Source organism: Macaca mulatta, chromosome 5, assembly GCF_049350105.2.
Source record: "Macaca mulatta isolate MMU2019108-1 chromosome 5, T2T-MMU8v2.0, whole genome shotgun sequence".
NCBI lineage: Eukaryota > Metazoa > Chordata > Mammalia > Primates > Cercopithecidae > Macaca > Macaca mulatta.
This window is the reverse complement of record NC_133410.1, coordinates 143,945,528-144,089,706: the sequence shown is the minus strand read 5'-3', so window position 1 is coordinate 144,089,706 and position 144,179 is coordinate 143,945,528. Positions and strand designations below refer to the sequence as shown.

The 144,179-nt window shown below is 33.6% G+C and overlaps 1 long non-coding RNA gene across 1 annotated transcript; it reads right to left on the bottom strand.

Moving 5' to 3' along the window:
- Positions 1 to 38,139: 38,139 nt before the first annotated feature.
- On the bottom strand, positions 38,140 to 139,493 carry LOC144340926 (uncharacterized). Its single transcript, XR_013417473.1, has 3 exons — positions 139,423 to 139,493; positions 110,735 to 110,845; positions 38,140 to 38,487 (listed from the first exon to the last, which is right to left on the bottom strand). It is a non-coding gene; the product is annotated as an uncharacterized LOC144340926 (long non-coding RNA).
- Positions 139,494 to 144,179: the final 4,686 nt, after the last annotated feature.

The following is a 144,179-nucleotide window of genomic DNA, read 5'->3' as shown; positions in this document are numbered from 1 at the left end:
CATGGGGGAAAAAATGCATTATTTAGAATATGGTATATTTCAAGAAGGTACGTAATTCAAAGAGATTATAATCTATCTCAAAATTTCCTGAATTAATTACCAAAAAAACAGCTTTGCAGATATTTTAAACTGGTTAAGCATTGTAGATACCAAGCGCCAAACTTTTCTGAGGTCACATCCTTTTTCATATAATCTTATCAAGTTTTCTATTCTTGAAACTCTACTCCAGGAAAGTAAAAATGAAAGGCCTTTTGTGAAAGAACGCTTAAGAACAGTGACATATGTAGCATATTTGCTCCTAAATGGTTTTTTAAAAACTTACCTCCAAAACAAAATGATTATTAGTTATACTTAACAATAATAACAATAACGTACAGGAAAAAAAAAACAGACAATCATTATATTATGCATAAATTTACATATATAATGATGCCAGGAAAGTTGTAAACAGACAAATATGAAAGTAAACATTACAGTAAAAGGACAGAGTTAATAAGTATTTTATTCTTTGGAAAAGATTAAAATGTGTACTTATCTACTGGTCTGTTGCAGCAATAAAATAATATTATACTTTATGTTTTCGTATTTTAACTACTGTAAATTTGTTAATAATATTGTCAAAAGTAATGTTATTTGTACATGTTTGATCAATAGACAGTACAGCCAAAGCAGTAAATTTATATTTTCTCATTGTTGATTGAAAAATGTCATAGTTTTATAAATATTACTTCATAATGATTGAAAAATGTCATAGTCTTATAAATATTACTTCACACAAGTTTATTTCACACGAAGCAACAAGTATACAACTAGAACAAGCCTTAAACACTGAGACGAGTTTTTGGCAGTGTTTTCTAGGTACTCCACTTGACAACACATTCCGGAAATTATAATAGTCTCCATGTTTTTGTTTGTTGGGGGCGAAGTCTACCAGTTTTCCAATGTCTTCACATTTAAAAATTTTCTATCTTAACCAGAAAAATTATCACAAATGTATAATTGACTTCCAAAATTTTCTTATTATGCAAAAATAAAATAATATAACTTAATCAAAGTGATCTGTGACATTAATTTGATTAATTGCTTTAGAACAAGTATCTAGGAATTGAAATAAGTAATAGAAGCATTCAAATACTGGCATTCATATGTCTTCTGAAAATGTAGCTCCATTTGATTTTATTATCCAATTAAATTCTTTTCTACTTAATGCTATTGTTGTATAGCTAATGGTATTCTTGAAAATTTCTGTGCATCAATTTTCAGAAAACTTATTAAATGTTGTATTACACTGTGCATATTCAAGGTTGTATCTGACTTCTTACAAATATTTTCGGAACCTGATTAACCTCAACTAAAGTTTTATACCAGAAAAAAAACCTCAGAAACAAACAAACAAAACCTCATGTATCAGATGTATAAGATATCAAAATTGGAGTTCCTCCTTGTTTTCTGCATTTTAAAATAGATTCATAGTACTTTAAAAGTTGAGGTTTTCAAAATGTATTATTGTGAACACAGCTTTACACTGAGCACTACATCTTTTCTGGCAAAAATATTTTCACTGATACCTTATATTCTGTAGCATTTTTCATTGATGACATGAGGCTGAAAATAATAATTCTCTCCAAAAATAAAAAAAAAAGCCACACATAAAGAAACACGTCAAAAGACTGAACTCCACAAAAGAGTGAATGTGATATACCATTGATAATTTTGAATGTATTACATAAAACAGAAACATGTAGTACCACATAGGCTGTAATTCTTTAAACTAACTTCCATATCTGATTAATGGATAAGTACTAAAATTAACTGATTTGAACCCTTCATATTTATTATATGTATTTTAAATATACAATATGTGAATGAAAACACACATATTTGTGTATAGACATATACATACAGTTGACCCATCGTATCCATGAATTCCACATCTATAGATTCAACCAACAGTGGATCAAAAATTAAAACACACACACACACACACACACACAGAGTAAAAAATAAAAACACAATTTAAAGAGAAAAATAAAAAATACAGCATAACTATTTACATAGCGTTTACATTGTATTAGATATTATAAGTAAGCCAGATATTATTTAAAGTATATGGGAGGATGTGCATAGGTTATATGAACATAATATGTCATTTTTTTATCAGGAACTTGAACATCTACTGATTTTGCTTTCCACAGGAGGTCCTGGAATCAACTCTCTTGCAGAAAGCAAAGAAAAACTGCGTATACTTTCTGCAAAACAAGATCAATTGTTTAGAATTTAAAGCAAAAAAAAAAATGTATTTTTGGTGTTTTCTTTTTCTGGGAGGTATATTTTATCACAGGTGTTGTTTAGAATTGCTGGTTCATTTCTTCCATCAACCAAAAGCTATTCATATATCAAATATGAAGAAAGCAAACCATGCATTTGAAATTTCAATTCTGATTCATGTTATTTTCCAATTGTAAGATGATGTGACTAAATCCTGAAAGAGACACTCAGTCTCAGTACCAACAGGAAATACCATGCCTTCCAAATTATCCACCTAAGAAGTCTCTGAGTGTCCTGAAACATGGAGGCTCATTTCTTGAGAGAGGTATTGAGAAAGAAACCTTTCTTAAGCTTCTATGGGTTTGGCCTTGTAACTGTTAACAACGAGTATAACTGAAAAATTGCAACATATTAATCCTTAGGCTTATGTATTACCATTTTTAAAAATCATCATTTCTTCTGGTCTATATTATAGGTTGAAAATTTGTAGAAAGCCTCTAGAAGTAAACAAAACTCAGAAGATGAGAGATGACTTAACATTCTCAAATCAAACATAACTCAACATTCTCAGGTCAAGCAGTTGATGGGACAAAGCAGACAGCTGCCACCCAAAGCGATAAAACAAGATTAATTTTCTGTCATGTCGATTTATTTATTTCCTTTTGGTTTACTACTTATTATCATTCTCATGATATTTTGTTACCTCTGTGACCACTTAGTCTCTCTCAGTTGTTTTTGAGTATCTTCACCATATTGTTCTTCACCTCATACCATCTGCTGTCACCTAAGGAAAGGCAAAACTCTCATGTTTTCCTCAAATTATAGTTTCTAATCTAAATCTAACTGATGGGCAAATTTTTCATATGCCATTTAATTCTAATGACATAAATTTAATAGCTATCTCTTTCACCACTTAAAAGGCATATTGTATTTGCTTCCACAGGTTCCCTCTGATATATAAATTGTCCTGTCGTTAGTAATGTCAACCTTTAATCTTGTAAAAATTGGCTTTACCCTCTACTCCTAGTCAAGAAAATACTTTCACTAAAGTAATACGAGTTGTCAACAGAAAATAGCTCACTGCAGTTACCATTTTTACCATAGCCAGTTTATCCTCTTAAAATAACTTTTAACCTGTAGTTATTATTTATTTTTACTCAAAAAATTTGCCTGCATTCAGATACTAATAGGTGGCTTGCTTTCCTAGTAATAAACAATACTTATGCTCCCAATTCTTTCTGGACCTAGTAGGGTACAACATCTCATGTTGAAGCCAGGCTTGCCTGGCTTATTGCATACTCATCTGTGCTGTGTATAATATTTCAGGCAATTGTTAGAGGCTTTCATATATCTAAAACTACTGTCATATATTTTTCTTAAAAAGATACTCAAAAGTAAGGCAAGAATGCCTACCTATTCAGGAGAGCTCCCAGGAAGAATAACCGACTCCCTCGTCATACGTAATGTGTGAGCCACATTTTCAATGATACAATAACAAAATTGGAAAACGTTCTTTTTCAAATTTGATTTCTGAACCTAGGAAAAGAAATCAATTATGGTATTTATGTTTTAGAGATTCTCAAAATTACTTTATACTGATTAACTGGTTTCATAAACCACCAGCTATCCCTTGATTCATCTTCATTAACAAAGAATTTTTCTGGGCGCAATGGCTGCTCATGTCTGTAATCCCAGCACTTCAGGATGCTGAGGCAGGTGGATCTCAAGGTCAGGAATTTGAGACCTGCCTGGTCAACACACTGAAACGCTGTTTCTACTAAAAATACAAAAATTAGCCGCGTGTTGTGGCGGGTGCCTGTAATCCCAGCTACTCAGGAGGCTGAGGCGAGAGAATCTTTTGAACCCAGGAGGCGGAGGTTGCAGTAAGCAGAGGTGGCGTCACTGCACTCCAGCCTGGACAACAGGGGGAAACTCTGTCTCCAAAAAAAAAAAAAAAAAAAAAAAAAAAAAGTATTTGTGCTATATAAAATTTCTAGTGCACTTACATAAATATGTGACTTATCTAAAATAAAAGAACAATTGAGTCTAAAAAATAACCTAGCTAGATGTTAGAACACATGTTAATAATTAGGATTTGTTGTCTAGTTCCGTAACTGTGAAGCCATTGTCACATTAGATAATTCAATAACTCAACATGCTACAAAAAGAATAGGAAGGACACACTCTTGTCCAACTATAGACAACAACTTTCTTATCAACAGAATCTTAAAAACCATGTGAATCTGACCTCAACAAATTAAAATCCTGCGTCTTAAATGCAGCCTGATATCAAATGCTGTTATCAAAAAAAAAAAAAAAAAAAAAAAAAGTGGCTGAGAGAGGAAGAAAAATGCCCCTTATAGGATCCAGTTGATAACAGAAGAAAAACAGCTAGCATGGAGTCTTTCCTCCTGGACATGAGCAGTTTCACAAAATATAAACATCGTAAGAAGACGCTTCACTGACTTGATGGAACAAGGATGGAACAAGACCAAAACAAGAACACTCTATAATCATTGTTAAATTATATCTGAAAATAGCCAAATACAAGGGCACCATTCTGCAATAACAAACCCCAAATAATTGTCTCACTGGAGATATATATGATAACAGATAGATAGATAGATAGATAGATAGATAGATAGATAGATAGATAATGTGTGTAAACATACATACATACATTTATACACACATATCACACACACACACACATCAAATCTCTTCCTTTCCTACTAGTGCCTAATCTGGAATAGACCACTACTTCCTTGAGGGCTCTTCTATGCCATTTAATTATTGGCTCACACCTTATAATATCCTCTCCTTATAGAGACATCTCTTGACTCCTCCAATTATATTGCTATAGCAAAATAATTAATTTAACTGTGATTGATCCCAGCTGTGATTTTATGGGTATTTGGCCCTGGGCATTAGTAATGTCAATGACTAATTGAACAAGAGGTCACTAGAAATATAACACATGGATATTCTGGTTAGGTAATACTTAATCAAGTCTGGTTGGCAGAAGCCTAAATCAACTCACACTCATTTTTCAGACCTAAGCCAATTTGCAAAGAAAAACTCAAGTGGAGCTGGGGCTTTTTGAAGCAGAGGCCTGCACTGTGGCAATAGCGGCAAATAGTACACCTTTCCTAGCCCAATATGTGACCACTTACCTGTGAGTCTGTTCAAAATAAATAGCTATCATTGTAATATAAGATACTTTCTGTCGTGAAATAAGCAATGACCTTTTCCCCCTTGGGGGAAAGACTCTTCTAGCAAAGATATTTCAAGCCCTCCTCACAGGGCTTTTGTCATATGGTCTTATCTATTGCTCTGATTTCCCGTTTAAACATCATCTCTGATTAAGGGACAGACTGCTTGACCAAGGATATACAGACAAGGGGTCACACCCATAGAATCATTTTACCATGTGCTCCATAATTCAAAAGCAGCTGGTTTCACAGAATTGTGTTATGACCCACAGGATGCTCAATTTCAATGCCAGCTGGCAGACAACTTCCTAAGATTGTAGTACTTTCCTAAATAATTTAGTTTATAACATAATCAGTAACCAATAAAGGATGCTATATGTTTCATAGCCAGAAATACAGATCCACAAACCAAGGGATTTAAGATAGCTATGGTCCTTCTTATAGCTATATCAAACAAGCCACAAGTTTCCACAGGTTTGAAGGTTCTATTGTGTACAAAGAAATGCTTCCACCATGGAATGTGGCAATTAAACCATCCTTTTGGAATCAGAGACAGCTCTTTGACCATTACAGGTTCCCCATGCCACCTATCATGGTATGAGGCTCAACATACTGGGTAGCTGGTTTGCCTGAATCTCTGAGCAGAAAACGAGCTACTCTCTTCTTATAGTCTCTTTCCCAGTATTCTTTGTCAATTGAAAAGTAATGAAACTCTATAAAGACAATGCTAACAAGGATTCGGATGTTACATCAATTTTGGTCATTTAGTCAGAGAATCAGGCGCTTCCTAGGTAATGGCAGAGGGTAAAGAAAACATAGAGTGTATGGTAGAAAAAGAAGCTAAGAATAACAATTAAAGCCTTATATTCAGCTACAGTAGCTATGTTTTATGTTATTTATTTATGGCTACTCCTTTTTATTTACTATTTTACATGAAGGACACCAATGGTGAATAATATTTATATTTTAGTCGAAAAATGTGACCTAATTGCCAACACCCCATTGGATATGGTAACTAATGAAAAGTTACGTATCTTCTGTTTGGGGGACAAAAATGTACACTCAAAGAAGAGGAATATTTTATTTTAATGAATGTGTAATAGATGTTCCTATTTTCATGATACATGTAATATTTTGATACATTGATTAGTGTGTAAAGATCAAAGCAGGATAATTGAGATATTCGCGGCCTTAAATATTTATATTTACTGTATGCTAGGAACATTTGAATTAGTCTCTTCTAACAATTTGGAAATGTCCTAAAGATTACTGTTAACTATAGTATGAATGTTTTTTGACAGACAAAATATAAAGACTGAAAGTGACACCTTATGTTATGAATGTTATTCTCTACTTTCTGCATCCTATTCTATGACTGAGAAGTGGACTTTTATTGGCCACATCAATGGATTGATTACTTTCAATTTTATGATGAGATTTTAAGAAAAAGAGATGTTGACAGGGGATACAGAGAATGGGAAAAGAGAGAGTTAGACGTATTTAGTCCCCCAACTCTCTCCTATTCTGCCGTATCTCTCCGCATTGGTTGTGTTAATCTTATGCAGGAGAAAGTTCTTGACAAGCGATCCTTTCCACACAGCTCTCCCTGTCTGTCTCTCGTCTTTCTTTTTCCCTATCTCTATAAATGGACACTGTATTATCACTTGCTCCTTTTCTTAAAGTCGGCCCCACACCTTTGTAACTACTTTAATTCTTTTCAGATTTTAGAATATTTGAGAATACCATTTCTTTTTTCCAAAAGCTTGATACACTAACTTCTTCAAGCCAGTTTCATCATATTTTTACAACTATTGGATGTTTATGACTTTTTCAATTCTTATAGTGGTTTCTTTCACTCTCTAACAAATTATGATTAAATATGTGTGTTATCTGTGCTATTTAATTTTGCTATACCCCACAAACTATGTTTTCTATTTTTTTATGACTCCTCCTTTTTATTTAATATTTTGCATGAAAAACACCAATGGTGAATAATATTTATGTTTTAGTTGAAAATGTGACCTATTTGCAAACATTTCACTGGGTATGGTAGCTAATGAGATGTTATGTATGTTCTATTTTGGGAATAAAAAATTATACATTTTATAATTAATTTCTTCACCTTTTTCCCTCTTTATCATTATAGCATTTTTGAGATTTTCAAATATAGCTTAAAATTGTTTGCTCCAGTCTCTTATTTTGTTTTGTACTAGAAAACATGAACTCAGTCTCAAAAATATTTAATGCCTCTTTTCAAATTCACACTTGTATATTCAACACATATTTATTGAGCATCTACTCCATGCAAGAAACTGCCCCAGCCATTGCAAATAAAATAGTAAACAAAATATTCTAAGGACTCCTAATGGACTAATATTCTAGTAGGGAGAAAAACCATACAACATAAACATAGAAACAAATGTGTAATTTAGTCACATTACTATTTTTGTCTATTTTGACTAAATTCTATATTTAAAGTATATTGATCATGAATTTTACATTCCTCAAAATCTATAGAATGTGAAACACAAAGAGTAAACCTGAATGTAATCTATGGATCTCAGTTGGTAGTACATTAATATTGATTCATGTATTATAACAAATGTACCACACTAATGCAAGGTGTTGATGATAAAGCAAATAGTTCACAAATAATAATAGAATATAAATTATACTTTATTGATAATTTCAAATAGTCAATTGATTCTTACAGAATGCTGTTATTGATTTTGATCAAATGCTCATCTGTAGTGTAGAGGAGATTAAATTTTACCTCTACTTTCTAGAGTTTTTCAGTTGGACATGACAGTTACATTGAGAAAAGACAGCTGAATAGAAAAAACGTATACAATTTATTTAATACAAGTTTTATGCTCAATCAAGACTTCATAATGAAATTAAAATCCGGCCGGGTGCGGTGGCTCAAGCCTGTAATCCCAGCACTTTGGGAGGCCGAGACGGGCAGATCACTAGGTCAGGAGATCGAGACCATCCTGGCTAACACGATGAAACCCCGTCTCTACTAAAAAATACAAAAAACTAGCCGGGCGAGGTGGTGGGCCCCTGTAGTCCCAGCTACTCAGGAGGCTGAGACAGGAGAATGGCCTGAACCCGGGAGGCGGAGCTTGCAGTGAGCTGAGATCCGGCCACTGCACTCCAGCCTGGGCGACAGAGCGAGACTCCGTCTCAAAAAAAAAAAAAAAAAAAAAAAAGAAATTAAAATCCAATGACACAGAGTCGAACACTTGTACACTGAATTAGACCAAAAGACAGTAAATCGTGAAAATGTTGCATTGTAAAGGAACTGGGGCTATGGTATACAGTAATTAATTGAGTAGAGAAGTTACTAGGAAGATAAGGGTTATTTTGATAAAGTTTGTTTTTACAGATTTTCCAGCCTCAGCTTCCCATCGTAGATGATAAGAATTTACAGTCCTGGAATAAGGAAAACATCATCCTTTTATTGGAATTTTATTTCCTGTTTTTTGAAAACAGAAGGAAGGTCAGAATGTTTACCTTGCATCTGCTGTTTTTCAAGTGCCTTTGACTCAAGATACTCAGTGTACCAGAGTGGCATATTTTGAAGTGGCATGTTCTGATATCCTTCAATAGACAGCCTGTGGTTACACCAGATGAACAAGGGTAGTTTTGACATTAAATTTGGTTGATATTTTCTTTGCATTAACAAGTAAGAGAAAAATGAAATTACAAAGCCATATGTTACGCATTCACTTGTTCATTGGCCACGTGTGTGATTAATTTGCTAAAACACATCATATTTTTCAAATATTAGAAAGACATCTCTTTAAATCTTCTGTGCCATTTAGAAGGTAATGATTACAGTTAAGACAGTTTTGAGCTTCATCTGTGTTATTAACACTTTCTTCAGTCCTGATATGTAGCATTTTCCAATTTCAGGCTGCTAAACTACTATTAGTTACAATCAGGTTGTGAAAGCCTTGCAGAGTCCAAAAATGCCTGCTCTCCAATGGTGGAGAGCATGTGGCCATGGAAAGAAAGGTAGAGGAAGAATCTCTCAGAAAATGAAAAAGTCTCTGCTCTTCCATGAGATTTGGAGTTTGTTGTTGACCAGGAGCCATGAAATATTTATCCCTCTTATTTCTAAATGAAATTTTACTATGCTAACTAATATACAATTGCGTATGTGATACACTGCAAGGAAATAACCTGAAGAATTTCACACATGACCCAAAGAATCTGAACTTTAAGGTGGATGCAGCAAATGAAGTAGGATCTGTATTGTTTTATATAGAAAGTGGGAGAGTTTATATTCTTTAAAAAGGTGAGATGAGTGTGCAGGACTACTTGGAAAGGGAATGGACTGGATTATGGAAGAAGCTTTTAGTTGAAACCCAGGAAACATGTTCAACTTATCTTTGGTAATTAAGACCTTAATTTTTATGGGGCATATCTTCACCCAGAAAAAAATATTCATATATGTAAATAAACATATGCAGGTATGCCTGTCTCTGTGTGTTCACACATTATATTTCCTTACCTCTCCTGCAACCACATGTGGCCACGTGCACAACATGACTGAATTCTGTCCAATGAGATGAAAGGTAACTTCTGGGGGATGTAATATCTCTAATGTGTTCTAAAAGTAAAAGATGAATTTTTCTTCTCCTTCTGTTGAGGATATTTATAAGGAGGGAAGCTATCATGAATCACTTGGATAAGGACAACTTTCTAGGCTTGGTATAACAAATAAACCACAGAGAAGAAGCAGTAATGAAAGGAGGCTGCCTCCACGATACATATTCGAACAGCCTTGGAGCCTTACATAAGGAGCAATGGCAGTGAATGCCTGAGGGCCGTAGGTTGTTAAATTTAACCTGTGTTAAATCCAAGCACAGATTTTTTGCTACACTGCTACTACCCAGAGCAAACAAGCAATGATTGTCAGAAGAGTATGGGGGAGAAGCAAGAGAAACATTTTTGAAAGTTTTTCTCCAATCTACCCTCTTAAATCTTATTCCAAAATTTCTCTTCTTTGGGCTGTGGCAACTCAATGTCCACACAGATGTTAATTAAAAACATTCTTTAATCTTCTTAGAGATTTGTCAAATTTTTGGATGCTGCCTGTGTTCCTGGAATTCAGGTTTATTTTGCCTCTTGATTCTAGATTCTCTTCAGTATTGATTTTGAGGGAAGGAGCCAGCAGTCTGTGGCAGCTTGGCCTATCTTCACAGAAACTAAACGATAGAGGTCTGTATATTTTCTCTCTCTAAAAAAAAAAAAAAAAACAAAAAAACAAAAAAAAAAAAGAAAAAAGAAAAAGAAAAGGACAATTGTGCAAGAAGTTGAAGAAAACAAAGAACATGCCATTCAACTTGAACCTGAACACTTCAATTTTACTTACTTTGATTCCTAGTTCTTGAGAGATATTTCAAACAACCCACCTTGTAGAGTTGCCTAATTATCAGTAGTCAACTAAACCTAATTGCTACGAGTCCATTAAGATTTGTAAATAGCATAAATCTACATGCAAACCAGAGCTTTAGATGATATATTACTGTCATAGAAAACCACAAAAGATTAAGAAAGTTGAATAAAGGCTCACTCCTATAGTTTTGTCTGACTATTATTACGGTTAATTGAAAAACTAGCAGTGTCATAAGTGCTATCACTCTCCTGGTTAGTACTATGCAGTTTGTGAAAGATGAGACTCCCTTCAAACTCACCTCAAATATTAATGTTTGCTTGGAGTTATTTAGAATTCATGAAGGCCAGAATAATTGACTTTATTCCTTCATTTCTTATTTAATATAAATCAAAGTTTTAAGTCTAATGTTCAAATGTAATTTAAAATTAGTTCTGAATTATATAAGGTTGTCCAAATTTTATATTGTCTTATGTTTTTCATTTCATAAATCCAAAAAGAGATTTATTACTTTCAATTTATTATTGTGTCATATAGGTTCAGAAAGCAAGTCTCCCTTCTAAATTAAAAATACTCTATAATTAGGTATTTTTAAGTATTTCTGATGCTTTTTGATTTACTGTATTTGCTCTATGAGCAACAACATAAAATAAATAATTCTTCTAATATATGGGAGAGCTGGTAAAGTTTTTCTACCATGAGTCTGACAGAAATGAGACTTAATCACTTTATGAATGATTTTTTAATTTGCTAATCTTTCTGCTCAATTGAGATCAGCAAGTTTTTAAACCTAACTGGGTCAGAATATTTTATTAGAAGTCCGTGCACTCATGTACATGCTTAAAACAATTTATCATTACCATTTCCATTTGAAAAAGTTTTACTGACTTAATTTACTGTACAGAGTATGATTTGGTAGGGTCTGATCCTTTTGCTCTTTGGTTAGTTAGCAATACAGATTTATTCCTATTTCTTTTTGCCTTTACATTCATGCTCAATTTCATTGAAATGCATAATTAACTAAGTATTCAGCTGCTTGAGTTACAAAGGAAAAACACTACAATGTCTGTCTGTATTTATAATCACTCTAGTAGTAAAATATTGTAAAGTATAAGAAAAAAGAGTGTAAACAAATAGAAGTGAATGAATACATGAGTGTGTTTTGATATGTTTAACAGAAAATTTTTAAATTTAAAAATGCTAAAAATAATGATAAGGATGCAAAATAAACAGTTCAACTTTTTAAAGCTGTGATTTTTAAACTATGGTTATTTTTTTTTTTTTTTTCTGTGCTTAAAATCAAAAGTGAATCTTTTAACAGTTACCATATCTGGCATATGGCAGGCTCAAATTTTAAGACAAATTCTAAAATCATCAACATTACTTATTCTAAAATTATGATTGTTTTGATAAAGGTATTTAAATGACAGTTTAATGGAGAAACAATTAGTTTAATTCCACTGAATGCTATTGCATTTCTACATAATGACTGGGCTTACTCTTTCATCAATCACACAGTTATGAAAGTCAATTATGTGTAAGAAGATGACAAGGTATCGAGGATTCAAAGATAAGTAAGAAATAATCGATGCCCTTGGGATCTATCCAAGATGTGCCTTAATTCCAGTTGAAAGAACACTTGGCAAATCAGACATCAATCTCTACCTCTCTTAAAAATGTTTGGTGCATTTGATATTCTTTCAATGATTTTCTGTTTCATCTCATGTTCAATTTATTATTTCCTGCATATTTCCAAATTTCTACAAACTTGTGCTTCGCTTTTCTAAGTTTTTATACTATTGCCTTCAATTCTCATATTAGTGTTACCCTCTATCTCTCTCCCATCAAAGAACCTAAGAGCTTTCTTTATTTTGTTTAATGTTCCAAATATGTGTATTTTTTATATTCCGTAAAAGGTGAAACTAATAGATAAATACCTGACCAAAATTTGTTGGAATTTTCTGGCCACTAATAGGCTAATAGGTAAGCATAGTTTCATAAGATTCATTCTTAGGACACTTGACCCGTGTAGGGAGCAATGTACCACCTTTAAGTATATACACAAATCTGAAATTTCCAAGGCAATAATTGTTTGTTTGAATGTTACTAAGTAATCATGTCTTTAAGATAGATGCATCAATTTTCCACCAAATTTTAATATTTCATTTTTTGTGTTATTTTAACTGCTTAAAAAAATAAACTTTACTGAATACCTTTAATTTGACTTAGTTTATACATGTAAAAACCCAAATTTAATTGACTCTTCCATAATTATTTGTTGTCAGATACCCATTTTAACAGATGAAGAAATTAACACAGAGACATGAGTTTTTGTCTAGAAAAAGGATAAAAGGAGGTTCAAAACACGTTTGGTGGTAGAGTGGTTTACTATAAACTGCTATTAATTACAGTGCCTTCTAGGCAAAAAGAGATTTGATAACTGATTTGACATAAAATATAACTGGAAATTTTTGTAAAATGTTGTTTAATTAACCCTGGCAATTATGGCAAATTCATTAATAAAAAAGTCTCAAAAATAAACTCCTAAAAGCTTAATAATATGTACTTAACTTATACACTCTAGTACAATTGTTCAATATCTAAGTGTTAGAATTAGGCTGCCTGAGTTCCAACATTACTTGTGTTTTTAATTAACAATGTGATGTCTATTTAATTTACTTTTCCAAAACTCAATTTTTTTTTCTATTTTCTAATATTTAATATTGTATCCATAAGTTTGCTTTTAAAATTAAATGAAAAGTTTGTAACATAGAGAACATTACATAGCAAATGTTCCATTAATATTAGCTGTTGTTTTCCTTTAGATAAACTATTTTGCAAGAGTAATTATATTCTTTTAATATAATTAATAGCCTACCAACCAAAAAAAGTCCAGGACCAGATGGATTCACAGCTGAATTCTACCAGAGGTACAAGGAGGAGTTGGTACCATTCCTTCTGAAACTATTCCAATCGATAGAAAAAGAGGGAATCCTCCCTAACTCATTTTATGAGGCCAACATCATCCTGATACCAAAGCCTGGCAGAGACACAACAAAAAAAGAGAATTTTAGACCAATATCCCTGATGAACATCGATGCAAAAATCCTCAATAAAATACTGGCAAACCGGATTCAGCAACACATCAAAAAGCTTATCCACCATGATCAAGTGGGCTTCATCCCTGGGATGCAAGGCTGGTTCAACATTCGCAAATCAATAAACATAATCCAGCATATAAACAGAACCAAAGACAAGAACCACATGATTATCTCAATTGATGCAGAAAAGGCTTTTGACAAAATTCAACAGCCCTTCATGCTAAAAACGCTCAATAAATTCCGTATTGATGGAACGTACCTCAAAATAATAAGAGCTATTTATGACAAACCCACAGCCAATATCATACTGAATGGGCAAAAACTGGAAAAATTCCCTTTGAAAACTGGCACAAGACAGGGATGCCCTTTCTCACCACTCCTATTCAACATAGTGTTGGAAGTTCTGGCTAGGGCAATTAGGCAAGAGAAAGAAATCAAGGGTATTCAGTTAGGAAAAGAAGAAGTCAAACTGTCCCTGTTTGCAGATGACATGATTGTATATTTAGAAAACCCCATTGTCTCAGCCCAAAATCTCCTTAAGCTGATAAGCAACTTCAGCAAAGTCTCAGGATACAAAATTAATGTGCAAAAATCACAAGCATTCTTATACACCAGTAACAGACAAACAGAGAGCCAAATCAGGAATGAACTTCCATTCACAATTGCTTCAAAGAGAATAAAATACCTAGGAATCCAACTTACAAGGGATGTAAAGGACCTCTTCAAGGAGAACTACAAACCACTGCTCAGTGAAATAAAAGAGGACACAAACAAATGGAAGAACATACCATGCTCATGGATAGGAAGAATCAATATCATGAAAATGGCCATACTGCCCAAGGTAATTTATAGATTCAATGCCATCCCCATCAAGCTACCAATGAGTTTCTTCACAGAATTGGAAAAAACTGCTTTAAAGTTCAAAAAAGAGCCCGCATCTCCAAGACAATCCTAAGTCAAAAGAACAAAGCTGGAGGCATCACGCTACCTGACTTCAAACTATACTACAAGGCTACAGTAACCAAAACAGCATGGTACTGGTACCAAAACAGAGATATAGACCAATGGAACAGAACAGAGTCCTCAGAAATAATACCACACATCTACAGCCATCTGATCTTTGACAAACCTGAGAGAAACAAGAAATGGGGAAAGGATTCCCTATTTAATAAATGGTGCTGGGAAAATTGGCTAGCCTTAAGTAGAAAGCTGAAACTGGATCCTTTCCTTACTCCTTATACGAAAATTAATTCAAGATGGATTAGAGACTTAAATGTTAGACCTAATACCATAAAAATCCTAGAGGAAAACCTAGGTAGTACCATTCAGGACATAGGCATGGGCAAAGATTTCATGTCTAAAACACCAAAAGCAACGGCAGCAAAAGCCAAAATTGACAAATGGGATCTCATTAAACTAAAGAGCTTCTGCACAGCAAAAGAAACTACCATCAGAGTGAACAGGCAACCTACAGAATGGGAGAAAATTTTTGCAATCTACTCATCTGACAAAGGGCTAATATCCAGAACCTACAAAGAACTCAAACAAATTTACAAGAAAAAAACAAACAACCCCATCAAAAAGTGGGCAAAGGATATGAACAGACATTTCTCCAAAGAAGACATTCATACAGCCAACAGACACATGAAAAAATGCTCATCATCACTGGCCATCAGAGAAATGCAAATCAAAACCACAATGAGATACCATCTCACACCAGTTAGAATGGCGATCATTAAAAAGTCAGGAAACAACAGGTGCTGGAGAGGATGTGGAGAAATAGGAACACTTTTACACTGTTGGTGGGATTGTAAACTAGTTCAACCATTATGGAAAACAGTATGGCGATTCCTCAAGGATCTAGAACTAGATGTACCATATGACCCAGCCATCCCATTACTGGGTATATACCCAAAGGATTATAAATTATGCTGCTATAAAGACACATGCACACGTATGTTTATTGCAGCACTATTCACAATAGCAAAGACTTGGAATCAACCCAAATGTCCATCAGTGACAGATTGGATTAAGAAAATGTGGCACATATACACCATGGAATACTATGCAGCCATCAAAAAGGATGAGTTTGCGTCCTTTGTAGGGACATGGATGCAGCTGGAAACCATCATTCTTAGCAAACTATCACAAGAACAGAAAACCAAACACCGCATGTTCTCACTCATAGGTGGGAACTGAACAATGAGATCACTTGGACTCAGGAAGGGGAACATCACACACAGGGGCCTATCATGGGGAGGGGGGAGGGGGGAGGGATTGCATTGGGAGTTATACCTGCTGTAAATGATGAGTTGATGGGTGCAGCACACCAACATGGCACAAGTATACATATGTAACAAACCTGCACGTTATGCACATGTACCCTACAACTTAAAGTATAATAATAATAAATTAATTTAAAAAAAAAAAAAAGAAAGAAAATTGTTCCATATCTTACAGCTTCTACACTGGAAATAGTGACATCAAGGTGAACAACCAACTATCCCAATCATCCTGAGTCCTTGAAAGGCAATCTATTCTTGCCTTAACTTACAGAAAGCACTGAGTGCCAGAAAGAATACTCCTGAAGACAGGCAGAAACAAAAGGGGAAGGCAAGAGTACCATCCCCAAACTCTACTCTGCTCTGTAACTTGGCCAAAATGACACCAAATCAGAGTGGCTGTTCAGCAGCACCATATTGTAAGAGGTTCATTTAAAATGTTTCCTAGGTACAAGCCCCTAGTGAGTATTCTTACACTGCTAGAATATCCCCTTTGGGACCTCCCTCATTTCAAAAAGGCAGTGCTATGATTGTTTACCAGAGTCAATGTGAATCTGAGCCTAAGGCACCACCTAGAGCCAAAAAGGATTCAGTGACCTAGCAGTAAAGAGCCTCTAAGCAAATATATCAAATAAAAACCAAAACAAACCAGAGAACATTGGAATAATCAACTAATCTTTCAATGTGAAGACATGTATGTACATACACAAGAAACTGCAGTAAACAAGGAACCATGATGTCCAGAAATGGACAAAGCAAGAAACCAATGACTAACCCCAGTGAAATGATAAAATTTCAGCTCTCTGATAAAGAATTTAAAACTGCAGTTTTAAGGAAGCTCAGTGATCTTCAAGAAATATAGAAATTTCTCATCAAATAAAAATCTAGGACCTGATGGCTTCACTGTTGAATTCTACTAAATATTTAAAGCATAATTAAGACCAATTCTACTCAAATTCTTCTAAAAAATTGATAAGGAAGGACAGCATTCAAACTTATTCTATGAGGCCAGCATTATCCTGATATCAAACCTAAGCAAGGAAACAACAACAAGGAGGAAAACTACAGGCCAATATCACTAATGAACATAGATGCAAAAGTTCTCAACAAAATATTAGCTAATTGAACACATTACACATTAAAAAGATCATTCACATGATCAAGTAGAATTCATCTCACTAATGCAAGGATGGTTCAATATTTGTTCACCAGTAAAGATATACATCACATTTACAGAACCAAGTACAGTGCTATGTAATCATCTAAATTGAGGCAGAAAAAAAAATCAATAAAATTTAGCATTCCTTTATGATAAAAATGCTCATTAAACTAGGTACAGAAGAACATACTCCAAAATAATTAAGGCCATATATGAAAAAAGTACAGCTAACATTGTAACTAACAGGGAAAATTGAATACCTTTTGTCTAGGATCAAGAACAAGAAAAGAATGTCCACTTCTACCACATGAATTCAAAATAGCACCTGAAGTCCTGGTCAGAGCAAGTAGGCAAGAGAAATAAATAAAGGACATCCAAATTGAGAAAAAAAGAAGTTAAATTAAAGGGCATACAAATTGGAAAAAAAAAAAAAAAAAAAAAGAAGTCAATTAATTTACCCATGCTCACAAATGACATTATCTTATTCTTTGAAAAATTTGGACTCCACCAGAAAAACTCTTAGAAAAGATAAGTTCAATAATCTTGCAAGATACAAAATTAAGATACAAGTATCAGTAGCATTTATACTTACTAACAGTGAATAATCTGAAAAATAAATCAGAAAAGAATCCCATTTACAATAGATACAGAGAATGTAAAATTCCTAAGAATCAATTTAACCAAAGAAGTGAAAAATCTATTCAAGGAAAACTATAAAACACTGATAAAAGCAGTTGAAAATTTCACAAATGAATGGAAAGATATTCCATGCTCATAGAACTAATATTGTTAAAAATAATAATACTATAAAAAGCAATTAATATATTCAATGCGACTCCTATTATAATACCAATGACATTCTTAAAAGAAATAGAAAAAGATCCTAAAATTCATGTCAAACCATGAAGACCTTGAATAGCTTGAGCAAAGAGAACAAAGCTGGATGCATCACATTAACTGACTTAAAAATTTGTGACAAAGCTATAGTAACCAAATCAGCTTGAAACTGGCATAAAACAGACTCATAAAACAGTGGGACAGAATACAGAATGCAGACATAAATCCAAACGATTACAGCCAACTTATGTTCAACAAAAGTGCCAAGGACATACTCTGGGGAAAGGGCAGTCCCTTCAGTAAATGTTTCTGGGAAAACCGGATATTCATATGCAGAAGAATGAACTAGACTCCCTATCTCTCACCATACATAAAAAATCAAATTGAAATAGATCAAATATTTAAATATAAGACCTGAAACTATAAAACTACCAGAAGAAAACATTGGGGAAATGCTCCCCAGAGCTGGTCGGGGCAAATATTTCTGTGTAAGACCTCAAAAGCACAGGCAACTAAAGCAAAAATAGACATATAAGATTACATCAAGCTAAAAAGTTTCTACACAGCAAAGGAAACAATCAACAATTTATAGAGACAACGCATAAAATGGGAGAAAATCTTTACAAACCACCCCCTTTGACATGGAATTAATAACCCAAATATATAAGGAGCTAGAAGAGAATAACTGAAATATTTCTAGCATAAAGACAAGGCAAGATGATTCACATCTGTAATCCCAGCACTTTGAGAGGCCAAGGCAAGTGTATTACTTGAGCCCAGGAGTCTGAAACCCGCCTGTGAAACATGGCGAAACCCTGTTATCTAAGAAAAATACAAAAATTAACCAGGTGTGGTGTTGCATACTTGCAGTCCCAGCTACTTGGGAGGCTAAGTTGGGAAAGTGGGAGTTTTGCTTAAGTATGCGAGGCAGAGGTTGCAGTGAGCCTAGATCACGGCAATGCACTCCAGCTTGGGTGATGGAGCAAGATCCTGTCTCAAACAACAACAACAACAATGATAATAGACAGATATTTAAGGTGATGACATTCTAAGTACACTGATTTGATCTTTACAAATTATTTGAATGTATTCAAAACTGTGAACACCTATTATGCATCAATTAGTAAGAAGCTATAGTCAAGAATAACTCTCAGACTTCTAGATGGGCCTGATTTGGGGTAAGAAGATGAAGCAGTTGTAGGGAATCTGTGCTTTCTGTACCCTAGAAGCCATGTTAAGTGCTTTGTTACAAAATTATTTCTGCTTAATCCTCATGACAACAGTAATGAAATAGAGCATTCATTCCTATTTGACAGATAAAGACACTGAGTCTTATAAACTAAAAATAAGAGAAACTTTCTCAAGGTCCCTCGTAAGGTTGAGTTAAAATTTGGTTATAAACCTCCTTCTCTGGGAAGATAAAAATATATCCAGATTTACATAAAGGGTAAATAGCAGAAGTGGAGTTAATATTTAGCACAGAATATTTAGGAAAATTATGTTGAGATAAGGAATGTAAGGTGATATAAGTTACATTAATAAATAGTTACAGTATTAATAAAATTTCCCTTGATTCTAAAATGCCACATTTTAAAATATTGGAATTTAAAACTATTATGTATATAGTTCAGCATATGTATTTAGTTAATACTAACCTGATATAATTTGCCGTATATATTAGTTAAATCAGTCTTAACTGATAGAGCTAGTTTTATATATTATTTGTGACTCTTATACTCTGCATTTTTACAAGCATCTGAAATCATACTTATTTCACAACCTTTTGTGAATAATTTTTTGACAATTTAACAGGCAAATTGTACTCATTTCTGATTCTTAACCCTGGAATATCTTCATTTTAAGTTTTACACTTTCTCCCTTCTCTCCAGATTTTAGCTGAAAATGCTTTTAATCAGATCACCAACTCCTGCCAGATCCATTCGTCCTGGGCCATGTGAGAAGTGCCCAATTCGTGCCAAGTTTCTCAAACCAAATTCAGTTCTTCAACACCATCTACCTAGCCAATGCTTCATTTTTTCGTGCACTCTTTTCACTTTTAATGTCATACTATTCAATAGGAAAATGAGATAAAAACACCATCTGTGTCCCCTATAAATAAATTCAATTTACTAGATAAAACTGCAGGTTTATTTTAGCAATATCACTTGCTTCTGCACTGGTCAGAAGGGGGTAGAGATTGATGGGTTTGATAAATCTTAGCATACTCTCTGTCATTTCTTAGTAAAACATTTCAGAAAAGCAAGATATTTCTAAATTAACGTCATAAGGATTCTGTCTCTTACAATGCTGACCTTCTTTCCAAAAAACTGTGGCCTAATTTTCCAATGACTTTTAGGAGAGGTTGCCATGATTTCCAATAAAGTAGTGATTTTATTTTTCTTGTTTTTGTTCTTGTTGCTTTTGTTGCTGTTTTTATCCTTTATGTCTACATGTTCTAAGAAGAACCACATAGGTAAAGAAGCTTCTTAACCATTCAGTAGGCCATTAATTTCTGCTCCTCTAAGCTTGTGGTATCAATTCCTTGTCAAAGATAAGGATAGTTTTCGATACTGCTTTTTCCACTGTTATTTCTTAAACATTTAGAGATTATCATTCCATTATACTTAATGTAGCTTAATGACACACTCTAATATGTTATCTCCTTGTTGTGACACAGTAAACATCACAAGGCCATGAGCTTTGCAATTCTAAATTTGTTTCTAGTCTTTCACCTGGAGCTACTGGCCAAAGGAAATTCAATAAGGTTTTTGAATTCCAGTTTGCTCATATCTAAAATAGGTATACATATTTTACATATATATATACATTTTTACATATATATGTCTAAAGGGTATTTAAAATATTTTTAAAAATGTGAATGAGTTATATACAAAAAATAACATGGTTTTACTTTTCTTTTATCAAATTAGTATAAAAAATTAGAGTGCAATGTTTCTGATAATTTGTTATATATTTTACATTCTGAACTAAAATTTGTCAAAGTAGTTCTCTGAGAACTACTCAGAGAAATTGAACCTGTCTTAGACACTTTTGATACCTAAGAACCAATTTTTGATTTTTTTTTTTTTTTTTTTTTTTTTTGACAGTGTCTTTCTCTGTCATCCAAGCTAGAGTATAGTGGTGTGATCTTGTCTCACTGTAACTTCCACCTCCCAGATACAAGTGATTCTTGTGTCTCAGCCTCCCAAGTAGCTGGAATTACAGGCGTGTGCAACCACGCCTAGCTGATTTTTGTATTTTTAATAGAGATGGGGATTTGCCATGTTGGCCAGGCTTGTCCCAAACTCGTGACCTCAAGTTATCCACCCACCTTGGCCTCCCAAAGTGCTAAGATTACAGGCATGAGCCACCACACCCAGCCCAAGACATGATACTACTATATAACACCCAAAGATACAAAAAAAAGAGCTCATGGCAAGGTAATATTTGAATGTCCTGGATATATCCACAGAAGCAATATAAATTACATCTATTGAACGATAAATAAAAGAGGAGCCAGATATTTGCATAATAGGTAAAATCATTGCACATTATTTTGTAAAAGAGAACTTGGACATATTTCCACAGGAAAGTTGCATATGATTAGGCCATATTTTTTTCATACATTGATATCCACAATTATAAATCCATTAAAGTAATGCCAAGTTGGGTAGAAGTTAATAATTTTCCATTTAAGAAGCTTGACTGTAAAATAACAAGAGGAATATGCCTGTACATCTCTCCCGTCTACTGCAGATACACTTGTAAGATAGAACTGACCACTAGAAGGAAAATCATTCATAGGCTAGAAGCATGAAAGACTTTTACATATTTAACAGAGGGATTAATTTAAATAAGGCATAGATGGCCAACTTATTATCTCATGATCCTGTGACACATCAGTTATCCGTAAAGAAATGGAATCTCGGCAGAACTGCAGGAACAGATTTTATACTGTGGTGGGTGAGTGTAGTCTATTAAAATGACAGGAGATCAGCATCAACCAAGAGAAGACTTCAGAGCATAAGGGGAGTATTAAGGCAGGAAGGCTAAGTTTCTCTTGACCTAGCCTCCTGTCCAGTTCTAAATGTGTTCTAGATTTTTATTATTTAACAAGATTTTATTAAAATAAAAAAAATAAAATAAGGCTTCCAATTGTCCCATGATTGTGACTAGTAATACCTGAGAGGTATTTGTAGTGAACCAATTTATCACTCTAATATGAAGTTAATTTCAGAAAAAAAAAAAAAAATCAGTGCTAATTCTTTGTTTTCTAGATGGGATATAACTAATGGAATTCAAAGTACTTACTAATCGAATAAAGTGTGTTTGTATTTGTAAGCTGCTAGAGAGAGTGAACTCCTTCTAGATGGATATCGTGGAGGGAATATTTAATGCTGTTGCCCTGCCTGTGTCTTGAACTAGCAGCCATTTTTCTGTGGCCTGCACTGTGGCTTAGGAGATGTCCAAACCCTCTGGGAAATCTAGGAAAAAGACAAGAGAGAATGTGAAAAATACCAAGTTAGGATGAATATAAAATATGTGTAGGAAACAGAAGCAAAGAAAGAGCAGAAAGTTCTCCAAATAAATCAAGATTTTTCATTTATTTTATTGTTTGACAATACTATTTTATTTTTCAGTAAACCCTTGGAGCTACTATAAGTTAAAAAATAAAGAAAGCACATGCTTAATTATTAAACTCCTATTTCTTAAGAAAGTTGATTTTAATACATAATTTGCACACGATATTTACAGAAATTTATCTATCATAGAAACTCCAGTGATATTGATTATGTAAATGTTTAAAGTTGCTTCAGTGCCCATTTCAATAGTTCCTTTATTTTCAGAATACCTTACACTACAAAAAGTATATTTACATATTATTCTATAGAACAAATATTTTTTCACTTAATAGGAGATGATTTTTTAAGATGTGAAAGTCCTATTGCAGATAGGAGTGCAAATGGTTAATTTGAAGAGGTAATGTTTATGTGATAGACAGAATAACACTCCTCCAAAGGTGTCCATGTGCTAATCCTAATCTTTGTAATCTTTTAATATGCTAATTTATCGGGCAAAAGGGACTTTTCAGAAATGCTCCCTAAGTGTCTTGAGCTCCTTATGGGTGAACTGGAGAGGTAGGAGAATCAGTGTTATGGGGAAACTTTAAGATACTGTGCTGCTAGCTTTGAAGTTGGAGCAAGAGGCCCTAAGTAAAGGAATGCAGGCAAACACTTGCAGATGCGGGAAAAATAAAAAAAGCAAAGTTCTGCCTAAATGACAGAAATTTATTTTCTCACAGTTATGAAGCCTAGAAATCCTCTATCAGGGTGCTGACAAGGTTAGTTTTCCCTGAGACCTCTCTCCTCAGCTTTCAGATGGCCATCTATTCATTATGTCCTCACATGGCCTTTTCTCACAGAGAGTGCATCCTAGTGTCTCCTCCTTTTCCTATGAGGATGCCAGTCATACTGGATTAGGCTCTACCTTAAAGACCTTATTTGAACTGAATTACCTTTTTAAAGACCCCATCTCCAAATACAGTTACTTTCTGAAATACTGGGGAATAAGACTTTAACGTATAAACTTGCGAGGAGATAATTCAGTCCATAATGTGGAAGAAGAGAGTTGAGCAGAGAGTGACACAGACTGCAATGTGGCTCTGACAAAGCTTCACTTGAAGCAATTGTCCAGAATAAAGATTGCCCAACAGTGGAATCTCAAGCTTGTAGAAATCACTAGGCTCCATTATCACCATCATGCTCAGCCTTTGGCTGTGAGCTTCCCTACAAGCTCAGCTCATGAGCTTCCTACTTTAAAAATATAGAGGGTCAAAAAAGAAAAACAAAACAAAACAAAACAAAAAACAAAAAACACTTATTGGGTACTATGCTTATTACTCAGGATACCAAATAATCTGTGCACTATACACTTGTGACACGCAGTTTACCTATATAAGAATCCCGCAAATGTACCGCTAAATCTAACAAAAAAGTTAAAAAATGAAGTGAAGGATCACTGTCACTTTATTGTGTCTGTCACCAGCTATATTTGTCATGGGGAAAACACTAGGAACTTAAGCATATTTTTTCATTGGGACCAATTTAGAAAGATGAATATTTTATGGCTTCACTTACGCGTTGATTCCTGCATTTAAATGCAGATCCCTGTTTTCTTTTTATTAAGTCCAATGTCAAGGATGTTTAATCCAATTGGCCTGTGAGTTATCTAAGATTGGATATTTGCCCCTCCACCTTCATTCTCTTCACTAATTCAGGCTGTGCAAATTCTTCTCTGAATAGACAAGAAAAACAAATAGAAAGAAGACTGGAAATAACACCAAATAATGTGTAGGTCTTGTTGAAATTAGCTCTGGGGCTGGACATAATACAAGTAAGGAGATGAGTACATTTGGGACTTAATGCTGCCAAGAAGTCATTCTCACAGCAGTCACCTGGAAGAAACAATTATGTAGAGAGTCAGAGTTCTTTGCTGTATTTTTCTGCACATCTAGTTGTTTTATTATACCTAATCTACTACTCCCTGGACTGATAGTGTAATGTAATTGCATGTATAAAACAGATCTTGTTACTTTGTTCATACTTCAAAATTTTGTGCTCTGGGGGAAAATCAATTCTATTAAATAACACATTTTGCAGCGTTCTTTTATTCAAGGTAAGCAAATTGTGGCCATTAAAAACAAATACTAAATGATGAAAATCATACAAAAATATGTTCTCTGACTACATAAAGAATTAAGCTAAAATTCAATAACAAAAATAACCAAAAATCTTCAAGTATTTGAGGATTAAACATTGCTTAAATTCATAAATTTTTAATGGAAATTGGAAAATATTTTGAATCAAATGATAATGAAAATACGACATTGCAAAACACATGGAATGCAAAGTGAAATATGTACCCTTAACTGCACATAATATAAAAGAGGGCAAAGAGTGAACAAATCAAGTAATTTCTATAGAAATTTAAAACTTCAGCAAATTAAACTCAGGAATAATGAAATATAAGAATAGATATTAGTGATAAAGAAAAACAGTACAAGGCAAGTTTGGTTTTTGAGAAATCTAATACATTTGAAAATATCTGGAAATACTGAGGAAAAAAACACTAGGAAGAAGGTAGGGCAATAAGTATCAGAAGGAAATCAGTATCAGAAAGATGCCCTATCCCGCGGTCATCAACAAGATAACAAATCTCTTATTTAGAAGAATCTCGCAAGAATAAAATTTAAAATTTGTATTAAGGACAACTTTCTAGATATACTTAGTTCACCAAAACTGACACAAGAAGAATTGGAAAATATGATTTGTCCTGTGTGTATTAAAAGCATCGGTTACATACTTACTACTATTCTACAAAGAAAATACAGGATGGTTTGACCAAGGATAGCTTCCAAACATTTCAGGAATAAATATTATCATTCCTACTCAAATTCTTCCAGAGAATATAAAAGTGTTTTCCAACTTTTTATAAAATCCCTATAAACTTTTCCATTAAAACCTGATGAGAACTTATAGATGAAATTGGAGAGAAATCTTTCTCAATAATCTATATTTGTATCATTATAAAAATATTAACAAACTGAATTAAGCAATATCTATATTTTAATTATATAACTTTGAATTTTTTCCAAGAAGGCAAAGATTAAATGGTGTTTGAAAAGTAATTCATTTAATTTACTACTACTACCAATTTCCTTCTAATTTGAAGAAATTAAACAATCTGATAACTAAACAAGGTTAAAGGTAGTAATAAACTTAATTAAAATTAAATATGATGATGCAAAAAGATATGAAGAATGAGAGCATAGTTTCAGTGGGACAGGAAAGGACATTAAGTTTGAAATTTAGGAAAAGCGTCTCTGAAGTGGTACTGTTTCAACTAAGATTGAATAGAAAAAACCTCTGCCATAGAAGCAACTGTTGGAAGAACACTCTGTACAGAGGACTCAGTCCTTGCAGAGATTCTCTGGCAAGTATTTGAGAGAAAGGAAAGAACCATGAGTGAATTTTTATTGCATCTGCATTTAAATCTATACAAGTCATTAAAACTTATTTTCTTTCATGCACACTCCAATTACTACCCTGATTTTCTCCATATTATCATAAATTTCTAACAGAATTGTAGCCTACTTTATATATCTTCTCCTTTCATTACACCTGTGCAGTATGGCTTTCTTACCTGAAATTTCATAAAAGCCAACTTTGCCTGAACTTCTTAAGTATTGGTATTACTCAGTTAGTATTTATGACTATGTCCTCATCTATTACCGATCTATACCATTAACATCAAAGTGAAGATTCCCATAATCTAATAGACCAGCCCTCCAGGATAATCTCCTCAGCGCTAGACTCATCCTATCAGATAACTTCATCTCAGCAATTCATATGCAACTAAAATTCAGAATATCTATTACTGAACATTACTCTCACCAAACTGTTCCTTTGTAGTGTTCCGTATCTTGATATGAGGCACCACTAACCACCCACATTCCTAATCCATACATGTAGACATCAGTACTAATATCTCACTCTCCATAACCACATCATCACTGAAATATGAAGTCCTATCCTTTCAATCTCTTATGTATTTGTGTAATTAGTTTTTCCTTTCTCACTTTGTTTCTGGATACAGACTATGACACCTCTCTCCTGGACAGTAGCCAATCTAACTTTCTCAAATAGATCATTCTTCCATGTTAATTATCTACATTATTTTCTTTCATAAAATAAAATCTAATGATATTATATATCTCCCTCCATTATGAGTTCCACAGTGGATTCATATCACTCCTATAAGACCCTCCAAGTTGTCTGAAAGTGCTGATCTGATCCGATCCGATCTCATTTTTCTCCTCAAACTGAGTTATACTTCAGCCTTGCTAAACTACTTTTAGGTTTTCAAGGTGCTAGATACTCTACATGACTGGAGCAATTATCCTTACTTTGCCTCCCAATAAACCTTACTTCCAAACATTTTCTTTCTAAATCGCTCCCATTGTTTAAGTGCCACCTAAAATTTCTCCTCCTGTGGGAGATACATTTGTCTGCCATGCACTGTCATTCCACATTATACTCCCCTTATAACAGTCATCTCATTTCCCTGGACTTTTAAAATTACTTACCTGCTTTCTCTCTTAGAAAGATTTATGGAGAAAAGGGCCCACTTCATTATTCACTTATTGCTCTATAAACCAGCATTTAGTACAGTGCCTGGCAACAGAGTTGGTGCTCATTGAATAAAACAATAAATTAGTGAATTAATGTTTCAAAACTACATTCACAGTTGATGCATTAAGCAAAACAGGAAAAGGTATGTGACAAATGTGCACTGAAGTCCCTTTTTCTTTTCATTTTTTTTTCTTTTGGAAAATTCTGAAATGTTTCAATCTTAGAGATAAGTATGGAGAATAATAAAACAGATATCCACTTAGTATACAGATTTAATAAATGTTAACATTTGACCTACTTGGTTAAGATTTTTTAAAAATCATAAATACTGCCACGATATGCTTCAAGTCATATTGCATCCCATTCTCCTAAATTCCTCTCCAGAGACAATATGCTCAAGTTGATGAGTTCCCACTCTACCCAGGCTTCTGTGAGTATACTATATATGTCTGCAGCTATGAACAACATCTCTTCTAAATTGAGCTTTGTATGTTTTAAATGGAATCAAATTCAATGTATGTTTTTTAAAGCTTATCTTACCTCGTTATGTTTTTGAGAATCAGCCATGTTGGCAAAAACAGAGCTGATTTATTCATTTTATGTTCTGTAGGCTTTCCACTATATTAGTCCACTATATTTTACTATTTCTTTAATAATTCTTTTTTGTAAGTTTAACAACGATTTAATGAACAACTTGTATGTATTTTCATTAACACATAAACAAGGATTTCTGTTTATATGAGTCAAGAATAAAAACGTCAGTCTATACTACACACATTTCTGACACTGAATAAATTATCAATACATTAGTTTTTAATTGTCTGTCTTAAATATTTCTTGCATCAATGTCTATCCTTTATATGCCAGTTTCCACAAAAGTTCTATTAAAAAGTTCAAGCAAGATTGAAAATGTATTGACTTGCTTTGTAATTCTGTTGATGGACTTGTGGATTTTAAGAATGTATTATTAAGTATATAAATATTCAGAACTGTTATATTTCCCTTGGATTTTTTCATTTTTAATTAACTAATAGCCTTCATTTTTATAATAATATTTTCTTTATAAAATCTATTTTTTTAACAGAAATAATAATACACTAGGTTTTTTTTAGTTAATTTTGTCTCAGATGTAATATTCTATCATTTGGTTTTCAGATTTACAATTCTTTGTGGTGTAGTTGTGTCTATGGATTTTTCCTTTTTTGTGCATTTTAAAAATTAAACTGGGAACAAACGGTATGAAAGATTTTTTTTAATCTATGACAGTCCTGTATACACATGTTTGTGGAGCCTCCCCATGGGGAAGTTTCACATTTACTTACATTCCAGGGATAGCTGAGATTTTTGCTAATTTTCCAGCTACAGGTTCCCACACAATTTGAGTGGTGTGAATTCAGATCAGTCATCACACAAAACACAATTCTTCACTTTAAAATTATTCCAAGTGACTCTTCCTCTCCATGGACCAGGGCGGTCAGCCTGCTCCAGGTCCAAGTTCCTCAGCTCTTGGGAACTCATGAATGTTTCTAGAGAGTTCATTTTCACCTCACAACTAGAATGGTATTGGTGTAAAAGTCTCAGTCTTTAGAAATGAATTTAATACCTGTCTATGCTGTTTCAATTTTATAACTGCTAAGCACTCCATATTTGAGCTCCTTCATTTCTGTGTCCAGGGATTCTTCTTTCTTGCTTGTGAACTTGTATATAAACTCTAGAATATTTTATCATAGTTTTTCCATTATTTTATTGTATCAGAATGAATGGAAGAGGTTTTGAAAATTACAGGAGATAAGGAGAGAAAATTAAATTAGTAGTTAGCATTAAAAATTAAAACGGAAAATGACTAAAAGCTAAATGTCAGAAAGTTATACATTATTTGACATTCCACACATATTAACACATTCAAGAAGTTCTAAAAATAATTCAAGGTATGAAAAATTAGCAACGTATATTTTGATATAAGCTCATTTTGAATGATGTCAGACTTATGATTAGAAAACATTAGCAATATTAACAATTTTAAGAGAAACTGTATGTATAAGAGTGTTACTAGAAGTCATTTAAGAAATAAACTTTATGTTGCTAGAAAAAGATTTAGTGGTAGTGGCAGTAAAAGACAGTTGATAGTTAAAGTGTTGGTAACACCTGAGAAAACAGTAGTTGAAAAAGCAGCTGAAGAAAGCCAAATCTTGATCATCCTATATGTAGCAAGCATTGTGATAGGTGGTTTTATATATGTTACGACATTTAATACTACCAGAACTTTATATTCTAGCTATTATTCTTATTCTGCAAATGAGGAATATGAGCCTCATATTTTAAGTAACTTGCTTACGATTACATAGCTAGAAAGTTGTATGTAGGATTTCTTATTGTGTCCTTAGCTTTAAAGATTCCATATAAGAGTCGCATTAAACTAGTACTAATTTTAAGTCTTAAACATAACATGCACATTATGAAATATTTAGGGGTTAATGAATTAATTTGAATTCTCTCTTTATCAACCCACCAAAGTGATAAAACTATTAAAATGGTAGGGTATACATTTTTGTTCTTTTCTTTCCTATATTGATACATATTTCTTATTATATAATTAAGAAATAGAAAATATAGAGGACACGTATAGATGTAAGTACAGATAGTAGCACAGGTTATTAAGTTTAGGATGAGTATGAATATATAAATTAGAGTCTCATAATTAAGTAAAAATTGACCAAGACGAATATCAGCTTTTTTCAACATGATGTGTACCTTCACTTCCTATTTTTTTCTTTTTTTCTATTCCTTAAGATGGCAGTGATGACTCACTTCTCTAGTCTATCACAGACGAACATAATGTCATTAAATATTTAAGAATAATATTAGTGACCTAAAATTTCTCACTTTATGTTTCATATAACTATATCATTTTAGAAAAAGAAATGAGGAGTATTCTTATTAATAATGGATGGATTGATCTAATTAAATTTGTTGAACCGGTTACCATCCACTGAAAGATTAAAAACATATTAGTGGATGAGGTGCTTTTTGTCTTGGTCTACATTCCAAATAAAATAGTTGGAGGCAAATGTTTATGGTTAACTTCCTCGTTAAGCCATGCAATCCCAGGCAAGAAAGAATGAGGGGAAAGAAAGAGAAGGAGAAAGGACAAAGAGCAATAGGAGGGCATGTTAAAAGCTAGTCACTATTTTATATCAGTGGATGCTGACTATTCGATTTCACCATCTTCTGAGAACACATATGTCCTGCATTTCAGTACAGATTATCTTAGGGGAAGAAATTTCCTCCCAACTGACATCTCCCCTTTGTCAAAGGTTTTTCCTTTTCTTTCTTTTTTTTTTTTTTTTTTTTTATTATACTTTAAGTTCTAGGGTATATGTGCACAACGTGCAGGTTTGTTACATATATATACATGTGCCATGTTGGTGTGCTGAACCCATTAATTCATCATTTACATTGGGTATATCTCCTTTGCTATCCCTCCCCCCTCCTCCCTCCCCACAATAGGACCCGGTGTGTGATGCTCCACTTCCTGTATCCAAGTGATCTCATTGTTCAATTCTCACCTATGAGTGAGAACATGCAGTACTTGGTTTTCTGTTCTTGCGATAATTTGCTGAGAATGATGGTTTCCAGCTGCATCCATGTCCCTACAAAGACACAAACTCATCCTTTTTTGTGGCTGCATAATATTCCATGGTGTATATGTGCCACATTTTCTTAATCCAGTCTGTCACTGATGGACATTTGGGTTGATTCCAAGTCTTTGCTATTGCAAATAGTGCTGCAATAAACATACATGTGCATGTGTCTTTATAGCAGCATGACTTATAATCCTTTGGGTATATCCCCAGTAACGGGATGGCTGGGTCAAATGGTAGGTTTTTCTTATAGTGAATTGACTTATTCATATTTCTAAATTGTGCATGTATAGTAAACAGGTGGATCCCATAGCATCTCATGACTTGACATCAAAAAGAAAGTACAAGATAGGAGGTAAGTGTTGCAGAGTATGCATGTGAGGTAGAGCACTAACTAACACATTTCATATTGCTTGTGTCCTTCATTTTGTGTTAAATTATAGATCTCCATGTATATGAAACCAAGATAGCCTCTTTTTTCTTGAGAAAACTTTTACAAATCTAACCAGTCATAAGTGTATCTTTCAATTCCTCAAACTAATTTAGGTCAGAGTGTTTGTAAACAATTAATGTCCTCCCTATTGAATGGGGTGAATCAGATTCATCATCTTCTTCCTTCACTACACATTTTAGATGTCCCTGAAACCTAAACCCAGCGCAGTGCAGTTTTGATTTAGGTTTGTTTTTTGTGTGTAGTTTTTCTGTTTTGTTTTTTTATGAGACACTTATTAGAGTGTCTCAAACCTATATAGCCTAAGGAGTTGAGTCTTTAATTGACTTGTCGTTGTTAGATTGTGGATGCTGACATTTGCTCACTTGCCCTTATCACTGGCATTAAACCAAAGATAAACGTCTTAACAAATACTCTGAGATCTGTTCATATTTCCCCTGGTCTTCATTGTGAAGCATAAAACTTATCTCTTCAGGGTTGATTATTCTACCAGAATATTACCTTCCTCTTTTACTTATTGATTCCCTGGAAGGAAGAGCTAATGTGATCATTGAGCATCTACATGTTTCTCTTGCCAGAAGAGTTATCCCCTAGAAGCCAAGATTTCTACCCAGAATAATCCCCTACTTGGTTTGGCATAGATTTTGCACATGTCTTAGCTTGAGAAAAGTCTCAAGTGGAAATACGTTTTTTAAGAAATGAAGGAAATATTGGTAGAAAAGTGATGAGCTGCATCAGGGAAAAGAAGGCAGACACCAAAGGATATATTATCAAGCCATTAATTGAACTTAATCCCAAAGGAAAAACACTTGGAAATATAGGCAAGTATATTATGATGTTAAATCTACCAAATTCTCCTCTTTCAGTGACTGAGGATGCTTGTAGGGGGGAAGTGTTAATTCACAGGCATTATAAGCCTGCCTTGCACATAGCTTTGTAGAAAGCCTTCAGGCAACAAGATGCAGATACTGTCAGAATTCCTAGTGGTGTTCACTGGAGTCTCAAGGCTTAAAAAGGAATCTTCAGAATCTCAGCAGCACCTGCATAAGTGGATTTACTACAGCCTAGCATACAGCACCCAGTTCCATAGGAAGCTGTTGCTAAGCTGGCACCTTAAGTGTGTGTTTAGCAGATGATTCTTTCATGCTCTTCTGTTGGATGCACAGGTATAGGGTAAGAAGATTGTATTCCATTGTCATGCACATATTGTCTTATCAGCTCCACTGTAAAATGCGTCTTTTGGCCAGAAACAACATTGTATGGGTTATTTTGGGATTAGATTAAGCATTCCTGAGCCCTTGCATGGCAAAGGCTTTGTAAGCAGGGAAGAGATTATGAATTAGGTTAGGATGAATCACTACTCTTAGGGGAAAGTTGTCTGATATAATATACCGCAAGCAACTCTCTGAATGTGTCACTTTGATGCCTGACACAATATTAAGGACTCAATATTAGTTTATACTCTAGGCAGGCTGTGTATTCTGCAGTGAATGTAGATAGATAAATCTTGGTGAAAGAGAGCTCCTTGCTTCTTGGTCCATACATATCCCCTATCCCTGCTATCCAAGCTGTTTTATCCATGAGCTCATTGTGTAAACACTGGAGTGGAAGAGGGCAGAGGTAAAATACACAAGGCAAGTCACCCTGTAAGAGTGTTTTTTGAGAACTGACTTGCTGTCGAAGATCTCAGTTGAGCATTAACATGTGACACAAAAATTCACACATCCTGAGTACAAACCCAGAATACTATGTAGATATGCTGATCTGTGCACTATTTTTCTAGACATCCTACTTCGTAATTTTTTAGTGTTATTCTTTCCAGGAAATGACTTACTCAAACCATTTGGCACTATTCTGGAATCCACATACTTCAGGTCACTCACTGTTTCTTTAAAAATTGAATGACCAAATATACCATTCAAAACCCTGACAACTGGGACAGTTTTTCATAACTGTTCTTTAGGAGCTCTGTTAAGTGAGACTGCAATGTGGCAACAACTAATTTTCAGCTAGTGCCAGTATAAGGTACTGAGGCATTTGAGACTCAGGCTCAACTTCTTTCCCTCTCTGCCAGTTAGTTTTAGTAAACTCCTCATTAGGATGTAGATGAAAACTGAAAAGAGTCATGTGTAAAACAGAAAGAAGAACCTGATAGCCCAAGACACCAAAGCAGGAGTCACTGAAGTTCTGCGAGAAAAGAGAAGCATGAAACTATTTATCATATAGTTAATAAAAATTGCAAGTGAATATTCTTATATTTTAAAAACAAATTGCAGAAGTACAGTGACACAAAATAATTCAAGAAATAAATATATAAGCTCCTAAAATAATGTATATCGTTATTATTTTGCCACCTGAATATAACCTTTATTAATCTCCTTCATCGTGACTACATTTCATTCTGCCATTTTCTTTTACATTAAATTTAAATACACTAAACAATTCTTCAACTTAGGATTTTTCAACTGTTATTTTTCTTAAACATTATATTTTCATATGTAATACATTAAAATTCATGATTTTAGATTCAACCTTAAAATTAATTTTATCTTTTTAAACTTCTCTAAATTACGTTTCTCTTTAATTTGCATGATTATTTTCAAATTTCAAAAAAAAATACTGACAATTTTTAAAAAGTTTGTCTTTTAAAATACAACAAATTCAGGGAATTTTTAAAAACTTTCTAATTTTTAGTTTTAAGTTACTATTATATCTAACTAATTAGTCCTGCTTCACATTTTTATCACAAAAATTTAAAAAGAACAAATTTAAAAGCTAAAATAAAAACTGAAATTCTGCCACTTCTTCATTTTGAAAAATTGAATCATGATAGTCATTTTTAAAAAACTATTTTGATAAAACACTACTTTTAAATTAATGTGTTAAGATTGAGTGAGAGAAAAATTAAAATTTTCACCTTTTGGTCTAGCTGAATGTATGAGCAAAGCTATTCCTAGAATAAATTTTGATTACTATTCAATAGATATTTATTCTGACATAATTATGGAATGAATTTCATACTTTTCAAAACAAAGTCTCTAGATTCTTACCATTTTCAAAAATTCTAGTTAGATTTTTTGTTTGATTTCAACAGCCGCTAAAACAGCATTCCAACTATTTATCCCTACATATATATCTCAATTTATTTTCAGATTGTCAATCATGCAAAACATTACATAAATCTCTTATTGCATGCTTAAAAACTAATTCCTTTTCTCTTTAAAGAAGTAATACAAATGATAAAATCAAAATTGTAAAAAAAAAGTCTATTAAGTTTTTAGGGAGTAATTTTGGCTTACTAATGAATTGTTCAATTTTGTTTTCTTTGTAGTAAGCTGATGCTGAATTATTTGCTGTTCATCCGTTGAAAATGAATCTGTCTTTCTCCCAGTAATTTAACTTTGTGAATAGTTAAAGTAAATTTATATGAGTTACTAGATTAGCTTGAGTCTGAAGGAGTTATTTAGTTTAATTGTCTGGAGGTCTACTTAATGTTGTTGTTTCTGTACCTGTTTTACAAGACTCTCCACACTAATTCAAGTTTTAAAATAAATCTCTGATTCAACTGCTTTCCTTCGGGTTGTATGTTAAAGGCTTACAATAAAGGTTTAAAGCTAATTTAGGAAGACATATAAACAAATAAAAACATAAATCTACCCTGAATATTACCACTTTAACAAACAGCATTGTAAGATTTATACAATTACACATATATTTAAAGAAAATAAAATATAAAATCACTTAAATTCTTATAGCTAGCAATCGTTTGTAAAATCACTTTCTTTTCCAATACATTTAGGTGGTCACATGTTTCTTTCACTTCACTAGATTAGGCATAGCTTATCTTATTCATTATTTTCAAGAGAAAACAATCTTGGTTCTCTTTTGCTATTTATATAGTTTGCTTTCGATAGTACAGGTTGAAATAATGGTGGTTTCTCCTTTTGCTTATCCAAACAGAATGCAAAGACATATGGAATATGTTGCACTCTCCTATGAGCATCACATAAAGAGGAATGAGACAATGTCAAAGGTAGACTCATAAATGAGACCTTTTTGCATGAACACCCAGGAGCCTCTGCTATCCTTTCATTATCTTACCTAGAAAAAATATGTAAATCTTTTGTTAGTTTATCTGTTTTCCTTTTTTTAATTTTCTCCATGAAATATTTTGTTTAGTGCTTGGTATGGTGCCAACAACTTTAATTTCCTTAGGCTTTATGAATAATTAGACCTCAGGTAAGAATGGACAGTCAAGATTTATAATATGCATATTTAATATATGCCTGGCAATGTTATAATAACTTTCCACTCACTTAATCATAATGACCCCAACAGGATTGTAGATGCAATAATTATCCCTATTTTTGATGGGAAAACTGAAACATAGAACAGTTAACTAACTTGATTAAGGTTGCATACCAGGGAAGCTGAATATTTGGAGTAAAAACTAGGTAGTTTTTCTTCAGACTGCTGGTCTTTATCCTAAAAGCCCTCAGGGTAGATGGAATTCTGTCACTACTGTTTCCAGGCTTTTGAAAAGTTACAGAATTTTTCTCTGACTTTCTTTTTGTTTATACTGGTAATATTAATATTTGACCATTGAGTTGTTCATGTTTGTGGATTTTTAAAAATGTGTCTGTGAATTGGGGGAAATACTCAAACAATCCACTTTCTGCCCTGATCCAAAGCAATGGGACTGGTTTGAATGGAAAGAAGTGTTGATATGTTCTGCTGACTGTATGATGTCCTGTTATTCCTACAGGGCATAATCACTTTATAAGTTACTTTATGAAAACCAGAAGAAAATCATTTTCTTACATAGTTTCACATTTAGTAGACATTTGTCTGATTCTAAACTGGGAGTGCTGAATTCTTACAAGACAAAGAACCTGTAGCTAAGTATTCTGTCTTCCTGATATAGCTTTCCCACCTACAGCAGCATGTTTGAAAATGCATGTTTTCTGATTAGCTTTATATAATTTAACATGCATTATTCAAAAAAATTAAAAACTAAGCTAGCTTTATATAAATCATACATAATTATAATCAAGTTTTAGATCTTTTGGGGGAATATAGTGAAAACAATGTTTTGGACTCTCACCTACTTAAAAAATAAAACTGATCCAATTAATTAGATTTTCAAAAAAAATTAACGAGGATGCACTGAGATTGTGTGTTTACATGAAGAGATAATCGTAAGATGCAAAATTAACAGCATTCTGGTGTCAGATTCCCAGGGGATCTTTGACACCATCTCACCATTTATTTTTTGGTTTGTTTCTTTCCTTTTCTTTGTCTTTTTATAAAGAATGAATTATGGATAAGGATAAACAGCACAAGGATGTAGAAAAAAAAAACAGCAGGCATAACTTTGATGACAACTTTTATGGCATATGTAGCTACCTTCCAATGTTTTTTTAGGCAGCTTTCAGATAGAAGTAAAAAAAAAAAAAAAAAAAAAAAAAAAAAAGTTTAAAAAAAAAGATGAAAAAGAAAAAGTAAAAAGAAATCCACATAATTATCTCAAGCAAAAACATCTGTGAAAGTTCTCTGGTACCTTGCATGCATCTAATACTTAAGAACTTTTTTTCTTTAAATTAAAAGTTCTTTCCATCTTCTATCTAAATAACATGAAGTAGAGCAAATGAAACCGTGTTCATTCTGCAGCAGGGATCAGACAACTTCCTTATTCTGAAATTCAGGCATAAATTGATGTTCAATCAGCCTAGAGCGGAGCCTACAAGGAAATTCCTGTGCAGCAAATGTTTCACCATTATATAATTAATTATATATATATATATATAATATGTGTGTGTGTGTGCATTTGTGTACATATATGGAGATATAATTAGTAACCTATTTAGTTTCTAAAATAAAATCCAATACAAATACAAAAATAATTAAAATAATTAAAATTATAATTAATAATTAAAATAGGTTGAAACATCTATTGTATGCAAGCAGGTTAGAGAAAGGGATATAGCCTAATGCTGTCTATTACCTCACACTTAAAAATTACAAAACTCAAAATATTGTAAAAGATAAGTAAGCAAAATGAGATGAGTAAGTTACCTGTATGCATGTGTGTGTAATTGATAGAGAGTGAGTGGTGGGAGTGGTTAAAGGTCAATGTAAATAATAGAGAAATATCCATGGAGTAGAAAGCATGGTTCTGGTCCTTTACATGTATGTAGGATTTCTAAATGTAGATATAATAGCTATCTACAACGTGTGCTGAATACATAGGGCAGAGATAACTGTTTGCCTCTTCAATCACATTTGTTTTTCATTTTTCAATAGCCAACAAGATCTTGATGTCCATAAGGAAAATTTAAACATTCAGGGAAGTTTATGGTCAAAGTTAGATCCAAACAATTTTCCCCATGAAGCAAATAAGCAGCCAATAATACCTAATTGAGGGAAACATGATATTATACCACAGTCTAATTAGCTATCTTATTTGCCATCTTTATTCCATATAGGATTCCTACATACAGAGGTAACTATAAAGTCATTATTATTTAACATTTTCTTAATTGTATTGGCCGTTTAATGTGCTTTCAATAATAGAAAATATGAAGAAATATTTTTTAAACTAATTTATTATTTAACCTCAGTCGTGACATCTTTTTTGATTACAGATAAAATTATTGCCCAGAGAGGCTGGGCGTTATGACTCATGCCTGTAATCCCAGAACATTGGGAGGCCGAGGCGGGCGAATCACGAGGTCAGGAGTTCAATACCAGCCTGACCAACATGCTGAAACTCTGTCTCTACTAAAAATACAAAAAATTATCCAGTCATGGTGGTAGGTGCCTGTGATATCAGCTACTTGGGAGACTGAGGCAGGAGAGTTGCTTGAACCAGGAGACAGAGGTTGCAGTGAGCCAAGATCACACCACTGCACTCCAGCCTAGGTGACACAGCAAGACTCCATCTGAAAAAAAAAAAAAAAAAAAAAATTACTGCCCAGAGAATAATTCACTTACAGATTTCCTTATGACTACTATAAGAATACTTGAGCAGTTAAGTTACATTTCATGGAAGAAAGAGGCAGAGAAAGAGGCAGACAGGAAAGTCACTTTGCTGTAAGGAATACTGAATCACAGTTCATGATAACTCAACAACTAAACTAACACCTATGTAAAACACAAAAAACAATATTTTCAAGTAGTTGAAATCATATGATTCCAAGATTAATATAAAATTTCAATAATAAAATTCATTATGAAACATTATTGGTGTGTTACCACTTCTGGGAAATTTGCCTCACCTAAATGGATAGGTTAAGGTATTTATATTATACACACCACATTTGCAAGTTGTGTTTAGAAATCAAGTTTAAAATAAGCATAACATTTGTTGATTAATATTTTTTTAACTATCTTGCAGAGCAAATAGTTTAAAAATCATATAATCAAGCTTGCAAATACTATTGTGCTGGACAACTTTAGAAGTAGGATAAGGTAATAGATACTCTGCTTGACAAAGTTTACAACTAAAAATGTAGATAAGATGGCTAAATATGAAAAAAATAAAAACATTAGAATTATATTAAAGTACACAAACTATAAATGGTACAGGAATTATTAAATTGATTAGACAATTTCTAGCCAAAATCCTTAAATGGCGTTGGAACTGGACCTTGATAGATATTTGGTACAAGAATAATAGTTTAGGGGCTGGATGCAGTGGCTCATGTCTCTAATCCCAGGTTTTGGGAGGGCGAGGTGGGTGGATCACGAGGTCAGGAGTTCAAGACTCTTCTACCAACATGGTGAAACCCCGACTCTACTAAAAATACAAAAATTAGCCGGGTGTGGTGTCGGGTGCCTGTAATCCCAGCTACTCAGGAGGTTAAGGCAGGAGAATTGCCTGAACCCGGGAGGCGGAGCTTGGAGTGAGCTGAGATCGCGCCACTGCACTCTACCATGGGCGACAGATCAAGACTGTGTCTCAAAAAAATAAAAATAAAAAAGAGTAACAGTTTAAAAATACAAATATTTAATTAAGCATATATGGTAAAATATTTTATTCTGTCATTCTCCTTTATGTCTGAAATGTTCCAAATAATGGTAGTAGATAAATGGCAACTAGAAACAAAACTCAAAAAAAAAAAAAAAAAAAAAAAGGCAGAATCCTGGTGACTTTAATGCAAAAAAATAACATTCAGAGAAGTGTTAGGAGGACCAACTTGTTAGTGTCTGGTTGTTCGACCTACAAAATTCATTCTAAATGTATTTTGTACCCCTAGCCCACCAGAGTGGACAGTACTGAGAATTAATGAATAGAAATCAATAAATAAAAGTGAAGAAAAAAGAAAAAATAATCTCTAGGGTGCAAAAGAAAAATAGTTAAACAAGGAACCTCAAAATGAGAGAAGAAAGAGGGTAAGGTTATATCCTAACACTCAGTCATGGATTGTAAAGATAAAGACAAAATGATTTGCATTATTAAAGTACTAGCTGTTTTAATCAGAGATAATTCTTTAAGCGATAACATACATCCCACTTTCCAGTTAACTCTACTTGGAATGGAAGATATGACTATGGCAAGAAGTGTGTACTCTTTGCAGATAAGTTTGTTTCATACTGGAACTATTAAATACCATGAAAGACCTGTGGAAGTGCATTAAGTAAGGAAGCAGTTACAAAATTTCTAGAGAGAGGCAGTAATGAAATGGGCTACATTGGACTGGGTGGTAACAACTGATACATTATGGTAAGTCTACTTCTCCATCTTATCACCCACATGAAGCCACATTGATACCTGTGTCTTTAGTATCATAATGAATTTGGAGAAAATTAAAAGTACTTCAATCAAATTTGAAAGTACTAGGTGATAAAATCAGTGGGTTTTAAGAATAGTTTTAATCTGCCAGAATAAATGGCATTCACATCTTTTGTCTTATCAAAAAATAATGCCAGGTTTTCTTTAAGCCTTAACCATTTATTAAAGAGGCACTGGTAAATAGAATGGTGTATTGAAACAGGTTTTAACTTAGATTTTAATGGCATCTCTGCTCCTTTTATTCTGTTATTCAAATAAATTCCATTTATATGTAATATATAAATATGTAAATTTATATATTAAATGTGTATTATATATTCATATGTTTATAAATATATATTATATATTATATATATTTTAAAGCTCTGTTCTTGAGAAATGGGAAAGCTAATAAGCTAGACTAATTCCCTCAATATTCCTTTTTATGATAGAGATATTGGGAAATAAAACTAAATACAGTAGACTGTCTTGGAGCTGAAAGTTTGATTATATCAATCAAATGAATTTGCAGGTCTCCGATTTGCAAATTAATCCTATGAAGCAGGAGGCAGAGAATTGCATAGATCGCTGTGGGGAACTAACACACTCTTAATGGTTAGCAAGATCTTGGGGATTGCTGTATTGGAGAATGTTATCATATATTATGAATTTATCTACCCACTAAGTATGCTCACTGCTGTGGTTTGAATGGCTGTCCAAAACTCAAGATGAAATCTTCAATGTGACAATGTTGACAGGTGGGTCTTTAAGGTGGGGTGGTGATTGGGTCATAAGGGCTTTGCCCTCATGAATGATTAATCCATTCATAGATGAATGGACTAGTGGATTAATACATGATCACAAAAGTGGGACTGGTAGCTCTCTAAGAAGAGGAAGAGAAACCTGAGCTAGCACACCCAGCCTCTTCTCCATGTGATGCCCTGCTCTGGGACTCTGCAGTTTCTACCAGCAAGAACACTTTCAGATGAGGCCCCTTGACCATGCATTTCTCAGCCTCCATAACTTTAAGAAATAATGTGTTTCTATATAAATTACACAGTTATAGGTATTCTGTCATAAGGAACAGAAAACAAACTAAGACATCCACTAAGATGGCTGTGAGGCTAACTGCTTTACAAAGCCACTAAGAATGTCATTGGTAAAGGGAGCATCTGCACCCTAGAATGTGCTATTGATGGCTGTCTTCTGTGGGCAGAGGATAAGAACAAGATGCTTCTGCTGACATACATTACCCAATGTCAGTGTTAATAATGGTATTTTCATGATTGCACTTGCAAAAATGCAGCAATTAATGACAATTAACCATAGAGGTGGTGATTATTGAACCACATAGCAGATAAAATATAATCAGAATGCTCTTACCTACAGAGATTTTGTTAGTAGCTAGTAGATTATATAATCCCTAAGAGAATATATCAGTCCATTAAGATGGCAGTTTATTTACCTAACCAAGTATTTCCTCTATGTCTGGGGAAGAGAGAGCCCTGAATTGAATTATGAGATGGAACTTTCTTATACCTCTCCAAATTCCCACACTTTAATTCCTTTTAAAAATAGACTTCTTTGAATCAAGGAAAAGTCGCATAGCTGGTTAAAGGATTCCACACAGACATCTGAAGTACACAGTACATCTTTTTCCCAATCTTCTGCTAAGAAATCTATTTTGATTTACTGGAGCAAATTACACTAGAAAAAGAAAATTATATAGACTTCAGTGGAGTGATTCAACACTGGCTCTAAACTAACTGTGTTCTCCTGAATCTACAATGTCACACTATTTCATTGATCAGACGGAGGGCTTATGAGGGTCAGATGATAAATAGAGTTAACTCTGTTTATGCCCCCCCACTATAGTTATTTCCTCAGTTCGTGAGTGTATGGTTAGACTATAAATACTCAGGCACTGGCAAACTTCCCACAATGCTTCTCTGTGGAGTGGGAGACATTGGTTGGCAAACTAATTGGAAGCTTTTGGAGCCTCCCTTTCCTTACTAAAATAGCAAATCAAAAGCAATAATGAATCCCTGGAGGCTTCATAGAATATAGGGTTATTATCAAAGACATCAAAGAGAGAGAAGAAATGGCCTCTGACACAACCCCTGTTTTTTTTAAATCTTTTGATCTGTGCAGAAGAAAAATAACTCTTAGAAAATAATAAAGGATTATTCCAAACTTAGGTAGTGACCATTCGTATTTATTTTCATTTTTATTGCAACAAATTAACATGGTTCCTAATACTTATTATGCAGTAATGATTTGTTAAATGTTATATTTTTTTCTATATCCCAATAATCAGAAAATCATAGGATGCATTATGCTTTTCTCAAAGAGGTACAATGTTAAATCTTTATTGAAATCCTTAGGGCAATGCAAATACTCTGCTTCATGGCTATACTTTAGTCTGTAGACCTTAAATGCTTCACCACATCATAGGATATAGCCTGCTCCTGCCAAGGTGTCCGATTGCTGATAGTACCTGATCAGGAAGTAGTATTCTGGATGCCAAAATACAGTATTCAGGCATCCTATAGTTTCTGACATCTATAGTTCTACGTATTAGATCACCTCCTCCAGAAAGATAAGTTGCTTCAGTTTTTTTTCTCTACCACTGAGAACCAGGCATAATTGTGGACCTCTTTGAAGCCTGGAGGAAACAGATATCATATTTAATTGTATTGCTGTGACACATTTACTAAGTGGCTCATCAGACTGCCAGTTTTTAGTTGGACTGAAAGCAAGAAAAGGCTTTCCAGCTGGCTCAGACTTGATCTACTAAAAGACAGTTTCCACCCAGCCCTTATTAGCCGCTGAATGTGGTGATGCTAAAAACGCCTGCCTGATCAGGATGATTCATGACGCCTATCACAGGCTTAGTAGACAATTGAGAGGAGCGACTTCTTAGATTTCAGAGCAATGCTAAACTCTCTTTCAAGTGACCAGAAATTATTCTTCACTTGTTATTGTGTGAAGTGGATTCTGAACACCAGACAATGGAACAAATGACAAGTCTTGAACTTTCCATTATAAATTTGGTGTAAGTCAGAAACAGGAAACCAAACACCTCATGTTCTCACTCATAAATGAGAATTGAATAATGAGAATACATGGACACAGGGAGGGGAACATCACACACTGAGGCCTGTCGGAAGGTGGGGCTAAGGGGATGGAGAGCATTAGGACACATACATAATGCATGCGGGGCTTAAAACCTAGATGACAGATTGATAGGTGCAGCAAACCACCATGGCACATGTATGCCTATGTAACAAACCTGCACGTTTTGCACATGGATCCCAGAACTTAAAGTAAAACAATATATAAATACATAAATTTGGTGTTAGTTCTTCTGAAAGTTATAAAGTCAGTCACTCCTAGAAGAACTGTACAGGAACTGAGTGTGCTATATTCAAGACTCAGCTTGAACAGTTTTTAATGTTCCTGTGTGCTTACTTTTGCCACTTCTTGCCGACCCCGTATTTATAGTCTCATGGGGATTTGCCCATAAAATTTTTTAGCTATACTTAGAATGTTGCAGTTGAACAGGATAGATGAGAAGAGATTGGGAAAGAGAAATCTTGGCAGTAAGTAAAACTGTTACAAATTGTTTTCTACTTATCCTGGAATTAGGGACTACTACAGGTAAAGATACATGGTGAGTCATGGGCAGTAGCTCATGGTTTATATGAATAATGAGGAATTTGGGAAGAACAAGATTGAAGTATTGATGACAAGACAGCTTGTGAAAGAGGAATGTGGATAGACCTCACTGAATGGGCCTAATGAGTGAGAATACTTACTGCTGACATGAATGTTCTGTAGAGGACACTCTCAATAATTGGATACACGTGGTACCCTAACTTAAGGATGTCAGTCGCCTTCTTTCCACATCCATCCTAGCTTTTGGTTAATGGGTTTATACACAGTGTGATAATGGTTTCAAGGACAGATTTGCATGGGCTCAATAGCATCAACTTGTTCACATTAAAGCATATCAAATACTAGCAATTAAAAGTGTCAATCAATAAATTGCAGAGAACTATCACTATGGTGCTATATCCTAGAGGATTCAGTCGACCACCTAATAGCAGAATTACTACATTTGATTTTTCAGGAAGAGTGCAGTAATTCTTCCTGACTCTCATAAACATTTGCTTAGAAAAAATAATATATCTTTTCTGTGTATCATGTTACTGCAAACACATCTTTAATTGATTTATTAAATATTTCTTGTTTCTAAAACTTCTTTCATTGAAATGTGGGAATTACATCCCTTTACCTTGAAACCACCTTTTAGAGACTGTTGAGACTAATAGAATATGTCAGAAGTGATGATGTGTAATTTCTGATACTATTTTGTAAAAAGCAATGGAGCATCTTCCTTGCACACTAGAGCAATTGTGCCTTGAGTCCTGTGCTGCCACACAGTGAGGAAGCCAGGCCATATAAAGAAACCACTTTAGGACTTTTAGTCTACAACAGAGGTTCCAAAATCAGCGATACGAGTAGGCCTTCTCAGTTATCCATCTCAGCAGAGTTTTCAGATGACTACAGCTCTAGTCAATATATGAACGAAAATGCATAAAGACTTAAGGCAGAACAATGAAAAAAAAAATGGCTGTGTAAAGGTGCTAAGCCTTGGGATGATTTGTTTGTCTGCCCTAGTAATTGGAACAGGATCTGCACTGGTACTGAGTATCTAAAGAGGTGGTGAAGGGAGGAGATTGGTGGATACAGGTGACACCTGTTCCAATGCCCTCTCCAACCTACTTTAAGCATATGGATTCTGGACTCTATTTGTATTTCCTATATTACCTTACAGCAAGGGCACCAAACATGATTTTGGTTTTCTGTAATTAGATACACTTATCATGAGTTTGTTTAATAATTGACTAATACAACCAGAATAGTAAGACTCAAGACTGTTGACTATTGTGATGACTTTTTAAGGTTTTTCAAAGAGCTTCCCAATTTTAGTAGTTGTTGGATTGTCACAGAAAGGAAGTTATTCCAGAGTTTGCATCTCTATGAGCTGCCTCCTGTTTTGAAAGTTCCTGACTTTGTTTATGCAGTGGCTCATGTCTACGATCCTGGAACGTGAGCCTAGCATCTCTTAACCGTTACCTCCTAGTGACTTAGTGACTCTCCACCTCTTAATAAATCCCTTTCTACTTAAACTATTTTTGATTCTGTCTCCTAAAACAGAATATTTGAACTGTTAAAACAGTTATTTGAGCTGTGTTAAAATAGTTCAAATACTATTTTGAATTCTTCTTTAGTTTCCTGGAAAGATAAAATGAAAAAAAGAAAGTCAACTGTCTGGAACACACGGCTCACAAAAGATTAATTTTCTTGTCTCCTATTATTTAACCCCTAGGAAGTTTTAGTAATTTTCCATTAATATGTTAGTTTATTTCTGATCAAATATTTATATTTTAAAAAAGAAAAGTAGAATTTCTATTATACATTTTATAAAACAAAACAGAAGAATCACAATGCACTAGTTTTGAAAGTTCTACTCTTTAGAAAGTATAATTTATGAGAATAAGACTTATGAATAAATATGCCTATTTCCTCTACTTCTAATAATGTTCTAATAATGCTGGTAACTATAAGATTAGAATCAGAAGAAGTTGCCTTTTCTGTTTAATAAGAATGTCATAACCTCTTTTCATCTTTTATTACTAAGGTTTATCTTTCATAATCATGTTCAATCCTATGGGTACAGGATAAAAAGATTTGAAGTAGCTAGCACAGGAAAAAGTTCATTATAGAAGGGAACTGATTGTCAATATTGGAAAAATAATCTAACAATAGATTATCATCTTGCATTTTAATTTAACTTGGCTAAGTAGACAAACAGGTCTAAGGATCTGCAAATATCTTTAATATTTGAGGAGGAAAAAGAATTTGAAGGTAAAATCATGTCAGCTTTTTGAAGCTGTACACATCCTTTGCCCGTTAAAATTCAGTGATAAAAATCTCCCTTTTATAATAGAAGTTTACTTCTAACTATCCAAAAGAAAGACAAGTGTTACTGGATCTCTTATAAGAATCAAATCTGTCTTTCAATATTCTACATTTTCCCTTTGTTTTTTGAGAATGCAATAAGGAAATGTAATAAAAAGTTCCTGAAATACTTTTTTGAGTTTTTAAATGTATGCTATAAAAACATAAGTATATTTAAGCTATTCATATTACTAGTATTTCTACAGTTTGAAATAATGTTAGTCTCACATTTAGAGTAAGATTACTAATTGTGTTTTGTTTAATTGTACACCAGGTCTAATTTTTTAATGACAATTTATTTTGTAATAAGGGACTTTCTTTTTTAATGTGGAGATACATTATTGAATCTAATTATATTTCTTATATAATGGATCTGTTTATCCCTAAAGAGAAGCAATATTTCCAACTGCTTTCTAAGCTTTTATTTGTTTAATATATACACAATCACACAGGGAGACCTCTGTAAAAACCTAAATATGTCAGCATTATAGAACTATGCAAAATAATATAGCATCTGATGTCAGATGCTGTAAGTCACTGCTTGATAAGAAAATAAGATATTTTGCGAGAAAATTAATATTGTATCTAAATATTTTATGTGAATAAACCACCCAGTGTTCAGTGATGGAAACAGAATATTTTATTCCTTTTTATTGCTGAAATATGAATAACTTTAATTTTTTTCATATTTACTTTGCTGAAATAAAGGTTGGCTTTCTGGAAAGCAATGCTGGGTAATAGTACCCTAAGCCCCCAAGACTGGTAACCATCAAATCAGCAGTAAGCTAAATCTTTTTTTCTGAAGAAAGAAAAATTTTATTTCAGATATAAATTTGGCCATCATATCAAAACTGAAAGTGTTCAATAAATTCATAAATGCTGTCACATTGGCAGTAAAATTGGCAGGGGACAAGGAAAAGCCAACGTGGGCAAGAGTGGAATACATCCATAAGAAGGGCCAGCCAGCACTAATCGCAATTACTATATTATACTTAACAAGTTGCTTGTATTATTATATTTCAAAAATTTTAATGTATCTTACCAGTTTATTAGGAATAATTTAGTACATACCGATAGCTACTTAGGTACAATTTTTTAATGAAGCATAAAAATAAGTCTTTATATATACAAAATTGTCATATTCATTTATTCACTTGCAGTAAGCTGGCTTATCAATCTTGTGTTTGCTATTGTTGGATAGGAAAACCCTAGAGGCAATTCCATTAAAATGAGGATGAAAATAACACTGCCATCTGTAATGGTTTTAAAAGATGTCAGCCAATTATTTGACAGTCTTTCCATTAAAAACTAGAGTCTAATATCTCTCTCCTTGAATATGAACCAGGCTTAGTCACATGTTTTGATGAATAGAATTGGACAGAAGTGACACTGCATGACTTCTGAGACCATATGATAAAATGCAGTATACCTTTTTACTGTCTGCCTCTTTTCTCTATTGTAAGTATCTTAGTTGGAAGCCTGCCATCATACTGTACTTAAGCCAAGCAGCCCCATCATATGGGCATATGTATGTATTCTTCCCTCAAACCAAGCTAATGTCCAAGCTGACAATCAATACCAACAGCCAGAGACACGAGAGTGAGCCTTTAGACTGCCCCAGCCCGTGGGATATAAGCTGCCTCAGCTGATGCCAGGTGGTGCAGAGATGACCTTTCTGGGTCCTGCCCAAATTCCTGATTTGTAATGTTTTAAGCCACTAGGTTTTCGTGGCTTTGGTTACAGAGCAATAAATAATAAACACAAGCTATTACTAGTATTATTAAATGTTGTTCAGGACATTTTCATCAGTTCATTCTTGCATTAGTTTATTCATTCAACAAATACTTGTTGAATACCTACCCTATACAAGGTATAGTTTTAAGCATTCCAGAGGGTACAGCAGTGAACATTAAAAAAAACACTATCCCCATGGAAGTCATGTCTTAGAGGCAGAGACAGAAAATATATAATGTTTATCAGAGGTAAGTATTATCAGAAAAAGTAAAGATGAGTAAGTAGGGAGAGAGTGTGACAGAGTGATGCTTTTCAAAAATATTTTTAAAGGCATATCTTTTTTGTAATGCTGTTTTAGATCAATGTTCAAAAAAGTCATCTCTCAGGCTATGACATTTCAGAGGAGACAAGGAAAAAAGGAGGAAGCAAGTGATTTTAATATCTGGAGTAAAACACTGCAGGTAGAGGAAAGAGAGAATATGAACAAATAAGGAAACCAGAGTGGCTGGAACAGAGTGAACAAGTGGTCAGAGACAAGGTCTTGACCAGATAACATAGGGCTTTATTGATTACCTTAATGGATAATCTACATCCAAATTAATATATAAATTTCTACTTATAAGTTTAAAGGAAAGACATTAGAAAGTTTTGAGAAAGCACCTTATATATTATTACACATTTGAAAATTAAAACTCTCCTCTCTGTGCGAAAAAGAGACTCAGAGTGCAGGAATGAAAGTACAGACCCACAGTGAGACGACTGTGATACCACAGGCAAGAGAGAGCAGTAGGTAGGGAGGATGGTAGCTAACTATGCAGGTGGGGATAGTCAATGAAAGAAAGACATTTTTTTTATTTGGGACAGTGTCTCACTCTGTTGTTCAGGCTGAAGTGTAGTGGTATAAACACAGAGCACTACAGCCTCAAACTCGTGGAATAAAGTGATCCTCCCACCTCAGCCTCCCAGGTAGCTGGGATCGCAGGTGTGTGCCAACATGCCTGGCTACTTTTTTAGATTTTTGTAGAGATGCAGTCTCTCATCATCTTGTCCAGGCCAGTCTACAACTCCTGGGCTCAAGCAATCGTCTCTCCTCAGCTCCTCAAAGTTTTGGGATTACAGGCATGAGCCACACTGCCCAGCCAGAATATAGATTCTGTAAAACACAGAATGATTCCTCACATGTGGAGGCATCAATGAAAATATTTTTTAAAAATATGTGATATAAATAAACAATATAACAAAGATGCAGGTGTGATAATTTGAAAATGACACAATTGCTTATAAAAACAACTTAAAATTAATGATCGCAAAAGTTTAATGAGATACATAGTATTTAATTTTATAAATTGAGGTATTGAGGTTTGGAAAATGTAGGAACTTTAAGGTCACATAGGTAATAGATGATTTCGGACTTAAATACAAGTTGACATCAAGAGGATACAATTATTGTCCAATTCTAATATTACTATAAATAATATTTTAGTATTTGTCCTCCAGTCAATAAATTGTGAACAAAAATGATAATCATAGAGAAATAAAAAAGACCATCAACTTTGTCAGAATATTCAAGAGTCTTAACGTTGTTTACCATAAAATCCATTATTCTGTATCTCGTGGCCTAATCTAAGTAAATTATTGGAAAAAGAAGCTTTATATATGTAAATATTTGACTCAACATTATTATTATTAATCATATTGAAATTAAATATGTATTAACACTAGGGTTAAGTAATAATAAAAATAAAACAAAGCTGGAAGTTCTTGATGTTGAATTTACTAAACAATTATGCTAGTGTCATAAATGTACCTGACCACAGCAATCATTTCCTAAAATAAACTCATTGTAAATGTCATATATTTTTAAAATGAAAAAATAATATGCCATTTTGGAAGTTCTTAAACTGATACATTTTTTTTTTCTGAAAATGACAGCTCTTATTTTATACCTATTGCTGCCTTTCAACATCAAAGTAGGATTCCTTAGAATTTCTAATGGATATTTTATATTTTATTGCTTTTCCTCGTTAGCTTCATTTTCTGATGTTTTTAGATAGTATGTATCTAAAAACTTAGTATGTATTTATTACCTTTTAAAAAATGTCTGTCTTACTATAGACTACATACCATAATATAATATACATAGTCAATGAGTGGCTCTCAACTTTAGTTACAGTTGGAATTCCCTGAGGAATTTCAAAAATACTGGCATCTAGAGCTCACTCTCAGAAATTCTATGGTCCTGGCATTGGAATGTTTAAAAGACTGTTCAAGTCATTATAATGTATCTTCAGACTTTAACTACTATGATACATTATATAAATGGCTTATTAATGTTTACCTTGACAGTTATTTAACATTGTAATATTTTCTATAATCAGAAAGACACAATTTAAAGTTTCCAAGCTTCAAAAATACTTCAACAACAAATTAAAAATTTGGTGGTGAAATTCAGGTATTCATTTTCAATATCATCTGAATTATATTGAGGCAGAAACATATTATCAAATTTATGTTTCTAAAATTCATCCTAGTAATCTTTAAAGAAAATGATTGTTTAGTGGAGAAATAAAAAATATATATATAATATATTGCAAACATAACATTATTTTTAAGGATAAATTGAATAATTATATCAATTTTATATAAATATAGTCAGGTGGATAAAAATAACTTACTTTAACAATAGTTCCATTTTCAGTTTTTGAGAAGATATGAAACTTAAAAAAAGAAAATAAAACATAAAACCTATAATTGTTTCAGTATGCAATGGCTTTAGAGAGAAATATCTAAAGTTATCTTTGAAAATAAAAATAAATAAAATAAAAAGAAATCAGTGATAATGCTATGAAGATGCATGGTGTAGACTGCATGCCATAAGAGAATTCCATTGTACTTGGCAACTTTTTCACCCTTATCCATCTGTGCCAAATGTGCCAGTATTATTCAGACTTAAGAGGAACTACACAGTGCCTCTTTTGGGGGAAGATAATGGTACACCAGATACAAGTTTACAATCTCATTCTTTCCCCATGGTGGGCTGGGAGGAGATGATATTACTGGAGTCTCTCACCCAAAGTTTTGGAAATTTCCAAAGCAGTAAAGCAAGAATCTCTGAGAGTTCCTCAGAAATCCAAATATGATGAGATCTGAATTTCTGCAAAAATTTACAGCCAAATACAGATATTTATAACTGACAATTAGGTCTAGTTTTCTCAGAGTCAGTAAGACAAAAGCAACTAGTGCATGAGGAGGCAGAGAATATTTTACCAATATAGTAAACAAAATTGAGATGAGAAACACTAAATCATTACACATACAGAGATGCTAAATTATAATACTAAAAATAAAACTATAAACAATACAAGTTGGTAACAAGAAATGGAGAAATGGAAATTCTGAAGCATCAGAAAATATCATGCATGCACACAAACAAACACACACTCAAGATTATGAGTAAGGTTAAAAGAAAAGTCCTATATTTATTTGATGCTGGCTATAAAGGCATGTTTAATGTTTGAAAAGTCACCAATCTGCTCATTTCTCATACATCTACTTTTCTGTATTCGTGTCAACTTCAATAAATAAGTTTTAAGTGTTATTCTTTCCAGGTAATTCTAACATTCATTCAAGGGAAAAATATTTCTCAAGAGGCATCAGATTCAAATATACAGATATAAATTGGGATTTTAAAGCTCTCATAGGAAAAATAATTGAGCACCTTTTTTGCATACAGTAGTATTAGAACTACTTTTCTATATAAACCTGAAAAAATGAAGGATTCTCCTCTCCTAGAAATAGCACTGAAATTATTAGGTCCACCAACCTAGAAACTTGGTGGCAAGAACATTGGCTACCTGCCTGGAATTATAAATGGATGAGAAATGAAAAATCAAAACGTCTATCACTTGTGAGTGCAGATACAGATTTTTACAGCCTAAGAAGAAACCAATATAAAAAAGAGCCTTGAATCAGCAAAACCTGTAGAATCCATGAAGAGAGAATTTTGAAACTATGCCATGTGGAAGATTCTACGACTCGTAGCTTTCTGAGTTGGTTTACCATTTTGGGGGGTTTCAAAAGAAAAACCCCAAAACTAAAGATCACTAAAATATATAAGACATAGAGAGAAATAAACTATGATGAAATATTATGCCCAGGGAGAAAAAAGACAATATTGATTCCTAAGATATAACACAGTATTCAAGCATCTTTAAAATACATATGTTTACAATATTCACTGAGTGGGGAAAAAAAGAAGCAAGGGAAAAGCAAGATATTATAAGATATTATAAGAGAAAATAAGGTATGAAAAAGAATTAAATAATTAAATATAAATTCTGTAAATAAGAAATAATAGTCATAGAAATTGATAAATAGGTTAAACAACAGGCAAAAGGAAATTGATGAGTTGGAAAACATTTGAGGGAATCATTTATAATAGAGCTCATAAAGATATTCAGATGAATGTATGAAAAAGAAATAAAGAAGTATGAAGGCTAACTTGAAAGGTTAGCTTGAGAATATCTAATTTATTCCTTTCTAGGATGCCAGAAGAAAAACAATAGAGGGACTAAGAGAGTCAATATTTAAAGGAAAAGTGGCTAAGAATATCCCAGAAGTGAAAGAAAGTATGAATTCTAAGCCTGAATGAAGATACTGAGTCCCTAGTAAGCGTTTATGTCCATATAACTGCATAAATATATATACTTTTATCAAATATTAGTCATAAATGTAAAAAATTCAAAGACAAAAATATTAAACATAACATGGTGAGTAGATTATTTAGTACAAAAGATTATGAGTAGCTGAATTAATACTAGAAATAGCAGATGCAGTAGCAGGTTGAGTAATATAGTTAACTCATTAGAAAATATATGTCTCAAGTCAGACAGGTATACTGGCTTAACTATCTTTGAAGGGTGATTGTACAATAAAGATGCCTTCAGATAATAAAAACCCAATTGAGTTTACTACTTCTAGATCCTGAGTGAAGAAAAAATATATACTACATAATTAGAATGAAACTGAGCTCAGTCAGAGTGTAATGAAGCAAGAGGCAATCATAACATGGTGGTAACAGTAAATATTGACTATAACATCCTTAAGCAGAGCCGAAAGAGAATTCTGCACAACTAGATCATGTATGTTAGAATAGGAGACATTTATAAGTAAATTTTATTGTCTGAAGTTAACTGCCTTAATGAGAAGGATGATAAAGTTCATCATTAACTTTACATTTTCTTAGAAAAATTTAAATGTATGTATGTGTGGTGGTTGCCTTCCTTAAAAGTTCTATTACCCAATCACAGCTAGGATTCTTATGGGAAGTAGCTTCTGCTAATTCAACACAATTTTACTTATCTGTGGAATGCGGTAGAGAGGCAGAGTCCATTTTTCTGCATGTTTTAATGGAAAACAGAAAACAAAATGGGACAATAGTCAGATTAACTAAAAATATGTCAGTAATCTTAATACAAGTAAATAGATTATGATATTAACATGCTAAGAATTAAGTTTGTCTTTTAAAATCCCAGCAATATTTAATGGGCTCTTTGAAAAAGCTCAAGTTGAAATACAAGAAATCAACAAAAAATAAGATAGCAGAAGACAAGGTCTGGCACATGTCAGAACACTTAGGTTAGAAATCCTATTAAATCATGTGATAAATAAAAAAAAGGCTTAGTTTCAATATAAATTAAAACTGATGCTAGAGAAAATAGTGCCATTGCATAAAGATTTAAAAAATTAGCAGGTGTGTGCTAAAGGAAAAAAAAAAGATAAATAATCAAAAATAGTAATCTATGTTCCTGTAGCTAAATAATAGATGTATGGAAATGAAAACAAAAAGTATACAACAAAATATAATTTTCTCAGAATAATAACAAATATCATTCTATAAGTTAAAAGGTACATAGTGTTCCAGGAAAATCTGATATTCAATCAGCCTCAGTTAGTTTATCAAACACATACAGAAATGATTGAACAATTATCTTTAAAGGAATTAGTGTTTTGAATATGATATGCCTAGGTATAGAGAGATTAGTTTCTATTTTGCCTGTCTCAGAACTCTGATGAGGCCCAGCATACTCTTGATGCCTGGGACTACTGAGAACAAACAAGAGTTAAGTAGCTTGCTGCTATTCCAGAGGACGTAAGGTAGAGCAAACAGAGGCTGATGCAGCTTGGTGGCCTGTCTTTTGGTGTGGGGGATTGTGGGGAGAGTGTGAATAGGCAAGCATTTTTTTCATTGTACTAAGGAACTCAAAATGATAGGCTTTTTGTCACCATTAGCTTCCAGTATCTCTGTTGCATGAGCAGAGATAGAGGATCTTGCACAATTAAATGTTCTAGCCATAAGTAGTGCAAGTTATTTCTTCTTGAAATGTACTGCCTATAGCCATGTGGTCACACCTTACTTCCAGAGGCTAGGAACTAGAGTTTTCCCACAGTCTAAGAATGAAAGAGAATTAACCATAGTAATGCATGGCACTCATACCATGGATGACTGGATAATTTTAACAGAACGAAATATGCAAGTTATCAACTTTTTGTATAAATTTTCTGTTCTCATTTATGTTAAAACACATTAATACAAAAATATGTATATTTTTAAATGAAGAATCATTGAACTTCTAGGTGTATTGGGATAATTCAGTTATTAAAGAGAAGAGAAACTGGAAAAGCCTCTTTAAAGCCACATAATAGCATCTTTTGAAAAATCAATGGCTATAAGGCTGAATAAGGTCAGGTAAGTCCACTTTTAATTATGTTTAACCTTTTTCTCGTCTTAGAATAGGTCTTCCATGGCATTCGGGAGCAATGACGAAGATATGGAAAGTAGCAATCATAAAGAATAAATATGTTATTGTATAAGATACAGTGATATTGGAAGGAGTCTTCATTAGACTTGTGTAAGTGTTCTTGAATTTTCACTCTTTTTCAACAATAATCATTTAAAATAAAAATACAATTGAGTTGAACTAAAAACAAAGACATTACCGTGTCACTGAGCCACCATTTCATCCCCACACTGACCGTTTCTAGGAATGTTTATTATGTGAGACAAATAGGCAATTTAATTGTTTCAGCCACTGTTGATATTTTGTTATTTCCAGCTGAACAGCTCTACTGTTTTGTATATGTCGAATTAATATGTCAAATGAATAAACTTAGGAAATGTAGTATTACTTAGTAAATAACATTTATTTATCAAATATACAATTTCATCATGACTTCATGTAAAAAATGAAATAAATGTCATTTTGCTAAGAATTGAGAAAACCGATTCACTATTTCTAAAGTTGAGCTAGCTTTCTTACAAATTACTTGCCAAATGAGGTCCAAATATACCTCCTGCTCTTTAGAAGTCATTAATCTCGTGACCTGAACACAAAAGTTCTAACTGAAATGTTTAATTCAGTGACACGCTATCAGCGTGACAGAGGTAGACAACTTAGTACAATTCAGTTTTAAAGTGTAAGACCAGCAATTTTTCTCTAACCAGAGATGTTTTTGATTGGGGAGCAAATTATCATTTTATGAATTTATGACAGCTCAGATTTTGGGAAAATGCACCAGGCCCACCTAACTTAAAGTTTTATAAATAGCATGCTCTTAGTTGTAAATCCATGTGAGCTAGAATAAAATTATATGATACAAAGGCAGAGAATTGATAGTTGTTTCAAATTTGGAAATTAAAAATAATTGTCAATCATAAGCACATATTAGTATTTGTGAAATATCACAGTTAAAACTGTACTATTTTGTCTTCCCTAGTCTAACCAGTTCCCTAGCTAAACAGTTACAACTTTTCTAACTAGTCTTATAACCACTTTGCCTAAAAATTTAATTCTTATCACCCCTTCTGATTTGGAAAACCAAAGAATTTTATTTCATAAAGCAGTTACCATATACATAACATCTACGTCTGAGTTGCAAAGAGCAAGCAGACAAAAAGGCAATATTTTTTTCTTCTAATACTTCCTTGCTGTGTGTATTTTAATGTTTAGTGAACTGCTTTTTTTTTTTTTCTTTTTTTCTGGAAGTGGAGTAGAGCTCATGTCAACAGAGTAGCAATACATCCTATACAGTCTATGAAAAGATTTTGATGTTCAGTTATGGCAAAACGAGGGAGACAGAAGGTCTGGAGGTGTGGGAATGACACATCCAAAAGTAAGGAACAAAGATGAAAATGAACATGCAATATGAAGTCGTTGGAAAGAGTTTACACATAAGAAGCCACAACAGTTAAATAAATAATAAATGAAAGCCAAACTGCCTATGAAATATTTTTGGACTCTCAATATGCTAACAACAGATCAAAAAAAAAAAAAAAAAAAAAGCTTTCTTTCAGCACCACCCTTCAGTTTAATTGTTGGTATAGAACTGCTACTGGGGTAGTTGCTTCATAAGTCATTTGCACTATTCTACTAAAAGGAATGCTTAAAATTTTGTTTCTTTTATGACCTTTAACAACCATTATCTAGTTCTCAAAATTAATTATTTATAGCAATGAAAGTTGGGATTCCCAAAGAAATGAAATATTTATTTGTGACCTGGGTGGCATGCAAACATTAACCTTTAACTATATCCCATCTATTCTGATCCCTCTGTTGGCACAGTGACAGAAATTATTATGGAAGTTCAATACCTCATGCTTAAATTTTGTAAATTAAAGGGTCCTGAAATTGTGATGCAATCTTCTAAAACATATGTTACTTTCTGGGGATATTCTGGGTATTTTAAGAATCTACTTCCATGCTTTCTGTGTTCTCATCTATTAATGAACAAAAATATTCTCATGACACTTTTGTTGTACTTACAAATGATGGTAAGCTGTAGTATTGATAAGCAAAATATATGATCTCATTAAAGACTTGAAAAGTACACACAGAAATGGTTTGAAAGGTCTCGTCACCTTACAAACTGATTTTACAAGGAAATGTGGATGCTTAATTAAAAAGGGATTAGGGTTTTCCCAGAGTCTTGTGGATTTCAGCATCATAGACAGAAGAATATGAGCATAAGGGTTGATGTTTGAACCCTTTTGTGTGTAAAAGAAGGTAGAAACCGGGAAAAAATTAGGAGTTGAAACATGGTACAAGTGGTATAATACAAATATATTAAGAGAGTGTATGAATTTCTTTATACTCAATTTTTACATGCGACAAAATAGTGAATGCACTTATGTTAAGGATCAAGGGAAGAAAATGAAAGATGGAGAAAGTACTTACTAGTGTACAACAGAAAAAAGGGAGTGGGAAAATTTTAATATTGAACAACAAGAGAAGAAATTAGAAACATTAAAGATTATGAGCTCAGTTACTTACATCAAAATGCCCACAAAATGGTTCGTAAGTTAATAATAAGCAAAATACTGTTATATTTAGAACCATTATTTCTCTATTGTGATGCTCCACATAAATTTAATAACTTGTTATTAATCTTACAAGCATCTGCCTGGTATTCTATTTAAGGATCTAATTTTTAATATTCTTTTGAATTTATTATCTTATTTCTGGCCTTTGGTACTTGACAGCTATGAATAAAATTAAATTACAACTCTACCTTTTGAAAAGTTTAGTGCATGTGTTGATTATTAAACTGTTTCATAGTCTTCAAAATGCTGTACCTACTTGTCTGATGCACATTCAAATTTACTCTGCACCCAGTGTTTCATTGTGGAAAATAAACTTTAGGAAAGTAAGTTTATTCAGAATAACATGCATTTTCCACTGCTCCTTGGGCACATACCTATTTTTGAAGATGACAGAAATATGTCATTAATGTCTCTATTTACATAACTAGTTGCAAGTGTAGTTATGCACAAATTAAAGAATAGAAAATACATGATAAAAATAATTAGGTCAGATTACATATACAAATAAAATAGTAAGCTTGTTTGGATTACAGACACAGGGCTAAGCTTTCAACTCACTACTTGGGTGGCATAGGGCAAGTTATTTACGTGCTCTGGACCCATGCTCTATCCATAAAATAGAGGAAATGTTGCTGAAGATTATTATTGGAAAAGTGCTCTGCACAATAACTGTCACACAATAATAAATTATTAAATAAACTAATTGAAAATTGCCATAATTTTGAAAAGATGTTAGTGGTATGTAATTGCAATATTTTACATTACATAATATAGGATAATCAATGATGTGTGATATATGACATAACATATAATCATCATATATTGACATATACAATTACTAGTTGAATTACACAATTTACTAAGCTTCACAAAATACGTTCATACCTCAATGCATATACCATTTCCAGTTTTTACAATTTTTTTCTTATTTTATCTCATCATACAAATTCCAATAATTTTATAATATTTATTGTAAATGGTATTTTATTATTTTTTTAATTTTTTAATTATTATTATACTTTAAGTTGTAGGGTACATGTGCATAACGTGCAGGTTTGTTACATATGTATACTTGTGCCATGTTGCTGTGCTGCACCCATCAACTCTTCAGCACCCATCAACTCGTCATTTACATCAGGTATAACTCCCAATGCAATCCCTCCCCCCTCCCCCCTCCCCATGATAGGCCCCGGTGTATGATGTTCCCCTTCCTGAGTCCAAGTGATCTCATTGTTCAGTTCCCATCTATGAGTGAGAACATGCGGTGTTTGGTTTTCTGTTCTTGCGATAGTTTGCTGAGAATGATGGTTTCCAGCTGCATCCATGTCCCTACAAAGGACACAAACTCATCCTTTTTTATGGCTGAATAGTATTCCATGGTGTATATGTGCCACATTTTCTTAATCCAGTCTGTCACTGATGGACATTTGGGTTGATTCCAAGTCTTTACTATTGTGAATAGTGCTGCAATAAACATACATGTGCATGTGTCTTTATAGCAGCATGATTTATAATCCTTTGGGTATATACCCAGTAATGGGATGGCCGGGTCATATGGTACTTCTAGTTCTAGATCCTTGAGGAAGTAAATGGTACTTTAAATGCTTCTCTGATTTATTCCTCCTTTCAGATATCTCCTTCTACTTGCTTTTAAACATGCTGTGTTTATATGTAGCACATAGTATTATAGTTTTCATATGTATTAGTTGATTTATTTTTATTTGCACATCATGACTTCTTTAAAGATATGGACCCTATCTTATTATAAGGTTTTAAAATTCTATTGTTCAATAAATATCCCCCTTTCATATTGTAAATTTTTAAAGAACCGACGAATGATTAATACATAATATTTACTCTTTTACTACCTACATAAGCCCTAAGGCCAAAGCGGTATTTCATAAATATACATTTTATTAAGAAAGAAAGGAAAACTATATTTCATCTTACCTGGTTTCCAGTGCATTGCCCAGGGGAATAATTGCCCATGGAAAAATGAGTGAATCTCTGTGGCTACTCACTTTGCAGCACACTGAGGAGATCTTCTGTTGAAGCAGCAGCTGGATTGTGGGTCAAGCTCAGCTGTACAGAACATCTGGCCTTATGACTTTCAATTTGGGACAGGAATTTAAACTAGAATTTGTGTTCTCCACCTATGGCATTATAACATATACACATGGACCCTGCTTATCAGCAAACATGCTACTTGTTCTGTTTCACTTTCTGCTACTCTGGAGCAGAAATATGCAAACTCTTTTTTACCACAACCCACAGAAAAAAAAAAAAAAAAAATATATATATATATATATATGTATTAAAACTATGAAAAACACCACACATGCACACATGTACACACATATAATTTAAGCACAAGTGTAGGAAATAAAATTAATTTTGCAGCCTGTGATGTACTTTGATTTTTTTGTTGTTGTTTTTCATTGTACTTGTCTCGTTTTATCTACTTCTCTTTCATATTCTTTTCTATTTTATCTCATTTTATTTTTGAAGTTGTTTGTTCTGATTGAAACAGAATGCATCAGGTGCTTTGTAAAACTTTCCTTGAAGGATGACATCCTATATCAGGAATATCACACAACACTCCTTCCCCTCTCTGCCCAAGTGAAAATTTTATATGCTTAATAGTCTGTGTTCTTAATCAAATCATCTAAAACACACCCTCAAATGTTTAATAAAATCTCTTCAACCATTTCATATAGTGCTCAAACTCACTGAAAAGTATGAGGTTAAATTGAAATAGTTACAATAACAGATTTTTTTTTTTTTTTTTTTAGAACAGAGCTCTCTCTTAACTTTTGAAGCCTGGTATCAGAGTTTTATGTTTACATCACGCACATTTGAACATCTTCAGTATTTTATATGTTGCTTTTTACTCATATGCTTTGTAGAAACTCATTAAGCGGGAATTGAGTTCTCTTCCTAAATTTTACTGTATAGGAAATTATCCTTTTCCATCTTAACAAGAAAGGTGCTGCAATTGTTCTTTACACAAAAGTGAAGGGGATTGAACATCCCTACTCTGTCTCCAGCTAGGCTGCTAAATGAAACAAAAGTCTTTCTCATTATGATGAATGCAAAAAGCCTGGCTATCCCTAAGAAGCTAACCACTGGAGGGTAAATAGCTAAAGCTCCTTTTTAAGAAATTATGATTTCTCCATAGGAGAACAATGGGACAGGGAAGTTTCTGGGCAGTGGCTGCTGTTCTGTCCCCAATTTGTCCCAGGCTGTGCTTGATTTGATGCTCTGCCTCCCATGGAGGACACAGATATAGAAGCTAGCTTATCCTGTGCTTTTAGCATGTAATGCACACAGTAGGAATTGGTTTTCCTTCCTCAAATGAGCATTCAACCTCTATTTAGTTAATTTCAACAAAACTTGCATTTTCTGTGCTAGGAAAAAAAAATAGTTACATGAATCATTTAAATGCCACATTATACTAATTATGATTTTGTGCATTCAAAATTGCTAATATTATGAAAGCTATGATTTAAAGCAATTTTCCTAAAATGTATCAAGTTGCTATGATTCCGGAGTAACAGACACACACAAAGTAATTACAAAATGTAAGTGTTACCTTTTTGTAATACACTATTTGCCCCACATAAAAGCATCTAAACCAATGCATTGATTTTTAATCTTTTACTTAGTATTATATAGAATAACATTCATAATAAAAGTTAGTAGGAGCTGCAAGCACAGAGAAAATTAGATCACCAAATATGGCATCTTTTACTTAGTATTATATAGAATAACATTCATAATAAAAGTTAGTAGGAGCTGCAAGCACAGAGAAAATTAGATCACCAAATATGGCATATTTTACTAGTGAGGTCAGCATTTTATACATTTACGAGTTTAATTACTCTAAGCTAAGTTTTTATTAAAAGCCTTTGTAAAAACACTCCTTTCATTTTCTGTAGTTAACATTTCAGCAAATAGAAGTTTATTTGTGATAATAGTGTACTTACAAAATGGCTAACAGCTGCCTATGTTCAAAAATTATTTCAGACTCTTTAAGTTTAAGAAATTACAACTTGTAATGCTAATTATCTATATGACAGCTCTTTATTCTAAATGAGTATGGAAGCAGCTAAATTTATTTGTGCATTAATAAATTTCAATAACTTCTAAAAAGATTGTATCTTATCTTAATTTAATAATTACTCAGACCAATATTTGATAACTTTATACACATCAAATGGCATAAATCCTAGCTCAAAATATGTCTCTTTGTCATTAGCGAAAATAAATATAACTCTTAGGATAAACCAGGTAAGTATGCCCTGTTATCTGAGCAAAGCAAAGAAGCAGTGACCTACTTTCCTTTCACATTTTGCCTACCAGCAGTATTAAATCAAATGGAACACATTAAAACCATCACGAAAGGCAGACAATAGTTTCCCTCTGATTGCCTGCCTCAGCCTGGTAGCAGTGTGAAAGTTACAAAAGTCATTTGTATCAACTCATTACCATGTCACCTCATTTCATGCCCCTGCTGGATAAGTGGCAATAAGCCCCGTGTTAGTGTATTCCACATTGTCACCATTAGAACAAATCCTAATAGCACCCAGCTGTCGAAGATTACCCCAGACAGTTATTGAGATTTAGGAGGGGCAGCTTGCTACTGATTTAGGACATATTCTTTCGAATGCCCTATCATTTATTCTAGAATAGAGAAATAAAGCTAATTTTATGAAGAGTGCTCATGAATTATTTTCTTCATGTCGGATACTATAATGCTCCCAACAGAGTGTTCTTCTTGCACTTTCATTCAAGGTAATGATGTTGTTGCATCTTACGCAGGCACTTAAAATGCAGTTTAATGCCACAACCACTGCCAGAGCCCCTGTGTGAATTCTTAGGACATTAAATTAACTAAAAAACTGAACAGTAAAATGAAGAGCTTTAATGTATTAAAACTTTTCTTTCTTCTTTCAGAATGACAGTGAACAAAGAATTGTCCCTCTGAAATGGTAAGGAAACTGGTTTATTCTAGTAATTCAGTGGTCTGAGAGAGGCACATGAGATAGAAACAATTACAGAAGTGCATTTTCATAGTCCCTTCATGACATTTCTAAGAACTGATCTTCTAGAATAAGACTTTCAGCACTCTCTGCAATCTGCCCATTGTACAGACAGTTTGTGGAAAGAGTAACTACTTTTTTAAGATATATTTTTATAGCACAACATTCATTTTACTGTGTTAATGATTATAGATCTTACAATTTATCCCACTTTCTATATACACGTTTTATATTCATTTATTAAATTGGAGAAAGAAAACTCAATAAAACAATCTGCTTAAGTAATTAAACTTGCCTTCAAATTTACCTTCTGCTAAATCACTACTCACGTAATACGTAAACACACAAATGGTTTATCTGCTTGTGTAGATGTAGAACACTAAAACTGAAGTGAGACATTATGTAATGTAAAATTTTTACTGTAACTTTCTTTTGCACACCAAAATATTACTTATAATGATCTGCCTTTGAAGATGTTTATAATGGCAATGGTTAGGGCTGTTCTTTAATCAATACAAAAACTTCAGGAAACTCAGGAAATGAGAAGTAGAGAGAGAAAGAGAGATTAAGTCACTTTTATACATGTGAAAAATTATGATAAAGATAAGATTTAACTCACAGAGTCCTTGTGATAATTAAATTACACAATAAAATCTTATTAAAAATGAGCTCGTATAGGAATACTGTATAAAATTTTATACAATCTTAACTTTTGAATTGAAGCAAATATGCATTTAATTACTGAGTAACATGATTAAATTACTTCTCATTTCTATTTGTGCTTATATATTTGCAAAGCAAACTGCATTTGATTAATTGTAATGCCCAATTTTGCAAAATACCCAGTTTGGTCTTTTGGGTTTTTGCTTTTCAGGGAACTAAATGTTTCCATAACATTCAAATAATTGATGACCTTAAATTTATATAGACATATTTGCTTTTTATCAAATATAAGGGACCAAGCTGGTACATGAAAATAAGGACCAAAGTTTAAGTTAGGGCAACAAACTTCAGGTTTTCCAGATAGGTACATTTTAAAAATTAGAAAAAAAAAAAAAGGAGATGTAGGACACTGAGAATATTTTCTGATAAATATATAATTACATAAGAAAAACACTTTATATTCACATATTTATTTTTTCAACCATTTAATAAAAAGTATAATACATACCCGCTATGTGTTAAGTATACACAATGAGGATCCAGGAGTGCTGGAAATTCACTGAGGTCCCTCTCCCCACCATGTATTTACAAATGAATCTGTCTTCTGAAGATTAAACTATGAAAATCATGATCAGGATAGATCACATTAAAAGCAGTCAATATCTTCTCAAAATTGGCTTTGATTTCAGGTCAGAGTAAGTTTTGTGGCAAAGGTAAAACTCCCATATTTTGACTTGATATTTATAAAGTGAGAATTATAATTTGATTTCTACTATCTATAATTTACCTATGGAGAAATCATTCACTTTCCAGAGAACTTGTCTTTAAATCTCTTTGGCATTATAGTCCAAACTGAAAATTAATTAAGTATCATTTATATCTAATGGGTGACAAATCTATTCTAAAAACAATAATCCAGCATTAGTGGGTAGACGAATCAGATTCCTAGCATGGAGATATTTATACTATTGTTGAATTCAACAACTGAATCTGACCCTCTCAAAGTTCCTGATAAACAGACTATTAGCCTCTGTAGTGAAACTCAGATTTTGCAATATCTGCGAATGTGTTTGTATCCATAGATGCACACCATCTAAAATGTTCACCATACATCGTCAAGTTTCTCCACTGTATGATAATTCCTCCTACCATTGTTAGATTTTAATATTATTTTCCTTTTGTTAATTCAACAAAAATTTGTTATTATCCCATTTTGTAACAAGCATTAAAAAAATGGAGAAATACAATGTGTACATTTTCTTAAAACTGCATATGTATATATCCAAAATAATTATGTATCACGATATTCATTTTGAGAAGCACTAAAAAATTATTGAAGTCATAAAAACTACTTTTTTTTGAGGAATTTATATATGCCATGTCAATAATTTATTTATTGGTTGCATAATGGTTGCATATCACACACTTTGCAAACCTTCTGATAACAAATGTGGTGACCAGTGGTGATCAGAGTGTGTTCTAATAAGTAAACCACTCTCCAGAAGTAGAATCTCAATATGAAATTGGGAAATTAAAGGCAGCATTCTTTAAGTGTCTTTAAAAATATTGTTATTACTACTAGTAAACATTTTCAAAATTCTCTAAAAGCTTGCTATCTGGAGCTATGAAAATCACAAATATGGCTATTTCTAGGGTCATCTGGTTCTTCTTTCTGTTGAATCATAAGTGTAAAATCACACTGTTTAAATACCTGCTAAATCCTTTAAGTGCCATCTATATACCAATAGAACTCTAATACAAGAGTCTTTCTCTGAAAAAAGAAAAAAAAGGGGGGGATTTATTTTGTTGATGATTTATGTATGAAAAAATATAAATTACTTTTTCAGTGAACTTTTAGATTTTGTGACTACTATTAAGCATGTATAATTTATGATTCGTCTCAAAGAATACCATTAAGAGCCCTGAGCTTTTCTATCTTTATTTCTTTTTTGCAACTAACATATAAAAGAGAAATTGAGGCTCAACCACAATCCCATCTTTTTCTCACATGATGAAATGTGAAATATATATTAATCATCGTCTGATGACTATGTCAGGAATAAGCATGTCAGTTTCTATGTAATTTAAAGTAGAGTCTGCAGCCTTAGCATAGATTTACTGTCAGAGACTGTTTCTTAGTATTCTCAGCTATATTTATATCCAAAGTTACAGGTTTTCTTGTAGACTTCAATATATACATAGCATTCACAAAAGGTTTTCTCATGCATGCATTCTGTCATAAATATTACAAACAAATTTAATGAGAATTCACATGGCTGCTGAGCTTAGAAAAGGGCAATTTTAAAACCACATTTGGCAATTGGTATCTCTGACTACCTGAAAAAATAGAAGGTCAAATAACTGTCAACAATGAATTGTTTTGTGATCAGATAGTTTTAAAGTTATTCCAAAGCTAGAAATACACATAGTTGTGAGAAAACAAGTCAGACAAGAAGTAGTATAGGATTGTAATTATGTAAACTCATACTATGGCTATAAGAAAAAAATATCAATTAGTTGGGAAGCCTGACTTTTCACTTTGTATGCAGACAGGTTGTCAAGGATCCAGGTTCATATAAGAAGGGACTCCTTTTTCAAATATTCACTTTTGAGGAAATTGCATTTATCACTTTAGAAAACTGGGCTTCAATTCCATTTTAGCAACTCAGGAGTCTGAGGCAGGAGAATGGCATGAACCCAGGAGGCGGAGCTTGCAGTCAGCCGAGATTGCGCCACTGCACGCCAGCCTGGGCAAAACAGGGCAAGACTCTGTCTCAAAAAAAAAAAAAAAAAAAAAAAATCTTAATCTTACCTTTATCTTCTCTAAGGCATCTCATCCAATATCAGAAGCATATACTTCACCATTTCTTTGTTCTTCTTTACCCTCTTTAGATTTTCAATGCCAAAAAATAATTTTACATTTAATATATCAAGCAAAATGGGTAGAAGTAATCACCAGTAGTATACTAAATATTCATTAACAATGAATCCTATAAATTGCTTTGAGTTGTGGTCATGAACAAAGTAGATGATTCAAAAATATGTAAGAAGTAAAATTAGAAAGAAAGAATGTTTAGGATATATATATGGAGTAAAATCAGACAGAAAATTTGGAATGAAGGAAGTATTTCACTGAGGAATTTTGTAAAATTCCTTAGCTTTATTAAGAGATCATTTAAAATGAGAACAGAAATAAAAGTTTTAACAGAAAAGAGTCACTAATATTCTTTCAGTAGAGCTGTATTCTTAGAGGGACAGGGGCAGAAGACATATAAATCTATGTGGAATGAAGATGGAATCTGTGATTGTGAAATATTCAGAATGTGTGATGAAAACTGTTTTGAGAATGTTTTTGTAATGGAATATATATTATATATGCTATATACATATATCTTCCATATATTATATATATTCCATATATATTCTATGTATTCCATATGTATTTCATATATATTCTATGTATTCCATATATATTATCATGTATATATAAGATATATATTATAATACAAATGTATATAATCATTGGAAAAGATATGAAAGTTTATATCAGGTTTTATGTTGCCAATGTTTGGTTTTCTGTTATATTTTTAGGTTTCTTCTTTCAATAGGAAACATTTTAGCATGGTTGCTTCAGCTATTTACTGCTACGTAAGTAGCCACCTCAAAATAAAGTCTATTAAAACAGCAATGATTTGTTATTTTTCATGTGTCTGTGGGTCTATAAACTAGACAAGATTTGGCTGAGTAATATATGTGCTCCACATGATAAATCCGTGTAGTAATTCACAGCTAGAATCTGTTGCTTATTTGGCCTAGCTGAAAGGTTCCAGGTTTTACTTCATGAAACTGATGTTTCAGTACTCCTCCACCTGACTTCTGTCTTACCATAGGATTTAACTCTGATTTCCTTATGGTTTAACAGCTGGATTCCAAGGAGTGTTCAAAAAGAAACAGTTCAAATGTGCAAGTGCTTATCAAACCTCTGCTTGTCTCATGCTTGCTAATGGACCATTGACCAAAATAAATCACTTGTTTAAGCCCAAATCCAATGAGAGAAGACTAGAAAAGAGTTTGGCTATCTTATTCAGAGGCATGATTCATTGGTAGAATGCTAACATTACAGTCAGCCACAGCATTTAAAAATCAATACAAATGGTTCAGGCGCAGTGGCTCATGTCTGTAATCCCAGCATTTTGGGAGGCCGAAGCGGGTGGATCGCGAGGTCAGGAGATCAAGACCATCCTGGCCAACATGGTGAAACTCCGTCTCTACTAAAAACACAAAAATTAACTGGGTGGGGTGGCACACACCTATAGTTCCAGCTACTCAGGAGGCTGAGGCAAGAGAATCACTTGAACCTAGGATGCAGAGGTTGCAGTGAGCCAAGATCACACCACTGCTTTCCAGTTTGGTGACAGAGCAAGACTCGGTCTCAAAAAAAAAAAAAAAAAAAAAGAAAAAAGAAAAAAAAAGAAAAGAAAAAAGTCAATACAAATTAATGAATTGAGAGATTGAATATCTGAGAGAGAGGTTTCAATTTTTCAACATTTCACCGAATGTGGGAAGATCTGAGTAGATTTTATTTAGACAAGAACAGGCAGAGCTTCTTTGTGGCATATCAGAAAGAAAGAGAGTGAAGATAGATGTAGATATGTGTACGTTTGTATCTTTAATCCTAGAAGACATTTTTCTTAGATAGCTTTATTATTATTTTTTTTTATCCAAAGCAGGAGCAGGAAACAGAATTGCCAGTTACGTATGATGAAGAAGAAAAGGGGCTGGACTTTCTAGGAGAAGAAAAGGGGCTTAAAACGGTGACAAAAATTCAGAGAGGGAGTAGGAGTGAGAAATGTATTTGAATTATCAGAGAATACTACAGGATTATTAGCGTTTCGTGATAATACATTTTAGCAGAACTGTCAGTTTTTGTATCACGTAGTGTATTTTGCTAAGAATTTTGCTAATGATAAACTAAAAATAAAGCCAAAATTGAAGAAATCGCTGATCATATAACATCTTTATTGTTAAACCTTTACAACTCCGTGAGACATTATCTCCACTTTATTGAAGCACTGTGAATTCCAAATCCTCACGGATTGCCAAAAGTTGCATGCCTGGCAGGAGGAAAAAGTCACTCATTGCTCTTTACATTACAAGTATTTCCCAGAAATTCAGTGAAAAATTTGCTGAATAGAACTCTTATTTGCTTTACCAAATAGAAGCTGTGTAGCTTGGTGAATAAGAGGGAAATTCCCAGAAGTGATCATGGTAGTAGGGTAGCAATGTTTGGGTTTGCTTCACACTTGGCAGCTTCACATTTACTAATTACTTAACTTTGGAAAAGCAATGTAATCTGCATATCTCCTTTTGTCTTTGTCCCTTTATCCATCTCTCTCTCTCTCTCTCTCTCTGTCTCTTGCACTGGGACCATCCGCCATTTGATGTTTTCTCGAAGAAGTGTCCCTTCATCTCTTGAATCAGAATTTTCAGAGTATACAATGCAAGGATTTAATTTAATAAGATATCACTGTAAGACACTTAACTTAGTGCCTGACACATAGTACACATTCAGTAAATGATAGACATATTGTGGTGATTGTTAGTAAGTTTCCAAGTTTAGTACCAATCCACATATATTTATCATTTTAAGAAGAATAAAATGTTAGAGACTACAAAATAATAACTGTCAATATTTCTACTTGAAGCAACGATCATTTTCCTATAATCATTTATAAAGTACCTGTGATGTATCAGTCAGCCTATTAAGTATTAGAAGCTGCTTATTAAATTAATGAAATGAGACATTCCTATATGGTATGTTTTCAAGTTTATTTTACTAGTTTGGCTTTTCCTGCCTTCTACTGTATTCAGGAATTCAAAATTGATTTGATGTAACTGAAGCAGAAAAATCATTAGTAAAGTATGTAAGTAAATCTGGCAAACAATTTTCCATTCAGACAGGCACAAATGGAAAACGGATCCACAAGTAATCAGTCCCTTCGTTCCTGAGCCTAGTAAAAACCATAGCCAACAAGAAAAAATAATTAGAGACGCTAAAATTCTCCAAGGCATTACAAAATGAAATCTCAGTTAATTTGAAATTATTATTAATTTTCAATTATCCACAAAATCCTTGCATCCTTTGCAGTGTTTGTGTGTGAATAAACCATATCTAATGGAAATCTTGATCGACTAGTTAGTAGATGTTTGATATGACATATGCATATCCATATTGCATATACTGACTACACATTACTATGAAATAGTAAATATATTTTAGTTATGATAATAAAGAAACAGTATTCTTTCATTTACGATGTTTTGTTTTTTATCCTTTTTTTTTTTTTTTTTTTTTTTACCTGATTGCCTGTGAAAGAAGAAAACTAGCTCTATACACAGAGAATGTGTTCTTTAATTCAGGGTTTGGTTTGGGGAGTTAAATGTGAGAGAGCTGGCAAAGGAATCAGAAAGAACAGCAAGCTCAATGGTTAGGAGAGAGGAAACCATAGCATATATTCATGTGATATGCCTCAGGTGTACATAACAATGTGTCTGAAAGCCATTAATTCAAAATTAGATTTTAGAGGTTAGTAGTAACTGCATGCATGTGTTTTATACTTAATTTGGATCACTTAGATATGTGTCCTTATAAATCAGCATTGGTAATACGGAAACTAAATAAATAGCCATTACAATTTATTTTAGAGGAAATTATGGCTAATCAGTCGTAATTTTATGTGGCCAAATTTTGACTTGAGCAGATTTACACTAGGGAACTGTGGTTTGTCATAACCATTGAATTATATTTAATTATGTAGTTTCTATTATATTTCTATTATATTTAATTAAATAAATTAATATTTAATTATGTAGTTTCTACAGTTGTTAAGAAAAGATATAATGATCATACCAGAGCAGTGATAAACATGGAGTAAAACTACCTCTTTTCATAAATTACTTTTTATATTTTCCAAAAATACCAGGGAAAAATATCAAAACTGATTTAAAATATATATTGCTTAAATAACAATGAAATAAACAACAATGCATCAAAGGTATTCTACATTTGTGAAATATATTCTTGAGTGCCAGAGTAATCACCAAGCAACACATTGTTGGAAAGCATCACGGCCTCACACTCCAAGGCAACCGCGAGCTTTCTAGGAGGGTTACATTATGCAATCACCATGAGCTGCCTTGCTTTGAATCTCAGCTCCACCACGTACCAGCTGTTCTACTTTGGGCAAGTTACTTAATCTTGTAAGTCTGAATTTTATTCTTTGCAAATTGAAGAAAATAATGTCACCTTTGTTCACAGAATATGGGAATTTAATAATAAAAATAATAAATTTAAAACTAAATTTGTTATATGCAAACTGTAGAGTCTGGCACTACTTCAGGTGTCTTACATATATGATGTTACATAATCTACTGAACAATTACACAAATAAGACATTATTATCAGTATTTCAAGAATGGGAAACTGAAGCCTGGAGGGAATTAGTGATTCATCCAACACACAACTTAGAGAACACTTAGAGATCACCTGGCTGTCCCATTCCCTCTCCCGCAACCTGATATTTTTCCTTCTGAGATTTTAGTGCCTACTAAATTTCCTTTGCAGCCAATCTTTGGAAATCCAAACTGCTTTCTCATTTATAAATAACTTTAGCATTTTCCCTTTTACAGAAAAACGCAAGTCCTCCTCTCCAACATGCAAAGTAAAGTGAATTATTGTAAGAAACTAAACAATAGAAACTTAAGCCTTCGGTGTGTGTCATTCAGAAACGGATGCAACAGTTATGTATTGAGCTCCCACATAGTGAGAATTAAATGTTAAAATCACTTAAACATGTGAATGATTAATTTTTGAAGACTAGGATCACAGAAACTGAAAGGCAGGTATCTCCATTTAGAGTATCTGAGTTGCATCCACCATTCTCAGGGAGTGTGGAGGAAGTGAGTAGTAGGCCAGGAGTAGAAAGAATTCAGTGGCATGTTTCTGATTCATAAAGTGAGCATGCAGATAAAAGTAAACATTCGCATATTATTTAGTATTTTTTGGTTACTTTCAGATAGATAGCTGAGGTCAGTGCCTCTTATAAGTCGTTGGTTCTACATTTCACATCAGAGATTCTAAGTTTTACAATCTCTGTCTTGCGTCAAACATGTTCTCCAGTTTACATTCAACACAGACTCCACCACTTATGACTTGAACACACTGTTTACTTTCTTTAAGCCTCATTTTAGCGACATAATACTTGGTAATGATAATATTTAAATTACAAGTTAGCCAAATTTTAATAAAATATATTTAAAGCACTTCCCATAGTGTCTAATATATAGTAAACACAAGTAATCACTATTATCTATTAAGAAGATGATAGACCAGGACTTAGGAAGCACCAAGACTTAGGAAACCAAATCTTTTGTATTGGATAGGAAGCTTGCCTGTCCTTTCTTCTCTCTTCAAAGGCTACTCACTACAAAAATATCTTTGCTGGGACAGATCAAAATAAAAGTCCCTCAGTTTTTCTGCTGACAACATATGCTGACATGGTAGAGTCATGAAGAGTTATCTCCAAACAGATATCAGCAGTATCAAGAATGGTTCCTTATTTGGCGTCAAGGTCAATATCATTTTAAATCAGCATTTACATCAGAACATGCAAACTCAAATGCCTTCAGAAGTCAGAAAAGTTACAAGGAAAAGAAGCTCACGTATATGTGGTATAAAACAGAATAGTTATTTTTATTTAAAATATTGTGGAGGACCAGATGCTATAGAAATATTAGCTCATTTAATTTTCAGAATAAATGTAGGAAAGAGGTACTATTATTGTTGTTTCTGTCTAACAGGAGAGGAAGCTGACACCTAGAGAGGGTAGGTAAGTTGTGCCAGGTCACATTTCTAATAAGTAGTAGAGCCAGGTTTTGAGCACATGAGTTGGGCTCCAGGTTCATTAGTCTTAACTGCAATCTTTCTCTGCCTGTATTGCAGTGAGTGACTCAGGCAATCTAATGAATCAACATCTGTTAAAAATTACTCCCTACCCTTGCCCTCTTTTATTCTTAACTGCACTTTGGAGAGGAAAACATGCATATATTCTGAACCAGCTTCGTATGAATTCTTGACTTAATTAAATTTAAGCTTTGATGGTGAAAATCATATGCAAAATAAACTATCTTCTTTTATCTTAAAGGAAAATAACTGGCTGTTTTGAGTTATGTTTGGCGATGCACGTATGTGTGGTAGGAAGACACTGCAAGTAAGGAAATTTCTAAGGGTTTTTACAAGTTGGATTTTCTGAATAACATAAAACAAAATATTTTGTTTACAAAGCCTCCAGGATAGGAGACAGAATGCACTTATTTGAATCGAGCATTTCAGTGGATTACCTTTTCTGTAACAAGTGTGGAATACAGCAGCAAAACCAATTAATACTCAGTCATATTTCTGTAAACTTATTGCTAAAGTATAGAGGAAGAAGGAAGAAATATAACAAGAAAGGTTTTCAATCTCAACCAAATTGTGTGGCCTCCATACACCTCATAAGCTCTGCTCCTAGCCAAGCAAATGATCGAATATTAATATCTGTCATACAGAAAGGCAATCTTGTCTTTTAATGATGCCCTTTCTAGCTCTAGAGTTCAATTCTTCCTTCACACATTAAGACAGTGTCAAAAAATTATAATGACTAATGCAAGGTTGAATTTTAGCACTCCTTGTTAAATCCAAGTTTCCGAAGCATGTAGTTACATTCTCATTTTATAGCAGCTCCCTTCAGTTACAGAAAAAAAAAAAAAAAATAGTATCCAGGTTTTAGTGGTTTAAAAATTAAAATTTTCTGATATTTTTCTCGGAAACATATATTCAGTTATATAAAACCTTAGTCTTAATATATGACATTGCTTTCTAATGAAAAAAAATTCAGACATGTTATTTGGTCTGAATGATGTGTTACAAAATTCACTTTTCTTTGCTATTTGCAAAATAAAAATCAACTTCATCAGATTGGCTGCTGAAGACAGAAAAATAATGACATTATCTCATCAAGGACAAGTGTACCTCTTCCCCTCCTTGAAGAGCCTAAAGAGAACACTGAAGGTGTAGAGCCTGATTAAGATATAACTTGCAAGTACAACATTTGATTTTTGATTTCTTAAGCTATGTTACCTACCTCATTGCAGGTGCTTTCATGCTTCTTTTTCTACCTCTGTTACTAAAATTAATTTTCAGAGAAGTTTTCATTAAATCACAGAGCTTTATAGATTCAATGAGATTTAGAAATTAACTTTCCTCTCTCCTAATATGATCTTTACAATTTTACAGTTGTAATTACATTGAATTGAATTGAAACTGAAATGATATTTAAGAATGGATGGTTCAAACATATCAGGTTCTGATTGACCATTAATGTAGTCTTCTACATCTGACACACATCATATGTAGAGAACTTAGCTTGATTGCTAGCACTGAAAGTTTTCTTTAAATTTTGGACAAAATAAATAGTACTTTTACAGAGACAGTAATCTTGAAAGAACGGAAATAAAACTTCCTTGAAGAGTGGAATATAGATATTGGCAGGACCTTAAATTACATACATGAACTTTTAGTCTCCTATGACTACGAATAACACTAAATCATTTAGGTGGCTATCACTGCTGTGAGTCCATTGGTCATGGTAGCCATGTCTTAGAAAATGGCACATATTCAAAATGTCTAGCAAAGTGTGGATACTGCAAGGCTGGAACAGTCCAGAACTATAGTTTTCCTGTCTTTTATAGAGTTCTAGGCTGGTGGGGGAAGTGGGGCTAGGATTGACTGGTGACATGTCAACCTTGATACCTATATTGATAAAAAGAAATTTCCAGCCATCCTGTAATAACATATTTCTGAGTTTCATTGTTAATTAAGTCAGATGGGCCCACGGCTTCTCATATTGAATCTTTAATAGAGTGAAAAAACTAAGATAAACAGAAAGGCCACATGTTCAAAAAAAGAAGAGATTGCAGTCCTCATAGAAATGAAATATTTTGTTATGATTAATATTCCAAATGTGTTTCTGTGGCTACTACAAATAGAAAGCAACCCCTTTTGGAAGTTTAAAATGAAAAAATATGGAAAATGAGCCTAACAAAAATACTATACTAAACTATAATTTTCAATTTTAAAATTCCAACACAATTTGTTCTGATGTGTTCATAAAACATGTAGTATCATTAGAAAATATGTTAACATATAAATTGGAAAATTGTATATGCTGTGCTGATAAACACTGAGCATTTGAGAGTTTTTGATTTCCTTATCTTTGTCAGGTATCATTTTTTTTTTTCTTCATCTTTAAGTCTTTCTGTCAAGGCTGTGTGGGGGATTTAACAGCAGGAAAATAAGGAAGTAGAAGCAGATTCAGGAGGGAAGAAGGATGAAAAAGGTCTTGTTAAAATAATGAAAATTAATTATGCAAAATGCATTTATTTGCCAAATAAATTAGAATTATTGAATATTAGTATCACTCATATTAGAAGTTACTGTAAATAATTCCTTGTAAATTTCTAATTGGACCCATTTCAGATCCTTCCTTCGATCTACAAAGGAGATGATATTAGTTATCTAAATGTATAATGTTCCTCAGTGAGGAGAATATATGATATGACTATAAAATAATGAGCCAGATATTTCCATAAGAAATATAGAAAAACAGACCTGTCTTTAGAGATTCAAAGTAATGCTTTACTCCTGTCCATGACATCAAGTTTTGTTGCCTGTTACCACTGCTATCGCACTATTAGAAGAGTCTCATAATGAGACCTCTGCAGGTCTCTCTCCCCCATAGATTCACAGTGTGACAGCTTGTGGAGTTAAATATATCTCCAATGCCTTCTCACTGCAGGAAACTCTTAACAGTCGGAGAGATATTCCAAGATTCTTCCCTGTACGGGGGTATAAGGAACCCTCAAGTGGAAGAAGGTTATAAGAACTTCTGCATACTGAGCAAAAATATCTTTGGATGTTTTGCTAGTAGGGCAAGAGGGAATATTTTGAGACGTCCTGCTGAGTCCACTTAGATTTATCAAGAGCACTCATTTAGAAACGTTTCTCAGCTACTTGAAAGGTAAAATAATATGAGAATACCAAAGTAAAACACATTGTAGTGGTTTCTACTACACAACAGAGCAAATATCATTTAATTCCATACATTGTGTATATACAGACTTGATGTTTGAAGTATATTACTGTGAATCTTCTCTTAAACACAATGTAACCTATGACTTATATCCTGCCCTGGCAGAGTCTAAATTCAAAATTACTTTTAGAAGTGACTAATGAACACAAAATCTTTGTTCTGTGTCTAGTCACTAAATGAAAGTGTTAAGAATTCACAGAATGCTAAAACTTGATTTCACAGTACATACATTTCTGACATAGAGAGAGTGAAAAGAAAATAGAGCTCAAATCTATGAAAATAAAGATTCATCTTCTTCAATCAGAGAATAAAAGTGAATTCATGCAGAAGGATAACTAATTCTGCCTGAAAAAGGGAGCAATTATCTTCACGAATGAAGAAGGATCTTCATAACTATCACCTTTACACTTTCAAAAGTTATTAACTAGATATTCCTATACAAACGGGTAAAGTTGTTAATGATTAGTTTAGACATATCTGAATAATGTTACTGAAGTATACCTTAAAATAATTCATTCTATTAAGTTTTATTCTACCTTGTATTCACTTTTTCCTCTCAAATATATATTTTTATTTTAGCAAAACTGTTTAATGTATCTAATATTACTAATGCATACAATGAAACACTTTAGCTGGTGTAGCATACATTTCACATAATGTTTAGAAAAGTAAAGTTGTCCATTTCTGTTTATATGTATGATCACAAATGCATTAACCTAAAAGTAGTTCCTCCCTCTTTTAGACATTTCTGTGCATCTAGTGGAGCTTTAAGTATTCAGATGTTAAAATAATTTACTTGCCAAATATAGCCAAGGAACCCAGAATTCCATGACCCATATCCGTAACCCTGACTGAGAGGCTATGAGTAGCAGCCAATAATGCTATAAAACACAATTTTTACTTCTTTTCTTTCATTATCACCTATCATTGCTAAATACAAAATGCTAGTTTCTATTAAGTTTGCTACCAAAGCTTTTATCTCTGCTCTCTGCTTCATAATAGCAGATGCTGCTGTGATATTCTACAGTGTCTTTATGTGGTTGTCTATACTACAAAGCATCGTACATCATTTTATTACAGAGAGTGGATCAAGAGCTGGGTAGGATAAATTAATCAGTTATCAACAAATGCATGAAAAACATCAAAGTTTTATAACTTATCCTGTTGCTAGAGCAATATCCATCTTTAGGACACCTATTCACTTATAGAGAAACATGACAGACGAAGGCAAGTTTTGCTATTTAAAATCTGCTAAAGGTTATATATAATGTCATGATCTCGGTGGGAAATTCAGAAAAAACGTTATGCTTGTTTGTAAATTTACAGATGTTCAAATTTCCTTATTATTATGTTACTTGGTAATATTAAAACTAGATTTTTGTTTTACTTCTAACCTTACCAAATGTGCTAAAAATATTTTACTTGCTTAGAGTCTCTCTAGAGAATTGGAAGAGAGTGTTATTTTCATTTTACAAAATCAAACACTGATTTCCAGAGAGCTTATATATTTAAGTTCAGGAGTTGATCACAGCCTTTTTCATTCTCTGTACATACTTGCAAAATTTACATGAAGCCCAAAACTAATTTTACAGATCCATCTTCTAGCAACCACTCTGTTTGTTTTATGTTCTATAATACTACACTAAGCCAAAAATTAATGTAATGTAATCTCTGAATAAACTGTAGATTTCTCTCTTCTTCTGAAGAACAAAGGTTACAGCCTTATATATTACATTTCAGTTCATCTTGGTTACTCATAAAATAAAAGCATTTTATGTTATTAATTATTAAAAGCAGCTCCTAAAATATATATTCCAATCTGAATTTTCTTTTTCTACCTATAAATCTAGGCTTGTGTGAATATAATTATCCTTAATAGCCAACAATTAATATACAAATAAAATCTTACAAATTCAGAGTTGTCTAATAATAACGCTGAAGTGGAATGAATCTGTGGATCAGTGCTGTTCTTCTTTATGTTTGTTCCAAGTTGAAACACAAATATTATAGGCTAAATATCACAACTATGATTAGACAAATTTACTTTTGTTTGCATAAATATATGCTGTTTGGTAGCCGTGTTTCCCTATAACATATGAACTTAACGGTTTTCTTTTGTTAATTATTTTGATAATGAAAATATAATTGTTGGCAATGAAAATTAGGTAAATTATTTATTAATGGTCATTTTAGGTTAATATATTATATGCCTGACCTTGTTTAATCATCGAAAAAACATGTGAGGTAACACTATTTATATACCCCTAAAACAATGAGAAAATTGAGACAAAAATTATATGTTAGATATAATACATAAAATTAACAATTAGATAAAAAAAGTCACAAAACTAGTTGATTAAAAAGCAAAAGGTGAACTGAACTCAGGTTTATGTGGCGAGACAGCTTCTACTTTAAGCAACATAATATTCTGCATCCATATTTTCAGTTTATTAAGTAATATACTGTCTCCTAGAATTAAATTGTTTAATACTTACACATCACAGTCAATAAATTATGTGTATCTCCTTCATTCTCATGAGGGAGGCACACATACTTTAAAAATTGAGGAATACCGATTAATATAGGGAGGGCTAAGTCTCCAACTTCCATTAAACTCATTGAATGGTACAGATTTATATAGTTTTTAATTTTTTTAATTCAACGGTAATATGAAGATGAAAAACGCTGAAGTCATTCCCAAGGTATAATAATAACAAAATCCAGAGCAGATGACTTTTAACACCCATCTCCTCTGTAAACAAAATTATTGTTGTTATTATAAAAGTATTCTCACTCATAGGTGGGAACTGAACAATGAGATCACTTGGACTCGGGAAGGGGAACATCACACACCGGGGCCTATCATGGGGAGGGGGGAGGGGGGAGGGATTGCATTGGGAGTTATACCTGATGTAAATGACGAGTTGATGGGTGCTGACGAGTTGATGGGTGCAGCACAACAACACACAAGTATACATATGTAACAAACCTGCACGTTATGCACATGTACCCTAGAACTTAAAGTATAATAATAAAAAATAATTAAAAAAAAAAGATAAAGGAAAAAAAAAAGTAAGCAGATAATATTAGTAACAGCACAAAGGGAATGCAACTGTTAATATTTTTATTGGGTGTGTTTATGACAGAGCCAATGGATTTAAGTAAAAATAAGACATAAAACAAATTTCATTATTCAAATGGAAAAAGTTATCAAATAATACTTTTAATTATATTAGCATATTTCTAAAAATGTATATATATACATTGCACCCTTCACCATTTTAAATATTAAACATTAATAAAATGATAATTGATAAAAATATTAAAATATTAAAATTTCAAGTGGTCACAAATAAGAGTATTGAAGCATTGCATATTCTTTGACTGTATGCTCACAATCTCTGTGTTTATTTCAAGTCTACAAAAGCACTGTAAAGTTTGGAGACATAATGGGTACTCAAAATTATTAGTGAAATATTACAAATTTGAAGGTTTTTAAAGACTGCACACACTTATTGCCAGCACCAGGAAGATGGCTCCTGTTACTTCACCCTTGGTAGCCAAGTGCTTACACCTAATTGTAATTATGCAAAATTATTTAATGAATGTCTCCTTTGTGTCAGGCAAGAACATGAAGTCTGGAGACATGGTGGTAGACATAGTTCCTGACAGGAACTTTCTGAAGAGATGGTTTTTAAAATTAATATTTGAATGATGGAAATTTGTGTTCCATGGAAAGACAGAGAAAAAATATGTTACAGTTAAAGGTGTAAAGCACATGTACAAGAGCTCTGAGCTTGAGATGTCTGGAAAATTTTTTTTAAAGGCTATAATAAAGAATTTAAAGGTATCAAAGAGTTTGTTATTTCAAATAGAAGACTGTGATATTATTTATATTTCCAGCCTATTTGGAGCAAGAAATTGTGTGGATCAAGTGAGACAGTAGAGTTGGGAGCCAAGTCCTAGAATGCTTACTTAAATATTTTTAACATGTCATGCAAGGCATGAAAATAAGACAATTAAATAGAACCACGTAAAATAGTTCTAAATATTTTGCAACTAACTTAAAGCTAAGTGATATTTCATGGTTTCTGAGATTAGTAGCACAAATATGTCTTAAAACTAAATACTTTATGCCATTTACTTTATCAAAAGCCTTTATCTATTCAATTTTCTAATACTATATTTGATGTTAGTTTGAAAGCTACTAACTCCTTTTTAAATATTCATACAATAAATGTTTTATAGCATAGACAACATTCTTACTCATTTCAAGTGGATTTTTGAAAAAGACCAAAAAATAATAAATGAGAGCTCTAACCAAGACATAGATACTATATGAATGCCTATTTTCTGACTGAAAGATTTCCTATTTTAACAAAATAATATATGAGAGTAAGTCTATGAAAATGATCCTATCTTGTCTTGTTTCTTGTATTTTTATATACTGAAAATTAGCAATTTGACTGCTAACTTTTATAGATTTAGGTTAAAGTCTACAAAATTATTTAGTAAGCGTATCTACACATTTGAAGTAAGTTGATGTCAAGTTCAAAAGGAAATGTAATTGCTTCTATATCTGTCTTTGTCTGTATTTTGAGACCAATGTAATGTGATATTCTTTTAATACAATGCTAAAATAACTAAATACAAAAACTTAACTAATGACATAATTGTTTAATGCTCTTAATTTACATTTATTTATAATTTATTCTCATATACACACACACATGTATACACACACACATGTATATACATATAAAGATGAGAAAAAGATCTTTGGATTATGGGACTGACTTTCCAAGAAGAGGATACTGTCACTGTTACCTTCTTTCCAGTCATTAGACAGATGCTTCCTGGAATTGCATAAACTTATCCTATTTGATAAACAGGATTTTAGAAATCTGGTAATATTTCAAGGAAAACAGAAAACCTTTTTTTGGCTGCATAGTATTCCATGGTGTATATGTGCCACATTTTCTTTATCCAGTCTATCATTGATTGGATTCATTCGTCAGTAGAGTATTTCATAGCAGCTCTAAAAATTTGAAATTAACATCCTAGAATTTAAACAAGGTAAATATGGCTTTACATGAAAGACCATATTTATCATTCATTCATATATTTATGGACATCTACTAAGCTCTTTCTATGTGCTAAGACCTAAGGATGTAGAATACTAAGCAGGATGAGGTTCCTGCTCACAAACTGGTTAAAATTGGCATTTAGAAACAATTATATAGGCATTTAGAATTCACAATGTTAGGTCAAGAAAAAAATAATGTAAATATTACTTTTGGGAAGAAATAAAATTCCATGAGGAAGTAATAATAGCTAAGATCAAATTTTTACAGGAAGTAGAAATAAATCACTGAAAGCAAGGGAGACTATACCAGAGAGATGGAGAAAAATGGGCAAAGGACAGCAACAATAAAAATGAAAGCACTTAATTGGCATAATCTATGGAGGAAGTTGTGTATGAAGGAGTTCAGAGTGTGAAAGGAGCCTAGGAGGGTTACTGAAGCAATTTAAGAAAGACCATGTAGACTACATTAAGTAGTTTACATTTTATCTTCACAGCAATGAGAAAGCATTGTCGGTTTTATAAACAGGGTATCAAAATAATCAGATATGAGTTTTAGAAAAGTCACTGTCAATGTAGTTTCAGTTTTGGGAATAGAATCTATTTTGTTTCTCTTTAAAAGCAACATTAACAATTTTTTGACCTATGACACTGAATTTTAAAAGCCTGTATAAAAGGTAGTTTGTTAGAAGCAGTAGATAAAAAGAACACCTTCCTGTACTTAGTTGTGTACTTGTGACTAAGTTCTAGCCAATGGTATCAACATGCTACTTCCAAACCTGGGTCGTAAAAATTTTAATCACTCTTCCTCTTCCTCCATTTGTTTAGTAGAGAGGACTGTGAGGAGAAACAAGGTAGAGGAAGGCTGAATTGTATATGATTGCATTTAGCAGAACTCCTCCAACCAACTAATCCACATTGTGCCTCACTATGAGTAAAACATTCATTTTCTATTTAATTATACTACTTAAAATTTAGGAATACTATATTTCAGGACTAATCCTATTCTAAATTATATAAAAATTATATGTTAAATGAGGTTATGCCATGCAAAATTATAATAAAAATAATAGCAATAGTAACAGAAAGAAGGAAGGAGGGTAATATGGTTTAGCTCTGTGTCCCCACCCAAATCTCATCTCAAATTGTAATCCCTATGTGTTGAGCGAGCGACCTGGTAGGAGGTGATTGGATAATGGGGGGGGCAGTTTTCCCCCATGCTGTTCTCATGACAGTGAGGGAGTTCTCATGAAATCTGGTAGTTTTAAAAATGGCAGTTTCTCCTGCACTCTGTCTTTCCTGCTGCAATGTAGGATATGCCTTGCTTCCCCTTCACCTTCTGCAATGATTGTAAGTTTCCTGAGGCCTCTCCAGCCACACAGAACTGTGAGTTAATTATAAATCTTTTCTTTATAAATTACCCAACCTCAGGTATGCATAGCAGTGTGAAAACAGACTAAGACAGAACAGAGGGAGGGAGGGAGGGAGGGAGGGAGGGAGGGAGGAAGGAAGGAAGGAAGGAAGGAAGGAAGGAAGGAAGGAAGGAAGGAAGGAAGGAAGGAAGGAAGGAAGGAAAGAAAGAAGGAAGGAAGGAAAGAAGGAAGGAAGGAAGAAAGGAAGGAAGGAAAGAAAGAAAGATGGAAGGGTAATTGGCTTAACATTTAATAACAGCAAAGAAGCAGTTATTGACAGGTCCTTTTATTTCAAAGTGAAAACTTTGGCAAAACTGTTGCATAACTTCTAGAGAATTGAAGAGAGTGAAATAATAGTAAGCATTGCTTCTCATTAGCCATATAAAATATGGTATTATATAAAGAGATAACTTTAGATAAAAATTGGCTATTGTGCAAATGGAAATTAAGGTCAAGAATGAATTTGAAGAAAATTGTGGTCTTTAAAAGGCATGGAAATACGTATTTTGAAAATCAGAAATCTGTTTTTTTATTGAGGCCATGGAGGTTCCTGAAATCATCCAAAAATAGTATGCTAAGAGAGACAAAAAGACAGTTTTGGATCGGAAAGCAAAGATGTTCTAGAAAACCCTAAACTTTGATTATGTGGCAATTGTGTAATGAAAACCTATAGCGAGTTTTTGCTCGAGTTTTGTGTTAGTTTGGTTCTACTGAAGGTATGTTATTGAGAGCTGCCTTTGGGGTTTGTGAAGACAACATAGTATCTTTTCTTTGGCATATCCTCATAGATTTGAATATTGTGGAGACAGACAGAGAAGTTAAAACTCCTACTGTCTGTGATATTTACTAAGAAATATCTTCTTCAAGAAAACACATAAAGTAAGAAATTTTCCCCATTTTTCATTAAGCAAAGAGTAACTTTAGATCAACGAAGACTGCAGCATTATTTTAACATTATAAGGTTCTCAGCTTTAGGACAATACTGTAACTAATCCAGCATAAACACAGTGTTGTAATTGTGCAGAGAGAAAGTTCTGGGGAAGTATCACCCTTAAATCTACTCTTCAAAGAAGTATTTGGAATGGAACTTTTTCTGTCATTTCTGATTAAAATCCTAAACCATTATGTCTAGAAACAAAATTTACCTTTTCCCTCCAGAAGCAGCCTTCCCCCTTCCCTCCTTCCTTCTTGAATGTTCTGTTGTTCAAGAGGCCCTACCTTTTCCACTTCAGAAATAGTCACTGGGAAAAAATACCCTATTCTCCAGAGATAGTTATTGATACAGGGCAAAGGATCAGGATTTATACACCCTGACATAGATTATCTCTTTCCCTCTAGTCAATCCTGGCACAAGATTTAAATCTTCTTTATGAACAAGATTTAAATCTTCTTTTCTACAGAAACTATCATCAACTGAAATAGTATATATGTCACCCATTTATTTATTGTTTCTTTGTCTTCCCTTACTAGAATTTTAGCTCTTCTGTAGAATAAGTTATTCCTGGCACTCTCTATGAACATTCTCTCCTCTACAGATAATTTTTCCCACTGAATTTATCACCGTCTGAGATATTACATATGCTAAACAATCATTTGTTATTGTTGGTCCTACCTCTCTAGAATCTAAGCACCTCTGGGTCATGGATTTTTATCTTTCTGATCTTGCTGAATTCTCAGTGCCTAATCAGAGCCCTGCCACTTTGTGGAACCCCAGGATCAACATTCCCTTATTATCATCTGCCTGAATCAATGTCTGGCTTGGAAAAAAATTGTTCATCTTAACCACCAGGTGCAGAAAAGCTACCTGCAAATAAAGCCAACATGTAAGGAAATTGCAAGTATAAGAGAAAAATTTAAAAAGGCATTTCTGGAAGCAATGAGAACAGCACAGCTAATTCAACTTCATGATATCCAATTAAAGAAACAAATATAATTCACCTTTCGGTTAAAGCTAGCTAGCTATAGACTTTTGTCACCTGCACCCAGAAGAATCATGATAGGCAGAAAAATTATAAAGTATTAAAATTATTGTATGTGAAAATTTCCAAACTGTAAGATTGGCTCAGTCACAGTGGGATTGCAGCATAGTGATTATAACCCAACCCTTACCTCAGAGGATGGCAACCTTTATTCTGAGATGGCAAAACACCTTGTTAGGAAGGATATTTTTCTATTTAGGAACTCAAAGAACAAGCATATTGAAATTGAAATTAAAAGTGAATTTATTGAAAATATAATGATGTTGAATTTTCTTGGCTACTGCTTATGGTCACACTACAAACATGACCTAAGTCTCAGTTCAAAAAAAAAATAATAATAATAATAATTATTATCCTTGCTAGGTAAGTCCCTAATTTGGTAGAAAACCACATACCAGGAAGGAGTCACTGGATAATCCTGTCCTTTGAAAATGTGTAAAAGTTACCTTTTTTGCTCAAATATAAGGCCAGCATAAGAAGAGCTAGAGGAGCAAGAAGCCTAGCTAGAGAGGAAACCAGAACACAAACTCCATCTTCCTGGCGAAAGTGATAATTACACCTCTCTCCCCACACCTCGCCCTAGTGAATCAGCTCAGGGAAGCAGGATCTGACGCTCTCTCTTAACCCATGCCATTCTTCCCCTAGGAAGAAGCTAACTGGAGGGTAAGCCCTGAAACTTGCTGGCCAGACCTAGAATCTTCAAGGGCAAGGTTTAATTTCAAAGGTCATGATATTTAAATAAATATTTGATGCTCTTAGTTCAAAGAAATGTTGGTAGACTTCAGCTTAAAGGAGGTCCATTGTCACAGTTCTAAATTAATACATTTATGTTAACCTTTGCAAGTGCTTGAGGTAATTCATAAGCTAAAGAAAAATTCTCTCAATAGCCATTGCACATTTGCCCTTGGACAAGATTAATCTCTCAGGAAAAAGCTCAAAGAACATAGATTGACTTAGCAATTAACTCCCCGCACTGTCACATTAGAATTTCTTGGAGTTTTGTATTTGTTTGTTTTGTTGTTGTTTTAGTTAAAAGGCTAATGTTTATTACTCCATCTCTGAAATAGATGTGGTATTTTTCAGTAATTATATTCCCTGTAGCATTATATAGAGAGTGTTTTTGGTAGACGTGTAGTGTACCACTTAGGATGAGTAGTAGAATAACAAGAGGCTATATCCAAGCCTGAACAACATCTCCAGATTTTGGACTTCAAGCAAGGTGTAGTGATTAGGTAAGTCTTTGGGTTGCCCTAAACACATAAAATCACATATTTGTGCATATTTCATGTGGGATAGTGATATTTTATTCGGCAGAATTCAAAAAAAATTATAATAAAGCTGTGAATAAATGCTGAGCAATGAAAAGAGATTGAATTTATTGTAAAACCATTCTTTTGGCTGTCAAGACTCATATTCTTTTTCACTTTCTACTTACCAAGTTTCCCTTTCCCCCTCTGCCCCCAGCTCTCTTTCTCTTTCTCTCTCTCCTCTCAACTATCTTTTACTTTCCAAAGAACTAGAAATGGGTACAATGACAGATTCAGCCTGGTCAATCAAGGACATCCATGAACACACATTTCCCTGAATTTAATGACTGATTAAAGACTAGATGAACACCTGTCCCAAGTAGCAGTATTAAACATTTTTAAAGCATTTATATGAATTCTGAGAAATTATAAGACCTTGTGTGCTTGAAACTATTAGTATCCATTTTTCCATCAATAGTAACAGAGTGAGAATAAAAATATAAAACACACCGGGGAGGCAAAACTAAAAGATGAATAGAAATATAGTCAAAATGGCAATATTCTAATGATGTATGAATATCTAGATCCACCTGAATCTGTTTCCAAAATAACCATCAGGTTTTTCATTCATATAAGCCAATTTACTTATTTTCTCTTCGTATAAACTACTTTAAACTAGAGTCCCTTCATTGATTAATAGAGTTTGTTAGCCAGGAATACTAATGCAGCTGTATTTCTGTGATTTTATTTTTACATACAGACCCTTATGGCCTGGAAATACCTTGCTAACTTTAGAGACCTGGAGAGACAGAGAAGCAACATACACATGAAAGTCTCAATCATCTTCCAGAAATTTGATAAGAAATCCAGGACCATTTATAACATTAGCAAACCTAAGATAAGACATGTTTAGGAAAGCAGGCAACATCCTCTTTTTAAATATTGTAGAGGCTCTAATAGGATTCAGAAGCATATATGAACTGGATTTAGTAATAATGAGTTTGTTGAGAGGGCAATTTTAGTGAAATCAACATATGAACAGTGCTACTTATATCCAGATTAAGTTATATGATCATTTCATATATACTTTAAAACAATTTTCAGAAATTCCTTACCTTTGGAGACCAAAGTTATCAGTGAATTAAGTTTGTTTCATTCACACTGTGACACCTGCCCATTTCTCAGGCTGAAAAGTGTAATGTTATTAGTGTAAGGGAAGAATATCAAGTATTTCTATGCTGTTGTGTTTAGAAGACCAACAGCTTCTCCTAAATCTCTCTTGAGTAGTGTCAAATACAAAACTAAGTCTGAGATAAAATTGAAAAACCAATTTATTTGTAAACATAAAACAAGGACATTCATCTGCAATCACTTATGTTTCAGCAGTAGTTAAAAGAGTTTGAAAGGAGACTATAGAGAGTAAAAAGAAAAAATACTGGAAAAATTTTTGTTTGGAAACCTATTAGGTAGACATTTTAGAAGTGAATGAGACGTCCTAATTAGTTCTCAGGTATATTTGAAAGTTCTCGGGCAACTGAAAAGGGACGTGTGAGACAGTTTGGGGGCATTTCAAAAGAGAAAGGATTATTTAATGTCAGGAGTGGAAAGTGTAGAAAGTTTATTCATTCATTCTCATTTAACGAATGTGTTTTGGCTACTATAATATGTCACGTACGTTCTCTGAAATACAGTAGTGAACAAAGTGTTTTACCTAATAGAGTCACATGCTACTGAAACTGGTAGATGACAGAACAAAAACAAAGATAATTTTAGAATATGGTAAGTGTTATATCAGGAAAGAGACTGGAGAGAGAACCTGTTTTTGAAAAGATATTTAGAGTAGCGGTTTCTGAGGATGTGACATTTGAGCCAAGACCTGAATGTTATGAAGGAATGATCTGAATGTTGAGAAAGAATGAGCCATGCACACATTCCAAAAAATAATGTAAAAGCAGAGGAAACAGTTAATATAGAGATCCTAAGTCAAGAACAAATTTGGAATTAGGAAAGAACACCAAAATATTAAGTGTTGTTTTTATGTCGTTATAGAGGAAAGGAAAAATAGTAGACAGGAAAGTGGAAAGATGATAGTACTTGATCATGTGATATCTTGCAGACGCTTAGAGGAGGGTCTAGATTTTATTATAAATATAAGGCACATCAGGTGGAATATATTATGGCAAGAGGGTGTTGTGTTCCAACTTTAAAAACTTTTTGTTTTTAAATATTGTTTTGACTACTGTGTGAATGAAGAAATGAATATAAACTGGAAAGCATGGATGTAGAATGACCAAATACAAGTTTACTATCAAAATACAGGCAAGAGACGTTGGAAAAGTGAATAAATGTTAGAATAATGAAGCTAATGGGATTAGTTCATATTGGTATATGCTTTGAAACTAGAAAAATGAAGATTGATGATGGATTGGATATAGTGTGTTGGAGAAATAAAGTATGTCTTCAATATGCAGCAGCAATGATACCATTATGAGGCTGAGATTTACTGGGATGAGGAACACCAAGGCAGAAGAAAATTTGGTACAGTTGTGATTATGAGCTCCTTTTGACATATTGACTTTGAGATGTATATATCCAAGTAGTGATGCTGAGTAGAGAGCTGGATACAGAAGCAGGATCATAGAAGAAAGGAAAAGACTATGATGGAAAATTTGAAGCAATCAGTATAAAAATCATAATTTAAGTCATTGGATTACCTACCAAAAAATTATAGTTGGAAAATACATGAATATTGAGAATCAAGCTGATATATGGATTACGTTGAGGAAAGAAGATTAAAAACCAGATTTGGCAAGATGGAAGTTTTCATTGTTCTTGAAAAAACAATTTTAATCATATGCTTAAAGGAATGTTTAACATTTAAGAAGTCAGAACTGATTCAATGATTGTTTGAACTTCAAGAATGCTGAATTATAATGGAAAATCTGAATTTTCATGCACAATGTTTTTAAGGTACAGAAAAAAATAATTTGCATTATTGCATTTAAATTGTTTCAAGTATTATCTCTGTGTTTTCTTTCATGCTTTCATTTATTAATGTTTATAGAGAGGTCTACTCTGGATCAAGTAAAATGCTGGTCATGAAATATAAAATTAAGTAGCAATTGTGTGATAAGCCCTCATATGTTTATTGTATTGATCTATTCACTTTTTAAATTAAGAAACTATAGATTAATGGGAAAGTTTTAAGTAAAATTTAATAATCAAAGCCACATGTCTGTTATATGAATGTCTTAGAAATGCACAAGGAATTTCAATACATGTTTTAGTTTTTGTACTCAGATCAAATGTCATCCTTAAAATATGTATACTTTAAGATTAAAAGCTTTTCAATTTTGTATTAAAATGACCTCAGATATCTGTACAGCAGTCCATCAATTCATGTATGCATATTTATTATTAAAATCTACATATAATATGGAAATATTAATGTAATATTTAAAAGTTATACAAGTTTACATTTTTCCATTTACACTGTGAATTAAAAGATTACATTTATGTAAACACCAAATTTAATAACCAATTTTTTGATTCACATTTTCAGGATAGATAGAGGCTTATCAACATTACCTTAAATTACAGCAACAGGAAAATGACCAGTACTTTATTACTGACAAATAATGACTGATATGTACCGAGTACATTTTTTTTTTTTTTTTACTTTTTACTTAAATAGGCATTTTAAAATTACAAGTGAATATGGAAATTTTATTTCTGGTTCTTAATATGCTTTCTCTGAAACACTCTTCGTTTTCACCTCTGAAAAGGCAATGTTCTACTTACTGTTTATCTCATTTCCAGCTTTCTTCTTTACAAATCAGCAAAAGAGAAAAACAAATTGGATATAAAATGACTACACAATTTGTAATTCTGGAAAAAATAAATGTACTGATTTTAAGACTTAAAATTTCCCATATTAGTTTTTGATAGATGAGGAAGTATATAAGCTTTCCAAAGCATATGTGCCAATCAAACTGATTCCTGACTTAAAATACATTTGCCAGGGCCCAGACTGGCAATCACATTAAACTGCTATAAATAAAGAATGCTGTTTTTTCGTGTATTATAATTTTCAGAAAATTCTATACATATTATTCCACATTTTATTCTTTGCTATTTAATATGTGACTGTAATAGCCATTTGTAGAATGAATACTATCAAATATAAAATTATATTTTCTTTGTAGGAAGGTTAAATAGCTAAAATACTCATTTTCTATTGAATGTCTATTCCAACGATTTTCAAAAATGAAAAAGAATAATTAAATTCATAGCACCCAAACATTTAGTGGGCTGGGTGCAACTGGCGAAAATGTCAACGTGGCTTTCCAGTCCCTTATTTCTCAAATGCTAGTCTCACTCTAATGGGGACCTCCTGATCTGTCACTATACAGAGTAAGACTCATGGTATTTGAATAGTTTATTTTACTGTAGATTCCTTTGCCATATTTTAGTCTTTAGAGGAGAATACATTGAAGTCACATCTGTGACAGGAAGAAAGTGACTAGTCATTATTTTATGGATTACTTAATAATCATTGGTAAGTGGAAAACAAATACAAATGATAGAAATTGTAATTTGTGCCTACACATGGCATATAAATTTTATTTGAGGTAATCTTATAAATCTCTTGCAAAATACATTAATCATATTTTGCTATTGCTCATTTGTAAAAGAGTTTCCAACTTGATTTGAAAAATAAAGTGTGGCTGCTTGTGCTCTTGAGCCAAGAAATATTAATATTTTATTCTTCTTTATGAGAAAAGAAAATAATTAAACAATATTTCCTATGCGAAATTACAATAATTCTCTATGATATGAAGCACATCAGATTGAAATGATATTACTGCATTAAATGAATGTCCAAAAAGTCAAATAAAAATACACAGTATTTTATCAAAAGCAATTAATCCTTTTTCATCCAGAGGATGACATTTCACTATGTAATTGCACAGGAAATTAAAACTCTTTTCATAGGTTTAATAATGGATGAGATATGGGCTTTGGAATAATTGTTTCTATTGAACTTTGTCATCCTAAGGCACGGCATGCAAGCTGTGACTTGCAACTTGCACCTCTGTCAGCTCCAAGATGGATTAAAGAAAAACAATAAGAGGCTCCATTTGGAGCCCACCAGGACACAAGCAGGTGCTAAAAATTCAAGCAAATTTATAACATTTTTATTTTTCCTTTCAAATCAATTTCTTTGCCTGGCACAGTGTGCGATGCTGCTCTAATACCCGACATGACAAGTTTACATATCAACCTTCTTTTATAAACTATATTATCATACACGATGGCTATTTTCCTCATACCTTTCTATGCACTGAATGTTTAAAAATACTTAAAAACCTGCATTTCAATGTCCGCATGTTGAAATATAAACCAACATGAAAATCTCGTTAAGTACTAAAAGTGCTTTTATAAATATGTATCAGTGTCAAAGATTTACACATTACATATTTAAGTGGCTAAATTTTATAGATACATGGATAGATATGCATTATATAAACTATATGATTATACATAGAAATAACCTAAAGACAGAGAAGCTGCATTTCTTATTCAATTTTGAAAGAATATCTGTTTTTTTCCTCATCCTCCCTAAACTAATTTTTATTATGAATCAAATATATAGGGAATGTTTATTAACCGATATTGGGAATAAATGAATTGCAGTGCCGTTTTGAGAAAAAATAACCTAAATTTAGCAAAATGCTGATAGGCAAGACATAGCAATGTTCAGTTTCAAAGCTTTATACTCAGCTTAAATCCAGACATTCTGGTAATAAGAAAATAAAGACCGCTTTAAGTTAAATTTATTTCAAATGCTATACAAAATTTAAGAGCAAAGAACCTTACATCATTTATTCCATCTATGACAGTTATTTTGTATGTAGTAGCTATTCAATTAATGTTTCTAAAACAAATTGAAGTCAGCATAATTTTTCCTGGAAAATTAGTTTTACATTTTGTACCAAACATATTGAAATTATATATAATTTGGAAATTTCTCAATTGTATGTTGAAAGCCAATAAAGGAAACTTCTCTTGTATGTACCTGAGGGGAAAAAAAATAGTGTTATTTTCAAGAGAAACTATGCTGTCGTGTTGCTCTATTTTTGAGATAAGAGTTAAAATGTTATTTTTTGTGTTTCCAATAAATGATACAGCTGCATTCCACAATATGCTTTAAAAACTCTTAATATTTTTATATGTAAATTATGAATAGAAAATGAATTATGCAGAAACTTCTCAGATCACTAATTCCAGTAAAGACATGGAACAAATTCCAGTTTTCAGAAGAAGAGAAAGTAGAAAGTGAAGGATAAGAAGAAAGAAGAAAACAAAAAGAAGAAATAAAAAGGAGAGAGAGGAGGAGGAACAGTAGAGAAGAGAAAAATGAAGGAAAGGAAGAAGAAGAGAAATGGGGAGTACAAGGATGAATAGAGAGAGAGTTGCAAAGGGAGATGAAAGCCAGGTCACTTGTAAAATAATAAATTTTTGATATTTACTTAAGAGCCAATTAAAATTAATTGACAATGATAAATTAAATTAAAACTCTTCTGTCAATAAAATAATTTTATTCAAGAAGAGATAGTAACGCATCATCGCTAAAACCAAGGGCCCTGGGGTCTTAATTCTACTGGTCTTGGACAGTTTATTAAGCTTCACTGTGATTCTGTTTCTCTAACTGGATAAATGTCCATAAAAATATCTGCTCTAGGGTTTCTGTGGGGATAAAATGAGAAAATTAACTATTTATTATGTTAGTCCATACACAGTAAATGCCTGAATAAAAAGGGGGAAGAATCACAAAGAAAATATCTATGAATATCTGTATATTAAAATGGAGCATGGTATAGTAGAAAGACACAACTGAGAGTTAATATTAAATTTTATTTAATTTTAGCATACACTCTTGTTAAAAATAATGTTTTCCATTAAGTGATTTATTGAATTATTTGAGAAATCAGTTTCCACATCTATAAATAGAAGGAATTGTTTTATCATCTAAAATCATTATGTTAATTTTCATTGTATAATTAAATAGACATTTATCAGCAGATACAAAAATAAGTATATTCTTTGTACTATTCTTTGTACTATTCTTCATAATCTGAAATTACTTTGATAATTTTTATCTTGTATTCTATTCCTTTCGTCATTCTCAATTTATGCTCATAATTAGCTTTAATTAGAACCTTAAAGTAAAACTGATGTTGAAATCCTTTTTGAACTTGTTATGGAATATTAGAACAATCGTTTTACTTTCAATGCCTCAATTCTTTTACTTTTAAAATGTAGTAAAAACGTAAAGTTTTTTTTTTTTTTTAATATATTACTGGATTTGAATGGTGCCCAGAATATAGTAAATACTTGGTAAATGTTTGCTTTTTTACTCAGTTATTATTGCTAATGTCGATGTCTGTACTATTGCTCCTTTGTGATTATGATGGAAATAATTGAGTAGAGTCAGAGAAGCTAAGATGTTAAAAATATTGTTGAAAATTAAAGAAAGCTCATTGCATGATAGAGTGGCCATGTTTGGAAAGGAAAGCGTGACAAAGGGGTATTGAGAAGCAATGCTGACGAGCACATGGGCCTTTTAGGACTGGGCACACTTGTATTCTAATTCTGACTCTACCATTTCTAAACAATTATTCTTGAATCTTACTTAAGCTTTCTGGACTTCAGATTCCACTGATGTAAAATGAGCATATTCTTATCTCAAAACTTCTGTGTGAATCTTAAAGGAAATAATATACCAAAAGTGTCTATTATTTAATAATTAATCATTTTAATTTCCATTCTCAAAAAAAAAAAAAAATCTTTCTGACCACATATTCACAGGATACCAACTTACTCTCTCGTTGACAATGATTATAAACCTAAGTAATATATGAAACAAATAATTTCAGGAATCGAAAATCTTGCAATGCTGGTCTGTGGTTCCTGAGATAAAAGAAATGCAGGTAAACGCCACATCCACATGATATTTGCAACAATTTCCAGACCTTTACAAGCAAAGGTAAATGCCGCTTAAACTGAGAGCAAGGGTCTAGCTGGGCAGAAGAAGCAGAAACTGAAGGTTAAGTCTAATGAGGTGTTTGAAATTTGTAGGCCAGAGTGCCAGAAGTAGAGAATTGATCAGAGAAGGAGACCTAGAAATGTACCTAGTGGTCTCTTTGAGTCATTAGGCAAATCCTAAACTGTACATCCATAGGGCTAGACTCCTAAGGGTTTTTTCCTAAAGGTGGCAATGTGTTAAAGTCATTAAAGTAGGGAAAATCTTGCTGAACACTCTGGGCATTTACATGAATCTCTGTAGGGCCTTGTCTTAGAAATAGGGCTACTCTAGGCTAAAATTATGAATTACTCTCATTAAAACCGAGTGAAGTTTAAACTGATGCCTTCGTAGAATAAAGCTGAGATGCCAGAATAGGAATTCGTGCCAGAACAAAATACTGCACTGTTTTTTGTTTTGTTTTTTTTTAAAAAAAAAACATAATTAAGACTTTGAAAAATATTCAGCTTAAAATAACACAACTATTAGACACATGAGGAAGCATGTACATAGATCCATAGCCTGGATATAAAGCAGTAAATGGAAACTAACACAGAGATAAGTCAGATAATGTATCAGATGAGGACATTAAAACAACTGTTATGAAAAGAAACGTATGTATTGAGATTTCATCAAAAGATAAATAGAAGCTATAAAAGTAAGAAATATAGAACAGAAAAAAATGGTATCTGAAATATTCTGTAAGAGCTGAGCAAACTAGGACACCTAAAAACAGTGGATATAACTGTAAAAGGTATACAGTAACTTTGAAATAATTAAAAATGTTTAAATTAGAGAATGAAACTTTTATAGAGAAATTTAAGATATTTTACACATTTGAAGGTTTATTAGGAATAAAAAAGGCTTGGTAAAAATAATGAATTCTACTGGTTATGGATGTGTCATATTTTTAAAGTCGTATTTTATTCAATTTTAAAATATTTTGTTTATATTTCTGACACATTGATGAATATTAACTGGGATGCTCATTTTTTAAAATAAAGGTTTTTGTTATGTCTATGACTATTTATTAGTGATGTAAAAATAGTTCATTTTAATGATAGTTTCTTAGTTAGAATTTGCCAATTTAGAACCCACTAACTTTTCAAAGTAAATAGTATTCAACTTTCACTATTCAGCTGAAGTATAGGAAACTCGAACACATTGAAAAACAAACTATTCCTAAATGAAGTTGGTCTTCCTTTAATTACAAAATCTTAGCTGAGAACACTGATGAAACAAATTGGAAACCTTAGGGTCTTATAAGGAAGCCGGTATTCTTTCTTCTATTCATCATGATCAGGCATTCTTCCTGATCCATCTCTCACAAAATCATATTATTTAATCTCCCTTGATCTAAGCTTTATGACCATGCATCTCAATTTCAACAACTGATCTCAACTTTTTGTATTTGAATATAGTAGCCTTGATATTTCCCAAACATTTCATCATGAGGTCATTATATATTTATAAATTCAGAAATAAAAAACAGATACAGTATTCTTTGAAATTGTTAAGTGTATGTAAATAAAAATAATGCTTTACTTTATGTGATTGACATTACCTGTTTTCAATGACAAAAGGTTTTCTAAAATTGTCACATTTATCCTCAAATATCTAAAAATGCTAAAGATACATTATCTGGGTTAGATATATAGAACACGTTAGACATATTATTATAGGACTTATATTTCTGCATGAAATATATAAGATTCCTAAAGGCATACATTTTGAATTTGAGAGCAAGACTTATAGATGCAATATCATTAGTTGGATGAAAAGTACTAATTCTTGGGAATAAAGTCATCTTTATTATTACTATTTTTTCTAATCCAAAGCCAATGGACACCAGTATACTTGTTTTTGTTGATAAAATCTGGATTGTTTCCAGCAGGCTTCTTTCCTTCATATATTAGGAGAAGCTTACCTATACATATGATCAAGACTCTTTTTTAATCTAAAAGCCTTTGCATTAAGCTTTTCTTATAAGTTGGATATAATATTCTCATTTTATGGTGACAAAAAGCATTTCCAAATTATCAGAATAGATTAATACATGTGTCATAAATAAAATTTTTATTTTGTAGGTGTACTATTTGTATCATTCTGATTTTATTTTTATAGGAAACCAGGATTGGATTTATTATTTAATTAATTTTAAAACAAATTAGTGTTTGTCATAATTTTATAAAGTTCAGCCCAGAAAAAAATGGAATTTTCATGATAAAAGATAAATTGTGGCATATTCTTTTCAAATATGTTCATATTATCCTATGAAATTAAATATAACAAATGTCAACTATATTTAATCCTCGGTTTTTATTCAACATTAATCTTTGAAGCTTCTGCTAAATTATTTTAGCAATTTAAATTTTGACATGGATTTATTTTTCTTAGCTAGAAGCTATTCATAACGTAATAGGGTGTTATAGACAAATATATTTAACAAGCAAAGTAATCATAGTTGAAAGAAATGCAAAAACTTACTCTATACTTATTTACTGATTATGTGGTATTTATGATTAAGTTAGAAAATATAAATTTTAAAGTAATTATGAAACTGAGCTTTCAACTGTAAAGATTTTCTGAGGTGTGGGTAACCATCTAATTGATCGTCATCATTTATTTTTTATTTATAAAATGTAAATGTTTATACTAATATAGATGAATAAGCATGAATATTGAAAGTTCAACATTTTCTAATCCAATGTATGCAGTCACAAAGAAATATGTGCACACGTAAGTGCAATATTTGATGCATACATCCTATAAAATTCAGGTGGTTATTATTTACTATAAATCTGTATAATTAAAAATATTTAACCATAAATTTAGCACAACACATTGCAAATAATCAGTGAGCAGTATAATAATTCCATATCAATGAGCAAAGTGGTTTTATGGAAATATTTTCCCTTAGAATCCATAAAATCTTAACAAAATAAAAAAAAATAAAATTGTACAATATATTCTAAATAAGTAGTGAAGGAAAAATACTTATGCTTAAAACATGGAGATTCCTTAGTTACTTAATGTACACCAGTTTTAGTAATAAAATCAATTTTTAAAATTCTCACATAATTTATATCAATTTCAGAAATACATGTTATTTAGGTATTTTTGTTTCATTTACTTCTTCAGCTATATAGATGGTCTCATTAATAATCACAAACTTTTTTTTTTTTTTTTTTTGAGACGGAGTCTCGCTCTGCCGCCCAGGCTGGAGTGCAGTGGCCAGATCTCAGCTCACTGCAAGCTCCGCCTCCCGGGTTTATGCCATTCTCCTGCCTCAGCCTCCCGAGTAGCTGGGACTGCAGGCGCCCGCCACCGCGCCCGGCTAGTTTTTTGTATTTTTAGTAGAGACGGGGTTTCACCGTGTTAGCCAGGATGGTCTCGATCTCCTGACCTCGTGATCCGCCCGCCTCCGCCTCCCAAAGTGCTGGGATTACAGGCTTGAGCCACCGCGCCCGGCAATAATCACAAACATTTCAATTACAAATCTTAAGAAGCTACACTTCAATTTTAGAACTGAAAAGTTGATAGCAATCAGATTTATTTCATTCTTTAGGACAGTAACAGGGTTGGTAAAAATTAAAATTAAATGTTAATAGAGCCAGGAATATTTTCTTTCATATTCTTTTAAGCTATGAGAAATATATGTCTACTTTTAAAGTAAGTCAAAATAAGCATAAACGTAAGTTTTTCTAGCTTTTAATACGCTTGAAGACAATAAAAATGCTTTACACATGAATAATTGTGATACAGAAAGCACAGTATTTCATTTACCTTATATGTGTGCATAAAAGATAGTAGCAACATATATTAGATTTAAAAAGAATTTCATATTTAAATAAATTCAAATGATAATTCATATGTGACAGACCTACACTCATCAAAATTCATGAAAAATTTTTTTCTGTACTGATAAGTCTTATAAATTATGTAATCAGCTTGATAATAAGAAAGTTCTCATTTAACAGAAAAGCTCTCTCTTAACAAAAGGGCAAAGATTTCAAACATTTGGAAATTTTTAAAAAATTGATGAGAGAGAGAGGGAGGGAGATGCAGCATTGAGCAATACAAAAATTAGTAGCAGTATTATTGTAATTTACACAGGAAACTACGTAGATTATTTTCCACTGATTAGCAATGAACATAAAGGTCAAACTTTTCCCTAGTTTGTCACAGAGAATGATTCTAGGATAGAATAAAAATGTCTGTGGTACTGGGTAGGCAGACAATTAAGAACTGAGATTTTCTTGGTTTTTACAGAATTTTAGTCAGGTTATATTTATTTGAGCATATATCAAAAAAAATAAATAAATAACCTGGTGTATAAGGTTGGTTGAGATTCAGTAATTACATGAAAATTAAAGTTAAAAGTAAGTGGGGGTTGTGTTCTTTCTAAACCAGTTTGATATGCAGATATAAAGAGTATATAGAAGGCATTAAAGAGAAACACTATGGAGAATGGAATTGTGGGCAGAGGGCATAGTTGAGATAAAGATTCTAGGAGGCAAATATAATAAATCACCTTTCATTTTATAAAACAGACAGAGAGATATAAATATAATGAAGGTCACATCAAAACAAAATCCGGAGGCTTTGGTGGGTGTCTAGCAATAATAGATTATGCCATCTGCTCAGAGTGGATATTTAGTTCTAAGAATGGAGAAAGGACAACAGAGCTGGAACATGTTAGAAACTAATGTGAAATGATCAAAGTTTTTGTGAGACATGGAGAAAGAAGTGTGTGTTTTCTCGGATATATATTAATACAGATAATTTATTAGAAATTATATTCAAAACCCAATCATTCAATCAAAAGAATTAAGAAATATGTTTGAGAATGATATCACATTTAGTTAAAAAAAGTTCTAAGATATGTATAGGTATTGTGCTAATGATGTTGTTTGTGTGTCAAGAAAGGGTTAAACAAACTCAAGGATTTACTCTCAAAAGAAGACTTCAAAATAAAGGAAAATAAAGCAAGTGAACTTTTGTTTACTATTTGTTCCATGGAAGCATTTTTTATCAAAAAGTGTTTCTCATGGAGGAGAAAACATTGTTAGGAGATTAAACAGTTGTAACTGGACTATGTCTTACCTAAGAATTAAGCAGAAAACCTTTTCACAAGTAGAATTTTAGAAAATGTTCTTAGAGACAAACATTTGTAGTATTGTTTCAGCAATGACTTTCAAATGGCGTGGTCCTTAAAAAATAAAAATCTTCATGCTACAACCTGTAAGTGTTTATTAATGTAAATGCTAAGAGTAACTAATGATCTTAAAGAAGTGATCCAACAAAGTGTCAATCTCTACAGTAGGATTTTCACATTTTTGTTTGTTTGTTTGAAAAGTAAAAATCCTGTGACCCATGGGACAAACTTTAGGCAGTCCACAATATTCTGAAATGGTATAGGGAAAATATCAATTAGGTACACTGTGGGAAGTTAATTTCCTTAACCCCATTGGATACTCAATAAGTTGTGCAACCCCAAATAGTTAAGATCCCCTGTTCTATAGTAGAATTGTAGCTATTGGTAGGCTAGTTTCCTTACGGAGTATCGAGCCTAATTTACTAATAGGAATATAGCTTTTATGGGACTATAGGTCTATGTATTCATAGTTTAGATGCTCAGATTTTACAAAGTCTCTCCCAAAGCCCAAAACTAAAAGTATTCATAGTGTAATCCAAATACGTAGTTCAGACAGATCTAACATGAGAGCATTCTGTATTTTAATTGAGGTGAAGTAAATCACCTAACAAAGTGTCTGGTGTGTAATAGTTTTTAAAATGTGTATTAATATCTGCCTTTTTTACAGAATTTTATATTCATGATACACTGAACTTAATTATTCTCTTTGACAGATAATTCAACTATTATAGAACCGTACAACTGAATATCTGATGTTAAGGCAGTTTTTGAGCATGTATTTTCCAAGACTCGCTCTTTCAAAAGATTAGTTTAATACACAAAGCATGGATTCTGTATTATGCTTCAAATCTAGTGTCCTGAAGTGAGGGAAAAACTTGGCATGTTCTAATCACAGAGGAAAGCTACTATGAGTATGCACAGTATAGAGAATTCAAGAGAGTAAGGGCAAATAAAGTGATACAGGTGGACTGATTCTAAACTGTTTAGGATATATCAGACCACAATACAATTATGTTTTCCTACTTGCAATGGAAAATGATTGGTAGGTTTTAAGCAGACTACTTCATGTGTGATTTAATTTTTAGAATACACCCTGGTTGCTTTAAAAAGAGTGGATTACAGGGAAGCTGATAGGAAGCAAAATAGACTAGTTAGGTCTAATCTGTATATTATAATAATTCATGTAAATTATTTAGATATTTGGGGCAGGTAGGAATTTGAATTGCACTTAGAAATACAGCCAGCAAGGATAGCTCATGATTTGAAGGTAGAATGTACAGAATATTTTTCTGAGCAACATGGTATATGGTGATGCTAATTACTCATATAGAAAAATATTAATGGAGAATTTATTGCTGAGAAAAAAAAATCAAGAGTTCTCTTTGCATCTGTTAAGCTTCAAAAGTCTTTTGAATGCTAAGATAAAAATGTAAAATATGCAGTTAAGTATATGAGTTCAGAGTTCAATGGAGAAAATGTTACAAAATATATTTTAGTATTTTGGGTCTGCAGGATGTTGGCAGGTAATACATTCTCTTGCAGAGGAGAAACTGCAAACTACAAGATGCTGGAGGTTTGCATTGTATTTTTTTAAAATGAAGAAGAAAATCAATAACTGCAAGAGCTAGAAATTACTTGAAAGAATGCATGCATCTATATTTAACTTCTATATATATCTATACATAAAATACTATAATAACATTTGAAGAATAGGTGGTTATATTAATTATTATAAGCAGGTACACAAAAATTAGGAATTTTAAATAATATTTTTATGTTTATTTGTCTTTCTAGCATTCAAAGCTTTCTACACAAGCATAGAGTTCAATTGAATTTGTATAACTATCAATAGGCATTTATAAATTTGTATATAATTAGTACATTAACAAATTTTTCAATGTGTATGAGTTTCATGGTCTCATCAATGATTTGATACATTACTATCTTACAGAGGGCAGATAGATGTAGTGTTCACTGAATCTCTTCATCACCATTTTGATGAAGATTGTCAGTCCCCAAAAAGGTTAAAGATTCATATAAAGCATGCATGTTTCTCTTCCTTACTCTAAATTATCTTATCTTTTAGCTACTAGCATTGAAATATTTAAAATATAATTATTCATCAACAAGATAATTATCAGGCATTAAATATGTGTTAGGTAAATAAGAATTATTTCAGTGCATTTAGTAAATCTTTAATTTAGACACCAACATCTTTTTCTATATTCCACTCTAGATCTCCAATTAGCACATCTAGAAAGAAGATAAAAAGTGTATCCTCAAAGAAAGGTCCAAACTGCAGTCAGAAACCCTCCTTCAACCCCACCATGGCAGCTTCATGACCTGAGTTAGTGAGCCACAAAATGAGAAGACTTCAAAGAGCTGCAAAGGTTGTGCTACAGAAAAGGGTTTACAGATGTAAAGGGTAAAACAGCATGAGGAACTACGGAGGTGAAGCTCACATTAGCTGTAGACTATGACACAAAAAGAACATTTAATCTACCAAGGATAGAGAGTAGAATTGTAACAATGAAAAGAAATACTACCTGCTGACTAAGAAAACTAGAGAGGAAAGCAAAATGAAATCTCTCAGGAAAGGTTCTGCGGCTATTAGCCGACAAAGTAAATTGAGAATGCCTTTTTATATTACTTGTAATCATAATGCATAGGAAAGAAAAGAAAAAAAAGAAAAGTAGTATAATTTGCAAGATTGACAACCATCTTGGCAAAAAAAGAGAGTATAATGAGATCATAAAGGTAGGGTGATTTCACTTTTTTTTTTCCTCTTCTTTTTTTTTAAAAAAAATTTTAATTCTGAGTTCTACATTTTTTGGAGATAACTATAATGGTTGAGGACGTCAAATCTAAGGTTGAGCTGATTAGCAAGCATAATGAACAAAGTCAATTTCAAAAGAAGCTGAGGAATATTTCTGGTTCTCAAAAATAAATCACCTGTCAAAATTTTATAGCAAAGAAGATCAAATGCCACTTATATGTAGTGAAAAAGCAGGCAAAAAGATAAAAAGTAAGCAACTCCAATAAAGTGAGAACTTGGCTTAGGGAAAAACCTTGAGTAGACTGACACAATAAGAAGGAGGTAAACAGGATAACTTTAATGTAAAACAAGACGTTTTACATATCCTTAATGGCAAGTATGTTAATAAATTGCATAAAGATGACAATAGTGAGAATCCCATGAATATTAGGTCTCCAATTGTGTCATTGCGAATCAGTTATATTGTTTTCTTAAATCAGTTTCATGTGCTGTCTGTGGTTATTGTGTCACAGATTTTTACTTTAGAAAATACTGACAGTAGTAGTGAGTGGACTACATTTGAGGAGAGTGACAACTAGGAAACAAAACGAGGGTCAGAAATTTGAACTTAATAATCTGTATTAATTTATACACAACAGTGAGCAAAATCCTAGCACAAGTGGGCATTATATAAATTTGTTTAAAGATATAAAAATGATATAAATTTACTCACTATCTTCTCAGTTGAATACTAAAGAGATGTTCACATATATAAAATAATATACACAACAAACTGCACTTTGCTCTAATATAAACATCTATACTCTCAGTAATTATGAGAACTGGAGATTACTGATCTGTTTACAGATATGTTTTGCCTTTCGCCTTGTAATGACTATTAATGCTCTGGTCCAATTTACTGGAGAAATTAATTGAAGTAAATTTTACCTAAAATAAACCTAAAAAAAACGTAATTATCCTGAAAGATATTTTATAATATTGATAATTGAGAATAAAATTCTAATGGACTGATTTCAAATATGTATATATATGCAAAACAAATTTAAAAAGAAAAGAGCAAATCTTCTGTTCCTTTTAGTTTTTGCTCATTCTAATCCCTCTGCATGATTGCTTATTTTTTAAGTTTTAAAAATTTTTTCACTTCCATGCACCTCAAGTATGACGTAAATGAATGTTGAGAAGTGTTGCTGGGCCAGTGAATTTTTGTAGCATGAGTTCACTTCTTTTTTATAACATTTGTTCTTTGGAAACATATACAGAATATTGTTAACAGTGAGAAAAGTATTCAATAAGGTCATAGACGGTAATGCTAGCAGAATCCTTGCCATAAGGGCATAAAAATTCTTATTAGAACAGATTTCTATAGCAGGGAGGACAAATTGTCAGTTCTTCTGTGGTAGAAGATATCCAATAGAAAGAATTCAATATAATCAATCTGCCAGAAGCTGGTTAGGTGAGTGATCCTCACTGGGCAAGGGTGCCATAGAGGAGCACAGACTTAGCTTCTGCTTTTTGCAACTCTGGTATTTAACAGTAGCAATAAACCACTGATAAGGCCAAATTTTGTTTGTTGAGCTTCTGCATACCCTCAAATTCTGCTACCATGCCCGCCTTGTACATGGGCCCATTGTATAAGCACCTGAGAGGTTGATCTGAAAAAAAGAAAAGAAAAGAAAAGAAAAAGAAAGAAAAGAAAGGAGAACAAGAAAAGAAAAGAAAAGCAGACTAACATTCAAAGAATGAACATTATTCTCCCCGATTATTGATAGATTTATCTGCAATGAAGAAATGTAAGTAACCATGTACCTTTTCATTATATATTCTTGTTGAATCCTACAATCAATCATTTTCTTTCTAGCCTCTTACCAACTGGCCAAAGCAATAGGCTTTGCACATGATTTAGCATAAATCTTAAACTCTTATCATTTCTCTTTCCATAAAAAAGCCACAACCAGGCATCCTGCCAAAATTCTGCCCAAAGAAGTATTCCTTTCACCATTGTCTTTTAGGGCTAGCCACTAGAGGGACTGAAGGGCAGAAGGAGCCCAATTATGCCCAATGACAGAACTTCATATTGACCTGTGAAATATTCTGTTCCTCTTTAACTGTTCATATAAACTGTTAGTGAGGTCCTAAGTCTGGTAAAGGCAAGAGCAGCTACATACCTGTAGTAGGTGTTGTGAAAGTCTGAGTCATCTGCTCATACAACTTGCTTAAGTCCTACTTGTGTGAAATCTCACTTCTTTTTCATAATATAGAGCTGCTACTCATCCCCAACTTCGTGGAAAAAGAAAGAAAACACTTCATAAGAGCCTGCTTTGATCAAATATTATTTGGAGTTGCAGTTAAAGTGTAAAGTCTCTAAAGAGGCCCAGGAATGATACCTAAGCTATCAATAATTTTCTAAAGGTTATTTAACAACAAAAGAAGTCATTGTTTGAAAACTCCCAGGGTATGTGCTATGATTCTCTTCTTGGGGATTCATTTCCAGAGTTCCCTACTGTGTACTCACCAGAGACTCCTGGAACACCATTAAAGATGCTGTGCCTAAGGCTTAAGTGACAGGTAAGCATGCATTGCAGCTTTGTTCTGCTGCACCTAAACCTAATTTTTTTTAGTTTTAGGAAACCTTGGAAATTAGAAAACACACAAGTTACTTGACATATGATTTGAAGGCCCCCTAAATAGTATAATTTTCCTCCTAAAATCCAAATAAGCTTACATAGCATTGATTGTACCTCTTTCTAATTGGTAAGTGATGCAAGATGCAGCAATTTGTTTTTAAATATAGAACCTTAGCCCCTTCCTCTTTAAAGTGTGGTTCGCTCAAAAATGCATCGGTATTACCTGGTAGTTAGTGAATAATGTAAAAATGCAGGCCCATCCCCAGACCTAATAAATCAGAGTATGCCTTGCAAGAAAATCCCTAAATGATTTGTGTACATGCATGTTTAGGTTTGAGAAGTTCTGCCCTTGAACACGAGATGAAATTCTACTGTTGTAGAAAAGTTTTAGATTTTGAGGTTTTGTCTTTTACTCCCGGGCAAATACATGTTTCAGTAAAGTATCTAGCCTGCGTGTCACCTTCTTCTCACCACATCAAAATAGTATAATGTCATTAATGTAGTAGACAAGAGTGACTTTTAAAAGTATATGTATGCAATTGATAACTCCGTATACCATATTTTGACAGAAAGTAGAATCGTTGGTATAATCCTCAATTACCATTATGAAAATCTACTGCTTTTCCTCCCAATAAATATGAGCTACTCCTGGACATCCTTGTTTATTTATATGGAAAAAAATTCAATCACCAAATCAATAACTACGTAATAATTTGTTCCAGGAAGTTACCAAAATTAGAGTAGCAGGTGCAACTGGAGTTACCGTTTGACTATGTTTAAGATAATCCTTACTGTTTCCAGCTAATCAGGACTACAGTTGATATCACAATCCTCACATATTAAAAACAATATTGCTTTGCCTTTACTCTTTTGAAAGAAAGTTCAGGACCAGGGTTTTAAAACTGGCTCTTTCTAACAAAAACAATAAAAAACACTACTCAAGGTGCTGGGGATTATACGTATTGTCATACATTGCCTGAATTAGGAACTAGATTATAATCACACTGATGTGTGAATCTAATGAATCCCGTCTTATCATAAGAACTTTAAAGTAAAACTCTATGGATCACCAAATGTTCACTGGGCTGTATACTGACTTATGGGCCACCCAGGGCCAACCCAGAATCAGTGTCTAATAATCCCTCAAGAGCATGAGTATTTCTCCAGTGCACAGTTAACTGGTATTCCTCTGCCAAGTCCCTTTAAGGAAGTCTATAAGAAAGATTTACATTATATACTTATGACAGTAGACACAGGGTTCTTCTTTAGTTGAAACTAGGCTATCTCACAAAGAGCTCTGGGCCTTTGAACACCTTGGAATCTGGAGACTTTTGCAGCACTTACACTTTCAATTGTAATCATTCAAATCAGATGCCTACTGACCCACTCTAGAAAAAAAAAAAAATTATAAAGAGTAAACTATGTTTTATTACACCAAATAATTGCTTATCTATATCCCTGTAAAATATATCTTCAAGATCATGAAACATATTTATTTTATTCACTCTCTCCAGGCATCCCTTGCAATTCTTACCTCCAGTCACATAGACTCTGACTTCTAGTTCTAGGCCTGGAGGCAATGAGAGAATGGAGTGAATATTGAGAAGAATGGGTGGTTCATTGCCAACCAACTGCCTTACGCAAGGCAATCCAGGTTTTCAAACAAGAAAATGCTAGTATCTTAAAAATGAATGATGAAGCCAGACTGGAGGATAGGAGCAAAACCCCAAATACTTTCACTGGAAACGTGTTGAGAGATAACTTTGAACTAATCTGTTGATAGATTAAATGATTTTGTAGAGTGAAAAGAGAATGTGTCAGAACTATGCATTTGTTGTTTCTTCTCTTAGGAATGAGATAGCCAGAAATTTAGAAGTGATATTAAAAAAAAAAAAAAAAAAAAAAAAAAAAAAAAAAAAAAAGAAAGAAAGAAAGAATCTTTCGTTTTTCTTAAGACATTTCTGTTTTTAAAAACGACAATTATATCTGCAGAAATAATAAAACAGACATGATTATAATATACCATATTAGATTTACTTATTGATAAAGTAAGAGAGAAGCTATATATTTAAATCTTTCTTTGCTAGATGATAGATGATTTAAAAATGAACTTAACAAAGAGTGAAAAATAAATGGATGCCCAAAAGTATAAAAACAAATTCAAGCAATAAAAATGTGAGGTTTGGATCCTGTTATGGAAAAGGATAGCAACATTTGAATTAGTAAAAAAGTTTTTGATGGGATAAATGCACAACTTTTAATGCTGAAGGTCACAATCTACAAAAAAAAAGTCATAATATTTACAAATACCTATGCACCAAACAACACAGTATGTACCTTCTTTAATAAGAAACTCCCTTAAAAAGGAAACATTATTTACCCTCAGGTGAGCAAAAGAAAAATAGACAAAAATGGCCACATAGATAAGCACATGCCATCAGTTCTAAAATGATGAACAGATTTGTGTCAGAGTCTTAGAGGAGGAATAGAAGAAACTAAAACATGTACAGTATAAGGTCAAGCCATCCTGACAAAATAATCTGATAAGTGATTTTCTTTTTCTAATCATGAACTATTTGTATGCTGTTCAAAACAAATTGCTACTATGTCAGTGGGCAAGTTTTTACATGGCAGAAGTTGTCTATTGCCATCATATGCTATGCGTTGTCTGGAGTCCCAAATGATCACCCTCATTTTCAATATTTCACTAGAAAAACTCATAGAAAAAAGAAAATCAGTTATACTCATGGATATAATTTATTATAGCAGAAAGATAAAGATGAAAATCAGCTAATGAAATAGAAATATAGGGCAGAATTCAGGAGAAACAAAACACAAGTTTTCAGTTGTCTCCTCCCATTGGAATTAAGATAAGCCTTAACTTCTCCCAATAATGATAATCAGCAATACATATTAATTACTGCCAGCCATGGAAGGCTTGTGTCCAGAGTTTTTATAGGGTGTCAGACATATAAGCATGAAAAGCTTGCAATAGCTATTCTTAGTAACTTAGTCTCCACCCCTCCAGAGGTCAAATTGGTACTGTTTACCCCAATCCCCCATACCATAAATCACATTTTAGTGTAAACTACCTGGCATGGCCCAAGGCTCCAGGTGAACAAAGATAGGCTCAGGCAGGATTTTCCAATGGTTTAGAGGCTATCTCCCAGGAGGAGGTCAAGGGCCAAAACTTTCTTTGGAATGCACAAGCTTTGAATAATCAAGTCCTGCTACATTAACCCTTTACATGAATGAAAATCCTTTAACACTCTGTAAAAGCCAACCTAAAACTTAGTGGCTTAGAACAATACACACAAATTTAACTCAAGTGTCTTCATGTTCCCAAATTAAGGTGGATTTGATTGGACAGTCTTCTGATCTCACATATATTGGGTGATAGGCTGCAGATCAGCTGATCTAGGATGTTGCAGACTGGGACTCTGCTCCTTATGCCTCCATCAGGCTAGTTTAGGCAAAATCTTGTGGATAAGACACACAAGCAAGAGTGTTTAAAATGCAGTAGACCTTTTGAAAGCTACTTGATGTATCACTCCTAATAACATCTCATTGACTAAGGCTAGTCATATGATCAAACTGGAAACAAGGGCAGAGACATAGAATTCTGTCTCCTCAGTGAAAGAAACTGTAAAATTACATGGTAAGTCTTGGATACAGGAAGGAGTAAAGAACTAGGTTCTGTGTTGCAATCTGCAGCACAAAATTTGAGAAAAGTTTTTAAAGATTTTTAAAATGGCAAATCTTCTATGGATTGACTGTATTTAATCATCACAAGGTTACAAATTAAAAACAGATTAAAAAATTCTCAAGAACGCATGAATTGTTTTCAAGTCTACTTCGGAAAAACTTTATTCTTACATGTTTAGCTTTGCATTGTAAGAAATAAATAAATCGTTCATTAACTTGTGTATTAGTAACTGAAATTAAAGAACACATTTCTCGTGTTTTGTGATTATTGCCTTACATTAAATTTTAAAATAAAGTTTTAATTCCATTACAAATAAATTATATTTTTTTAAATTTAAATGATCAATTCTTTGACAGAATGTTTTTGCTCAAGACAATTATTTTGAAGATCAGACCATAGAAGTCTACTGCTACTTGTTTTTATTGACATAGCTAAACAATATGCCCTTGAATCTAATATATAATAAAGACAACTAATAAAATATTTCAGACAAAATATACTTGCTTTCCTTTTCTTGATATCTAGATTTTTAGGGAAAGTCTTTATTTATTTGGCTGTTTAGATAAGAGTGAATATTATCAATATATTTGTTAAGCCATATATCTTGTTATATATTGTTAAGCAAATATATTTGTGAACTCCTATATTACTTCAGTATTTTCCTGGATTTGCTTCCTTTCTTATTTGAATACTTCCTCCAAGAGTAGTTTAGTAACAATGTTTTTATAGCAGAATTTCTGTGGCCTCACATGCTCAACAATTGAATGTGTGTGTGTGTGTGTGTGTGTGTGTGTGTGTGTGTGTTTAAAGAGAAAGAGAGAGATAAGAGATCTATATCCTATGATTTATGATTTATGTATCCAGATTTCAGGATATCCTGACAGTGAGTGGTATAGTCTGAATGTTGTCTAAGCAATAACATCAGAATAATGATAATGTTCAAAAAATGTACGTGAGTTAAAATTTTAACTCATTATTAATTACAGAGCCAGACAGATGTTACAACAAGATCAAAGGAAAAATCAAAGAAGCATACTTTTATATGTAGTAGTAACGCAATGTTGAAATACATTTGCACATGGATGCAAAACTGGCTTTCTTCCTATGGAGAGGGGTGTCAGTTGAAACCCCACTGGACAAAATTCATTTGCATCTGTTATAAACAAGAATTATTTTGTATTTTTATCAGTAATCTGGAACTCATTAGAATTATAAAATTGCTCAAAGGCAGCTAAATAATCAGCTAGTCGAAAGGCTAAGATCTATCAATACATAATTTTTCATTTCAGATACTCCATAATCTTTTTTGTTCCAACTTTACTTATCATATTTTGTCCTTTTAATCAAAGCAACTTCAAAGAAATCTTATTTCTGATTACAAAATAAGGAGGGTTTTATTATGTATGTTCTGTGTTTTAGTCTATTCAAGGTACTATAACAAAATACCATGAACTACATACCTTATAAACAACAGAAATCTCTTTCTCACAGTTTTGGAGGCTGGAAAGTCCAAGATCAGGGTGTTGGCTGATTTGGCACCTGGTGAGGGCCTATTTCCTTGTTTAAAAATCGTGCTTTCTCACTGTGTCCTTAATGGAGGAAGGGGCAAGGCAGCTCACTGGTGCCTCTCTTAAAGGACACTAATCCCAATTGAAAGAGCTCTGCCCCCATGACCTACTCACTTAAGTCTCCATCTTCTAATATCATCACTTTGGGGGTTACAATTTCAACATATGAATTCTTGGGGAGACAAGCATTCAGACCATAACAGCCTGGTTATTTATCTAGGTATACCAAAACCATTATTTTCTTAATGCGCCTTTCTATGTTTGCTATACTGAAAATTTTCATAAAGAATATCAGATTGGACTTTTATAAAGTGCAACTGTTTCTAATGGAAGAATAAGAAGAAAAATTCAATAAATCCTTCTCTAGATTTTACCTTCAATGTTCATGATCTGTATGAATACCTCTTCTTTGAATTCTCTACAATGTGTCAATGATCTTTGACCTACCAGAAAGTCATCTTTCTTATCAGCTGTGAAGTTGAGAACCCTGTATGCCAGATAGTGACCCACTGTTTTTGATGCAGCTCAGTGAGCTTAGATCTATAAAGTCCACCTTAGTTTTCTAGAAAGGGTTTATCATCTCTGTAAAATAATCATTATTGTCAAACATGATGTTCTGGACAAAGTTTCAATTGCCTTATCTTCCCCATTTATCCTAGTAAAAAGGAGAATGGATATGGCCGGGTGCGGTGGCTCACGCCTGTAATCCCAGCACTTTGGGAGGCCAAGGCGGGCGGATCACGAGGTCAGGAGATAGAGACCATCCTGGCTAACATGGTGAAACCCCGTCTCTAATAAAAATACAAAAAATTAGCCGGGCGTGGTGGTGGGCGCCTGTAGTCCCAGCTACTCAGGAGGCTGAGGCAGGAGAATGGCGTGAACCCCGGAGGCGGAACTTGCAGTGAGCCAAGATTGCACCACTGCACTCCAGCCTGGGCGACAGAGCGAGACTCCGTCTCAAAAAAAAAAAAAAATTAAACAAAATAAAAATAAAAGGAGAATGGATTACTATTGAACAGCTATGGTTATTGAACAACCATTGCCATAAAAAGTAAGGAAATTCCATAGAAATTTTCTGAATTGTGGATAGTAGGGTGTCAGTGAGAATCAGATATAATTTTTAAATGCTTCATTTCAGTTTTCAAAAGAAGTCTACTAAACAGTTATCTATTAGAGATAAAGAAGACAGAAAAAAATGACTTATTTATATATTCACAAAATAGAACATTAAAACAATGTCAATTACAAATTACAAATTACAATTCCAAATTACATAATTAAATTTCCCTCATCAGTTCAATAGGTTTCATGTAATTAATTCTTGTTCTCCTGTATCTTGGATTAGCATTAACTCTAAAAAGGTTTTTGGATATCCTGACAGCCAGTGGTATGGACTGAATGCTGTCTAAGCAATGACATCAGAAGCCTGTAGCCAAATATATATTTTTGACATATCTGTGGTTTAAAATACTTACTCACAAGGCTCTAAGACAGTCTTTCCCTCTTCTTTTATTTTCTCTCTCTCTCTTTTTTTTTTTTTTTTTTTTTTTTTTTTTTTTTTTTGAGAGGGAGTCTCTCTCTGTCGTCTAGGCTGGAGTACAGTGGCCTAATCTCAGCTTCCTGCAACCTCTGCCTCCCAGGCTCAAGTTATCCTCCCACCTGAGCTTCCAGAGTACCTGAGATTACAGCCGCGCACCACCGAGCCTGGTTAATTTTTGTATTTTAGTAGAGATGGGATTTTACCATGTTGGCCAGGCTGGTCTCCATCTGCTGACCTCTAGTGATCCATCTGCTTTGGCCTCCCAAAGTGTTGGGATTACAGGCGTGAGCCACATCACCCGGACAACAGTCTTTCTTTAATGAAGAAAGGAAGTATGAACTGTAGGTTATTGCAAGGCCTTTAGGCAAGCATCACAGTAAACCAAAATCTACATATAAATGACAGATACTTAACACAGTCATGGTTAATTTATTACTAACATTTTCAAGGTGAAAGATATGGTAAGCATTTGTAACAAGAATTACAGAGCTGACAAGGAAATGGGTATCTCTGTAGCATGCAAAATGAGAAAAAACAGCCATTTCTGAAAAAATTAAACAAGATGCCATTAAGGACAATGATTAAGCCTATTTTCAAATAAGTCTGTGAATGTCAAAACTGATTAAAATTGATAAACAAAATTTTTGTAGAGAAAAAAACTTTTATACAACAAAATAATCCTGAGACGCCATATGTATAATATCCTAAGATCACACCAAAAATATACAAAAAACAAACCAAGAAAATTCAAAGAATATTGGAAGAATCAAACAAAGTGATTCACAAGTCTGGAGTAGAACCCAAACATCTGTATTTTTATAAAACTTTATAGATAAATTAGATATGTATTGCCTGATTTTAAAAAAATGATTCAGAAGATGCTAACTTTAGAGAAGTAAGGTTGAAGTCAAGTAAACATTTTGAATAATAACTGACGTTATATCTGGTAGCATTGTTTAATAATCTACAAACCACCACTGGAACCAAGCTAAACAGAAGGATTATGAACACCAGGACATTTCTAGAAAATTTTACGTTTTATCAAGCGTGGTGAAGACCACAGGATGTTACACCACACACAGTTACGGTCAGGGAAAGGAGTTCTTTAGTCATACAACCAGATCAATAGACAAAGTAATATTACAGCATCATTCCTCAGTCCAGAAATGATGTGATGGGAGTATTACATCCTGATGATGAAGGAAAAGAACAGAAGATTATTTCGTTTTTATACTAAAGTGATAGCTGTCTCCTTTTAGTCCCCCCAAATGAAAAACAAACAAACAAACAAACAAAAAAACCACACAATAATTTTAATGTTTTGAGCCTGATGAGAAACGATTTTCACCCTAATCTATTTAGAAAAATAAATAAGTATTTATAAGAGCCAGATGACCCCTGAGTGTCTCCAGTTATAAGAAGCTAGACCTGTCTCCCAATTCTTGGCTTCAGTTTGATGTGTTTCAGTGCTCCTGGCACTTAGCATTTAACACAGGGATCTAGTCTAAGCTGTCACCATTTGGTTCTCTAGGGGACATAATGGAAGTTGAATATACTTTCATTTCAGAGCAATTAACTAGATAAATGATTACAGGTCTAATTCCTCATATATGAAAATCAAAATATTTCTGGGGAACTGAAGGCAAATATTATCTAGCTTTGTATGATATATATCATATATCACATATATCATATATATCATATATCACATATATCATATATCACATATATCATATATATGCTTCAGGAGGCTAGGGCATTTGCAAGAGCACTGGGAAATGCAGAGAAGTTTTATTTCCCCATAAAACAGTTTATGAAATACTTATATTAGTAGTATTTTATTTATACAAATGTAACCTAGGGAAAGCTGAGCACCTCTTCTAATTTTAAAACAATGTTCATGCTACTCATAAATAATAACATATCAAATAAAACCTAATTATTTTTAGCACCTCTAGAGAACATAGTATATTTTTCTCTGCCACTGTTGCTCCTAGTATAGTATCAACCACTTATATTAACTACAACTCTTAATCAAAGTAACTAACTTTTATTTCACAGAGAGAACTGAGGAAGGTAGGGGAGAGGAGGACAAATAATTGAGAAGTGTTTGTGTTTGTCATCCACCAACATTTTAGCAGATAAATATGAGTTCCAAATACACATAATTTTCTATAGACACAAACACCCCTCTTAAAACTTTTCAAAGTGACAAAACATAAATTTTTAAATTAACATGGAACTAAGCTGTAGCCTTTTTGTAACATATAAACATAAAAATAAAAATTATGTAAATTTAAAATTATGACAAAGAGTCAATGTTTGGTTCTTGTTTCAGAATTATATGGATAGCCACTGACTATCCAATACCTAACTAAATTAACTCATTCTAAGATTTTAAGCCATGTAAAGATCTTGAAAATTTTCTTCAAAACTTCCTATAAAACCTAATTAATGTTAAGTTGATCAGAATCCATTTTGTTAAATGTACATTTACATTTTTTTATAATCTTAAACATCACATAAGAGTAGTGTTATCTTCTTGATCAGTAAATGTGTATAAATTTGGAAAAAAAGTCATACCCAAGTAGAATAACAAGTCATACTACCATTCTACTTCCACATGCAAATAAGTGAAGGTACAACTATTTTTATTAAACCATAATAAGTAAATTTCTTTCTGACCAAAGTATTATCTAATTTACATTTCCTTGGATTCTTTAAAGTTTCTGGGTTAGTTTTTATAAAATATTATTTTTATCTTTTAATTACAGATTATTTAAATTATTATGAGTTCAATTTTATTATTACTTGTAAATTTTAAAAATTGAATATTTGTTAAGTGCTTATTTTTCTGTATAAACCCATTAGAACTTACTTTAAGAGACTAAATACACTAATTTCAAAATACTCTCTAGAGGTACAAAAATGTTTCATACTTACAGGTAAAGACCTTTGTGAAACACAGATAGACATACTGGCATAAAGATAACTTATAGCTTCAATTTTATAATTTCAGCCTTGAGCCAATAGTGAGCACAAAACCGCAAAAGCTCACTGATTTAAGATAAAAAAGAGATGTTCTCCTTACTAGTGGTCATAATTTTCTACAGAATTTGAGCTCAAAGTGACAAATAAACAAATAAAAAGGTTCTTCAACCACATTCTCTAACACTTCTCATCTACCAGGTAATAGATCTTTATAAATCATTAGTCCTTTTATAGAGATCATAAAATGACTTGGCCATAGCTCCACTTTCCTAATCATTTTTATCACTTATTAGTGATTTAAAAAATACATAGAAAAGAAAACTGAAATTGGAAAAAAAGAGAGTCAGCAAAATTCGACTAATATTTGGATTCACCTCAGGGAGTCAAGAAAAGATGCTCCTAGGCTCCATCAGCCCATATAGGGAGCACTTCCTGATAACAATGTCCATTCTTCTAGCTCTGTCAGGTGAATCAATCCACTGTGAGTCTCAGTGGAAGATTTCCAAAATTGTTAAGGAAGTCTTTTCAAAAAAGTACAATTATAACTGTCCTGGAGATATTAGATGAACTCTTGTTAGATATTTGACTCAGCATTAATGAGAGAGCAAGGGAGATCTTACAACCAGTTCAAAAGAGATTTGAAAGAAACAAACTTATTTTGAGTTTGAAAATGTTGAAGTGAATTTGTAAAGTACTCAAAAGTAGCTTTTAAAAAACAGTAGTGGAGGAAAGGAAGAGAAGAAAGTCCACCGAATCCCCACTGTACAGAATTCATTTGCATGGTCATAGACAAGACTTATTTTACATAACTTTCACTTATCTACAATTTTCAGAGTTATAAATTAGCTTTAAGGCAATACAAATCTGAAATCAGGGCCGGGCACGGTGGCTCAAGCCTGTAATCCCAGCACTTTGGGAGGCCGAGATGGGCGGATCACGAGGTCAGGAGATCGAGACCATCATGGCTAACACGGTGAAACCCCGTCTCTACTAAGAAATACAAAAAATAGCCGGGCGAGGTGGCAGCGCCTGTAGTCCCAGCTACTCGGGAGGCTGAGGCCGGAGAATGGCGTGAACCCGGGAGGCGGAGCTTGCAGTGAGCTGAGATCCGGCCACTGCACTCCAGCCTGGGCTACAGAGCGAGACTCCGTCTCAAAAAAAAAAAAAAAAAAAAAAAAAAAAAAAAATCTGAAATCAGTTAATCTGAAAGGATGTCCTCTAAAGAATTTGTACTATTTCATTTAGACGTCTATTTTCTTTTTTTTTCAAAATTTCATTTTAATGTACATAAATAAATGAAAAATCGTATTTTTGCATGTATCTAGTGATGCTGTTAAGCAGTCTAATGCTAATTTGATTCTTAAAACTTTGTAAATGATATGCTTTAGCTCCAAGGGAGTTTAGCTTTGTTTTTAAAATTCTTCTTTAAGAAATACATTTCTTGTTTTTGTTGTTTTTAGGTTTCAGTATAATGGATCTAGTTGCAGGGTTTCACTTATTCCCCTCACTGAGATTTCTCTGAGGTCTTTCAAACTGAGGCTTTTATTTTTTTTGTTTTTGTCTTCTTTTTTCTTTAAATATATTTTTTTCTTTCTATGGTGTATTATCAAGAGGCTTATTATATGATTCTTAGTTTTTAAACTTCTAAACTTTACTTTTCTATTTACTACTTCTCTTTTCTTTCCTTTGGATATTTTGGTGAGTTGCTTGATCTTTTCTTCTACTGAGTAATTTGTTCTTCAGCTATGTCCATTCAGTAATTTATTCCATCCATTTTCCCCATTATTTATTTCAAGTATATTTTGCATACCAAATATTTTGTTTTGGTTCTTTTGAAATTATTTTGTGTCTTTCTTCAAATTATTGATACCTCAAGTTCTATAATCAAATATATTATGCTAATTTTAAATTCTTGTTTAACTGAATCCACTTTAATTCCACCCCATCTCAAAGGAATTTGCCCCACTAATCATCCTTTCATTTCTAATAATGTTAATGCCATTTTCCATTTTCCATTTTCTTATGAATATAATGCTGTAGTCATCCTTGACTTTTTTGTCTTCTAATAATTTTTTTTTTCAAAAAATTCGGCCAGATATTTAAAATAAATTCAGAATCTAACCATTTTCTAATCTTTCTGTTACTTTCTCTGAATCAAGATACCATCATCTTTCACCAAGATAACTGTAGTAGTCTCTGAACTTGTGCCTGTTTTTACCATATATCCCATCAATTTTTTTCCCAATGTAATTGTTTAAGGAAGCCTATGAAAAATATAACCAGTCTGATTCAGTCCTCAAATTAAACAATTTCCTATTTGTCTCAGAGAAAACCCCCAAACTCTCACAACTACCTATGAGGCCTTGCAAACCTCTGTATTTCTGTGAACTCATTTTCTACTATCCTTCTCATTGCTCACATAAGTCTATCCATACTGACAAAGAATTGCTCCCTGTAGTGGGTTGAAATGTTGCCTCCAAAAAAGATATATCCAGGTCCTGGAAACTGGGAATGTGACCTTATTTAGACAAAGTATCTTCACAGATGTAGCTAAGGCTCTCAAGATGAGACCATCCTGGATTATCATGGTGGACCCAAAGTCCAATAACAAACGTTCTTATAAAAGATAGAAGAGTTATATGAAGATAAAGGCACAGACTGGAGTAATGCGGTCTTAAGACAAGAAAATCCTAGAATAGTCAGAATCTATAAGAGGCAATAAAGACAGTATCTCCTTAGAACCCGGGGGAAAGGTCCCTCTTGCTGTCACCTTAATTTCAAATTTCTGCACTCCAGAACTACAAGATAATAGAGATGTCTTTTGTTTTAATCATTGTTATAGCAGCTCTGGGAAATGAATACAGTACCAAGGAAGTCAGCCAGACTTTGTCCTCAGCTCTTGCACTGGCTTTCCCTAATGCCTCAAATCATTTTAATCCATATAATTGTATTGCTTATATACCCACTTCATTTAAATTTTTACTCAAAAGTCTCCTTCAGAGTGTGACATAAAATGACCACTTTATTTAAAATTGCAACTCCACCCTCCTAACATTTCTTACCCTATGTTTTAGGCTGTTGTTGCATTGCTTTAAAGAAATACCCAAAGCTGGGTAATTAATAAAGAAAAGAGGTTTAATAGACTAATGGCTCTACAGGATGTACAAGCATGGTGCCAGTATTTGCTCAGCTTCTGAGGAGGCATCAGAGAGCTTGTCCTCATGGCAGGAGAAGGTGGATCATGCATGTCACATGGTGAGAGTTGAGCACAAGAGTGGTAGGAGGTGCCACTCACTTTTAAACAAACAGACCTCATGAGAGCTCACTATGAAGAGGACAGAACCAAGCTATAAGGGATTTGTCCCCATGACCCAAACACCTCCCACCAGGCCCAGCTCCTGGGGATTATAATTCAACATGGGATTTAGGGTGGCAAATACCAAAACTATATCATTCTGCCCCTGGTCTCCCAAATATCATGTCCTTTTCACACTGCAAAATACAATCATGCCTCCCCAACAGTCCTCCAAACTCTTAACTAACTCCAACATCAAATCACTCCAAAGTCCCACTTTCAAAGTTTCATCTGGAAATGAGTTTCTTCCACCTATAAAATCAAAACAAATTATTTACTTCCAAGACACAATGGAGGTAGAGTCATTGGGTAAACATTTTCTTTCCAAAAGGGAGAAATCAGCCAAAAGAAGGAGGCTACAGGCCCCATGCAAGCCTGAAAGCCAGCCAAGAAGTCATTATATCCTGAAGCTCCAAAATAATATCATTTGACTCCAAATCCCACTTCCAGGGCACATTACTACAAAGGATGGGCTCCAAGGCATGGGGCAGCTTTCCCTGGGTGCCTTTTCCAGGGCCAGGATACAGATTGCTCATGGTTCTACCATTCTGGGTCTGGAGGGCAGTGGCCCCCATCCCACAGCTCCAATAGGGCATGCTTCTGTGGGGACTCTGCATAGGACCTTCAACCCCACATTTCCCCTCTGCCCTGCTGTAGTAGAGGTTCTCTGTGAGGGCTCTGCCCCTGAAGCATGCTTCTGCCTGGGCACCTATGCTTTATTATGCATCCTCTGAAATCTAGGTGGAGGCTGCCAAGTCTCCTTCATTCTGGCACTCTGTGTGACACAAGGCTTAACACCTTGTGGAAACCTCCAAGGCTTACAGTGGCTTGCACCTTCCAGAGGAGCAGCCTGAGCTGTTCCTGAAGCCTTTTGAGCCATGGCCATAGCTGGAGCAGCAGGGAGGCAGGGAGCAGCCTCTCTAGGTGGCAGGGGGGCTTTGGAGTTCGAGGCCTGGCCCCTGAACCCATTCTCCTCCTAGGTCTCTGGGTCTGTTTTGGGAGGCTGCCTCAAAGATCTCTAAAATGCCTTCAAAGCCTCTTTCCCATTATACTGGCTATCAGTACCTGACTCAATTTCCATCATACAAATCTCTCTAACAAGTGATTGCTCTGTAGCCCACTTAAATTCCTCTCTTAATAATGCTTTTTCTTTCTCTGCCACATGGCAAGTCTGAAAAGTTTCCAAACATTTATGCTCCACTTCTCTTTTAAGAATAAGTTCCAATGTTAAGTTATTTAAGCAGCCACCCTCCTCCTGGTACCAATTTTCTGAAATACCCTATTCTTACATTGCTATAAAGAAATATCTAAGACTGGACAATTTATAACTAAAAGAGGTTTAATTGGCTAACAATTATTCAGGCTGTACAAACATGGCACTGGCATCAACTCAGCTTCTGGGGAGGCTTCAGGGAGCTATTACTCATGGCAGAAGGTGAAGGGGAAGCAAGCACATCACAGGCAAAAGAGGGAGAGAGTAGGGAATGGATACCATACACTTTTAAATAACCAGATATCATAAGAACTCACTATCAAGAGGACAGCATTTCCCACCAGGCCCCACCTTCAACACTGGAAATTACATTTTAACATGAAATTTTGGAGGAACAAATATCCAAGCTATATCACCCTGTTTTATTTTTCCATAGTACTATCATTTCCTCAAATAAATGTATGTATTTTACATGTATGGTTTTCCTCTCCCTAATAAAATGTAGGCTCTGGAAGAATATAAATATTTATCTTTTTGTTTAAAGCTAATGTATTTGAGTTATGTATTCCTTGGCACCTAAAAGAGTTTCTGGAATGTAGCACAAACTAAATGAATATTTGTTGGCTGAATAAATTAGTCACTTAGTTTGTCTTTTTTTTTTTTTTTTTTTCAGTAGTAATATTCCTCTGTGGTCGGGTTAATTTGGATATGTTCCCATGGGGTTCCTGTTACCTCCTTAATTGGATTCACTGTCTCCACAGATTAATTCAGTGGTTGGGGAGGAAACATGGTTTATCCTTCCCACTCTTCCTGGCTCTCAAGCAAGACATTTTTCTAATCAATTTTTTTTTCTTTTAAACTCTTAAGAAGAAGCAGCTGCCTTTCAAGAGGCAGCCTCTGTAAGTTTTAATCAGTCAGTGGGTCCGGGAGAGCAAAAGCTTGTAGACGGTCCCTACACATTGCAGAAAGACTTTTGTGCAGACCTGATATCATTTCCAATTTGGAACAAAGACTAGTTCTCCTGCTACTAAATTTTTGTGGTGAAAAGGCAGAAAATTATTTGCCCGAGGGACAGGGGAAAGCCTGGAACAGGACTTGGACACTTACTCCCGTGTGAAAGAGTAATGCTGCCTCTGTCATCCTACAGCTGACCTGAAACTATCAAGCCTTGCTCTTCTCCAGTTGATACAAAAAATTTCATGGAACATTAACATCAAATAAGGTCACTCTTGACTATGATGAATCAAGATAAAAACAAGATCACTCCATAATTATGGGTGAACACAGACAAAACAAGAACATCGCCCAGATCACAGAACACTGAATATTCTCCTCTCCCAGACACAACCGAGACTGCTGCTGCTTTACTACATTTAGCTTTAGCCCCAAGTTTTCTCTCCTTCTAGATATGATGTATTAAAGTATCCAATCACTCCACTCCTTTAAAACATGCAATCCAGAGCAACACACTCTTCCTTACACTCTGCCCTAAATCATCTAACACAAACTCAAATCTTATACTAACTACTTTTTAACACCTGTGTGCTGAGAAGCCCTCAGTCCTCCATAGCGTATGTTGGCTCTTGCTGAGGTTTTCCAACCTGTATAACTGTGGGTGTGCTCTTGGTGGTCTTTGGCTAGAAATAATTGACACCCACCTGTCTTCATCCTGAAGCTTCAGATAGTTCTCTAGTCAGTAAAGTGCTAGAAAATATTTAACAAAGGGCTCTCAAATAATTAATAATAATAATAATAATAATGAAGAAGAAACAGCAGAAGAAGAGGAGGAGGAGGAAAAAAAGGGAGAAGGAGAAGAAGAAGGAGAAGAAGAAGACATAGTCCTGAAATGTAGTGTTGCCTAATTTCCGTGATATAATTACTTCCACCAGGGATTATATTCAAAGATACCATATATTTATTTGGCTCTTAAAATCCTGGGTTTCCGTAAATCAGCTATTATTGGAAGGCCTGACTGGCTACAAGACACTACACCCTTTAGCTGTCAGATACTCACAGACCACATGTTCGCTTCCTAAAATCTATGCCACCTTCCCTGTCAATTCTGCAGTTTCTCCAGGGTCACTCTGGGGGTAAGGAAGCAGCTTACTCTTCCATCACTAACTAGAAAGCCTGAAACGTAGTTGTTATTCAAGCAGCCATGCGTACACGAGTTTGTAAAGGGAAAATTAGTCATTGGCTTAAGATATATATTGACAATTCTTTGAGGAAAAGGAAAGAATTTTGCACTTAATGAAATATAACTTCTGTAAATAGAACTCAATTTCCTTTTAAGCTTCAGCATACCAATTGGCACAAATCACCCCACGTGATAGCAAAGGGAAATATTTTAAATCTATTTTGACATTGACTTTCACTATACTACTTAAGAGTTGTTCTTAAAGGAAAATAATTTTCTCCTAAAGCATGTGCATAATGATACTTGGAATGTCACTTGTAAAATAAAAAGTTAATATTACTTGAAGCATTTATAATTTTAGTATTTACAATGTTAGTATTTAAATATGCTATACACTGTAAGATCTGAACTAAAATGTAAAACTTTATACCACAAACTGCCTTCTTTCAGTGTTTCTATACCATCTGAACCATAAGATTTGAAGCCAACTGCCTGCTTTTTAATGGCATGTGTGCTGTTGATGACCTTGGTAAAGTCATACAAGTTTTGTTCCTCACTTTCCTAGTCTGTAAAATGAGTGTGATATTAATAGAACCTAATTTATTAAGTGGTGTCAAAGATTAAATAAGTTACTGTATGCAAAATGTTCAGAAAAAAAGCCTGGCACATATTATGTGCTATCAACAAGAATATTCTTATTATTCTATTACTTGAGCATACATTATAATTAGCCATTCAAATATGTGTGCTTTATGCAAACACACATTGTACAATAAGAACAATTTTTAGGGTCCAGCTTATATGCGTAGTATTGCAAATCTGCTCCTACATGTACACATTTTCAACATAGAAAATTTTTGAAATAAAAGGTTATGAGATAATAACATACACAGAGCTGTATGAGTGCTAGTTATTTGGGAGGAGAAAGTTATATTATTCAATATGTTTTAAAATGGAAATCATAAAAAAATTATAACTGTGTTTCAATATTGATGTATGTTGTTTAAGTTGAAATAAAAGCTATTTAAAACTTTAAAAGTGTGAAATTATCCTTGCCCTTTGAAGTGGTAGTTTAATGTAAATGTAAGAATTAAAAGGTGACTAACCATTTATTACTTTTTCACATTTGTCAGCTTAATCCAGTCGGGTAGTTTAGAAATTCTGTCACAGATGTCTGAAATTGTTAAAATTAGCATGTTTTATCTGCAGAATGCAGAATGTTCATTTACATAAAATTGGTTCATTTCTAACACAATGTAGCTATAAAAATATGTTTTCATAAAATACATTTAAAGTAGTTGAAATACTTTCTGGAAAATTTATTTGAGGGGAAAACTTGTAGCATTTATGATGAACTCACCATGATTTATCCTGGCAAGGCAAAGTCCACACTCTTACTAGTTGATAGTTATTGAACCTTTTTTTAAAGAAAAAGATTATTATAACCACAAAAATGGGGTGAAATAATAAGATTTATCAACAGTCGTTAAGTAATTAGGATAAGCTGTTTTCATAAAACCTTTCTCAAAAATAAAAAATAAAAAATCCTTTCCTTTTCTAGCTATCTATCTATCCCAAATTCTAGGATATTCATTGTATAACGTACCATGGGCACTTACTATGTGAGAGAGTACTAAGAATTTTGAGCAATGCAGTTTTCAGTAATCTGATGAGTAATTTTGTAGCGTTATGTATTTTTAAGATAAAATTCATTAAATAAAAATGATCAAAAAGCAAAAAAGAAATAATAGATTGATGAAAAAGAAACAGAGAGAGAACTTGAAAGAAAAAACAGAGTGAAAGAGAAGGGGAAATCAATTTTAATTTAAATAATTAATAAGTGGAAATACAGAGATTACATTTAAAAATGGCTTGATTTTACTTTTTAATGCCAAAAATCAGAATCCAGATACAGATAAACATATAAATTTATCCTTTGATGAAGGCATGGGTTATACCCCAAACCTAAGATTTTCTGCTTTCAACACATTTTCATCTGAATCTGTACATGAATATCATGCTGTCATGTTCACCCATTCTCCAACGGCTTGAATAGGCTTGGTTTAAACTTTGCCAGAACGATGACCAGCAGGGACATTTTGAATGATGCCCTTAAAAATCTGAATGGGTAAATATGGGAAATAGTACATATTTAGCTGCAGAAATTAAAACTATTATGCCATAAAGTATTCAAAACGGTATAAGGAACACATTTCCAAAGCACTGAGTAAGCCCTATTTGAAGAAACAAAAGTAGTTATGTAAAAGAAATACACACCAGGTTAAGATCACATTAGTAGCCCAAAAATATACATACAGATAGAAATAATATATGAGGGGCAGTTTTGATAATGCTAGAAACTACTGTGGAAAATCACAAACTTCTTGACTGTAGTATTGGCCTATATCTTTCTTCCACCTCTGCTTTGGTTTCATTCTTTCTACTTACCTTCACTAAAATACCATGTATTTTACATATATGTATGTAAATATATATTACATATATGATTTGTGTGTATGTATATATGATTAGATAGATGATAGATAGATAGATAGATAGATAGATAGATAGATAGAAAGATAGATAGATAGACAGACATATGATTTGTCTTTTTTTCCCTAGAATTTAAGTTCCATGATGGCAAGTTTGTTTTTTTCTTCTTTCTGTAAAATTCAGAATAGCATCTGGCATATCATCAACACTCAATAAATATTATAAAGCTGTTAAGTGGATGAATGAATGTAATTATGATATTGATGGTTCTAGAAGTTTCTTTTCATTTGTTTGTGTTTATTTCTATGGGTCTAGTTTAAGAATTTTCCTGAATTTGCCCAGGTGCAGTAGCACAGGCCTATAATTGCCACTACATTGGAGGCTGAGGTGGGAGAATTATTTGAGTCCAGAAATTTGAGACCAGTCTGGGCAACATAGCAAGACTCTATCTCAAATAATATAATAAAATAATATTTCTCAGTTAAATAATTTCCACACGAACTCTTAAGAACACACACACACACTCACACATACACACACACACACACGTACTACCTGACTTATTTCCACCTCCCAGAAGAAATTATCACCAAACTTTTATCAGATTACTAGCTAAATAACACTATTGTTTAGCTAAATAATACTAAATGATGTCTCATAATGGTGCTTTTTTGGTTTTTCAATTTTAGTATCATTTATTGACTTCCAGCAAGGAACTATCTTTTCTATTACCCCAAATTTATTTATTTTGCTGCTTCCTGTGGAGCAAAGAATTTCATTTTTCAATTCTTCTATTGAAGTTTAAGTAAATTATGTTTTTTTCCCCAAGAGTTGTTTCTGTTCTCTGAATACTCCTTTAAAAACAAGTATGCTAAAAAAAAAAAAAAATGGGAAAATGATACGTGGATTAGAATTAAAAAGAAAAAGTTACAAATTAGAAAACTAGAGATAAGACGTAAACTAAAACAAACATCCCAGTGGTTTCCAAGCTGAACAGGTTGGAATGGCAGTATGGATGTGGGAGTATACTCAGACTTCCCCGTTTCTCTATTAATGCTCATCAAAACGTTTGTGTGAAACCTTAGTGACTTCACTTAAAATTTTTACTTGAAAATTAAGATTCTGAAAAAATAATTATATAATTATCCACCTATTCGAATAATCTTTTGTAGAGCAGTTGAATAAAAATTGTCTTTCTTTAGTAATAAACTTAGGTTGTTCTGTTAAGAGGTAAATACAAGCGCAAAATAGTCAATTCCCATGTGAAAATGTGGTCCATGTTTTAGAAACATCAAATTTTAAAAAGTATGAGAACAATATTTTAATGAAAATTAGTTTTATAATAATTGCAGTAAAGTTGCAATACAATCACAGAGTTTTTAGACTTCTTTCAAATCATGGTATTGTTTTTGTAACTGTTAATAGCTCTTCACTCCATGTGCAGCTTTTTTCATACTCATGACATTTTAGTATTACCTCCAAAATATCAAAGCTCAGTTTTCAAGTCTTGACCTTCTACAGTTGATGTGGGAAGATAGTAAGAGAATTTTTCATACAAGTGGAAAGATTTCTGTTCCAAACTCATGTAAACTCATACTACTTTAGGCAACTGATTTTCTCAACCACTCCCCATCACAAATCATTAATAAAGAAGGACAGATAAACATATACTCTCTTCATTTTTTTTTTCCAAAATACATTCCTATGCAGAAGTTTTTAACTGACTTTCCATTGAGTCCTTTTTAAAAAAAAAAAAAATTGAACCTAATTTTTTAACTAACATTTAATAATTTAGGGATTATGTTTAATTAAGATATCTGAATTATTTTAGAAATTCAGAGATTCTCTCTACATTGAACAAGCATTTTCAAATGTAAACAATTGGCTGGGCCTGAGTACTAGTTTCCTCTGTAATCTCAATGGCAGGCATGAACTGTACAGTCCCTACCACCAACAACACATAGGCACATATTGTACCTGCCTGAGGTGGCTTCATTGTATACACATTTGGCAAACCTAGGAATCTGACCATTCTAGTTGTAGTCATGCTTCCCCCTTTCCCAATTGGAAGAAATTTTCCATTCTCCAAACATTTAAATTTCACAGATTTCTGCATTTTGGTATACACTTGAATATACAATTCCTCATCCTTTTTCCTCATTTTCAATGCTAAATATAAGCCAGAATAAGTATTTTTGTTTCATATTTATGGAGAACATACTGAAAGTTACATAAAACGGTTATTTTCCTTTCTTTTTTTTTTTGTTCTCCTATTTTTTTAATGTAGTAGTACAGTGAGATTATCACTTGAAATTAAAGTTATCAGATAAAATTTTATGTGAATATTTAATCTTCATATAAAGGTCAAATAACATTAAAATCTTTATGTATGACTTTCATAATACACTGATATCTCTAAGTTTTCAATTTTTTAGTAAATTTAAAGTATTAATAATATCCACAGAAAGAAATCTCTAACAACTATTTTAAAATTTAATAGTAACCCAAGGTACTTGATTCCCATTATCATTGCAGTACTTTTTTTGGAAAGAGTATTTTAATGAGATGCTAATGGAAAATACTACTCTCTCCTCTTAAACCTGCTCTACATTTCACTATGCTCAGATAAAGAGTTACTGTAAAAATTTAAGTAACTTGACTGAAAACAGAATAAGTAAATTAAAAAAATTAAGTTATGTAAATGTGTACTGGTAAATTATAATAAATAATACATATTTCAAGATTATAGAATTGAACTTTTTATGGAATATTTCTTTTCAGTTTTAACTTAAGATACTTGATGTAATATCTGATCAGGTTTTTTTAACCTAATCAAATCTCTAAAATCTTTGGGAATGTGATATACATTCAATGTCTATTTTATTTAACACTGCAGCTATTGAATCAACCTCACAATTGTATTAAGGTCAAATACATCCAGATGGATCAGAAAAATTTGAAAAAATTAAAAATTAAAGTAATAGTCCTAGTGTTCTTGATTGAAACATATTTAGAAAGATATAATTTGTATTTGACTTCCTTCTCCTGTATATATTTACAGGATATTACTTTAGTAACTGCGTACTTTCTAAATTAACTAAATTAGAACGTCATAAGGGTGGAATAAGAAATATGATTTAAGTAACCAATTGATATTTTTAATCCTGTGTTGCTTCCAAAGAGGGATTGAGAACTTCAATATGCAAAAGGGAGAGCAAGCAAGAGAGGAAGGAAAAAAAAGAAGGGTGGGTAGGCAATGAGGCAAGTGGTTACATTCTTGTGAGGCTCTGAATAGTGTTCCTTGCATCTATATTTTACATATGAAAAGAAAGGGGTGGGAGAAACCGTCAACTATGCATTCATCTCACATTCAGTAATCTACTTTTTACATGTAATAAAGCATTTGAAAGCACAGCTATGACTGGGCACAGTGGCACACATCTGTAATCTCAGCACTTTGAGAGCCCAAGGGAGGAGGGTCACTTGAGCTTGGAAATTCGAGACCAGCCAGGGCAATAACATGAGACTTCACCTCCACAAAAAACAAAAACTTCAGCCAGGTACAGTGGACATCTCTGTGGTCCCAGCTACTAAGAATGCTGAGGTGGAAGAATGGCTTGAGCCTGGTAGATCGAGGCTGCAAAGAAGGATGATCATGCCATTTCACTACAGCTTGACAACAATAAAAAGTAAAATGAAATAAAAATAAATTTTAAGAAATTACAGCTCTCTGGGAACAAAAGGAAGATCGTTTTTTGCATGACTCAGTTCCCAATCTTAGTTTTCTCTTTGGCATAGTCAGTTTTTTGTCTCAAGGTTTTATTTTTATTTCATCCTTTCCTCTATTCTTAAAAATCTTTCAGAAGAAGCATTGTAAAAGAAAATGAGTCTCTGGTCACAGGTTTGGTCTGAACCTTCATCACCAGGATGGTTTATTCCTAGAAGGTTAGGTCCCATGTTGCTAGGAAGGCTCATTTCTAAGAAGTCATGTCTCAGTGAGATAGTCAAATGCCTAGGCAGGTAAAAGGGGACCTCCAGAGAAACTCTGACATGCCCCACAAGTGTTTACATCAGATGCATTTGGCATTTGTAGAGATGAGGGAACCTGCCCAGGGTCTTGTCTGAGCATGCTCAGATGTGCACTAGGGGAACAGGGTGGAGTCACAGGCAGGGGGAGGAATCTGGCCTGTTCAGTTCCTTTGTGATGGCCTGGGATTCAATCTCAGAAGTAGTGGGGGAAGGTGGGGGAGGGCGGTTAGCAGAACTCCATCTCATTTTGTTAAGGTTTCTTTTTGTTTGTTTTTTGTTTTTCCCCTTTTCACCCAGTAAAATCCTGCTCTACTCACCCTTCAGTGTTTCCATGTTCCTACATTTTCCTGATAGTGTGAAAAGGACCCAGTTTTTGCTCAACTAATGGACAAAATTCTGCAACATTTTGGCACCCAGATGTGGTATTTGAGGAAGAATGAATAAGGTGTGAACCAAAAAGTCTTCTTCATTTTTGCCTCTAAACCTTTTTGTCCTCAGACTTTTTCTGAGGGTAGAAGAAATTGTGCCTCCCTTCTGCCCTGACCCCCATCACTTTCAGAGGTTGTGAATGTCAACCTTTTCTTTTTTTTTGGAGATGGACAGGCAAACAGCAGCTCCCTCCCTTTCCAGCAGGGGCTTGGGTTTATGGCTCAAGGATACCCAGTGACTGACCTGCCTTCCCCACCATGCATCCATGGAATCTTCCCCTTTTCCATCCAAGAAGTCCAGTTCCTTCTGACAGCTATTAAGTTTCTCTCTCAGTGGGAAGAACTCATTTGCATAAGAATAAGAGGTTCTTCCCCAGACTCAACCCTGCACCTTAAACTTTTTTTTTCCCTTTTCTCTACCCTGTCTGCAGTTAATACAGTCCTGCCCTTTGAACTTTTTTCTTTTCTCCACTAGTGTTACAGGAAGTCAGGGATCCCAAATGGAGGGACTGGCTGGGGCCATGGCAGAGGAACATAAATTGTGTGATTTCATCTTAATATGGACATTTATCAATTCTCAAATAATATTTTTATAATTTCATATGCCTGTCGTTAATCTCATAATCCTATTATCTTCGTAAACTGAGGATGTACATCACCTCAGGACCACTGTGATAATTGTGTTAACTGTACAAATTGATTGTAAAACATGTGTGTTTGAATAATATGAAATCAGTGCACCTTGAAAAAGAATAGAATAATAGTGATTTTTATGGAACAACAGAAGACAACCATAAGGTCTGACTGCCTGCAGGGTCGGGCAAAAACAACCATATTTTTCTCCTTGCAGAGAGCCTATAAATGGACGTAAAAGTAGGAAAAATTTCACTAAATTATTTTCCTATCAAGGAATATTAATATTAATACCCTGGGAAAATAATGCATACCCTGGGAAAAGAAGATCTATAAACAGCTGCTCTGGGAAGTCTGTTTTGAGCAGTTGAGATAAGGACTGAGATAAGCCCTGGTCTCCTGCAGAACCCTCAGGCTTACTAGGGCTGGGAAAACTCAGCCCTGGTAAGTTTGTGCTCATACCAGTTCTCTGCTCTTGAACCCTGTTTTCTGTTGTTTAAGATGTTTATCAAGACAATATGTGCACCACTGAACATAGACCCTAATCAGTGGTTCTGCTTTTGCCCTTTGCCCTGTGATCTTTGTTGGACTCTTATCATTGGTTCTGCTTTTGCTCTTTGTCCTGTTCCCTCAGAAGCATGTGATCTCTGTTAGACCCTTATTAGTGGTTCTGCTTTTTTACCCTTTGAAACATGTGATCTTTGTACCTACTCCCTGTTCTTACACCCTCTCCCCTTTTGAAACCCTTAATAAAAACTTACTGGTCTGAGACTCAGGCAGGCATCATGGTCCTACCAATATGTGATGTCACCCCTGTTGGCCGACACTTATGGAAAATAGAAAGAACCTATGTTGAAATATTGGGGGCAGGTTCCCCCAATACTCCAGGTTAGAAGTTAATTTTTAAGTGAGAGGTTTTTTTTTTTGTTTGTTTGTTTGCTTATTTGTTTGTTTGTTTTTTCTTTTTAGAAGATATTTTACTAAGCTAGGAATGATAAGGATCACTGTTTACTTTCTCTATAAAGTTTTGATTATGAAAAATGTTTCATGAGTTTTTGTCTTAAGCTGTAGCCAATCTGGTGTGTTTTGCATGTGTTTCTGTATGGTCAATAGTAAGCTTTGCTGTAGGCCTCCATCTTGTTTTACATTATTGGGTGCATGACCTATAACCACATGGCAATGCTGCTTTTAGTCTCTGCCATTTTACAATGGCAGCTGGGTTCAATCCTGGCTTAGGAAATGAGGTGTTTTTTCTGGTTTGATGTCTGCTTGACCTTTTGCTTCTTGTTGATTCTCTTCCCCTTCACAAACAGTCTTGGATTTTCCTTTCTCTGAGCCTTTACTAAAGTTTGAAAGCCAGAAATGTTGGCCGCTTTGCATCTGTAATCAGTTCCTTCCAGTGGGTTCTTGGCCTTGCTGACTTCAGGAATGAAGCCACGGACCCTCAACGTGAGTGCTACCGTTCTTAAAGATGGTGCGTCCAGAGTTTGTTCCTTCAGACGTTCAGATGTCTCCGGAGTTTCTTCCTTCTGGTGCATTCGTGGTGTCGCTGAATTCAAGAGTGAAGCTGCAGACCTTCAGAGTGAGTGTTACAGCTCTTAAAGGTGGCACATCCAGAGTTGTTTGTTCCTCCTGGTGGGTTTGTGGTCTCGCTGACTTCAGGAATGAAGCTGCAGACTCTTACGGTGAGAGCTACAGCTCATAAAGGTAGTGTGGACCCAAAGAGCAAGCAACAGCAAGATTTATTGTGGAGACCAAAAGAACAAAGCTTCCACAGTGTTGAAGGGGACCTGAGCTGGTTGCTGCTGCTGGCTCAGGTGCCAGCTTTTATTTCCTTATTTGGCCCTGCCCATGTCCTGCAGATTGGTCCATTGTACAGAGTGCTCATTGATGCGTTTACAAAGCATTAGCTAGACACAGAGCGCTGATTGGCACATTTTTACAGAGTGCTGATTGGTGCATTCAAAATCCTCTAGCTAGACAGAAAAGTTCTCCAAGTCCCCAGTCGACCCAGAAAGTCCAGCTGGCTTTACCTCTCAGCTTGGCAGGCCTAAAGTCAGGTAATAAGAGAGTTAAAAGGATTTTCTTAAAGAGTATTCAGCTTAATTAAAAGTGGATATCAAAGTTATATGTATATTTAAAAGACCTTTATGCTTTCTTGGATCTTGTTATGCTGGAAAAGTTTTTATCCAGTTGGCTCAATTTTTTTTTCTCCATTTGGTCTTGCTACTCTTAATGCATACATGAGAAGTCAATAATCTAAGAAAGAGGTTGGCAAATGAAAAATCTTATAGTCAATGGATTTTTTTTCTGCCTGTCTACATAGTTTTATATGTGCTGTGTGTGTGATGTCTATAAAAAGAGTGCTAATTAATTGGCCTAAATGAAGATAAATGCTTAGATCAAATATTATTTAAAAGGGAAGATAAAAGCTGTGGTTTTATCTTGCTGCTTTATTTTATCTTTCTGCTTTATTTATCACAATAAATCTTGCTGCTGCTTACTCTTTGGGTCCACACTACCTTTATGAAATCAAAACAGACTTAAAGATTATTGATGAAATGCAGGTGTTGTCAAAATGTCAATATGTGAACTAAATTATGCAGGTCAGACACTAGGCTTGCTAAATATTTTAAGGTTATAAACTGCTTTTTTGGTTTTTAGAACTGATTGACTTGCCTTTTTCACAGTATGTAAGGCCTGATGACATATGAAATTAATCAAGCCTTTATTATTCCAGAAGAAGTCAAACCTTGGCTACACCTTGTACACAATAAAAACAACTTACCACATTTATGTTAAAGTTAAAATTTGATAGGGGTTATAACATTTAACATTATAACATTATATAACATTATGATATGTAATTCAGACTACTGGAAATAGATTTACATGGGTGATTTGTAAGAATAGTAAAATGTGATTTTAGTAAAAGATTATAAAAAGGCATGGAAATGTACATTTATGCCTAGGGTTGAAGGATTGTTTTGAATTAGATAAGATAAAGTTGAAGGTTTAAACAAATGATGGAAAGATTCTAAAAATTAATCTTGCAAAAACTGTATGTGTGAACATATTTACTAAATTCAAAGGGGTATTATAGGATTTTTCTCTAACTTGAGTATTGAAATAAAAGTACAATAAATGTTTGTTGGCACTAATCTGCTCTTTAGCAAAATTTGTAAAGAGTTATAAAAGGTTTTTGCCCTTTTACACTTCTGAGTCATTATTTTGGCAAAATTAATAACTTATGGTAAACTGGAATTCTGTTTTATAACATCAATTGTTTTAAACCTCCAACATATTTAAGAGGCTTCCCAAAATCTAAGTTCCACTTCAAAACTCTTTCCTAATGCCTGGCTTTTGTATGTTACAGAGGGCCTCTGGAGTATCCAAAAGAGAGTTAAATGGGAAGTTTTTATATGGTTAGTTGTATGAAATAACCAAAATGATGTTCAATCTTCTTTAGGTTGTATTTGGTGAATAATAGTAATATATTTTCCAAAATTGCATGGGGTTTCTATAATTCCAATGTCTAAAGAAAATGCTATCAGTCATAATTAAGGTTTTTATGTTAAGTTATTGTAAACCACAGTGATAACAAAACTTATCTGTCAATTGTGTTTCTGACTGTAACTACCCTGAACATTTTGTTATTCACAGACAATTGTTGTCTTGTTTTGATCCTTTTCAATGGATGGTCTATAATAAGCTATAGGACTCTGACAGGTGCTCTCAAATACAGGTTTCTCATAACCATGCAGATCATGACATTGGAATAAAGGAAAAATGTACTGGACAATTAAGAGCTGAAATGTTCACAAATATCAAGCAAAACAAGAGCAAACTAAATACACTGAACTAATAGAAAGCTGAAGTAATCTTTTTGACTTTTGGTTGAAACATTGCTAATTTTTGTTTTGTTTTTGAGAGCCAAGGAAACTTATTTTGAGTTGTTTATGGTCTTTAATAATTGAAAAAGCTATACTCCTGTGAACAAAATTTGAATCATGCTTGTTTCTCTCTGCCTGGTTCCCCTAGGATTTGGAAACTATCTGTGAGTATTCTTAACTTGTGGAAATATAGTTGTTTGCATCAGCACAGTAAGAATTTATTTGCTTTTGCAACAGGATGCAATTGAAGAAACTGGTGTTTTACCAAGGCTCTGACTGGAAGGGTATGCTTCCCTTCAAGTAGTCAAGGTCAACTTGCAGAGCCAATAAAAACCTCGTGGGAAAACTGGCCTCATACCCTTGTCTACACAGTCCCTGTACAGGGTTCCTAACCTGCCATGAGTAAAGAATGTCACTTTCAACAGGTCCAGGAACCACAGGCTCTTGGGACCTCAAGAAGAGAGGAGTTTACCCAACTCACAAGTATTTGAGGGTACAAACCCATGGCTGGGCTCAGCTTTAAGGTCTTATCTGAGATTCCTTGTGGAACAAGGTCCCATCAAAGCCAATCTAAAAAGCCTATGTAGAAATAATTATTCTTGCTGCAGTTTATGCAAATAATCAGGCCAAGTATAAGACTAAAATCTGTTTTCCAAATAAAGAAGCCCCATCATGATTTGTTTTTAACAGAAATGAGGACTAGAGAGAGAGAAATCATGTTTCAAACCTTACCATCATTAGATTCTAGATTCACTAGTTTTTCGGTTTTTTTTTTGTTTTGTTTTGTTTTGTTTTTTTTGCCTACATGTTAGACTAACTCTGTTCCTGTGAACCAACCAGCAATCTCCAGCAACAGCTCAGAAAGAACAACAGGAATGGGTGATGTAAAAATCTGGATCAATATTCTAATTCTGAGCAAATATCCTGCAAATCCTGGCAGGTGATGGGGATAAACAGGATGCCCATCACCCGGAGCATTCCTTTTTGGGAAAGCAAGACCAAAGCCAAGCCACATGCACCCAAATCTTAGCAAGCATAACTATAGCCACCAGTTATTTGGGTGTGTCACAAGACATCCTTTTCTCTCCCTTGTTGGAGGAGGACTCAATTCCACAGCTTCACCTTAGCATTCAGCTTATGATAAGGAGTCCATGCAATCCTCACCCTGAGACACATTTTTGTCCCAAACTCAATTCGAAGTTTCAGGTCAAAGCCCTAGGAAAGAAAACTAGATCTGAGGAATATAGATGCAGATTATAACAACAACAACAAAAAAATTCATGGATAAAGGCCATGCTGCTATCCACGGCGTAAGTGAGATCTAGGGAATTCAAAGGCTACTGAGAGTGGGGGAGATAAGGCATATGTGGGTAAGAGCAGGTATTCACACCCATTAGACCCCTCTCTTAACATTGGTGAAAACCACGTTTACACCCATCAATAGCATGCTGTTGTGTTCAGCAGGGCTGGGGCATACAAGGATGGAGGAAAGAAAGACAAATGCTTCACTGCACTGTCCCTCACTCACTTACCCTGCATATTTGCTTGGAAGAGAAAAGAACCAGGGATGTTTGCTACCCTCTTTCTAGATGAGTAGTCATTCATCTTTAGTCTGTACCCTTTTTGAATGCATCCTGAACATCTGTGATTGCTCAGGAAAAAAAAAAAAAAAAAAAAAAAAAAAAAATTTCTTTTTTCTTTCTCTGTCTTCTCTTCACTGATAAGAATTTGCATCTCTGTACTATGGAACATCCCCCTCATATACATCCTTCAAACTGGGAAGAGTTAATTTCCCAAAGCTTAGACTGGTTGACTTCCAACTGGGCTTAGGGAAAAGTAACCCAGAATTCTGACATGGCAGCAAAAGGGTAAAACTTTTTTTTTTAACAAGCCAGGCTTTTGTTGCCCTCATCTTTGTGGAAATTGGTAAAAGGCCTTGGGATTTTGAGCTGTCATTACCCACTCTTTGTTTCATTGTGATACATGTTTTCTAACAACATGGTTTGTCTCTTCTCACCTTCAGGTCATCAAAATCCAAACCTCACAATGCAACCAGAGCCTGAAATGCAACCAGAGCCTCCCTTTTGTTGGGAACCCTTAGAAAGGCCTCTGAAGGAGCTCTGACTGCCTTTTATCTAAAACAGCACCCCCTGTCAGAAGAAACGAGTTACAGCAATCTTCCTCCTTATCCTTATTTTAATGGCAGTTAGATGTACTTCTTTAGAGGGGTAATGAAACAGACAAATGCTAGGCAGATAAAAGGGGTCCCCTGAGAATCTCAGACCCACCCAACAAGTGGTTACATCAGATGCTTTTGTGCAGATGAGGGAACCTATCCAGGACTTTTGTCTGAGCATGCCCACATGTGCACTGAGGAAACAGGGTGGAGCCACAGGCAGGGTGAGGAGCCTGGCATCTTCAGTTCCTGTGTGATGGCCTGGGATTCAACCTGCAATGTTGGCAGGGGACAGTGGGGCGGGGGAAGGGCGGTGGGGCGGGGGAAGGGCGGTGGGGCGGGGGAAGGGCGGTGGGGCGGGGGAAGGGCGGTGGGGCGGGGGCGCCGGGTCGGGGTGGGGGAGCTGTTAGCAGGGCTCCATCTTGCTTTGCTGAGTATTTTTTTTTCTTTTCTTCCCCTTTGGGCCAATGAAATCCTGCTCTACTAGACTTTCAATGTGTGTGTATGCCTAAATTTTCCTGGTTGTGTGACAAGAACCTGGTTTTAGCTGAACTACTGGTTTTGCTGCAACAACTAACATTGCTAGGAAGTTTTATTCTTAGGAGGTTGCGAAGAATCATGTTCCATGGAAATATGGGGAGGAATAAAGAGAGAAGAAAGAAAAATATAAAAGGAGGGAAAAAGGGACCAAGGCCAGATTATGACAACAAAGGGAAAGCAATGCTGCAAAACCGATTCAAGCTATATTATGAAAAATTACAAACATCGATAGATAGGCACAAAGGTAGTGTGTGTGTGTGTCTGTGTGTGTCTGTGTGTTTGCCATTCTTTCTCTCAAAGGTTAAGTTGTCTAGCTTCAGTGTTCAGGGCTTTGAGAAAAGCACAGTTTTAATTTCTAGTGATAGGATTTCTAAAAATGAAAAGTCAGAAAAATTGAATTAAAAAAAATGAAAACCATTAGTTTGAACACTTGTAGCCAGGGAAGAATTCAGGATCCAGCCTAAATTGTAGACAAATAATAAAAACTGAAAATCAATGGACAAGGTTAGAATCTAATAGCAGGTGCTATAGTTTCTTTTGAAATATAATTTTTCATTCTCTAGTCCCCTATTTGTACCAAAGACAAATCATAGTAAGACCAATTTATTTGTACAATAAGTTTTAGTCTTATTATACTTGGCCTGATTATTTGCATAAAGTGAAGCAAGAATAATTATTGACCAACGGACTCCTTTTGAATTGAATTTGCTGAAGCTTTTTCATAAAGAATCTCAGATTAGACTTTTAAAGGCTTCTTCAGCTCAGCTAAAAGTTTATCTGTGTCTGCAAATACTTGTATGATTTGTGTGCATTCCTTTCTACTCAAGGTTCCCAAATAACTTGAGGTTTCTAGGTCTGTTGGAAAGTGGCATTCTTTACTTACCGCAGATCAGGAACTCTGTGAAGAAACTGTACAGACAAGATATAAAGGCAGCGTTTCCAAGGGACTTTTATTAGCTCTATACAGTTAATTTCAATTCCTCAAAGCAGTCTATTCATATTTGAAAATATGCCATTCCAGTTAAAGCCTTTATAAAATTACCAGTGTCTCCAACTGGGTCCTATTACAAGAGAAAACAGATTCTTCTAGAAATTATGCAAAAAACTATATTTGCCACATTTCCAAAATCTGGCAAAATCAGGTAGGGAGAAATATGTTTAAATTTTGCTCAGAAGAGTATATTTTACTGAATTGTTAAAAAGTTGTTAAATAGCTTAATAGAAAAAAAAGTTTTCTTAACTCTGAAAAACAACCTGAAAAGAGTCATCAATGTTTCAAACAAAAAACAGTCGTGAATATTATGTCATTCCTCTATTCAGTCCATAGCAATTAATTCATTCCATTTGATATTGGTAACCTTGCGATATTAGTAGCCTTGTGAACACATCAGCTCTTCAACAAGACACTTGGAAGTTTTATTTCTACTTATTTTATTTTTCTCTAATGACACAATCTCCAAGGTTATCAGAAACCTGCATTTGAGAGCACCTGTCAGAGTCCTTTCAGTGACGTTTCCTAATGAACCACATTTTAGCTAACAGCTGATTATAAACTGCTTTTTGAGAAGTATCAAAGTAAAACAATAATGGTCTGTGGATGACAAAAGTCTTAAGACAGCCATGGTCAAAGACACAATTGACCAAAAAATTTGGCCATAAGATAAGATTTCCATAAATTTCTTACAATCTTTTACAATTTTTTTCACCTTTCTGTCTCCATTAAGTTTTACCCATTATTTTTTGTCATTTCTTCAATTTAAAACAATCCTTAAAGGTCATTAAAGTAGATTAAATTATTTTCTCTTTAAGAAAGACTATATCTGCATGTCTTTTTACAAACCCTTTACTAAAACACATCCTACTTTTTTTTATATTTTGTGCATAGAATTCTTTGTCTTGTATCTAGTAGGTTTTTGTTTTGTTTAAGACAGAGTCTCACTCTCACTCAGGCTAGAATGCAGTGGTATGATCTAGGCTCACTGCAACCCTTGCCTCCTGGGCTCAAGCAATCCTTCCACCTCAGCCTCCCAAGTAGCTGGAACTACAGGTTCACACCACACCCAACTACTTTTTGTAGTTTTTGTAGAGGCACCATTTTGCCATGTTGCCCAAGCTGATCTGGAACTCCCGAGCTCAAGCAATCTGCCTACCTTGGCTTCCCAAAGTGCTAGGACTATAGGCATGAAAGAGTTCAGTAGGATAGTAGTTCTAAATATAAATATTAACTATTTATTATAGTAATAATAACTTTTATTTTTAGTAAAAAAAAAAAAAATCTTTAAACAAGTAATTTTAATTAGATATCATATGTAAGGTCCAGAACAAAGGAAAATCCCTGAAGTTAGGCCTCATCATGACCCCAAGAGGCTCAAATCTAACAATAAAAGTTTATAGACAAGCAAGTATCAAAAGTACTACAGAAGCAAACTTTCAAGTCTTAAAACATCTATAAGAGGCAGCATCTGACCAATAAACCAATGGACTCAGACAAAATGTCAAGATTAAATTTGAAAATGTTTCTCTTTTATTACACCAATAATTTTGAAGTGTCTTTGTTTCTGAAAGATTGCTAAAGTTAGGTCAACTAAAACATTTGAGTTGAAGTTTCTATGTTTTTGATAAAATATATAACTGCTGACTTTTAAAGCCATTTAATACGTTATTTTATTTATCGTGGTGGTCAAATATCACATAAACATGACACGTATGAACACATAGAGATACAGACTGAGAAGCAGATCTCACAGATTATAAAATTCTTCATTTACCAATTTTCAAAGTTTCTCTCTCCACTTTATCAGTCTCTTCCAATTTCCTGCTTTATTGCTCTAGGTGATTGTTAGCTTGGCAATCCTAAATTTGCATTTCTAAAGGGATAACTCTTAGGTAAAACGTAATAGAAAATTTTCATCTAAAAGTACAGAGATAGAGAATTTAAGCTTTTCTTTTTTAAGAATTTTGGGTGTGTCAGAGAAAGATTTAAAAAATGGATGGAAAGGTAACCAAAAACCATATAAATTTATTATAGGATTTTTCAAGGAGACCAATTTTATTTAGATAAGTGCTTTTAATTCAGTCTATCTTTTAACTGGACAATTGACCTCAGAGTAGAGCTCATACTGAAACTTGTGTCAGAGGAGTTCAAACCAGAGATACTGCATCTTGAGTGAAGGCTAAGAAAATGAGGCTGGGACTTGCTGGGCTGCATTCCAAGAAAGTTAGGTATTCATAGCCTCTAGATGTTTATGGTTAAGGGCCTGAATTGGCCCTTATATCCTGATATCCTGATATCTGGTGAACAAAGGCATTCCTAATTTTGCTTTAAAGATAATAATATTGATTCTTGCAAAATATAGTAATTAAGACAATTAATCCATCATCACAAACCCTTGTAGCAGAATATGTCTCCCCATATATACAAGCATTGTAGCTAGGGTGGACACGTTCCTCCACTTTCTTTCACGAACGTCCTACTCTGTCTATGGAGTAGTTTTACTTTCCCCACTTTATTTTCTTAATAAACTCGCTTTTGCTTTGCACTGCAGACTCACCCTGAAGTTTTTCTTGTGTGAGATCCAAGAACCCTCTCTTGGGGTCTGGTTTGGGATCCCTTTCCTGTAACACTTGAGTTCTCAAAATAAGAAATGCCATGAAGACTGGGCCACACAACATTTTCACAGTTTATTTAGCTACAAAGACATTCCCCTGGGGCTGGTGGGAAACTGGACACCAATCAGCCCACCGTGTGATCAGCCTACTCTCCACTCATTATACACACCAAAATCAATTTTCTTACAATGCAAACTCACTTCTAGTACCCTCTCCCCCTCATCCCCCACAAAGCTACAAAGATTAGACAGTGGAATGCAAAAGAGAGGAGAGTTTTAGATCTGAGAGGACACTGTCCATTTGCAACCCTTGAGATTCCTTGAGGTAAACAAAGAAATGGCTTCCAAAAAGGAGTCTGTGATGCCTTCTCTGATTTTTCTTTAGGGATTTCAGGCTATTAGAATATCTGTTGTTTCCTAATGTGGCACAGAGAGTAGCAAATGGAAGGAGAGTGGCCAATAGAAATAAGTAAGAAAACAGTGAGAGCACATGTGGCTAACAGGGACTTAAAAAGAGTTAAATTTAGTTTTAGAGACAGAGAGAGAGAGTGAGTATAAGGCCTCTGTTCTCTCTCTGTAAACATTTCAATAAATTTGATATTTAGACTATATAGCCTAAATATCAATTTTTATGAAGCCAACTTTTGAGTATAGAGCTCTTAAAAAGTACTTTCAAGTCTCTTATTAGATTTTTTGCTGGGATAAAGACAATTGAAAGATTACTAAAGTTATGTGAGCTAAAAGATAGTTGAGTTGAAGTTTCTGTGTTTCTGATAAAATATTTAATTGTTAACTTTTAAAATCGATTAAGAATCAAACCCATGCCATGAAAGTGAAAGTGCAGAATTTTAACTATTAGATCATAAGGTGGAGTGGACTTTGTGTTCCCTAATCAGGTAGCAAACGTAAGCCATGACAGAAATTTTAATTACCAGAGCTGTTTTAGGTTATATTTTTGCTCTTAATTTAGTCAAGAGAATTTTTAAGGCTAGTTATTGCACTATTGTGTGTCCTTTTAAAATGTGCTATTTTCATTAATTGTTCAGAATAAGAGATCTCTAAAATCTTTAAATTAATAGCACAGAGAGAAAGTCTAGGAAGGTCATCTGGTTATGTAAGTAAAACCCCTCAGATAGTCAAATTCTTTATCTTTCTTAATCAGCCAGGGTTTTTTAGGTGGAACTTGACTTCCTGCAGCTGCAAGTTTTCCAGAAGATATCAGAGGGGCCAAAAGTTGGTCAAATCTAACAGAAGATGAACTAAACCAAAAAAGCAAAAGGAATGATCATGTACTTTACATATGGCCAACATCTCTCAGAAGTTATAACCAGCTGAAAGTAAATCTTGACTTTCAGCTATTCAATCCCCAAACAATGCCCCAAACCTGCTCCTTACCTGTAAATAAGGCCCAAGTTGAAGACTGCTCTCCACCATTAAAGATACTCCCAGAAAAGGAGTTCTCCAGCAGAATGAACCTCAGATCTCAACCAAAAAATAATTGGAAGATTAATACTCTCTGGAGGGAGAAGTTCCTGGCCCTCAGCCCACCATCGAGTCAGATTGATAAAGAGCTCCACCTGGTACCAGGACCCAATAGGAAAATTACTGCAGACCAAGGGCCAAACTAAACTCTGAGAATCTCTTTCCAGTTACCAAAATGTAAACTAAAAGGTGACAGAGACAGATTTCAATTGATTAGAGGTTTATTTTGCCAAGATTAAGGATGCACCCAGGAAGAAAGAAACACAAAGTGCAGTGGAATCTCTAACCTGTGCTTTTTCCAAAGAGGGCTTGGAAACTTCAATGCTTAAAGGGAAAATAACAAGCAGAAAAGGAAGAAAACAAAAGGAGAGAGGGTAGGCAATGAGACTAGTGGTTGCATTCTCATAAAGGAACTGATTAGTGCTCATTGAATCTACATTTTACATGTGAAAAGAAGGGAGTAGTATGGGAGTCAATTATGCTTTCGTCTAACTCTGTATGTTACAGAAGATAAATTAAGTATCTGAAATTATAGCTATCCATTCAAGAGCAAAAGCAAGGTAGTTTTTTTTGTATCCAAGCTTAAATTTCCCTTTAGCACAGTGAGTTTAGAGTTTATTTTTCTTTTATACCTTCAAAGGAACATAAACACTGCTTTATCTCTCTCTCTCTACATATATAATAAATTAATATATTATTGAAATATTTATATATGGTTCATGCCTGTAATTTCAGCATTTTGGGAGGTGGGGGCAGGAGGATTGCTTGAACTCAGGAGTTGGATACCAGTCTGGACAACATAGTGATATATTGTCTCCACAAAAAATTAAAAAATTATCAAGACATGGTGGCATGTGTCTGTAGTCCCAGCTACTTGGAGGTTGAGGTGGGAGGATCACTTGAGCTATGAGGTTGCGCCTGAAGTGAGCCATAATCAAACCACTGCACTCCAGCCTAAGCAACAGAGCAAGATTCTGTCTTAAAGTATATATATATACATTTGCATATGTGTGTTTGAGTGTATTATGTTTCATACTAAAAATGTGAATATGACGGTGTTTTTTTTTACTTGAATACCTGTAGAGGTTTTGCTTTTGCATGTGTGGCCCAGGACTTTAATTTGGGATTCATGTATATAGAGACGTGTGAATTGCTGGTCATAATCAGATGGGCTCATGAGAGAAAGAGATGCTAGACTGTAGACCACTATAAATATCTCTTACTTTCTACTTTATATTTTAGGACTTGTTACAGGTGTCTCACGCGTCTGTGTGAAGAGACCACCAAACAGGCTTTGTGTGAGCAACAAGGCTGTTTATTTCACCTGAGTGCAGAGGGCTGAGTCCCCAAAAAAAAAGAGTCAGCAAGGGTGGTGGGATTATCATTAGTTCTTATAGGTTTTGGGATAGGTGGTGGAGTTAGGAGCAATGTTTTGTGGGCAGGGGGTGGATCTCACAAAGTACATTCTCAAGGGTGGGGAGAATTACAAAGAACCTTCTTAAGGGTGGGGAAGATTATAAAGAAGCTTCTTAAGGGTGGGGGAGATTACAAAGTACATTGATCAGTTAGGGTGGGGCAGAAACAAATCACAATGGTGGAATGTCATCAGTTACGGCTATTTTCACTTCTTTTGTGGATCTTCAGTTGCTTCACGCCATCTGAATGTATACATACAGTTCACAGGGGATATGATAGCTTAGCTTGGGCTCAGAGGCCTGACAACAGGATTGCTGGATACATATATCTAGAGTCCCTTAAACACTACAGCATTCTCCTATGGCACGCCTGTTACCACTTCATCTCATTGTTATTACATGTATCAGTATCTTTACATATGTGAAAATAATGTTCACACTTTTTTATTTCTGATAATTAGATAAGAAAAAAGTGATTATGCAACATAAAAATTGATGATAGTGTGTTATTAAGGTAAGAATTAAAATATGATAAAATTTAGAATTTAATAAAGCCCTGATTGTAAAGTAAGATTGCCAAATAAGAATAAATGACATCCAATTATAAGGTAACTTCTGGTAGAGACATCTACAACTTCTTTAATAATTGGTCATGAAATCAGAAATAATTCAGCTAAGGAGAGTCATCTGAATGTTAGTAATTAATGAAAGCAGCTAAGTGAAACTTGTTAGCTACTTAGCTGTACTGCACAGCAATGCAAAAACTAAAGTTTTGGGAGGCCGAGGCGGGCAGATAACCTGAAATCAGGAGTTTGAGACCAGTCTTCCCAACATGGTGAAACCCCATTTCCACTAAAAATACAAAAAATTAGTCAGGCATGGTGGCATGCACCTGTAATCGCAGCTACTCGGGAGGGTGAGGCAGGAGAATTGCTTGAACCCGGGAGGTGGAGGTTTCAGTGAGCTGAGATTGTGCCACTGCACTTGGGGGGCAAGAGAAAAACTCCATCTAAAAACAACAACAACAGCAACAAAACTACTTATAAGGTAGTTTTTTACTTATAAGGCATGCAGTTAGGTAGGCTTAGCTCTTTCACATATGCAAAAATTACTTACTGGCTATCATTTCCCTGTCAATGTTCTAGGAACTGAGGAAACAGATTAACCACACACACTGTCTTTGTTCTAATGGAGCTAGCATTGTTGTGCAGAGTGAAAGAAACCAAATGGAAACAGTTTTGTAAAACAAATGATTTATATAGTAATAACTGCTCAAAACGAGTAAGCTATGCCTCATTATAGTGGGTATTAGAAATCATAAACAAGGTGAACAGGGAAGTTCCCCAAAGACGCAGCATTTACTGAATGTTTACACATGCGGAAGCTGAAAGAAATCCAAATTCTGAGGGCAGGGAACTAAGTTCTGTGAAAGTTCATTTATTTATTTCTTTTTTCTGCAGATGATTCTCAGACATTGTGTGTGTGTTTTCATGCAGATGCATTTGCACACATGTGCACAGTGTGCCAAGCACTGCTTAGAACAGAGCAGATATGGCAATGAGCAAAATAAATAAAATTTCTACCTTATTCTTACCTTCTAGTGGTGAGAAAATAATAAACAAGAAAAATAAATATCTAATATGTTAAATGCTGATACATGTAAAGATAACAGTAAAGCTGGTCAAGGGAGAGGGAGTCATGGGAATGGGCAGGATTGCAATTTTAAAGGACAGCCCAGAAAGAGTGACATGAATCAAGTTGTGAAAGATGTGAGACCACAGACACACAATTCTAGGGGAAGGGCAGGACTCATAGGTATTAGTAACATCAACTAAAAATGCTCTACTGTGAAAGTTTGCCTGAAGAATTGAATGGACAGTCAGAAGGTCAGTGAGATAAAGCAGATTGGGGAAGGTGAGACTAGTAGTGAAAGAGGGCAGACAGGTAACGAGGGATCTACCTTCTAAGCCTTCTAAGCCATTGTTAGGACTTTGGCTTTTCAAAATAAAATGTGGGTACATTGGAGAGTCTTATGCAGAATAATAATATGTTCAAATAAGTTAAAATAAAAATCAGTCAGGCTGCTGGCTGAGAACAGGCAGCCTGAAGGGAAACAAAGGCCAACTGGGGAAGATGGGTTAGGCTATAGTCATTATCTAGGTAAAAAGATGTCAATAGCTTTGTTTTGGTAACAGTGATGGTGGTGAGAAGTGGCAGGATCTACATAAATATAGAAGGTCCAAAGGAAAAGATTTCTTGGTTAGTTGATTTAAAATGTTAATTCAGGTGTACAATAACTCAAAACACATTTTTTAAATTATGGGGTGCCGTTGTTCAGGAAAGCATTATAATTTGAAATTCAGAGTTGTACTACAGATGATTTCTGTCTGCAAATTTTATTCCTTAGTTTATCCAATAATTTCTGTGCATTTAGTACACGTCAGGTACTTTTGTAGGAGCCAAGTGCATAGTGTAAATAAAATATGTTTTAAAAATAGCTATTCAAAGATTTTTATCCCAGAGGAGGTAAAAGTAGTGTAAAACTCTGTAGACTTAATAACTGTTTGGAGATTAGAAACATAACTACAAACTTAGGAAAAAAGCCTAGAATTCTCATGGATTTATTTAAACATTACAGAGAAAGAATGACATGTTCACGGGCATAAATCATTTCCAGCTTCATCTATTCCTCTTTAAAATAAGCTATACCAAAAGGGCAGAAACTGAATAACTTAAAGATGTCCTAAGTTTGACTTAAAAGAAAGTCACAGAACATTAGACATGATCCAGTTAAAAATACTATGGAAATCTGAAAAAAAAAAAAAAAAAAAGACTTTATTTCTACTCAAAAGCTTTACAGTCCTCTGAAACATGTGAGTTCATTGATCTCAGAATCCTTTATCAATGGGAGAAAATTTCAATGCACCTGTCAAGAGTGAATCTAAAACCTTGTAAATCCACGAAAAAAAAAAAAAAATCAAGTTTGCTCTTTTCTTTTCCATAGTTTTAAGGTCAGAATGTTTAGATGTCTCTGAATCAAATGTATGTCTTTGTGAGCTGTGAGAACTCAGTTGGTTTTTGTAGTGTCTTTAAATACAAAAGTAATCCATCCAGCTAATCTTCCATCCATCCATCCAATATCCTTATGCCCACTTTATGCTAAACTATTCTGAGTTAGTATCCAGGAAAACTTTTAAATTTATACCATAATCTAGACATCAGATTGCATTACAATAACCAAATTCTGGATACTTA